Raw genomic sequence first — 144,179 nt, 5'->3', positions numbered from 1 at the left:
AGGAGAGACCAGCACCCACCTCACCACAACCCCCTTTCAGGCAATTGTAGAGAGCGATGAGGTCTCCCCTCAGCCTCCTCTTCTCCAGACTGAACAACCCCAGCTCTCTCAAGCGCTCATCAGACTTGTGCTCCAGACCCTTCACTCTTCATAGCTCAGTCCATCACAAAAAGTTCATGTAGTTTTGCATGACTGTTATCTCTTATCTTCTCCTTGATGATGATACTGACTGAATTTAATGTGTGTAGGACAACAGTTGAAGTAAAAAGCTGTTTTCGTGTCCATCCTTTCCTCTCGTGCAATGTGAGAACCGTGTGCTGGTTTGTGCCCTCAAAGTTTATTAAATCCTGCCTATATTTATGTTTCTCTTCATCTCTCTTCTGTATTCACAAATGCTTTTGTTAAAACTGAAATCAAAACAGTAAGATGGCACATGTCTGCACTGCAAGATGACACATATATCTGAACCTCTTCTATTCATTCACATTCTCCTTTGAGCGACTTGGTAGAAAATATCTTCAGCTCTAAGAAACAGGAGTCTCTTCTGCTAGCCTAACTGATTGACAAAGTTGTGCCTTTAATCCCTTAATCAATGTCAATGCCAAATACACAGATTCGTTAGTGGAGTAAAAGCTTTGGTAGTGTGGAATACATTAGAATGCTGCCCTGAGGCAGCAAAGACAATGCCTAGCAGGTGACAGTATTACAGGGCAGGCAAACTCCCGCCCAGTTCAAGTGGGGGACAATGGGGACGAGCCATGTACAACGCCAGGCTAGTATTATATGCAAGCAGTGGAAACAGTGACACATGAGGTGCAAGAATGTCCTTTGAATGGTGTTTATCAACACCATTTCAGATCTTCATTTGGTTGTGTATATACTGAACTGCCCAAGTAACACTGAAAAGAAATTATCAAACAATTACAGCGACCTAATTTGCCCTTTCAAAATTTGGTTGCATGTTTTATGTCATCTTATCCTGTCACTCAGTGAAATCATAATTAGGTTTCACTGCAGCATACATGTTAGTGAAATGTGCTGTCCAAGTCAATCAGTGTTGTAAAGAAGTTAATCAAATGCAGTTCGACCTCCTAATGAACTTCTTCACTAGCTGCTAACTCTTATCTCTAGTCTGTACGGGTCAGGTGGAGAGTAGCTTCAGCAACTGTTTTGTTACCTCTTTCTCTGGTGGCTTTGTCGATGCATCCCCATGTGAAGAAGGCAGGAAGCATACCTTTTTATGGAGCGCTGTGTCCCGTGGCCATAGATCAGAACATGGGCTTTTAAATGTGGTAGATCTGCTTGTGCGTTTTGATGCAGTTAGAACACAAGTACCACAAAATGAGATGGGACCTGAGCCTAGCACCATCGATGACGGTAGTGCAGGGTTTGCCACTGACAATCCTATCCCATATTTGACATTACGTTGACAAAATGTTTAACTACATAGCAATTAAAGAGCAGCAAAAAGTTTACAGTATAATCTTTTGTGTGTAGAAGCCACCAAATAATTTTGGTGAAAAATTTGTTTTCTGTACTGGTTCCTTTTAAGATTGCCATGATCTGCTGCCCCAGTCATCTGAGTATCAGTGACTCGGGAGTGTCGGAGATGCAAACGCAACAGTTGCCAGGATGCAAATGCTGCAAATTTGTGAATCCCTGCCCTTTGTGATTAAGTTAGACAAAGTCCATATTACATTATGTTGGGTTTTTATGTAAAGCTGTAGGATAAGTTATGATTTGTATATGTGTTGATCAAATTATTATTTGATAAAATATGATTTAAGATACAAGATAAGAAAAAGTAAAGCACTCAGATGTAGCTCCGTTTTTCTGATCGTTCCCTAGCTTTTCATTCTTCCTATTGTAGTTCCTTTAACACTGTAGTAGCTCTGGTTCTGGTATTAATTGTTCAGCTGTTCCTCCAGCAAAGCAGTCAAGTGCAAAGACATTCTTTTGCTTAGAAGATGCTTATTTAGGTGATGACTCTGTACATTGCAGTTAAGCATGCAGTAAATAATACTGTAGCGTCCTTACCGCAGCTTCCTATAGGAGTCAGCAAGCACATAGACAGGAGGGGTTTAGTCATTATTGCTTTTTTTCCTTAGCATATGAATAGTATCACGTTTCTTTTCAAGTGCTTTGTTTATGGATGTTTCTTGTTAGAGCTTTGGTTTCCAAGATACCATTCTTCCTCACTGAAAGACAACATAATTTTTCTGACTAAATCTTGCCTTTTCATCAATTATGCCATGAATTTCCCCTGATGATATGGGGGGAAAAGATACTTCATTTCTGTTTTGATGACAAAATTCCCTTATATGCGATGGTGAATGGTTGAGATCCTGACCTGACCTAAAGTCTGCTGAAGTCAATGAGCATATTCTGTTGGCTTTTGTTGTCTTTGGATCAGGCCATGAGAGCATGATCCTGTCCACTGAAGTCAGTGGGTATTGTGTCTTTGATTTCAGTGAACACTGATGAAGACGTTTAACGAACAGTGCATTTAATAGTAGTTGGCTGTTTCTCTGTTAAAATGAGCTACCTGCAGAATCTTTGTTTCCTGGGTACATAATGCTATAGGTGGAGAATTGAAAAGTCAGATAGTCTTCTGGAAATTCAGTGGGCTTCTCTTTCTACTCTAGTGTTTCTTTATGACCAACATGACAGCAATCATTATTCCAGATACTGTTATGATAAAGCCTCATGTGTCATTCAGCAAACCGAAAACATGAAGTTCTGTCCAAATGTACTGTAATAAAAAATGCAGGAATAGAGCTTGGTGGTGCATTTCATCATGATGTTTCGTTTAAACATCCTCCCAGCAGCCCTCGCATCTTAAGTGATGCATCACACCCCTGTATAGGCCCGTTTGTTTATTCATTTTAAATCAGTTCCTGTCATCTGCAATCACTAATATTTCAAATAGATTGCAGCACAGCTGTGAAATGACTTTCTGTTACTACCCCCTGGGCCGGAGTCTGACCATGTTACTCTGCAAGCTACACATCCCATTGTTTACTCCCCTGGGACATTCAGTCCCCACTGAAGAGTCATTTCAAAATATTTTGTTGGCAGTTTGGGTCTAGCGATTAATGTTAATTTGGTGACAAAAACAGTTTTTTCCTTTTCCTTTCCCCTTCTGAAAGAACCATCTCCTTGCCTTTTTTTATGTGTTTATAGCCATACAGCTATGGCACCTTTTCTGCCACAAGGTCGCATTATACCTCCACGTTACCACTCCTCTTGCTCTTGTCAAATCTCCACAGCCAGCATAACTGATAAAGAGAGATGTCTGTGATTGATTTATTGCCCTTCTGGAGTACAATGCCCCATGAAGCTACGAAGATCTGAAGTGCAGCCTCTGTCTGTCTGCTCCGCTTTCTCATTGCTCTGCACTTCTACAAGAAACAAAATGCTACATCTGCTTTTCAGCTTTGTTTGTGCAATCTCATGATCATTAGTCCCCTGGGAGAGAGCACAGACCAAGAGCTCATGTGATCCTTACTAGCATAGACAGTACATGACAAACTTCTGCCTATCTCATGTTTCTGAGTTTCTCTCAGAAAAACAGAGCCACACAATCTGAATTTTCTATTGCTTGGACCATATTCAGTATGTTGAAGACAGACTATATGTTTTCAAACTGAGCACAGCACATATGCTTTTCTGTAGCTAGTCACATATTGAAAAGCTATTTTTTTACATCCTGTTTAATTTTCAGTTATCAAAGAAATAGTACTAGACACTGCATGCAGATTGATGTCATAAGCCATTCTGTTGTTAACAGTATTTTATGGCAAATGACTTCAGGGTACATAGTTCTGTTCTACCCTTTTCCATTAAGGACGAATGACCCTTTTCATATAGGCATGCATGCCTGTAGCCTCGTAATGGAGGATTCAAAAGTTCTGGAGCTCAAACAGTGCGCTGGACAGGCAAGCAAAAGAGCATTGTACGAGTGAGAGTGTCGAGGTTGCTTTACAAGCAGTGTGTGATAGCTGCCCGTCCTTTCGGAGGCAGAGCAGTGCAGAAGGCCTTGTGGGATTCAGTCCTGATGGGCTGGATCTGCACAGCCCGAATCACCAGGGAAAGTCTGTGGAATTCAAAAGTCTCCTCCATCAGGCTCCAGCTGCACTAACGCTTGCTCAGTTAGTAATTCCATGATGCTCCTGTAAACTAAGATTAACTTAAACTTATAAAGGAACTGTCTAGTATAGAATGAAATTTCAATCTTTGCCAAGTATCCATCCTCCTCAAAGTAACGTCGTCAAAGCTGACGGACCTAATCAGGGTGGCAGTGTCCAGTGTGTCCTCCACAGGGGCCAAATGTTGTGGAAACCTGCAGAGTCCTCCTGGGCACAACCTGTGTGCTGGGCCACTGTGCAGCAGCGCTTTTGCCTAGAGGCCTTCCAGGAAGCAGAGAGGCTGAGATTTGCATTTTGGATGAATGTGAGGCAGTGGGAAATGAGGCGCAGTCAGGGGAGAGGTGGCAGCAAGTCCTCCTTGGTCAGCACTTTTCTCTGGGAGGTGGGACGAGAGACACGCACCCACTGCAGCGATTGATGGGGAGGCTGAGGGGGCACCACAAAAGGCAAGAACGTCCTGTCGGCTGTGTACTGGAGCACCCAGTACAGGTGATGGGCAAGCGCTTGGTCAAAGCAAGCAGGCTGTCATCAGGAGGGGCTGTACTCACGTGCTGAACCTGTGCCACGGCAGCAACACGGTGGCTCTTGGACACCTCCCCTTGTCAGCTGTGCCTTTGCCATTTTTTTCATGTCAAATGTAGCAGTGTCCTGCGTTGCTGGCTCTTGCCATTATTGCCAGCAATACCAGCCTCGACGGCCCGCTGATCTCTCAGAAACTTAGTTTACCCCTCTCTTTTCACCTCTCTCTGGCTGGAGTATAGCCCCAACCCAACCCTTTCTCCTTATCGTTAGTGCTTGGCAGTGGGGTGAAGCACCGCGAACATCACCCTAGTTACTCTCCTCACTTTCTCAAGCCCCCGAGCCATTCAGGGATACATCTGCATTTCTCTTAATGGTGTTGTTTGTTCTGCTGTGCCATTACAAGGAGGGGAATTCCCCAGCCTTCCTCTGGATGTCCGGTACTGTCTTCACAGGGACAGCCAGGAAGATGTGTCATCCTGCTTCCTTTATGGGGACACCAGATTCTTTGGAGCACATCACTTATTACTATGGAGTCATCAGTCAGGCTTATGAAACAATAGCTTTGATGGGGCATTTAAAAATATGTGGCTGTTTATAATGAGATCTGATGCCCTGGAGTTATAAAAGGAACTGTAGCGGTACATGGGTCATACTGAAATACTGCTTTGGCCTCAGGGGATTTATTTTGTAATTTAATCTTAAAGTAAGCAAATGGTGTTATACGTTCCTGAATTATTTAATGAAGAGCATGACAAACTGGTAATTGTACAAGCAGCTCCTTCCCCAGGAGTACATTCCTTTTCAGCCAGCTAATCCCAGCTATCCTGCTAGATACAAAATTGTTTCTGTGCTGCAGCTTTTTCTATTTCTGTCTATCTAGGGACTTTCATTACAGTCCGCTTGGACTTTGTTTTTTGAATTATACTTGAGGAGATTCAGTTTGGAAGTAATAACATTTTTCAGGTTTCCTATTTTTAGTTCTTTTCCATGGTTTTCTGTTGGGATGCCTCACCATTAGTTACAGTAGCTCTTTGGTTTGGGACATTACTGCATTACTGAAAACTCTAGCACTAATTGATAAAAAGGACTTTACATTTTGGTGTGTGTTAGTTATAGTCCTCATAATTATTTCGGCTGATTGCATCCTAGAGGTTTTATCTTTGTAGGCCAAAACCAATTTATTAATATTTATTATTTAGACAAATGATTCAGAAGAACACTGATGTTTCATTTTTATGTAAGGAATAAATCTTGATTCCGCCTCTTAGTAGCTGGAAAGGTTAATTTCATACCTAGAATAACTTTCAAACTTCCATCAGGAAAACACTGAAAGAGGAGATACGTACCAGCAGTGGCATGTACAATCAGTATATATCATGTGGTGCAGCAGTCTTTTTGTAGATGGAAGCAAACAGGTATTAGTTTGTCCTGAGAGGAAGTGGCTGTTTTCACTGATGTGTGTTACGCAAACGTCCATAGGCCCCACATGTTACTATGTCCCAATGACTGAGGCACTGCATCAATGGATATTGCACGTTTCTGTGTTGAAGAGCTTCTTGTCTAAACAGGCTCATAGAAGAGAGGACGACAGTGAAACAAAGGCAGAGGTTTCCTATAAATTGTCCCACCTACACAAGACTCCCATGCTTCTGACATGGTGCCTTGTCTCTTGACTGTGTCACCTTTTCTGATTTGCTTGGACTACCATGGATGCTACTGGGCAAATGCAAGAACTGCATATGTAAGAACACAGAGTCTTCTCTCAGTTTCCTCAAAGCAATCACAGAGCTTAGGACAAAATATTTTGGCAAGGGTTCCTTGGTTTATACTTCAAGTGTGTTAGATGAAGGCTGTAGCAAACATGCATGTGTTAGAGGTGGAAGACATTCATCTGCACTAGTTCGTGTTTGTTTTAATGAATTATGTGCCATTTTGGGGTTGATCATGGACATCTGCTTCAGAGTTTGGATCACCTCCCCAGTCGTACTGCTGAAAAATACCTGTATTTGTCTACCTCTCATGATGTAATGTGTTTATGAAAAAAAAATGCAACTGGTGATTGTTTACAACACAGTTTGTAGACTCTGTGACTGAAGTTTAAGTTTCGGATTTAAGTCAGACCATTTAGTTGATGACCTTTGGCTAATAGATCATGGGCTGGTCTTCCATCTGCTGGGATTATCATTCCCTGCTGGATTCTTTTTTCAACTGATCAAGTATAGTCTCGCAGCAGCCTGGTTTTGTATCTGCAATATCCCCTCTTGATTTTGCCGTGCTAGCCTGGGTTCACGCTCCCTCCTGGATGACATGGCAGGTTCACTTCTTGCATCCATTTCAAACTTGGAAAAGTTCTGCTGACACAGCTGAAGCTGGATGTCAGACTAGTGCAGAAAGAAGAAAAACCACATGGACCAACTCTCGTCAGTCTGACTCATTGGCTGTAGTGCTGACAGCACAGAAAGTCTCTAGTGAAAACATAAAGTCCTTTCAATGCAAACAGATCGAGGCAGCCTCAGCCCAGCCCTGGCTGTGCCCCGAGTCAGAGGAGCAGAGGCCGACCCTGGTCCCATGGCCAGCCGTGCTGACAAGCCTCGCCTGCGCGGCTCTGAGGCCTGAGCTGGCCGGCACAGCGGGTACAGTGGCCAACAGCTGTCTTGTAGCTCATGGTACAGATGTGTCCCGGCATAGACCACACATAAAATAATGCCAAGCTACCTTTGGTCACATAGCATTAGTTTTCAAGGCACTTCTCATTTTCTTATAGGAACATATTTATCTAACCCCATAGTTAATAAACTGTAGCTTTCTTTCCCCTTGACAGCTGAAAAAATTTTCATCTTTTCATATTTTACAACAGCGTAAAGGTAAAAACTGCTGAACAAAACAAAAAATGAGTAATATACCTCTTTTTCATTGACTAGAAAAAACGGTGATTAAATCCGCTTTATTCCTACCCTCTATTTTTTATCCCAGAGAGGGATTGTCTCAGGAGCCTTTGTGGTTTCTGAATATTTCATTTTAAATGCTTATGAAAACTTTACAGCTTTTTAAAATAATGCCGATGAATAATAGAACTAGTTGGTTTTGTTTTCTTTGTTTTCTTAGGTTAATATTTATGTACTTCAGTTGCCAGTGCCTTTGGTCCCTATGGACTTACCAGTCTACCATCCACTACGTGTGCGCTGAAGTCCCCGTTGCTGGTGGTAGGGCTGCGTGTGTTTGGTGAATGGGGTGTGATATGGGACCTCTTTCCTGACGTGGGGCCTCTGAGCTGCCACACAGGTGTCTGGTCCTGACTTTGTTGCTGAAGAAGAGTTTTGTGAGCCTGAGGAATACAGACCAGGTTCTCGAAGCACCGGCTGTTCCTCTGTGCACAGGGTAACCAACATGTCCACGCCACAGCTGCACGTAAAGGGCTTGTCAGCTACTGAAAATGTGAAAACGAATGTAAAGGACTGAATGGCCTGGGGTCCATTCTGTTTCCTCTTCAATGTGTGGGGAGCCTCTGGCAATTGTAGGATATTAATTTTGTGTGTATGTATTAACTGTATATTGCATTGTTGCCATATGGTCTGTATCTGGCACTTAGCTTTCCAGCCAGCCTATTTCTTATTATTATTGTAAGCAGCAGGATGTAGATAGCATGACCTAAACCAGCTGGTCTCTAAGGTGTTAACGCCGTCTGTACTTAACTTGTGAGGCTTTCTTTATGGAAGTGTGTAATTAGTTTAAGGCAGTGGGTTCAAACCTTGTGCCTTATTTCTGTATTTAAAGTTAGTATGTTTAAGTAAGTTGTGATTGCAGTCATACAGACATATGATTTTAAGAATGTTCCCTTGTTTAGGTTCATTGCAGGGTAAGTATAATGACTTCATGTTATCTGGAGCAACATTTGGATGAGAGATCTGTCATCAGCTGAAATTAACCTGCACATGTCTCAGAGGAAGATGAAGAGCATTTAAATATGCCAGCTGGAAAGCATTTGCTGTTTCCTTTCATTCCCCCTCTAACACTGAAAATCCCATAATGTGCATCTGTGTAGGTCTCTCAGTGTTCCAAGTAGCGGGAGGTTTGTGTGGCTTTAGGGCGTACTAAGCCATTCAGACAACCTTGATGTGTCAATAATCCCTCCCGTGAATTAAAGCTGAGCAGCATCTCCTGCTCAGCCTCGCAGGCGCTCTTGCCTACTCAGTTCAATTTGCTTAGGGTTAGCAATGGCTCTATTAGGCAGTGAAATGCTTTTGTGAATATAACCTCCTGACCAAAGCTGGTGGAAGGCTACTAAGAAATAATCCCACCCTCCAGTCTCAGACAGCATCTCTGGATACTGCTTGGAACAGAAATCACTCACCATTAGAAGCACACACAAAGACATAACTAATGAATCCAGTTTATCTCACATGTTGGGCCAGAGCTGCTTTTCTACTTTTGCATGCCCAAAGCCTTCCTTTGTGCAGGGTGGGAACTTAGCTGAGGAAGAATTTAATCAAGTATCGCTGGAATTTCAATATTGCCTGAAGATTAAATGAAGCCAGTCTGTTTTGCACCACCCTATACCAAACCAGTTTAAATCAGAAAGCTAAAATAAGGTAGGTGGATATGCGCTCTGAAGGCCCTAATCATTGAATAATAGCTGTCCTGGCTTTCTGATTCTGCAGGAATGCAGACATATATTTCAATATAATTTTGCTGACAGAAGAAAGCTGGCCCCTCACAGCTCAGCTCCAGATGTCAGCCCCATTCTTGGCATGCCTGCTACACAAGACAATCTTCACTTACCACTTCATCTCTGAAGACCCCCTTCATGTGGAAGACATCTGCTTAATCAGCAGCAAAGTTTTGGCCATGTTTTGACATGAGAAAACTCTTTGTTTTCTTTAGAAGGTTCATGCAATTCCCAACTGTCTTCAACTGCTGATGACAAAAATATGACAAAAAAATCTTTCCCACTTCTCTAGGGATGTAAGTCATAACCTGTCTCTCCAAATGAGGGAGAAGGCAAAGACACAGCAGGCCCTGAGCAGCTGCAACTTAAGGAGTGGATCTGCACTTTCCTTAACCACCTGAACAGTAAATGAGTTCAAACATCCAGAGCACTATTCATTTTTGTTTTCAAAGCTTTGGAAATCCATCTTGCTTTGTAATGATACGGGGAGAATAACTAAAGCAAAAGGATGCTTATTTACAGAAATGTACAATAAGTTGTAGCTAAAAATACAGCTAAAAAATCAGAATAGCATATCCCAGGGTCTGCTTAATCATTGAGAATGGAAGGATAAAGCATTCTTGATACATCAAAAGAAAAGCCTTGTACCGTAGGTCCTTCATTTTGGTCCATTTTGGGAAATGTGTTCAGCAGTGACAATGAAGGGGCACACACTGCTCCGACTGATGAAAAGCAGGCCTAGATGGTTCAGATTAACATTCTAGTGCAACCAAAGAGGCTCAGCATGTCTCAGTAATTTACTGCAAATTGGCAGATGGCTGTAGTAAAAGGATTACCATGAATCAAGTTAGATGGCAAGTGTTACAAAGCAATAGCAAGTAAAAATAATATTGCTTTTCTCATTCCTATTAAAAACTAAGTGAACGCCAATAGCTTCAAAGCATATTGAATGACAGCAGCTTTTGATGCCAGCTAAGAGCTCACCCAAAGCTCCCCTTCACTTTCTCATATCCCATCCTGACCTCCCGGCGGCTCTGCCCTGCTGCCTGCGCTTGCGCTGTTGCCTGGAAGTTTCTTCATGCTGAGTTGGTCTGACAGCATCTTGGCTGCTGCTGGGTACCGCTGCAGGCAGAGTTGCCCTTTAGAGAATCCCCCAACATCCTTTGTTCTTTACATCATCACCAAAAAGCCCCCATCAGTGGAATATGTTAAGCTTTCAGCCATTCCAGCGTCCAAACCTCTGAGTATGTAGCACTTGGGCTTAGGGACTATTCATTAATTTATGTGTTGGCTCTGGCACCTCTTCTTCTGTCCTTTCAATGGTTGGTCCCATTTCACTTCTGTTACCAATCAATGGAAGAGCCCACTCCAGATGGATCTGAGACAGCCTGTATTAAGTTTTAATGAGATGATCCCCTGGGTTGGCAAGAGAAGGTGGAAGAGAAATCATCTCTTCCTGTGCTTGCCCTGCAGGATACCCAGCCTTGGGGGAGGTCAGTGTGAGAACTAGCTGATGGTGGAGAAGGCATATAGGTGCTGTTTCCATCTCCCCTTCCCCAGCAGCAGGGAGATCACGTTCAGTTCCCGAAGCTCTTAGCTTTTTACCCCGCTTCCAATTGCAAGAATTTCAGAGGACATACCTTGTTTGGGAGGATAAGGTTAGTAGTTATAAATGAAATGAGAATGGATGTCGATGACTACTTTTCTTGGGCTGCTGATTCTGAATAATTAATTCTGCATGGCGTCCCATTTGACAGTGGAGGTGCAGCTGACAGCCTGTGATGAATGAGCTGTACGGCTGCTTTCACACTCGCTGGAGTTTGGTACCCAGACACCCTCCAGAGTGTCACACCACTGCACGTTCCCCTGCCATACCGTGTTACTAACACGTCCTGTATCCCGGGGGGACTGCAGTATTAATGGTGTCTGATCTTCCTAATTAGCTTGACAGATTGAGAGGTCAGAGCCCTAGTAGAAATCTTGTGCCAGGTTAGTTGCACTGTGTTATTTTACTGTTGTATTCATCGCATGCTAGGAATTCCTAAGTGCAGTGTCAGATGTGTTCTGACTCAAGGAAAACCTGGAAAGTAAATCTGGGATTCATTTTGAAAGACCTTGTTTGTTAAAGGTAACAAAAATTACTTCTTTTCAGTCAGATTTTCCACTATTTTCATTGTGCATCTACAAATTAAAGAAAAATTGAAACACTTTTTCCAGCAGAGTAACATTTAATGTGGGATAATGTGATTATAAAGATATCACTTTCATAGTAAAGATAACAAAAACAATGTAGTATATAGATGGTGGCTTGTGAGGAATCTGCTATCATGTTGTACTGCTGCAGCTTTACACTTTGTGGGAACTGCGGCTTGTTGCCAAAAAGTGGGAAAAATCAAGTCTTATGTGTATTAAAATGCATTTAGAATTTTAGCTGGTGATAGTCATGTAACTGCAATACAAAAATCTGCTGTGGGAAGGCAGCTAGTTTCATCTAAAAGGAAAAGTTGGCATCACGCCATTTAGGTTTACAGCAATTTTCATTGATTTAATATTTCAGAAGTGAGTATGTGCGTTCTGAATACGGAGAGCACCTCAGTGAGTGAGTAATCTCTCTCCACTTTTCAAACAAAAAGAAAGCCAGTGTAGAGAAGGTTGCAGGTTTGTGAATAGCAGAGGGTTTGCTTAGCTCCACAGACTGTGAATTTCACATGAAAAACCAGAATTGGCAGAAAGCCTGCCAAAGGACAGGTCTAACGGGCACATTGATTACTTGATTTTTCTGTGGTAATTACTATTTAGTTCAAATAATTACCCAAGCAACGCCACAATTACATGACACACATGTCCATATCGCATCCAAATTCACAGAAGTCTAAAAATAACATCTGGCATCTGAAACCCAAAAAACCAAATTAGCTCAGAGTTAAGGTTTCTCTTGTAGCCCATAGGCAGGTTGTTGCAATACAGAGCTTTTCTCTAAGCAGAGTTTGTCAAAATTTACTGCGTTTCATTTTTAATTGGAAAAAATCTCCTAGGACTCCTGACGAGGAGGCCCGTTTCTCCATGCCGTTGGGGTCTACCCCGCACAGCCGTCAAGGGGCAGATGCCCACCTCAGCTGCACGTGCAGAATTCCTCCCCACTGCTTAGAAGCCATTAAGAGCCAGTAAGATGGTGCCCAGGATTTGACTCGTGGAGTTCATCGCCTGCCCAACAAGAGATTTCTAGCAGTCTTTCTGTTCCTGAAGTCAAGACTGCAGATTCCTGTCCTGGTAATGCCTACAGCTAGCCCGTGAGTGAGGGGTGACTTTTGGTGAAGGCTTCATCTTGAGGAAGACAAGTTTTCCTACCGAGCGTTTTGCGGTACAGGGTCTATTTGTCACATTTGTTGTATGTACAGTGCAATGCGTTGCTTACTTTTGAAGTCACGTGTATGTCACAGATGTGTATGAAATAATTAAATAGTAAGGTTGAATAAGCAGTTGTACTTTGCTCTTGCTTGATAAACCTCAGAAATAACAGTTTGTTTCCCTCTCTTGCTTTACTGGTTATTTGGCCTTTCGGTTTCAGTCTTAGATTTCATTCATAACGAGATCGTTCTGTTTATGTTTCTATATTCTAACTATAGCATGGGAGGATGAGCCCACACAGTGCATCTTCTGTGTTAAACACTTTGGTCATTTCAAAGTGCTGCACCCCAGATGAATTAAAAGATGAGCTCATATTTTTCAGAGCATTAGAAGAGTGCGATGTGGCATGAAAGATACCGCTTTTTGTTGATGAACTCTGTTGGTTCCTTCATTCTCTCTAACTCCGACTAATTTTAGAGCATTTTCAGTAATAAGAGTCTAGTGTGTGTTCAGATATGTTCTTATATATTGCTCAATCAGAAATTTTTGTAATATTTCTGAACTATCTGCAGTGCAGTTGCTTTAGCTCAGAGGACAGTAAACAGGTATACTAGTTAGACACAGCACTTTTCCTTAGTTAATAACTGTATTTTAATCTGTAATGTTTATTACTGTCATTATTTTTATCAGACAGGATCCAGGAAGACTCATTAATGGACAAGGTAACTAGCTTGTGAGGTCCTGTACAGAAGCTGAATGGAGAAATGACCACCAGCCCAAAAATGTCACTGTCTTTCTGCCTGCTGTCTTCTCAGAACTTGTCGAAGGACCTTTTTTCCCCGCTCAGTCGAACATGTATTCTTTTTCTCCTGTAAGTATCAGATATACTCTTCTGAATAATCAGTAATGTGATTCACAAACCAGAATAGTCTGATCAAAACACCAGTCGCCTAAACGAGATCTCTTGGCTCCTGTTTCACTTTGGGAAGGCGCTGTATTACCTTTTATTGACAGTGTTAGAAATTGCATTGGCATATTTTTTCCAGCAGAGATTTTGTATAAATACCTGCCCCTTCAGATTTTACTGGCCATTATTGTTTTCACATCAATTCTATATTAACAACAGAGTTTTAGATGATCTTCATAATGTCTACAGCCCTTATATTAATCTTTTCTCGTATCTGCCTTATTTTTCAAATTTTTAGATTTTCTGATTTATCTGAAAATGGTTTCTATTTAAATACATACATTTAATGCATTTATTTTAATAGTGGGCTTTTTGTCCTTTTTAGAGAGAAGCTTTCATTTTCACAGAATTATTGTATATCAATTTGTCATAACACTATCCTCATAATATATCTCTAACCATGGATCTTAATCGAATGCAATTAGAAAATGACTGGTTGAGGATAAATTGCCACTAGCTATAGTGTAACATATTAAAGCAGTGAGCTTTAGGAAGAGGGAGTGTGAGCTGGTAGTTAGTTGCCTGAGCATCAAAAGCAATTTGATTTTATTTCAGGCTCTGTGTTGTCCTGAGTAGCAAGGGCCAGCTTTTGCTCTCTTTACTCAAACATAGCAAAAATGGATTCTTTACTACAATAAGATGATAAATACCATACAACTGATTAAGGTCTCTTACCTATTTACAAATCAGTAATGAACCGGCTTTGAACAGCGTCTGTGGCCCTCTTCTGTACAGCACTTTCTTACCTCCTCAAAGGCATACCGTATGCACGTTGCTGTGTTGTTACTCGATGAATAGTCCCTCTCTGCCAGACAAAGAAAAGCTGACACCCAGTTGGGCAGTTATAGATTTCACACATCCAACACATTACAAATCTCTGAACTCTGCTAATTGTTTCAAGATTCATTAAAGGAAAACTTTCCCAAAGGGAAGTGTATAGAAATGAGGCTATCAGGTGAAGTCCTTGCTGTGCCTTCCTGGGCAGCGTTTGCTTTTGCTTTTGCTTTTGGTTTGGTTTTCCCCAGTAAAGCTGCTGGGTGACTTTCCTCCTCCTGCTCCATCAGCTGGCAGGGCTGCCCAGCTCTCAGTGCAGCACTGTGCATGGGGTTTCTGCCCAACACAGCACGCTGCAGCTGAACGGCTGCTTTGGGGTCCACATGCAAAATCACCCTCCAGTGGACAGCCTCCAAGGGGGCTGCCAAATACTTACAATGACTTTCAGAGAATAATCAGATGTAAACAAACAACAATACTGTTTAGGAAGCATTTCAAGCCCCGCAGCTCTCCCATGGGCCATCTCACACAATTGAAAAACCCGGCATATTTCTGGGTTCTTCTTTACATAAACTCTTCCTTTTATTATGAACTTTTCCAGAGAGTATCTGGCTTCTCCTCTCTGCCCCTTTTCTCCATTCCCTTTCTAGTTCCTGTAGTTCTCACCCCGATGCTTTCCCTCCCTGCAGCTGGGGGCTATTTTCTAGTGACTGCAGTGAGATTAGGACTGGGATCATGACTTCTGCATTGCTGGGGTCCCCTTAGCCAAGCCCTGACTGCATCACGCTGCAAGGCGAGGCTGGCTCCAGCTGACAGACAGGGCAGGCAGTTGCTGAGAGCAGCAGCATTTCAGTGGCAACAAATCATCCCGAACCAGTTCTTGGATGAGAGGGAGAAGATAAGTGCAGGCTGGTAGGGGAGGATATTTGCCAGCTGGCCTGGGGGAGCAGGACTGCTAGACCCAGCTGCATCTCCAGCTATCAGTAGTAAGGAAGGCAACAGAGGAGTGGGTGGGCCAAAAAGATAATCCTTGCTATGGCAATATAGCATGTCTGGATGCAGGTCAGGGGAGCTGGCCTGTACGGGGATAGCTGGAAGAGGGTAAATTCCCAATGGACATACTGGCAAGTTCAAAACTGCCAATAAATCTGGGATTGCTAGCAAGCTCTTCTAGGAAGACTGCTTGATCATAGGCTTGAAACTGGAGATGAATAAGGACAAAGGTATGACGGGTTTGACTATTTCAGAAATCGCTTTTTTTTTCCCCTCACTTTTGGGGTGATTCCAGCTGACGGCCTTTGGCAGTTGGAGTTGCACAGTCTCTGACAGCCCTACCAGCAAAGGGTTTGTTCTGGTAGAAGGGAGCCTAATGTGGCACAGCCCCTGGTACCAGTGTTTCGTAACTAAATCCCCTGCTCCTTGGGTTTTACATAGAGGGTCCAGCATGAGGGTAGAAGGAAAAGTTTTAGACTGCCAGTAGACATGAAGCATGTCAGTAGTGCAGTTAAAATAGAAGTAGCTTTAAATTTTTATCTTGGGCACCCATAGAACAGAGCCCTTCTTGAGCTCTGCATTTCCACAGCTCTGCTGTTATCAGTGCTAGCTTGGGTATGTCTGTGTGGCCACACATTGTAGCCCTGCACACGCATGGCGCAGCAGTCCAGCGGAGCACAGTGCCATGGTGCCTGAGACAGCAGGCCTCCATCACCACAGCACTGCTGCAGTGCCTCCAGCGTGATCCCTTTTTGCCTCTCAGCGTTGCTGTACAGCTTTCAGGCCTAAGCCACTGTATCTACGTGTTGGCAGGTGTACGGTGTAGGTGTAAGCTTAGGCACCTTCCGCCTCCTTTCCTTAGAAAGCAAAGAGAGGGTCTTTTTGGTTTTCCCTTTTTTGTGGTAAGCTCCTGGCCATCAGTCCTTGGCCAGCGCATGGCAGTAACGCTGCTTCTTCACAGTGCAGAGCAGGACGGTGTTCCTTACTGCCAGCAAGCAAATGTCCAACCTGATGACACCTTCAGGTCCGACAGAGCTAAGCCATTAAGTAAGTGTGTGTGTTTATGTAGGTGTATATATATGTGCATGTGCACAGAGAGTGGGAGGGAGAGTTAAAAAACAGATGATACTTTACCTGTCCTTGACATTGTTTTGTAAGTGGGTCAAACTTCCGATGGTTAGACTGAAGGAAAAAGTGTGTGTTGCTCTGTCCTTAGTGTACAGTGCAAATGCTAAGTACTACCCATTAGAGAACAGCAAGCCTAATTATGTAAAGCTTTATCTGATGCTAACATCAATGGAGATCTTTGCAAGAGTTTCAATGGGCCAAAACCATTAAGTCTTCAGAGGACGAACGTGCACTAGATTTTGAGGGACTCTTGCTGTTCTTCCTTTTTGTCCCAGAACTGTGTTTCCCCTGCTCAGTAACTAGTGACTTTGATACTTTCTATTTCTGCTAAAGTAAATGTATCATTTTACTTTTCATTAGTTCAGATGAGCCAAATACTGGAAGATGGACTAAGCAGAAAGTACTGCAAGAAAATGTTTTCGCCATGTAAATCCGTCAGGAAAGTCCCATCTAAATGGTTCATGCACGTTTGACAAAGTGAACCCTCTGCAGGGGTTGTTATGGTATGAGCAGAGGGTAATTAGTGGTGACTCAGTGCAGGAGGGGTGAAAAAGTAAAGCTGTCTGTCACAAGTTCATCATCCTCTGACCGAAATGGATGGCAATTGCTGTAGTGCCACTTTGTGGTGAAACCGAGAAACAGATACACATAAAACTTTACACATAAACAGTTACCGAAGTGACGAGCTGAGATTCTGACCTGTGGTTTAACTCAGCTCAGCTTGGGCGTGCTGGTGCCCCCGATCTCTGAGCCCGGTGTCAGCTCTGCATCGGGAAGGGTCACGGTCTTTGACCTGAAGGTGAATGATCTCCAGGCGCTTTGGCCAGAGAGGGTGGATGTTCTCAAAGCTCTGCTGGCTTCACCAGAGTACCACCTTTCAACCTCTCAAGAGAGAGCACATTTCCGGCCTTTTGAGCTCAAGCATTTCCTTGGCTTCATCCTAATCTACACTGAACTTTGATCCAAAGATCTTTTATGCTGTACCAAGTATTTTTTAGGCTGTACTGTGTTCTAAATTGCAAATTGGCTGCAACTAGTAAAATCTCAAACCAGGCACTTGCATCTTGACTAGGGCACTGGGACCCAAGTGGAACGGAGCCATCACAGAAGCTCCTCTGGATACGTCTGTGTCAGTGGGGCCTTGCTCGGGACCTTGTGCTCTGGGGACGGGTACTGCGGAAGATGTGACAATGCTCGGTTACATCTTTTTGGTGTCACAGCTATCAGGAGTGATAACGGCACACAGGAAAAGCGTGGCATTTGCTCTTTGGGCCCCAAAGTAGGTTATTTATTTTCATTTTGGTTTTCAAGTTATTGTATTCATGAAAACTACTTTAAACCAAAAAGATGGGCCAGGCTTTATTCTCTCTTTTCTGGCATAGGCAAAAATACACTCTAAAAAAATCACGATATACCTAGAAGACAAGATCAACTCAAAACTCCATGAACTTCTATTTTTTAAAGTCAGAGGTGTCACTTTCTTCAAACTGAAAGCATATTCTCGAATCTATTTCTCAGACTTGAGCTTCACGTTCCAGTATCAGGGAGCATTATCATATCAACTGGAATGACATCAAAATTAAATCAATTCACATTCCATACATGCTGCACATACACAATGCTGTTCCTACCCTGTCCAACAATACTGATGTAATTTCCCTGATTGCAGTGGAGCATTAATTCTGAAGTATGCATGGGGACAGAAGAAGGAACAGTATACTGCTTTTATTAGCACAGATACATGAGACTTCTAAGTGCAGGCCAGTATCTGCACAGCTTTGCTGCTATGACACTGTCAGCCAATATTTCCATCATTTCTGCCCAAGAAATGTGTTTGCTGAAGAAACATTTGCATACTAAAAAACTAAGGCTGGTTTTACAAGAACTCCTTTTCAGTTCATGGACTACTAAATGTTTCCAAGAATCACACGCAAAGGACTGCAACAGAGACAGGTTAAAGGATCTTCTATTCAAAGCCAAAAAGTCATGAGGTAACATTATTCATGTTTGCTGGGTTTTTATTGTTTGGGTGTTTTTGAGAAAGAAGGGAGCCACACAGGAGTGGATGCCTCTGTGAAGAGCAAAAGAAATAATATCAACATTCAACTTGAGCCCAGGAACTAAAGTCGTAGATTGCAGGTTGGAAGAAATGGCTGCCATCGAGGCAGCGGCATCCTCCTTGCTGTGTTACGTTTGTGTCATCATTTCTCATGACACCCACGGGGTATGTGCTGCCCTACTAGAGCACGCACAGCATTGTGGTCCGGTCCGTCATCAGCCATATCTTCATCACACCCTGATTCTTCACTACTTTATAATGCTGAGAGAGCAAAAAAAGCTGAACCTTTCCCTTCGGAGGCTACAAATCCCTGGCTGTGTCATTCCAGCTGTAGCATGCAGTCCCACAAGCCAACCTCAGTGAAATGAAAGCTGCATCCTGCATAAAACAGGATATTCACAAAGAATCCTTGTCCCACAGCCCCAAGTTTTAAGACTGCGGCTATTTGCTGCAGCTGCGGATCTCCAGTGGGCTTGGTGCTGAGCCACCCCGCTGGCGAGGAGTGTCACGGATGTCCAGGTATCCATGCGGCCGGCCTGCCTTCTCCTCTGCTGCTCTACTTGTAGATCTTCTTTCCTACCTTCTATCAGGTTTTTCCTTTTGTACCCCCTGTAGACAACTCCTGACCTTCTCTTCTGGTCCCTTTTCCAGGGAACAGCAGGAGCTTTGCTGTGTTCAAGGCCTCCCGTTGCTATGAAGTGATAGCAGAAGTATGCCGTGGAGGACTGTGCTGAGATAGGTGCCAGCAGATTGCCCATTATACTGCCTTCTCCCTTCCAGGTTTTAAACTAGATCTCCTACAAGGATCAAATCCCCTCATTTCCTCTAAGTATAAATGTTACGCTACTGACGAGCCATGCTCTCATGTGTGCAGTAGAGTGGGATCTAGCTGGGCCGCCCCGCCACCGAGCCGTTTCAGGCAGCTTCTAAAACAATGAAAGGAGGAATTGCTTGTTCTCATGGCATTACTCTGCCGTCAATGGTTTGTCTTCCATTCAAGTGAAATCTCTCATTCAGACTAGACACCGTATGCATTGTTTTATTTTCTCTTCTTCAAAAGCATTCAGATGTTGTTTTGGGTAGATTCCAGGCATCAGTAAGAAAAGTTCAGTGCATTGCCGTGTTTTCATGCTTAAACCTTGTGAGAAAATGGGATCTTTGAGCCTTTTTATCCTCTCTCCTGCTAAATGATAGATGATAGGAAACCAACAAGTAGATACTTTACAGCCTGATGGCCAAAGAGAAGTGGCCTAAATCATGCCTTAATTGCTGGCAAATCAAAGTGCCCAAGATTAATTGTCAAAGGACAACAATTCCCAGTCATAGCTGCTGAGGCTGTTCAAAGTGAACATTGCATTTTATTGCTTGCCAGAGGCTATGGAAAAATCTAGAGAGGCTGCTTTCCCATACTGGCCTTTTATGAGTATCAAATATTCATCTAGTCTCAATGAGTCTAAGGTCTAGTCATCAACTAGATGTCACAGTAGATAGGCAGGTACAAAAATGTCTGGGGAGGGGGAAGAACACGGGGCAATAGCACATACTAGAGGAAAAGCAGGAGATTGTTACTTGGATGCAATTGTAATTGAATTTTGTATTGTCACAAATGAACATTTTATCTTTGAGAATTATCCAACTGTTTTACAGTGTAGAAGTGACTGGTTGGACCTTGGTCCTATCATTTAGCAGACAGAAGAGCACAGAATTTAAGGACAGCCCATGTACCCCGTACAGAAGTCTGCTTAATCCCTAACTCTGGCAAATGTGCACAAACACATAAGGGGCTGGAAAATTCTCATTCTTCAGGTTTTTCTGAATCCTGTATCACAAGGGCTGTTCGTGCAATTAACTGACAGACTTCCATCACAGATTTTGTTTTTTGTTTACCACTCTTTTGTGCTACATCATACTCTCAGCAAACTCTAACCCAGTAAGAAATGCAGAGGTTCATTGAATATGATAGTACAATAGATATTTATATTACAAATGAGATCTTGTTGCTGTGACTGCATTTCCTCAAATACCCATATAATCTGAATGCAAAAAAACCATAACCCAATAGAAGGTGAATGTATAACTTCTAAACCACTTGCAAGGTTTTTTGCAGTCCGATTGTCACCATAATGCTTAGAATTGAGAGTTAGGTATTTTTAATAAATTCATTTTGCTGGTGATTTAATCTTCTCTTGTGCTTTTATAGTGCGTCCTTGCGACTGAAATCCAAGGATCAGGAGTTCGTGTCCTCACAGAAGTCCCACAGCAGAACTGTACTTCAGGAAAGCAAGTTCTGGCCCTATGAGGTAATGTTAAATTCTTGATATAGTTCCATTGAGCTGTCTCAGAGGATGAAGAGCTAGAACAAAGTGAAACGTTTCTTCCCTAGTTAGCATATGAAGGAATGTTTGTTTATACCCTGTGCTTTGATCAGGTTTTGAAAAACGGATTAGTAGCTTAATTTCAAATAAAAAAAGAGAAACGTTCCAGGTAAAGTTAATTCGTACTCCTGAGTTGTTGTTTTAAGTGATGATGATAAACAACCTTCTGTTTCAACATTTTTGGCAATGTCACAGGGCCAAAATATCCAACATCTGTATTTTCCTTGAAGTTTATGAACATCTGATGTCTTGGGTACATATGGAGAAAATAAACTCATTTTGTCCATATTGCAATATCTAACTTGCACTCCAAGGTCATTTTTCTAAGTGTGTTTTTCAAAAGATGATATGTGCAAATGGCTTTGGCACCAGAATTAGCAGTTTTAAAATTTGTTTTCACAAACCTCCATGAAAATATGCCAACAGAGATAACAACTCTAGGAAGAAGGCAGAATGAATGGAAACAATCCCTCTGATTGAATAAGGCTGAACTTTACTTCAGTCTGTTCAGCCTCTGACAGTTACGTTCCCATCTCCACGAGTGGTATTTATCCAAACAGGCGATTGAGATATACAGTTATTCATTTACAGAGGGAAAGTTCAAAGCCAGGCAGGAAACAACTGAGTGGAGGCCCAGGATTCCGTATGGATAAATGGCAAATTCCGTAGTTAAACTGCAGGAAGCCTAATAATCCCTGGGCAGAGCAGTGAGAAAAGACCTTAACAGTGTCAGATAGATCTTGGTGGGGTTTTTTGTGTGTTTTTGGTTTTTTTTTTTTAAAAAAGGGATTTGTAGGAGAGAAAATGTGCAGCAGGGCCTCTATCCTCTATACCTCTTCTAGTTGTTGTTTCTAGATGTTAGGTCAGAATAGTCCACACTCAGGAAAGGTCTCCCATTAATCTGAAAGGACTCATCTGGCCTTGGCCTCTAATTTCATTACAAGCAATGGACCTCTTTAAAAATGTAGTTGTTTGAAGGCTTTTTAAAAGAAAATCACATTTTGAATTGCAAAAGGAGCAAAATCATTTGGATCACTTGTATTCAAAGAAGATCCCAAGGTCTGTATACCATGATGGCTGTGCCAGCTTTGGCAATATGAGAATGAGAACCAAAGCCAGCTGAAATGAAAACAGCTTCTGAATCACATTAGAGTTTAACATTAATAAACTCCAAGTCAACACCACAAAGTTTTGCTGGAATTTGGGGGAAAGGAAGTAAGGGAACAGAAGAGAGAGCTAATTTCTAGTCTTCAAATTCTTGCTAGGGAGTAAAAGCTATCAATTAAGAAACAAGTTCATATTGCTCTATGAAGCCTTTTCTAAGGTTTTTGAAGTTGTGCTAGTAACGCTGAACTAATTTGCTTTTGTACCTCATCCTGTCTCTTTCAGTCTGTCCACCCAGAATGCCCCAGGCTCCTGTATTTGGCCATGTCGACAGTTTTGCCTTCTGACCCTAAGGGCTGTGTACCCGTGTCTGTACCTTTCTCGCAGGGTTTCTCTTACACACCTGCTGACGCTTCTTTCTGCCTTACACATCTTCAAAATCTGACTAATCCTTTGCCAGTGTCCAAAGATTGACAGAGGAACTGACAAAGGGATCATCATTTCCTTTTCTTTACTCTCTACCTGGATATGATGGGTCCCTTACTGCCTTCAGCAAAAAATTCTGCAAGAGGTGAGGAGGTAATAGGTGCAAGAAATGCCACTGAGTTCAGAAGCTTTACAGAAATAATTAGTGCTGGAAATTGCAAATACTAAATTAGCCTTGTTTAATGTGCTAATAGCTAGGCTGTGCCCCTGTACTTTGCCCAGGGCAGAAGGTGGAGTTCAGCTCTTCTGTCCCAAGTGGGCAGAGAGCAGGAACCTGCCATCTGCCTCCTAACCTGCTCCTCCCTGCCGGCAGTGAACACTGCTCCCGCCGTAACCCCTCTCTGCCCTGCGTGCAGCAATACTGGCATAGGGTGTGTATGTCTTGGCCTCGGGTCTCGGTGTTTGAGGGGAGAAATAATGATGACAGAGCAAAACCAAACTGTGTATTCAGTGCCTGTTTTATTGTTCAAGGTGAGTAGGCAACACCAAGTCAGACTGGGTACTTTTCTTTTATCTCATATCTAGTTTTTGCTGAGCATGACTTCAGTATGATAGGAGGATAAATGGGAAGCAGCCCGGGTTTGACTGGCATTTGAAATACAAGTGCAACTGCAAACTTGTAAAAAGTGTCTTTCAAAAAATCCGCACAACTTTATGCTAAAGCTTCACAGAAAAATTTACTTGACGTAACATTCAGTTGTGGCTTAAAAATACAGTAATATTTTGGAGTCCTAAAAATCACAAAGCTATCTGTAATTGCCATGCTTTGTCAAACAAAGTTAGTGTCAAATTGGCAGTGATTAATGCTGACAGGAGCCCTCTAAGTTATACGGACAATGTTAGAGGCAGGGGCTGCCATGGCACGGATAGTGTGGTGCATCTGACATGATTACAGGCAGCCTTCCAAGAAGGGACAGAGTTATACCAGGCAGTGGTGAAGCTCTGCCACCACGGGCTTGTTTTCACACAACAGAACTTGCTGTTCTCCAACTTTGTCTTGCATCACTCTTTTTAAGTCACTAGGCTGCTGGCATTGGCAAGTGATGGTTTGGGGGTGTTTGGGGGAAAAATAAGATGTTAATGGTATATCCATGTGGGCTGCTGTGCAGCTGCCCTGCGCAGCCATGCTGGAGACGCGTGCAGCTCGCTGGGAGGAAACGCTGGTCTGGGACCAAGGAAAGGACTGACAGAAAGTAAGTGTGGAACTAAGATTCAGCTGAGTAAGTGAGAAGAAAGAGCCAAAGGTTTTACAGGTACATTCTTAAGCAACAAATGCATTACATAAGGTCCCAAAGTGCGACATGTAGACAGTTTAAGTCCTGTTGTAGCCTTTACACTTCCTTAGAGAGAGTCCCTGGCCTAGCAGAGGCAGTTACCTGCCTCAGCACTTACTGTGCCTGACACTGAAATGGAACCTAAAAACCCATGCCCGATACCAGCAGGGAAATGAATTAAAACTTCTGATAATGCTTACACCAACCCCATTCTATACGTGGGCTGTACAGGAACGCTGGCCTGCAAGAGCTGGCTGTGGCTTCACAGCTGTTTAAATCATAATCACAAGATGAAATCAATGCTGTAGCTACAGCTGCAGAAATTCCAGAAATTCCTGCTCCAGGTTGCCTGCAATGCAAATCAGGGTGTGAGCTCAGGAGAACTAGTGCTAATGCTGATATCTCTCTCTGCTTCCTCCCAAAATGAGTGCTTGCTTTCCTTTAAAGAAAATGTGGTTTACCCTAAATTTATCAGAAAAGAACAGATAATTGGATGATATAAACTGGCATAGCTCCATGGATGTCAACAAGCGTTTAATTTCTGGGGTAATTTCTGCATTACTTGGCGGGAGGAACTGCTGCTTTGTGATGGGCAGTAGGGCCCGTGGATACTAAAGCATATACAGTAAGATGTATTGTTACCTAGTGATTAAACTACAATATTGTATTCTAACAAGTTTGCATTGCCTCAATCATTGAACCCAGTCTGCTGGCACTCACACGTAATGACTTTCTGAATATATGTTACCTACCTGGAATTAAAACTTTGCTGTTTTTCAAAGATACCGTTGTTTGCGCCTTTCCAAAATTCTGTCAAAATGTATTTGACAGTAAACTCTACAGTCAGGGACTTGTCACAGTGCTTTTAGATCTCCAGATGTTTTGCTTATTTTCAAGTCCAACATATACACTGTAGTTTAATCAAGAAAAAACAGATTTTTTTTTTTCATCTGTCATCTCTTTATCACTAGCTCTTGGTGAATGACTAGAGAATTTATGAGACGCAGATGCAGCCCTCAGCTCCGGTGACGAGATTATATATAGTGTAGTGCAAAAACTACACCCCGGCTGCAAATGCAGTTGTTATAGTCATGTGCCATTTTTCTGAAGGAGTCTATAATACAAACTCCTCTTGGATTTCTAGCACATCACTGGCCTTATAAATATTTCTGCGGTTAAAAATAAGATGAACAGCTCTGTCTAGCGGCAATTTCAATAACTACATCAGAAGGTCATTATTTCTAACAGAATTCAGCCCATATGTGTTGAATCAAGTGAGTTTAAAAATAGCTGGTTGGCTTGCTTTTACACATGGCAAATGCTCCAAGTACTTCTGGAGACACTGGATAAACATGTGAGGCCATATTCTGCCGTGAGTTTTCTGCTAGTTCTTTTAAGAGATTCGCTGCCTTTATTTAATTTTCACCAAAAGCAATAAAAATCCCTGACACTTGGCCATTCCTAAAGCTGTGGTTGTAATCTGTAAGGCCCTGTGCTTTCCCTCCCCACTAAAGTATTCGGTGCTGGATGTTCAAAATCCATCTCACGCTCACAAGCCTGTCGTACTGTGCTGGAAGCCTTGCAGGACCAGATGTCATTTTGGTTTGGGTTTTGTGCAAGTTCTATGACACTTCCCCAGGTAGTTCTTAACAAAACCACATAAATGGGTAAATTATTCTGGACCCTGCCAGAAACTGGGAGTGGGGGATCGCCCCCTTGAATGATTTTAAGCCTGGAAAGGTCCTGTTTCAGACTGCCGCTGGAGAACTCTTCGTTTCCAGCTGTCTGTGCACTCAGCTGATGCGGAAAGCGTAAGTAATTTTTAGTGATCTTAGAATACCATCACTCCGCTCTCTGCGTGCCATAAGGTCAGGAGTTGAGGTGGTTCCGCTGTTGGGATGGAAGATAATGCCCGGCGGGTGGGAGCGCTCCGCTGGACCCACCTGCGGCATCTTCACCTGGTCCCAGCTTCTCCCACCCCAGCTGCAGGCTCAAAGTGACTGGCACTGAGAGGGTGCGGGAGTGTGATGGGCAGAGGGCTGCCTTCAGCTGCCTGTGGATATTGGGGTGAAAAAAACCCCAGTTACAAATAGGACATTAATATGCCCCTCTCTGTGGAGAGTTCCTAGCTACAAGTACGCATGTTCAAAGGCTATAATAGGTTGTGGCCAAAGGGGAAATTATCTCCAGGCTGTTTCTTTTATACAGTGAGTAATACATGTATCTAATGATGTGTATTCTTCGCGATAGCCCTTTGGATAGCTTGCTACAATCGAAAGGAAATTCTAAAACACTGTAAAAAGTCTAAATCACTTCAAATCTTCTCCAAAATGTCACAAAAATGTGACATTCCCTGAAATATCAAAATGATTTATAAAAACGTTCTTCAAAGAACTTCATTTAACCTCATGATTTTGGTACTGTAAAATGTATTGTATGATGTATGAAATAGGAACGAATCCATGCAAATCAGCTGGTGGCTATTTTGTTAACAATTTGGGATTTTCTATCTCAAAGGATGCTTCTGTAAATTCGTAACAGGCTAATAAGACACATCCATAGATATTACAGCTTGTCATCTGTGCTAAACCACGGTTCTGTTTAAGAACATGGGTCTTGTGGGAAAAAAAAAAGGCTAAGTGCAAGCTAGTTCAGGTGAACCTTTGCAGAGACATTTGAAGCTGCCAGAGACCTAAGATCATGCCTGTGGCAACTTCAAATGGGAAGAAGAGCAAAAATTCTTTTTCTATAGTGTGCTCATAGAATATTCTCAGGTTTTCTGTAGCGTGCAAAACCACCTTTTCTATAGTGCTGATTTAGATTGTGCCTGTGTCTCAAGTTTCAATAGATTTAGACCGTGTCTCATTTTTCACATTGGTACGTTGTAATAAAAGACTTTCAGAGCCCTGCAAGCTTTAGATAAAAGATATTTCCAGAATAAATTCTTACATATAAGTTAGGAAAACAATGATCTTGTATTGTAAGATCAGTTTTTGAACAGATCATCTCTGTTCCACCATAATTTGTTAAATGTGATAGGTGATTTTTTTCTTCTTCTTCTAGTGATCCATTCCTTCACATGGATGAAATTATACTGGTATAAATGGGCCTAGACAAACAGAACTTATTCCTCAGTTGAAAGGAATTCTACTGATACAAGCACTTTCACACCATTAGGCTGCAGAAGTTTTCCCTGAGCTTTATACTGCATGAAAGAGTCCAACACAGTCAAAGCAGAGAAACCTCTGAGTGTGGGCAAAGCAAAGTACTGCATCTGAAATGCAGCCTCTCCTACCTTGTGCCTCTGGCTTTCTCTGTCTAGGGTTTTACCTGAGGTGTACAATGTGTGGTCATCTTTTCTGGTGACCTGTTAATAACCAGGCTAATTCCAGCACGGTTAGATAATGCCTAGGTGACAGTCGGCTGCAAGGCAGGGTGATGGTGACAACCTGCTCCTTCAGTTCAGTTTGCACCTCGGCTTTTGTTCAGGTTGGCACAAAGGCAAGTGGCTGATCTTCCACTTGCTAGAAGATGAAAGGGGACAGCAAATGCTTCTTTTATTTGCAGATGACCTGGATATCCCAAGTTTTTGGATGCAAACAGTATTAGCTGCGTATCTTGAGGTTCAGTTAAAGAAATGTGCTGGACCCAACAGTCAGTTAAAATCCACCTGCTCTCTAATAGAGATGACTTGGACTGCAGCATTTAGCACTCAGCGTAAGTATTCTCTCTGGAGTAGTGCGTATTGTGCAGATACTTACTTGGTCCTTAGCGATTCCCAGGTGCTAAGGTGTTATCTCTGGTCTGTAAAGTTTCAGCAGCCTGACACCCACCTACTCTTTTCTTGCTTTTCTTGCTCTGTCATACTGAGTTGTGTGCTCATCAAGATGAGAGGTTTTGGAAACCCAGAGCCAGCCCACCTGCCCTCCTCCACAGCCACCCACTCCTTCGTATCTGCTTTAATTGATTCATAGAGAATGATTCAAAGCATACTTGTACTTAAGATGCTGATGGTAAAAAGATACCTTTCTATCAAAAGAGAAAATGGGTGTGAAGGGAGAAGTTAGTGAACTTGTTGGAATTATAATTGAGTTGTAGGTTTGTGTTGCATATGTGCATATGCATCTGTGCATTGTGCGGCCTAGATCTGAGACTACAACTGCCTGTATTAATTGTGGTAAATCAAAATAAGTAAGCACAAATAATAAAGAGATTGCACAAAGCATTTCAGGGTAAAGATTCAGTATGCTATCCTTGTCTAATGAGTTCAGTTTACAGGAGGATCAAAAGTCAGAGCCTAAAAGATGGAAGATGAGCTCACTAGAAGTTGCGCAAGATTTCAGATGAACTGCATACACAACAGCGGAGCAGATGTCTGGGCTGCAGTAAGAGGTTAGAGCTAAAGAGCAGATGCTGCATGGATTGCAAAACAAGTGGCACAATCCTTTTCTATTTAAAACTCTCTTGAAACAAGGACTCTGCTTTTCCTAGGCAGGCAAGGCTTTATTTCTTAATCATGGCAAACAGGTAGAGGCAGAAATAAAGCTGTGAGTAGCTGGAAGAGTCACGTGCAGCAGAACTGTAATGTGAAGTCTAAACTTGCACCTTTGTCTGAAATCTCTGTTGAAGCCAACAGAATTTTATAAAAGGAATGCATTCTTGTTAAATCTGTCTCCTCCCTTGCAACACCTCCACTCAGCCACATAGCCTGCAGCCTTGACTCGCCTTTTGCATAAGCAAAGGCTGAAGATAAGGAGCGAAAGGATAACAGAAACCTGCCGTTTGCAAACTGCCCTGCCCGGAAGGCATCCCGGACTTTGAGTCAGTTGCTTTCTCTGGACTATTGCTTTATCCCAGTTCTCTGCAAGTACTTCTCACCGTGTGCCCCATCACTTCGGGTTGTTGCCTTTCTCTGTCATACACCAGATTGAATCTGGCGAATTAGGTTTTTCAGTTATTTTTGTCCAACATTTTAAAGCTGCGAGTCCTGGATCATGTCTCCTTTTTCTCATTCTCCCCTTGTGGTGGGTTTTCTCTCTTCTATCTCCTTTTATAAGTTCTGACTCATTTCACTCTCTTTGTGTGCTCTCATTTGGCATCTCCCATGATGTCTGCCTGCCAATTCCTTGCAATCCCCATGTTGTCTTCTGCGCTCAGTATGTTTCCTGGCCACCTGCCAGTTCTCAGACTTCAAACTTCAGCATTTCTAGGATCTGCTCTCTGGAGATTTTTTACCTTTTTTATTTCCTCTCCCTTTTTGATATTTCTAATGATTTCTCCTTTGGCCCTGTGTTGAACTCTCTCTAGGCACGAGGGAAATAAGAATGTTTTTTTGCAACCTGACTCAGAGCATACTGGATTCAGAAGGGTGGTATAGAGATTGGTTTAAATATGCTGCTGGAGGCTTTATTCAAAGTGCAAGAGTCTCTCAGGTGCCTCTTCAAAGAGTAAGGTCTGTAAATAACCCAAAATTCAAAGTTGTAATATGCTCCAAAGATCAATATATGCTAAACACTTCCATTTGTTGACAAACTCCAGGAAGGCAAGAGATGACAGGCAGCATTATTCTGGCAGTTTTATTTTCTTCTTCCTATTTGCTATCAAGGGCATTTCCCTTGAACACTCACGTACAACTGAATGGGAGAAGCTAGCTATTTTACGGGGGAGAAGAAAGTCTGGGATTTTTTTCCAAGCCAACACTTTGATAAGTTTTCAAAATTTGAAACAAGTATGTCAATTAAAATGTTCACATCTGTACCTTTTTACTAACGGCTCTTTTATTCTCTTTACAAACACATTTCCTTCCTTTAAGCTTACTGCTGTTTTGAAATCCTGTTGCTGTTTTTGTGGTTCCAGTTCGTATCAAATGGCTGTTTCGCCTGCTTTTTTATATAACAAAAAATGTGTATGTCGATAACATATAAAACAAACTTGCATATATTAACATTAAATGGTTACAGTCACTCTCTCATACTCTTCTTTTCCTTTGTCTTTATTTTATCTCTGTGGGAAACAGGGGCACAGAAAGAGATTAAGACTGTGGGTCGAGAAATGCATACGTGCTTGCAGAAGAACTTGCCAGTCTATAAGTGAAGTGCTCCAGTCTGCATGAGAAGTCTATAGCAGACTTAGTAGCTGGATGAACATTTGTTGCAGGGCTGGTTTTTAACCTGTAAGATTAAGGCAGTAATTTCTCATGTCATATTTGCCAATTGTAACTAACATAATAATCGCATACTGACGTATACAAATAGAGAGGGAAAGTGTTGTCTCATCCTTAGCCTAGAATATTGTGTTATTCATTAATTGGTTTATACATTTGTATAAATAGGCCATATGGACATTCATTAATGAATGTTCTTTGCAAATTTAACCCCTTCTTTCTCCATGTAATAAGTCAGCCTTGACTTCTGCAAAGTATTTGCACGACTGGAATAAACTTATGTGCTGGACTAAAAAATTGTTTAAGTCAATGAGAAGCTATAAGTCTTTCCACTAAGCTGAACTATTCATGTACAATATAGATATAGTTATAATAAGATCTTTCAGCCTATGGGGTTTTTGCATAATAAGTTTGATCATATCAATCACTCATGTTATGTGACTGATCACGTAAGCCAGACACTACTATTTTTTTTACTTGATTAGATACTTATAACCTCTTTTGTAGTAGTGTTACCCTCATCAAATTGCCTGGGTACGGATGTCTACATACACACACACACACGTGTGTATCTATATATTTAAAACCATAAATTCCATTCTACGTACATGGTTTCTGTGTAGGCAGAAAAATACAATTCACAGCCATTGCTCCCAGAGCTGTTGTTTCTGGAACAGGCAGAAACAGTCTGGTGGTTAGCTGTCCCACACTTAGTTCTCCAACAGCTACTGCATGCTGCATTTTAAACAACCCTTCAGCCATTCTCGCTGGAACAGACGTCCTTTACGCAGCATCAGAGTCCTCTGCTGAGCTGAAACCTGACACATAGTTCAAGTTTGTGCTGGGCAAATGGTGGCCCAGTAAGCTCTGCCCACAGTGCAAGCCCACGTTGCTGGCTGAGCAACGGCTTCCCCTGGCAGCTACACTGACCTGTCCGATACACTCGGTGCACGTGTGTGATGTGCCACAATTCATCCAGACTGATCGACACTAACCAGCTAATACCAGCCAGGAGGTTTAGTTATCTTGGCCTTAGGGTTCATATGAACCAGAACTGCAGTGAGCAGCTGTGCAGATTTCTCTGTTACAGACTCTTGAATACTCTCTTCATGATTGAGTGGTTTATATAAATAACTGTTTTCTGTTTACTTTCATTGTTCCAACTGACAGCAGTGGGACTCTTGTTAAAGTATGTTCTGTTTCTTATTAATGCCAGATGTGGTCATCAATACTGCAGTGAATACCAAAGGAATGATGCCTTAAGTGGAGTCTGAAATGTAAATCTCAGGGTACTGTTCTCCAGTGATTCATGTAAACTATCTTTCATTTGTTTGCTGCTTAAATTCTTGTATTGAAGATGATACCCTAACCTGTAAGTATAACTGTCACTTAACAATGCTTATATTTAAAGCACTCTGCTAAGGATCACTGCTCTTTGCAGCAGCCATAGTAAATGTAGCAAGCAGAAATGTCCTAGAACCAAACACTGAATTTTGCTGAAGGAGAAATCTGAAGGCGCAACAGATTTTGTATGAGGGTTTGACTGTGTACATTTTTCAAGAAGAGTCAGTAACAGGGCACCAGAACAAGTAGTGAATGGTTGATAACTGCTGCAGTATGCAAAGGGAAGATCAGAAAAAAGAGCGTTCCTTCATGTCTGCTCAGTGGTGGGCATTAACCCAGAGAATATCGGGCAGGAATGCAAGATGGAAGGCTGTAGTAGATAAGGACAGTGTGCAGTGGAGGCATCTCAGGAGTCAAAGGCAATGTGACAAAAAACAGCGTCTGGAGCTCAGGGTCAGTTGATATGGTTGCAAATAATACACGTGTTGCTCGTTGGATCTGTCTAAACTAGTTTATCTCTTACAAACCATTTTTTGCAAGTGATTTAATTGCTAGTTGGATGAATGCTTGTAACTGCATATCAATCACTGTTTAAAGCGTTGCTTGCATTTTTCTCCCTCAAATATCTAGCATTAATTCTGGAGTAATATGACTAGCAAGCTAACACGTATACATTATTCTGATCTGCAAATGAAAATAACTATTAATGTCCAACAGCGATTGTCACACTAGATGTCTTCGCTGCAGTTCTATTTTATGTGGGCAGAATTTAAATGGGATTGGGTCAGCAGTAATTTAGCCTGATTAAGAATGTGGGTTTTGGACTCTTTGATGGAGTCTTACTGCTGAGCTGTATGCAGATTTGAAAAAAACACAGGGAACTTGTGTGGATATAAACGAGAACAAAACTTAATCCGTAACTGGTTTCTTTAGGCGTCTGTTTCTTCTTTTATGTGTGCAAGAGAAAGGGACAGGTAAGAAAACATAAAAGCATGATTGCGTGATCTGTGAATTAATTGCATTGGTAAATTTGTAACCTCACCCTATGGAGAGAAATGCGTACTGGATAAGTTGCTATGTGCACAAATTTCATAATACTATGCGTTAATTTTTTTAGGAGAGGATTTTTTCAAAAACTGAGATCACTGGCTTAGCTCGCTTCTCAAGCAAGGATACAAATCTTGCCACTCACCTAATCAGAAGAAGGTTAGGTTAATGATGACAATTTTAGAAAGTTCTGGACCTAATACATATTTTGCATAACAGAAAAGAATAGAAGTTTTCTTCATTTCGTAAATGCAATTGCGTAGGTCATTCTGCATACAGTAGACTGCACCATATCCTGGCACTTCGCCTGTGTTGCCAAATGGCAGCAGATGCAGATTTGCCTGGTGCTATCTTGAGGTCTTTTCCTTATTTCCTGCAAAACATGGGCCTTCCCAGCATTCTGCCAAACCAGCCTGGAGAGGTGGCACGGACCCATCGGCCCTTGTCTGGAACCCCCTCTCTGGGAAAGCCTCTCAAGAGGGTGACCTACCTCCCCTCAGGCTCAATCTCTTCTGGGTTGACATCAGACTGTAATACTTGGCAGCTGTGACTAAGATGGGGATTATGCTTCTCTAATAAACTGGCAAAGAAAAGCAGATGATTTCTCTCAAGTTTTCCTGTACCTTTAATCTTTCACTTTATCATCTGTCTCCAGGTGAGATCAATCAGTCATGGAAAATCCTCCGTGAATTCAACTTAGGCAGTTTTTGGAGGTAGATGAAAAATGCTATTAGGAATAAGTCTAAAGTTTCAAGGGAGGCTTGGGGAGAAAGGTTCATCCATTTATAATCCAATAGTTTAACCGGGGTAACTTTTTTTGCTGAATTTTATCTCCTCAAGGAGAGGGAAATCTAGCTTTCTCGTCTTCATTTGCTTTTCACATTTCTACTGCTGCTAGGCTCGTTTTTGGACTAAAATAAGGTAAACAAAGAGTGAATCTAGTTCTTCTGTTGCTACTAGGTGAAGCAATGGCTAAGGTCAAACACTTTCACACTTTTTCCACCTTCAAAGTTTTAGTCATACTACATTTTCAGCTGGAGGCTTGCAAAGGTTAGCTGGAAACAAGTTTCTCAGTCTAGGAATGTAAGTCATGAACTTCTTTAGCTCTTTACCTAACATAAGAATTTGAATGCAGAAGAAACAAAGGATTAACAGGCCTTGGATTTTTATGTCACAGAGGCTATAAAGTCTATTAGTGTAGCGTACAGCATGACAGATCCTTGAGCAGCCAGCTAACTATAAGCCTGTAATTTCTTTGTACATAAAAACTAAACTGGAGTTGTGTATGGTTAGGCACTGACGAGTTGGGTGCTGGCTAGGGACGGGTGCTGCTGGCTGGACACTGCGCGGGTGACAGTGGCCTGGAGCAAAGGAGAGAATCTTTTCCCGTTCTCCTTTCTAGCAAGGAAAGGGCAATGGTGAAACTGTTCTCTGAAGCTACTCCAGTGTGATTTCTGATGGAGCTTCATAAGCCTTTCCGCACCTGCTAGTTTTTCCATGTGGTGAAGGAGATACTAGGTACATTAGCCTGTGCTCAGCTCTTCTGCTGTCCATCCACATGCTTGCAGAGCAAACCAGCTCTCTGCGGAGCAGACATGGTGTATGGCTTGCCCCCAGTGAAAAGTACTGTTGGCTGTGTTCAGTTACGTCTTTGCCTGCAGGCTGGTGAGCCACCGTCCACCAGCAGAAAGCAGGTAAGAGGACATTCGTATCTTAATGGTTCCTGGAAAAAAGTCTGGTATTCTAGCTGAGGTCATGGATGGGATACTAAACTCGCTCTAAACGCAACTTAGATTTGATTGATGCATGAACACCACCTCTTGTAGACTGGGGACAACGCTCTGTGGCCCTGGGACCACCGCGAGGCCACCTTACACACAACTGAGGGAGCCACGTGGCAGCTGTGTTGGGGAGGTGATGGACCGTGATGATTAGGTGTTCAAGGACTGTGTGGACGTGGCAGTGCGGGATATGGTTTAGTGGGCATGGTGGGGTTGGGGTGGTGGTTGGACTTGATGGTCTTACAGGTCTTTTCCAACCTTAGTGATTCTGTGATTCTGTGATTCCTTGTAACTGCTGATGGACCTTGTAATGCTGCCCTGCCGAAGTCCTGTGTGCAGCTAGGCATGGCAGGAGGCAAATGAAGAAGCCTGACAGAAACTTTCTCTCGAACCATGGAAATTAAAACAGAGGCCTTATTTATTAAAATGATTAAGTCATGTACTCATTTTCACTGACTGGGGTTTTGGCCTGTGAATACAGAATTTGGAACTGCCTGTTCTTCACTTGTTTTTCCACATCTCAGACATTCTCACTCCAGTCATGTTTTGTTCCATCTACATCCTTTTCCCTGTAAAAGCACAGTGTCTGCTGAGCAGTGGCTGTATAAAAGAAATTAATCTCTAAGGCAGGACACTTGTGCTTTTTGTCTTACCTTTAATAGCTGTTGAAATGTATGAAGTAACTCCTAAGTTTTTTAAGATTCATAGCAACTATCCCTACTTTACATGTTATTATTTTTTTCAAAGGACTCCTTTACTAATTTTGCTCTTTATTAAGTGAACACTTTTTAATAGTGTTTATCACAAATGTGCATTTAAATCTATTCTGTTCCATTCTGGTTTTTCAGAACAGCCTTTTCACTTCTGCTTCTCCAAAGAAAACAAGAATGGACAAAATGTGAAGCATGTGTAAGTGAAATGATGGTGTAGAGCCTGGTGGAGAAAGTGAATCTTTTTTTTTAAATAAAGTCTTGAAATCTCTCTCTTAATGGATTCAGAAGTTGCCTGCTTCCTTGCTTGTTAATGTGGCTCCATTATAACTGCTAGTTCAGCTGCCTCTGTTTAGCTTTGTGAAAAGCTTTTCATACTGTATTTTTTAAATACAAACTAAAACCATGCTGAGCTTTTCTTTTGCCCTGACAACAGCTTTTATGTGTGTGCAGTGGCTGCCTTCCATTTGCTATCTTGTTCTTTAGTGCTGGGGAAAGCTCAGTATGTTGTAGAAGTGGACAGCCCTACCATCCTGGCATCACCTCTGGTTACTGGGAGCTTCTGGAAGGAGCAGCCCATTTTTAGATTTGTCATTTGCCTGTCTTCCCTTTGCGTAAATGAGAGAAATGTCCGTTCCCTTTGGGAGGGATAGGGACAATGGAAAATAGTACCCTTCTTGATAAAGGGACCTCAGACTCTCTGTCAGTGACAAGTCAGCTGTGAGTATTTATATTTCCCCAAACAAACATGTACTGTACATATATGCTGATAGTCTATTAAACATCCTTAACCTCAGCTGCTCTGCCCAGCAGGTTTGGAAGTATGCAAGGCATGCAGAGTACTCTTCTGGCAGGTACTAGCCATGATGGGTTGAGAAAAATAATCTATGACAGAGTGATTTCTAAGCTAACTATTTGTTTAAGAAAGCTATATGTGAGTATATGAATACATACAGGTACAAGACTAATGAAAAGAAACATGCTAAAAAAGAAAAGAACCTGCTTTAACTTCAACGTGCTAAGCAGCATGGTTGGCATTGTTTTGTACCTCTCTTAACCATCTGAGTAAAGAAATCAAGAGCTGAACGGGCAGAAGGCCAGAGCTCCCCTTTCAGCTCTGCTTCCCTTTCGGACTGCTGTGTCATTCCACAGGGGACTTTTCACATGCTTTTATAGCCCTGCCAAGGGCCTCTCGAATCCTTTCTGTACAACTCGCTTACAGCTTCCCCAGCAGTCCATCCTTGGTAAAGGGGATGCGGCCATTTGGTCTGCCCTTTCAGCTTTGGGTGCATTTCTGTACGTGTCAGGAGTGGTGTAGTGACACTTGTCCTTGTCCCTGCTCCTGTCTGCATCCCTTTCTCTGAGCCTGGGTCTCTGTTACTTCTGAGCAGAAAGACCTTCATGTGAAAGCAAGCCTGGGAAAGCCAGGCAGCTGTGGATGCATTTGCTGATTGTGGACAGAAGGAAAAGGGATCACTAGGGATAAGAATATGTGCATTTATACATATAAACATATATATTGAATAATGTGTCTAAAATGACCAAATAATTCATTAACGGAAGTATGTAGAATAAAGGCAGTGTTTAAATGTTCATCACAAAATAATGCATCCCTCTTCCCTGCTTCTGTGATGAATGCCAGTGTACAGTGCCCTCGGCACGAACTGCAGCCACGTTTCCGTTACACGCTGAGAGAATAAGGGTAGGGAATTTACCGTGTCGCTTGGCTCCTGCTGGCCTCTCTTAAGCATGCTGAGGGCGGCCAACAAGATCTTGGAGGCATGTGTTATCACATGAGTGAGATTCCCATTACAAGGATGGAGCCAAAGGCTCACAATTTAAAAATCTGATTTAATGTTTTTAATGAATTAAGGCCATACTTCTATTGCGCTTTCCTCCAAGGAAAAAAAGAAGTAGAATTGTACTCTATGAAAAAAAAGGTCAATGATAAGATTTGAGATCATTCAGACTGATTTTTTTAAACAGACATCATCTAGTGTAAGGAGCAGGGTAGCTGCAATCTGTTGCTCTGATTTTTTGAAGACTGTGCAGTTAATTGAAGCATGGTGGAAAAAAATTATTTGTATGGGGTTTATAAAGGCAAGGCCTTGCAGGATTAAGACACATGAAACTAGAGAGAGAGATTCTTATCATTACCTTCCCCCTTTCCGTATCAATTTCCTATTTGTATAGAACGTCACATTATAAATGCAGATTTTTAAACTCAAGATTTGATTTCCCTGCCATGTTTGAACTGTGTATATGGTGACAGAAAATAGAGGAGAACTGAGAAGCCCTTTTTTTTTTAATTATTTTTTTGTCCCCACAAAATGTTTTTGTTCAAAATACAAAGCGTGTATATAATGCCAAATATATTTGTACTTAAAACCCCTCCAGGTGCAATAATGCAAGGAGTTTATTAAAACAGATATGGACTGTTGTTAAAATACAGTTTTCTTTTTGAAATCATAACCATGAATTAAATCAGTTGGTTAATTAAGAATCAGAATTTGACAGTGCAAAGGGCAAAGAAAGGTTTCTAATTATATTGTAATTTAAATCAATCTTTCACTCAAAGTAGGACTCTGTGAGAAAGGCTATTTTTAGACTTAAATTTTAGAGCAGACCTCTTTTGTTGTAATACAATGTACTTCTAATAAATCTCTTCTCCTGTGTTTCAAACATCAGCTTTCAAAACTTCTGTGTTATAGAAGCCTGCTCTTTATACGTTTTTTCCTCTATTGGAAGCGTCTCAATTTTTGTAGCTTTAGTTTTGGATGGCTAGTTACAGTTAAGTAGTTTAGTCCAAGAATATTAGTGTGGTTTTTATCATTGTGATTGGACTGTTCTGTTAATGGTTTACTTAAAACAAAGATATATATTTGCTGTGGAGTTTGCTGGCCAGTCATAACTATCTGGAGTATTTCAAGTATTTCTAGGTTTTCACTCACAAGGATAAGAACATCTGCAGCTGGCTCTCCTTTCTGATGTCTTGTACTTCTGGCTTAAATATTTCTCATGGAATTCTCAGGAGATTTGGGAATGGCTTTTTAAACTTTGAATTACCAATTAGTTGTAGCTTGACACCTAGCAGGCTGTTCTGACTGATACTGTGCAAAAAGACTCCATTGCAGAGCCTATCAAAACGAGTGAAGAGGCTTCCAATGCCTTGACTAAACTGTCAGCTAAGTGATCCACCCAGCTCACGGATGGCAGAAAACAATTTATTTCAAACTCCCTGCAAAAGATTTTGCTTATCATTACCTACGTGGCCAATCTAGAAAGAGCCATCTGGACTTTTTCCCTGTAATTGTCACAGACTATCGATGCAGCGCTCGCGAATACGGCTGACGTTTGCCAAAGGTCTCGTCCAGAGCGCGGCTGGGTTCTGCCCTCGGTGGGAGCCAGGTGCCTGCTGCTGGTGACTGGAGCATTCACGGTACGGGGCAGTGGTTAACAACCTGCGCAGCAGTGATTAGTACTGTGTAGCTGGTCAAATGCTTCTGCCTCGACTTCAGACAGGATCTGAGTATTTCCAGTTCTTGTGACTTTTTGGTGCTGAGGGCTTATGGTAATGCAAAAGATGGCTGTTATTTCAGAATCGGTTGCCTCGTGCTCTGAGGTACTGCAGTGAATGTTGTCATTACGGAAATAAAGTTAAACATCAACAGCAAAGAATAGAGAATCAGGGTACAAGAGGAAGGACCATGTCTGTTTCGTTAAAGCATATGTGTGTCTTTATGTTCTGCAGAAAACTTTCATACATTTATTTAGTGTTTTAATTTGTTCTTCAGATCGTTAGTTCCTCTAAGAACTTATTTATTTTTATTAATATAATATTTATATAATATTATTTATATTTATATTTATATTTATATTATATACAAAAAAATGAAGTTAAAAAAAAAGCTGTCATACTGTTTATAGTGGATGATAGTTGATTTGCACTTTGCTGTTTCTCTGGATGGCCTAAATTCAGTGTGCAAGCTACTGCAGGACTCCCCTCCACATCCCAGTTGTATGTGTAATTTTTATTATAACTATAATTTTTATTGTATCCCCATTGGATGCACTTAAATCTGTTTAAACCTGGCATTTATAAATTGAGCTTAAAAATTAATTCTAAATCAGTAAAGTCATTTAGGAGTATTTACAAAGGAGTTTGGACAGGCTTAACTGAACTTAATAATAAAGAATTATTAGTTACACAGCTTGAGAGGTGTGGATTGTGCCATGGCTCAGTCTGTAATGTAAGACCAAATTCCTTTCCTGTGAGCTTTACGTACAGCTGTTGCCAAGTCAGAAGAGTACATAAAGGCACATGCAAACTAGCGTACAGTAAAATCCAGAGAAAGTATCTGGACAGAAAGACATCTTGCTTGACAAAAATGAACATTCTCTCCCATTCAGCATGTGAGAGTTCACCTCTTGCAAGCATTTGTGTCTGATATGTAACATCCCCGAGGTAGGTCTTAAAAAGAATCACTCTAGCCTAGATAACTCAAAGTGTGATGATTAAGATAATTTATTTTTATTTTTAGTATTTTATTATTTATACATTATTTTATTATTTATATATTTTTATTTATTTATTATTTTATTAATTATTTTATTTTATTAAATTTTTTTTTTTTTTGCTACTTGAAGACTTGATTAATTATGATACAGAGCAAGTAGGTATCAAGCTAAGTAAACTGGCTTGTAACACATGTTCTTCTCTTCTGTCTTAGAGAGAAAAACGTGTTCACTGTTTCCTTCTAACTTCTGGCTTTTATCACTGAAAAAACCAAGAACATAAACCGCATCATAACATTGCCTAGGAATGTCATCCATTGCTTCAGTAACCTCCCGTTCAGCCAGTGAACACACTGACACTGCAGTGGGGTAGTTCTAAATGTTGGCCTGACAAGTACTAGCTTAATTCAGTACTGTAGGACAGAGCATGCCAGCAATTTAGTATCTCTTTTCTTATTTGTCTAATTTTTTAAGAGAGAAAGAACGTGCAGAAACAAGAACAGGAAGCACTTTACAGTATCATAGACAAATTGCTGCTTGCAGTTCTTTTTTTTATGTTTTCCAAGTAATGAAAAAAATTTTTTTTCTTGCTTTCAGGCTGCATTTTAAAATATTTTCAGCCACTTCATTTGTCTTTCATCGCCTGAGAAACTTTGAATAAAACTGTAAATGAAACATAAGCACTTTGACACCACACATGATCATCTTGAGTGCCATCATGCGGCACGTGCAGGACAACCAAGGGATCAGGCCCAGCCGGCATGGGTTCATGAAAGGCAGGTCCTGCTTGACCAACCTGATCTCCTTCTATGACCAGGTGACCCACTTAGTGGACGAGGGAAAGGCTGTGGATGTTGTCTACCTGGACTTCAGTAAAGCCTTTGACACCATTTCCCACAGCATTCTCCTGGAGAAGCTGGTGGCTCATGGCTTGGATGGGTGCACTCTTCGCTGGGTAAAAACCTGGCTGGATGGCGGGGCCCAAAGGGTTGTGGTGAACAGAGTTAAATCCAGTTGGTGACCAGTCACAAGTGGTGTCCCCAGGGCTCGGTACTGGGGCTGGTCTCGTTTAAAATCTTATTCAGTGATCTGGACGAGGGGACCAAGTGCACCCTCAGTAAGTTTGCAGATGACACCAAGTTGGGTGGGAGTGTTGATCTGCTCAAGGGCAGGAAGGCTCTGCAGAGGGATCTGGACCGGCTGGATCGATGGGCTGAGGCCAATTGTATGAGGTTCACTAAGGCCAAGTGCGGGGTCCTGCACTTGGGTCACAACAACCCCATGCAACGCTACAGGCTTGGGGACGAGTGGCTGGAAAGCTGCCCTGGAGAAAAGGACCTGGGGGTGTTGGTCGACAGCCGGCTGAATATGAGCCAGCAGTGTGCCCAGGTGGCCAAGAAGGCCAACGGCATCCTGGCCTGTGTCAGAAATGGTGTGGGCAGCAGGAGTAGGGAGGTGATCGTGCCTCTGTACTCGGCGCTGGTGAGGCCGCACCTCGAATGCTGTGTTCAGTTTTGGGCCCCTCACTCCAAGAAGGACATTGAGGTGCTGGAGCGTGTCCAGAGAAGGGTGACGGAGCTGGTGAGGGGTCTGGAGCACAAGTCTGCTGAGGAGCGGCTGAGGGAGCTGGGGGTGTTCAGTCTGGAGAGGAGGAGGCTGAGGGGAGACCTCATCGCTCTCTACAACTACCTGAAAGGGGGTTGTGGGGAGGTGGGTGTTGGTCTCTTCTCCCAAGTGACAAGCGACAGGACAAGAGGAAATGGCCTCAAGTTGCGCCAGGGGAGGTTCAGGCTGGATATTGGGAAAAATGTCTTTCCTGAGAGAGTGGTGAAGCACTGGCAGAGGCTGCCCAGGGAGGTGGTGGAGTCACCATCCCTGGAGGTATTTAAAAGACATGTGGATGAGGCCCTTAGGGACATGGCTTAGTGGTGGACTTGGCCGTGTTAGGTTTACAGTTGGACTTGATGATCTTAAAGGTCTTTTCCAACCTAAACGATTCTATGATTCTATGAATCCATATGTGTATTTAACAGCACAGAGCTCGCTAGGAAGAAGGCAGGCAAAATTTTCTGAGAGCTGCGAAGAAACATTCTTGCTGTATGTGTGCGTACCTTAATCCAGTCTTACCTTTTTTTCTTCTATACCCCAGAGGAGCATAATTCTATATTAAAAAAATCTCCGTACAAAATACATAATACCAGCCTGTAAAAATAAAAACCCAAAGCACAGTGAGTAAGATCATGTGCAAACATGAGCAGTGTTGTAACAGGAACTACCATGTACAGAGCCCCTTCTAATCTTTCAGAAGACCACAGAGCATTCTCACCTGTGCTGTAAAACGATTGAGAAGTCTCAGTCCGTGTACTAGCTCAAATGACTTTTTTCAGCTCCCCAAAGCTGGCTGAAAACCAGCACTGCTCGTAGCTGCTGCTCAGCTTAATGGGTCATGAAAACGTTCGAGATGGTGTCCCAGCGCATTCAGGGCAGCTTGTGTTTTGTTTCCATGGCCATCAAGGGAGTGCCACATTCGCTTCCAGTTTCAGGTACTTGTAAGGCCTTTACAAAGTCAGTGGAACTCAGCTGAGTAAGCCCTCGCCTATTAAAGCTCTTCCCAACTAGGTAAAGTATGTGGACTTGAAACTGCCCAGGCAGTCTGCTCTCTGTTAGGCCCACGCTTATGCACGCTGGCCAGCTGACCTGCTGGAATAAATACATTTGCATGACGCTCATGATAAGTTTTTTCAAAGTAACTTGAAAAGTATTTAAACTTTATTAACATTCATAAAACAGCTTATTCTCCACGGCAGCTATGCTGGGCAAGGTTTCTGCTTATTTTGGGTCCAGTATTGCCTCTCTGGAAGAATGCCTTTTTCAAGGTCTTGATCTCCCTCAGTTTGATTTAAGGGATAGAATTAGTCTGTGACTGATTTTGAAACCAACTAAAAAGCAATGAAAATGTTTTGTCTGACGGGACTTGTTTCACAGATAAAATTAATAATCTCAGCCAAATGTACTGCTTAGGCAGCGTGCACTAGCTGGTCTCCTTCAGACAGAGGCCTTTGGCAAAACAGCACTTTGTCCATCCACTTCTTTTTTTTTTCCTTCCTTTTGAATCCAGAGTTCTCTTTTGGGATTCTGTTCTGTTCTTGGCTCAGGAAGTGTCTCTACCCCCATCTTCTCTCTCTTTTTAGTTTTGTTAGAAGTGTTGTATGAATTCTCAGACTTCTCACTCCGCTTCTAACTTGTTGTTTCAGCTTTCTTTTTCTTTCTGCGATATTCTATGTACCCCCTCTCCTTTCTGTCTTTCTCATGACTGCATCTATCAGTTCTAGAATTTCAGTTGCCAGAACTACCATTTACAAACCATGCAATAAACGTGCTTCGTAAACTGTGCTTCTGTACCACTTTGCGGTACTGAGACCTGTGCAAGCATGGTGTTGTCTCAGTCTGTGGCTTTGCTCACCCGGGCTTTGCTACTGCAGGAGGAATTTCTTCCTGCTGTCCGTTACAATGGGAGATGTTGTGCTAGCGAAGTTGTGTTTGAAAATAAACCTGGATTCTCTGCTATTGCTTTTACTAATCTGCACTGCGCACAGGCCGTTGGAAAGGAGATCTGAAAGGACAGATGGAGATCTCCTTTGTGTAGGACAGATACTGAGCTATAGAACGCCCCGGTGTTGCCAGTTTTGTATTTCTTATTGCAGCAGTGATGTAGCAGACATGGAGCTGAAGTGATGACTCCCCGACCAATCCTTCTTTATATAATGACTCCTGGCTGGTCATGGGCATGTCATTGATGTCTTCATGACTTGACAATAAGCTGGGGAGAACAGTCCTTACCAGCAGAGCAAAGTGCAATGACAGCACTCAAGCTGACCAGGTACTAGGACCGGTACGTTTAAGAGATGCTCGAGTTGCTTAGTTAATGCTTGTGCTTTCAACATAAACGTGCTACATGTAAGTGCTGAGATGTGCTTTGGGGTTTTGTGTACTTGTTTTATATACACATAGATAGAGATACATATGCACACATAAAAAACCGTATAATTTAAGTATGAGAATTATTTTGGTAGAGCTACACAGGTTCTTGTGCATTGCGTATCTAATTGTGTTCACTATTAATAGCCTCCTGTCTTAATTAACATAAAGTTACTTGAGAGAAGTGAATGATGAAAATTATTTCAGAAGGGCTTATTGTCTGAAGAAGAAAGAGAATCACTTCTGAAACTGGTCGTGTAGGGGATGAGAAAATGGAAGGTTCAGTCTGGGATGCATCTTTTCATTCTTAAGGATCTTTTGAGAAGCAGAGATATAAATGAACTTTGAAGTTCTCTTTGGTAGGTTAGGAAATAAGCCACAGTGAAGGTGAAGGATGAAAAAAGGACTGAGATAATATGATAGAAAGTATTTCCAAATGAGAAGAAGACTTAAGTGACTGCTAGGAAGTAAGAGCATGAATCTGACTGGAAAGGAGACAACTTTAGAAAACTTGAGCTTAGAGAAACCATATAGCTGAATTTTGGCACACACAACAACAGACTAAATCCCACTAATTAAAATGTATTAGAGCTAATTAGTGGGTTCAGAGTTGAATTAGGAACACTTCTAATAGCTTGAAGAGGAAAGATAATAAAAGTGCCAATTTTTCAAAATGTTTAGGAAAGGAACAATCTTACATATACTGCTGTTGACGCATTATTTGGACAAGATATTGTCCATAGTACACTGCCATGTAGAAAGACTGCTGAAATGTGGGAATGGCCTCTCACTAAGTAGATTGGGGAATTCTATGAAACTCACGGTTATTCAGGTCCAATTAGTTCTACTGCAGCCAAAGTCATGGTCTTGTTGAAGTCAATAATAAAACTCCCACAGCCTTTCGTGGAACCAGGATCTCACCCGTTATGCATGTGTTGATGCATAGTTTCCACTGAAGGAACTTCAGCCAAGAAGCTAAGTGAAGCGTGGAATCTGAATGTAGAGAGTACAAATGGGAAACTTGAATTTAAGGAGGAAAGGCACACTTCAGATTTTCAGGTCATGAGAGAAAAACAGATACAAGCTTCCATGCCTCACACTCCAGTTTTCCTCATTTTCTTTCTGTTGCTATGGCACTCATAAAATTACAGCATTTTAATGCAGCAAAGGGGAAATCTGGTGCATAACTGGGTTAATCAGTTGCCCAGTTGTTTGAAACTAAACCAGGTTCAGCATTTCTGAAAATCAGCCCAATTTAGTTATGGCATTAAATAGGGCTTACGTACCTAACCTGCGAGATTCAGGTTTGAAAATCTCAGCCTGCATTTACAACAGCTACCCCATCCGTAGAGGCTGTCGCACGAAGTTCAGAGTGGTCCTGTGGAGTGACCTGGTACGTAGGTCCAGCAATCAGCAGTGGGCAAGTGGAACCACCTCTCGCTTGAAAATGCAGGGTGGACTGGCCAAGTCCAGCGACGCAGAGAGGCTGGATAGTCACAGCCTGAAAGGGGGTACAGAATAGGTGACTCTCCTGCGCTGACTGCAAAGAATGACAGTGGTGAATCAAACCCATAAATTATTATCTGTCATTAAGGAAGTAGATCAAAAACATAGTGGTTCTCCAGATTTTTTTTAAATTTCTGCATGAGCAGAATGTTCATTCTTTAAAAAAAAAAAAAGGAAAAAAAACCCAACCCCCCTAAACTTACAGAATAAGCAGCAGCTCTTTGGAGACGTACCCAGAGTAATGATCCTCTCTTCCTCCTGTCACTTGTTCAGGCATTTTCTGTGCAACATGCAGACAAAGAAAGACTGAAGAAAGAGCAGACATAGAAAATAGCATCCTTTAGCTGCAAAGACGTGTTTTTGCAGGCCCCCAAGCTTTCTTTAGTTTCTAATAGCAACCACAAAATGTCTCCAGCTATGGCAAGCAATGCTTCAATCCTTTTGTTAGGAAATCTTTGAAGTACCTTATCTTCCTGCTAAACTGTTTAAATAGCAACATCTTATGAACTGTAGCAATCAGTTAAAGAGTTTCTATCTACATTTTTCAGAGACTTTTTCTTAACTGTTCTCCTAATGAAACGATGTTCTTAGAATTATTGAGATGAAATTCACTTTCAGGATTTCAAGTATGTAAATGGAATCCTAAAACTGGAGAAACAATGTATATAAATAAACCGGAGATGAAGGGACCCAGTTTCCCGTTTCACAATTCTCCTTTAAAATTCAGATTCATTACACATTCACTGAACAGAAATTAGAAATAGATGTTACTTTTGGAAAGTTTTATAACCTTTTACATAAATTATCTACTTTAACAATAGACAGGCCTAACCCTCCTGGACCTCATTATCTACATTGAAGTCCATGGGAGTTTTACTAGTGAAAGTATTGTAGATATAAACTTTGTTGGAAAATAAAAAGTAACAGCAAAGAAGGACATCCAATTCAAGCAAGGCAGGAAATGGTTTTCACATCAAAAGTTGAAATCCCACATACACACACACACAATTTGGTTAAGATACTGAAAACCCAAATACTTCCTGTTGGAAAATGCCCAAGCACCTGTACAAATGATGGAGTTGCCAGGCAGCTTCCCTCTCTCACAGCAGGAGATGATCTCTGGACCCACTTCTGATGCGGTAAATGGAGAGACATTATCAAGAGAGACTGCTATTAAAGTATCTGGGTAACAAGTAATATCAGCTTAAGTGTTAGTAAACATAGGGTTATTTTTATGGTCATGTAGACAAAAAATTCGTAACTTCCATTACAAGAATCAAAGAGGTAGCAGTACCTCAATCATCAGTCATGTTTCTCAGTCATTCTTTCTTGCTCTTTTTCTGCTGTCCTGTTCCAAGCTACATCCCAGTTTAACGGTAAAAAATAGCATCTTGTTTCAACTTTGATATTCCATGAGCATTAAGAGGTTCTTTATTAGTACAGTACAACGTGATTTGGTTTTCCCCTAAAAGCTTTTAGTTAATGCTGCAGAGCTTTCTACCATTGCTGATTATTTTAACAACCGCAAAAACAATTAAGAGGAAAATAATCAAAGAACCTATCTTCTGCTGTCTTTGACTGATTTATAGTTAAAATTTAGTTGAGCATTATTCAGAGTAAAATCTCTCACAGTCTACGGTTGCATAGAAAAAAATACGGGGGAGAAGTTAGGAAGACTCTACCCTTTCTACGTGGCACGGCTGTAAGCGCATTGAGATTGCCTGTGTTGCTGGAGCAACAAGTGTCCTCTTCAGTAAAATTCTGCTACTCTCATTGGCAAGAATCTCCATTCCCTTGCAGTTCATGTCCCTGCCAGAGCGAGGAAAACAGTACCAGAAGTATTTCACCAGTGGCCTGGCTCCATCACACTGACATCTCGGCTTTTCTGCAGTTTGTGATGACCTCTGTCACTCCTGTTGTTGTGGTAGAGATTTTGGGAGACAGTGAGAGTCTTATTCCTTCATGCATGCTAATTATGATAGAGACTTGCACTAATCTTGGGAGAACAGTTGGCTCTTTTTCAGCTGACTGTAAATAGACTGCCCCAAGTCATGAAAAGAGGAGTTTAAAAAGAATGTTACTTATATTAATATTTTGTAGCTGCCAGTTAATACAGATGGGACATGCAGTCGGTTTCATTGCAGGTTAATCAGCAGCTGGGTACTTCCCTTAGAGCCGTTTCATCCCCTTCACCTCTGCTTGTAGGCACAGAAGGGGACAGATGTTGCTGAAAACGCCGACTGCAGCAGGCTGGCTGCAGCGAGAGAGCTGCAGACCCCAAACAGCGGCGAAGCTCATCTGCACAGTTCTGAAGATTTAGGGGCACGGCTAGTTTGGGACCTGGTTTTGGGAAGGGACAGTTCCAAAGTAGTGCAACGCACAGCACATGCACGGGAATTATTTCTGCTGCAGTTCCCACTGGCACGGGCTTTTGCTTCACACCTCCTTACACCCTAAAACTGACTGGGAGATAGAGAGGACTGATAAAAGTATGGCTTAAGAAGCACTGATACAGCAAACAGAACAAGTCAGTTTATTTAAAAACACTGAATTACAGGTGTTTTTTGAACATCTCTAGGTATTTTCAAGGTTGAAGAGCTATAGCCCAGCACACACCAGAGAGACAGCCCTGAGCTCGACAGTAGATTTTCAATGTTTTTGAAATTGAACATAGAAAATGTCCAAGTATTTTTCTTCCTCTTCTGTTGTTTGCCAGAAAGCACAGTCCCAACTCTGAGTTTTTACACATCTCCTGTAAGTTACTGCATGAACATTTTAATTTGATTTTTACATTAAGATCTTACAAAAATGTCTATATTGAGACCGGTAACCTTTCCAAAGCTGTGTTTAATCTTACTATTACTTTTTGGCTTGTTATCTTGAGAGAATCTCTCATTTGTACCTGAGTGACAAGGTACAATTCTGCTGTACTGAGTTGGAGAGAAGAAAATGGGGTATTTAATATACCTAAAATATGTGGAATATGATAGTGAGTACACTGCCAGCTATTAAAAATTATCCTACAGGACGCATACAATGAGCACTGCATTTGGGACTGGGAAGCACAGGTGTGTAATTCACAAATAGAGCCAGAGTCTCACTAATGCTTTCCCTCTTTGAGTTCACAGGGAGGAAAAGTAGGCTCTTGATTTGGATGTGGGGAAAAGATGAATAATCCCCCATTTTCCTTGGTAGATTTTCAGGGAATAACCACACTCACCACTGAAAATACCTGCGCATGTCTTCTAATCTCTATCTGTCTTATACTGGATGTGATAAACATAGTCTTCTGGATATCAAGGAATGTTTAGTGGCAAGCAGGTATAGAAATGCTTTCTGGTTTGGTGCAAATTCATAACACTAGCTTTTAGGTCTTTTGTACTAGCTAGGAAATGGTGGATTGACCTAAAATTTTCACTAGTAAATGTTCAAGGTCATTAAGTGGATGAACCCGATTGCTGTGAGGACACGTCTGGAGGCTTTACTGGCAGCTTTCTTCCCTCTACATCACGGGGTGTACAGCGTTTCAGGTTTTGCACTTGGCAAGCGACTGTGCTTCGTCTGTAAGGGGCCCTGTAGAAGGACACGCTCCCCCTGCCCGTACTTAGTTCATTTCAGGTTTTTTCACTTCCAGACAAGTACCTCAGAGATTTTATACTGAGACCTTGCTTTGTATGAGGTGCTAATAATTACGTTTCAGTTTCTTTCTTCTCTTAAATTATAGAGTTGATTTTACTTTTCTTATGATGGTAATTTTATTGTAAGGGTTTTATTTCTTTTTTACTGTGTGTGAAATCGAATGCTGAGGTGGCTGTTCAGAAACAAAAATTATTCTTGTAATTGCATCATTGTTAATAACTATCTGTAGGAGAATAATCTTGTAAAAGCTGATTACCTCAGTTATTAATAATTAGGATTTACGAGTTAAGTAACATGCTGCAACTATATCCAATTCCTTGGCAATTCGTGTGGAAAGTTGAGAGATAATTTAAAAAATAATCCTGTGTGTGAATTTTCTTTATAATTAACGCATAAGGCTGTGAAATCCTAAGTGACAACTGAACTAGCATTTTAGGTTATGCCTGTGGCTTCTCCTTGTGTTGTTTGAAGTTGGTGTGGTGATTTGAAGTTTGGTCTCATTTGCGAGACAGTCAAATTTGTCAATTTTAATTTCATTGTGCTTTGCTTAATTTTATTCTTAGTAAGATTTTTGTTTTTCCTGGATTCTTCTGGCAGAAGAATTAATACATCTATGTGTGCATACACGTGGTTGGCTGCTCCTTATGTTTGCTTCTGTATTTTTTTCTGATTGTTTACTACCTACTAAACAGGCTTAGTAGAAATCATATTTTTTAATATCTTTAAAAAGACAATAGAGCACTTTTAATGTACTCTAATTTTTTCTGATTCAGTGCTATATGAACTCTTGCAAGTCTGGAGAGAACAATTAAAAACCTAACAATTTTTTTTCTGGCCCTTCTGCCTCCAAGTTTAGCCAGGAGCTTAAGCAGGCACCCATCTTCAAATAAGCAAGTTATTTTCTTGAACCTGAGTTGGAAAATTTGCACGCTCAAAGTTAGGCATGTGTTTTTGCACCAGAGTGAGTTATAGCCCGTGGGAGGCTACCCTGGCCCTTTCTCCTCCGATTCCGTACTCGCGCATATGTTCGGGGGGGATCGGTGAGACAGCCTTTGCGATGCCGTTTGCCATCAAGTCTGATGATAGCCCTTCTCTTTGTTACAGTTCTCTCCTCTTTTCTAATTAAATTCCTTTCTTGTGACAAACACGATCATCACCTCAGCTTTCAAACTTCTGAAGTATCGGTTCAAGATTTGGCATCTGCCAAGTAGGAACCCGGTGGGGTTTTTTGGTTAAACATACCCCCAGGGAAATGAGCCACCCCCCTTGCTCCTGCCAACCATAGTGACTTGAGCAGTTCTCTAAATCCTGAACAGTTCTCTAAATCCGTCTGCCTTTTCTACCCTGAGGACAGAGCTCTCCTGCTCACTCAGGAACCGCCGGCCTCACAGATGCATAGCGCAGGGCCAGCTCCAGCTCCGCACCCCCCAAAACTCTCTCCTACAACCCCTGCGTTGGGCTCCAGCCCTGAGGAAAGCCCTCAGAGCGGCTGCCGGGCGGCAGGGCTCCACCAGCGAGGCATCTGCCATGTTGCGTTGCTGGTGGGTGTTGCAGGCCCACTCTCTACATAAAAGCTTTTTGCGTTACTCTTTTTCAGTTAAAATCTGTGGAGAAGCCAAGTCTGCATCTTGCAGGTGATGAAAGCAAAGTGCCCTCTCAGCCAGGTGGGGGGAAACACCTTCAGCCTAACAAAGCTTTGCTGCTCCCAGCTGCTTAGCCATTTCCTGAGGGTCACTTGGATGTAAATGACCTGAATGTTTCCCCACTGACTTGGGTGGCAGAAAACTTGAGAGTGAAGGCCAAGATTAACAGGAACAGGTATGCGCCTCATGTCCTTCAGTGCCTTACTGTCCCATCTCCGAACCTCTGGATGGTAGAGTGTCCGAGCTGTGAAGGCAGGGCCCGACTCCAGCATCTTCAAGTATTCGAGGTACTTCTGTTCTGCTGATCTGGGTCAGATTCATGACACAGGAATGGAAATCACACCTAGATTTGATCTTTCATGCTTTTGAGGGAAGCCTGACAAATAATTGAGTTTTGCTATTCAATACTGGGAAAGCATTCTAAAGGGTATTTTACATTCATACCTGATGTGGCATTTAATAGTGGAGCTAAATAATTACTCATGCCAAATGCTCCACATACTGTGGCAAGATGGCTTTTAAAACATGGGGATCATTATTTTTTCCCAACAGAAGTAGAGACAAATTTTAACTGCAGAGAAGCAGATAATGAAGTAAGGGCATGTTGTGACCGTTACTAAACGTGATCGTTAGAGCAGAGAAAGTGCCCGTGTTACTCCAGGGACTCCGCTGCTGAGGCTCTCCCCTCCTGGCAGTGTGGGGACCTGTGGGGTGGGCAGTGGTGGCCGTGGCCGGGGTGCAGGACGCGGGCAGAGCTCTCACCCCGCTGCGGGCGCAGGCACAAAACCGTCAGGCATGCGTTCTTTTTTGCTTTTTAAAACCTACTCTGTTCTCCTTTTATCTCAGTTGTATGACGTACCAAAGTCACAGTTTAGTTTCAACATTTTTACGGACACGGGTTTTTCAGGGTGACGTAATTTGTCAGAATTGCCAGCAGATTCACGGCGTATGTCCTGTTTTCTTACCGAAAAGCTGCTCCTTTTCCCAGCTTCCCCCCAGCACCTCTGTAGCAGACAGCACGGCAGCCATAGCTGGCCGAGCCCGATGCCTTCCCTACCCTGGAGCGTGTCCAGAGAAGGGCGACGGAGCTGGTGAGGGGTCTGGAGCACAAGTCTGATGAGGAGCGGCTGAGGGAGCTGGGGGTGTTCAGTCTGGAGAGGAGGAGGCTGAGGGGAGACCTCATCGCTCTCTACAACTGCCTGAAAGGGGGTTGTGGGGAGGGGGGTGTTGGTCTCTTCTCCCAAGTGACGAGTGACAGGACAAGAGGGAATGGCCTCAAGTTGCGCCAGGAGAGGTTCGGGCTGGATGTTAGGAAAAATTTCTTTACTGAGAGAGTAGTGAAACATTGGAATATGCTGCCCAGGGAGGTGGTGGAGTCACCATCCCTGGAGGTATTCAAGGACCGTGTGGATGTGGCATTGTGGGATGTAGCTTGATGGGCATGGAGCTGTGTGGTGTTGGGTGGGTTGGTTTTTGGTGGGTTGTTTTTTTTTTTTTGATTGGACTTGATGATCTGACAGGTCTTTTCCAACCTTAGTGATTCTGTGATACCCAAGGCGCAGGGGTGCGGGCGGAGGGGCCCTCGGCTGTGCACGGCCGAGGCGGCACACGGGGACGGCACCGCTGCACACGGCCGCTGCCACGGGCGCGCCTCGGGCGTAAAATCTCGCCTTTTCCCGGGGTGGAGGGTACTCCTGCGTTCCTCCAGCGACCAGCCCGGGGCTGCCGTTACTCGGAACCGCACGGATTGGAAGGCGGCCCCGAGCGGCTGGAGGCTGGTCTGCTTCTCCGCCCGCAAAACTGGTCTAAACTGCCGCCGTTCCTGCCCGCGGCAGCCCACACTACACGCGAGTTTACGTTAACACGGAGGTAAATTAAGTCAGCTTTTCCCGAGGTGCGACTCCCGTTACTCCTGCCGAGTCCCGGGCTCCTCGCAGACCGCGCTGCACCGCCGGCCGCAGCCGAGGCGCTTTGCCCGAGTTACGCTTCTGTGAGGCCGGGCGGCAGCCGGGCCGCCCCTGCGAGCCCAGCGCCCGCCTCCGGCCCGGCCGGGCTCCGCCGGCAGCGCGGCCCCCTCCGCCGCCCGCTACCTGCGCGGCCCGGCGCTGGCCCGCGCTCTGCCGGCGGCGGGGCGGGGGCGGAGGGCAGGGCAGGGGAGGGGCGGGGCCGGGCGGCGGGGCCGGGCCGCGGCGGGGCAGCCCGGCGCAGCAGCGCGGTGGCCGCGGGGGCTGGTGCAGCGCTGCGGTAGCGCTCCGCGCCGCCCTCCGCCTCAGCCGAGCCGCAGGTGGGGCGGAGAGGCGGCCGTCCCCCCCCCGCGCCGGGGGGCGCTGCGATGAGGTGAGGCTGCGGGCGGGCGGGCGGACCGCGACCGGGAAGGGGCCCTGCCCTCCCCGCCCCTGCCCGCCCCGCCGCCGGGCGGCCCGGCGCGGGCTCCGCGCAGGTGGGAGCAGCGCCCAGCGGCAGCCGCCGCCCGCCGGCGGGAAGCGCGGGCCGGGGGGCGCTGCGAGCCGGGGGTGTTTCTGCGCCTCCTCTCCCCTGCCCCGCGGCCCGGCCCGCGCTGGCCTGGCGCCCGCCGCGCCGGTGGGGCTGCCGCGGCCTGACGAGCCGTGCCGTTTGCTTCTCCTGTGTGTGCCGAACGGCGGGGAGCGGGCAGCGGCCGGGGGCGGCGCCGGGCAGGAGGTGCCGCCGCCCGGAGGTCGCGGCGGCCCCGAGGAGCGGGCGATGGATGGGGGGGGCGAGGCGGATCTCTGCCCCGACAAGGCGGCGCCGCGGTGGAAGAGGAGGTCGACCCCCCGGCCGCAGCCCCGCGCCTGGAGCAAGGCCCGGCCGCAGTCGTACCAGAGCCCCAGCGGGGTGCTTGTCACCGACTTCCCCGTGGAGGACAGGTGCGCCTTCACCGTGACTCAGCCTGCCGGCACCGTCAGCACCTGCCCGGGCGGCGGAGCGCTCCGGAGGGGCCCCTCGTTTCTCAGTTCCGGCATGGGCTCGGTGTCCAACGGGAAGGTGCGGCCTCCCGCCCGTAAAGCGCTCTCCCCCGAGCCGTCTCCTGAGCCGTCCTCCCAGGTGCTGGCTCTGGTTTCGGACAGTTCCGTCGGTTTTACAGCCAACGGCACCATTACCTCAGCAGGAAGCCAGCTGGGTCATCCCCTGAGGATTTCCACTCAGTCAGCACTTACCCCGCAGCAAGAGCGGATTGTTTTTACCGCCAGCCCTCGGCCCGCGCCTACTGCGAGCGCACCTTCCCCCAGTACGAGCAACGCGGCAGCGCTGCCCTTGCAATTTCCAAAACACCAAGTTTCCAAAATGCCAGAAAAAGTGCCGCAGGCGATGTCCCCAGAGCAAGGCGCGACGCCTCCGAGGCCGGCGTCCCCTCAGGACCAGCCCGTGGTCCTGAGCACCAACAGCCCCGCCGCTCTCAAAGTGGGCACGCAGCAGATCATTCCCAAGAGCTTGGCTTCCGAAATAAAGGTGACGAGCAAAGCCAACAGCCAGAACGCGGAGACGAGCAAGAGGGTGCTGAAGGTCCGCAGCATGGTGGAGAGCCTCGGCGTGCCTTTGGTAGCCGATGCCGAGGAAGAGGCCGAGGGCGACCTGGAGAGCCCAGGGACGCTGAGGCGAGGCCTGAGGTCGACCTCCTACCGCAGAGCGGTGGTGAGCGGCGTGGACTTCGACAGCTCTTCTAATTTTAAGAAGAAAAACAGAATGTCCCAGCCCATACTTAAAGCAGTTGTTGAAGATAAAGAGAAATTTTCGAGCCTGGGGAGGATAAAGGTGAGTTGTGCTGATGGGTGACACGTTGATTTGCATGCTGTAGGCGACACAGGGGTGTGATTTGCAATCTCTGTGTTTTCCATAAATGCTGGGTTTTTTTCCGTTTGCTTTTTGCCACCACAAAACTTCTCATAGTTGTTGCTGAGTCTCACAGATCACTTCCAAGTGTTGTTTTCAAAGTAAAGTGGTGGCAGCTTCAGGGAGAGGATTCTTTTGAAATCCGGGCGGCTCAAAAATGTGTCGATGGCAGCCGTGTGCTTGCATTTCCTGCTGGATTCCCCAGCACATCGAGGGTTTCTTTCACAATCGAGTTGATGTTTTAAAACCTGTTTCCCAGAAAGCAGTAAACAGGAAAAACAGAGACACTGACTTTATAAAGTCTGCCTGCTAAAGTAGACAGGCTGATGGAAAATGAACTTCCTCCCTTACTCCTCTATCTGAGACATTACTTTAAAAATTAGAGTGTGATTTTTTTTTTTTTTTTAAATTGATAGAGACCCCTTCATAGAGTCCACTTTTGTAGCTCAATTTTAATGCCCACAAGTAGAAGCAGAAAGCCTGGTTTTAATTCTTGTTTGTAATCCCTTAGGAGTAGTAGATCTCTATTGAATGTTAATGTATTAAAATTAGATTATCAAGACTTACTGAAAATATTCTTTTACTTGAACATATCATATTGTAATCTTGAATTTCCTTCTTTTAAAATATAATTTGTTAACTTTTTAAAAAATATGTTTGTAGATTTCTGCAGAGTGTTTGGAATTGTGTAATGAAGTACACCAGGCTAAGGGCTAATGCTGTAGCTATTAAAATAATTATCAGCTTTATGACAATTTTCAGCCAAATTAAAAATTATGGTTATGGAAGCTTTTGTGAAAATGCTACAAGTGGCGAAATAGTAATCAATCAAATTGTGAACTACTACTGAGTAGGGAGGTGGTTTAGTTTGGTTTTGGTGGTAGACTTTAACAGTAAGTTATGATTAAAATAGGAGGACATGACATTGTGCTGTCTCTACACACAAACCTCTTTTTTGCTAGCAGCACTTTTTCAAACAGACTTCTTGGACAATACGACTTGCAGCACCAAAACAGCTGTTTTATTTCAAAGGTTTGTTTTGGTCTCAAAACGTTAGTTTACAGAATACTTAATGTGGCTGTTCTTTGCAGAGTGTGTGGAAAGAGACAGCCGCTCAGTCGTGTACCTTACATCTTCATAGAAAAGCCCAGTGACAGTGGAACGAAGTTGCAAGTTCACTGAACTCTTGTAAAGCTAGTACACTATGCTTTTGAAGCACAGGGCATTTGGGACAAATACATATAAACAGTGCATGAGAGAAGGAAAACTGGAGTAGCTTTTCACTTTCTGTGATGAAACAATTGTTTTCGTGAATACTTGTCCAATATCAAAAGTTTATAGATGAGGGCTTGTTAATTTGAGGCCTAAGTATCAAATGAAAGAGAAGTTCTTGTTACTGTTGGTTATTTTGCATTCTTCTTTTGATGTGTATATATCTCTTTCCTGTTGAAATTACCAGAAGAAGATGCTGAAAGGACAAGGGACGTTTGATGGGGAAGGTAAGCCCTTTTCTTTACAGACTTGATCGTATGCTCAATCACAAGAGAAATGAACTTCAGGATCATTTTGCACACTTCTTCCATACGTAGTCAAAGACTAAGTACCTTGTTTTGCGTAAACTGACTAAAATATGGAACCATAATTTTGGCATTAGACATACTTCAGGGGATATTTTAAAGAATATAGAATGGCAGGCTAAAAATGGGTTTTTGTTTGAAGGGCTTCTTTTCAACTTGAAGTCCTAAAAGATGAACTGATCGATGTGTATCTCAGCCCTAACACTTCTGTAAAATTACGTAGATGAGGCTTGTTCCTCCGGCTGGGACTGCCTTCCTGCCTGTTCCCTATGACTCCTCCCAGGTGCAAGGCATAGCTTTTGAGGATCAGCTTACGGGTTTGGGGTCATCACTTGCAGCAGATGCCTGAATTGTTATTCTCTGAGTTCATGGTTCATGCAGCTATGTCTCTCTTTGTCATAAGGCAAGGGTGCTGGGGTGAATTCTTTGACTTTGTAATCCTTTTCTTTTCTTGCTACCTAGGCTTCAAGTTTAAGTGTCAGAAAAACACTGTCCATGCATCTGCTTTTTTATGTTACTCATTAATTCTGGGCTTTGCCAAGTTTGCTGCTTTTCCCAATATTTCAACAAGAAAAAAATTCTTTCCTGGCTATGAGTCCATGGAAATTTCATTATAATAACTGCTACTCTCTTGGCTTTTCTCTGCTTAATGCCTCCTTAAGGTCATCTCAGCTGCCGTGTTACCTTCCTTTTTCTCTTGTTTCTATTTACAAACCTTTCCACTTTGTTCTGTTTGCATCACCCCCTGCCTTACTCTTATTTTCGTCTTTTCTCGCGCTGTCTCCTGATGACGTTTTCTAGATTCTCTTCCACTGGTTCCCGTCTATCTAGGACTAATCCCGACTAATAACTTTCTCTGTAATGCCTCTCAGAACTCAGTTGCTGTACACAATTTCCTGTCTTAAAAGTGTATAAACTAGATAGATGCATTCCAAAGATCAAATACAAAAGGCTGGACCTCGTATAATACTGAGCCAGGGCTGTACGGTCCGAGCAGGTGGAACGGATCCAGCCAGCCCGACGTAAGGCTTCAGGAGTTGCAACTGTGCGTGGAGCAGCCAGACCTTTCGCTTCTTTCCCCTTTCTCTTTTAGGGGAAGATTGGATATTGTCCAAAGCCTGGGCCGTCTCTAAAGTACCTTTTAGAGCTTGCTTTCTTAACAGCTTAATCCATCTGTAGGTTATTCTGGTCTTGAATTTCTCTGTCCTTTTCTGTCTGCTTTTGAAAAGGGTGTGTGGTCAAGGAGGTTGGGAAATGGAAAGGCTATGCTCCACACCTGTGTTGCTTTGCCATTGGTACTACTGAATTAATACTGGCAGTACTGAAATACGTAATGAGTGTATTTTGTCTTAAGGTTCATAGGCCTCATGCTTATTCAAGCAAGCTTTGAAGTTTCTATTTGGAATAGTTCTGACCTCAAACTTTTGAAATTTGGATCATTTCCTTCTCTCAGTGAAGTGCGAAGACGGTATTTAAAGCTGACAGAATAAAAGTTGGCATGTGTAGTGGACTTCTAATGGTCTTGTAGATTAAAATAGCTAGACCTCCAGATCACTGACTCTGCTCTACTGACATGCTTGTTCCATTTTTAAATTGCTGGCTAATTATGAAACATTGTACAGCAAACCAAGGAAGAAAACATTGTTGTCTGTTTTTTCTTGACAAAGGACACATCTGTTCTTTAATGCAGTCAGTGTGGATCTTTTTGGTGGTGGTACAGTGATCCATTGTTACTGTACTGCACCATTGTCCATCCCAAATAAGATACTATCTTTGTCTCGTGGAGTTTGTGAACGGCACATTGATATTTTGGTTTCTTTCATTGTTTAAATGTTACTTACAATTTTTATGAAAGCAACTAAGCTAACTTTCTAGCAATTAATGACATACTGTTGTTGCTTTATAGAAAATGCTGTATTATATCAGAACTATAAAGAAAAAGCTCTGGACATAGATTCTGATGAAGACTCTGAGCCCCGAGAGCAGAAATTGGATGAAAAGGTTGTTTTTGACTATAAGCCCCTGAGATCAACGTGGAGTCAGCTGTCCATTGTGAGTATTTGGTCATTGTATAGCCAGACAAAGGCAGAGTTTCTGAGAATGTGTTGGAGCAAGTCTTTTTACTTGCTACTGGAGTTTTTTGGTGGAGTTTGTCATCTTCTTTTCCCTTCCAAAATATGAGGTGTCTCTGAATATTTTTTTTTTAATCGCCAAGTTTGCAACTATTCAAATGTTACTAATAAAAATCCGGAGGTCTCAATTTAGCTTTTGTTTAGGTTTTGTGTAAGGTAACTCCAACAGCTTAAAGAAAGCACAGATCATGTTTTATCAGTCAATTTTAGTAGGTATAGACTGCTGATGCTCCTGCCAGAATCGATTTCCCTGGTTACCTGACACCTCCCTTTTTCCAGCGCAAGTGTTTATAGGCTCATGTGGCCACACAACAGACTGGTTAGAGTATGTGATTTGAAATTACCGAGAAAAAAAAAATCAGTGTTGTTTAAGATGAAATTAAATACAATGTGGAAATGAAAAGGAATTAATATTTCATAATTTTACGCTTTAAGATGCATTTCTATTTTTTTTTCTTTTTAAACTATGCTGGACAAAAAAAATGCAGCGTGCCTCTTGTTTGCACACTGAATTTAAGATCCAGACTTTGTACTTCTCACAGTCACTAGAGATGGCTGCGTAGGCCACCCTGCACAGGGTGTGGGCAGCCGTGCTGATGCAGGTCCTTAGAAGCATTTTGGTTTGCACTCACATATGTTACTGGATCTGGCTGTTCTGAATGTGGTACTGTCAGAAAGCCTGAAAAGACAGGTTTAAATCCTAACAGCATGTGAACTCAGAGTGAAATCTGTCCTTTGTAGTTCCTTTCAATAAATTGGAGCGGTGTGGACCAAGCCTTGAATAGGATTTTCATTTCATAAGAGCAGCATGGAAGTCCTGATCAATTACTGGTCTTTGTTTTTCATAAAAAGCAATGCAATTGAGAAAGTTCATTTTAGGGTCCTGTATTTGGCAAAGACACAACTTCACTGATTCGTTAAAAAAAAAAAAAGTGTTTGTGTGAATTCACTAAAAGGGTGAATTATACTGAAGCTTCAGTTAATTACAAACAAGTTTCAGCGATTTAGAACAATTCAGCAGAAAGCCAACTCTAAGTTGATTTGACTGCATATGTGTAACGGAAACTATTTTAAAAAAGCCAAGTATTCAGATGGTGGTATTCTGCTATCCTTAGCACAGTCTGTGAAGCATCTGCAGTGGCTTTTTCTTAGAAGCATCGTTAAACAAAGTACAGTTCAGCTGTTTTAACGAGTACTGTAATCTTGCTAGCATCCCTGCTAATAAGCTGGCAAATTAATGATACTAGTTGCTATTTCTACAGGCTTTCCTAGTATTCATGATTTTGAAACTAAAGGAACTGTAAAAATTCTGTGTTTCTGTGGTTAATTTTGTCCTTTGATCACTTCTGTGGCTTCTGGAGGGATATCCCTAAAATGAAGGGTTTGGGGTTTTTTTGGTTTTGGTTTATGTAACTTTTAGAACGTTGTAGAACCTCATCTCTATATGTGGCATAGGAAAGGATTATTATTACATGACATGAGCACCTAGAATATTTGACAGTTGGGGCCATTGGCTGCGTATATCCTATATGAATTAGTTATTAAGCCTCAGCAAGATCTTCTAAGGCTATTTAGATTGTCCGTTTAGAAGGCTGTCTTACAGATGTTGATGACCTTTTGCAGTTTAAGGTATTGAAGTATGAATCCCTCTTTGATTCAGTAATTATAAAGAAGGCAAGACAATGTGGTTTTGAGAAGATTTGCATTAAATTTTCTTTCAACAAATCAAGTACTTTAAGTGTAGTTAATTTGCCTAATGTTGCAAAAAAGTTTGTTTATAATGAATTCACATTGGGGTTTTTTTTCCTGCCTTCTAGGCAAACTAGCAGTTAAATGTTCAACAGCTGAAGTATTTTGGAAGGAATGCTATTCAGTGATAATAATAATTTCAAAAACACTAGTTTGTCGTGAGACCAAAACAGTGTAAAGATCATCTCAGTAAGAGAACCATTCCTGTGCCTTGCTTACAGCTATATAGACCAACTTGTTCTTTGAGATTTCTAGCACGGCAAACTTGTTCAGTGTCTTTACTTGATTTACAAGGTTGGAAATGGGGAGTATATGGGAAAAGGTAGTGCACTATGATGCAAACTGTGGGAATCTGAATCTCGTAGTGTCTGTGTTTATAACACTCTGGAAAAATTACATGCTGTCAATGTGTATTAAAAAGTGAGTGTGGAATTGTAACAAGAAGTCAGCTGGAAAATGTCAAAGTACTGGGTTTCAACATACGTTAGGAAGCAAGGAGAATAATATGTTTATGGTATTTGTTAGCAGTGACTGTGCTAGGAAATTGAGGGGAAAGGCAGCAGAATGAATCCAGTCTTTCTGCAGGATATTTCTTTGGCCATACAGGCTTGACAGCTGATGCGGTTCTGACCAGACTTTCTATTTGAGGGGGGTAGTGAAACCTTCATGTATGGACTTGTCAAATCCTTTTATGATAATAATAAAAAAAGGGGTGTTCCTCTCTTCCTGCAGTGTACGCACACGTGTGAAACTAATATGGAGCTTTTTAGAGAACATTTAAAGACTCTGAAATGGGGCACTATTTAAATCCAGTTCCTTTCAAATTCTTCTCTTGAACCCTCTTCCTCTTTAGATTCCTGTTACAGATTAGACAGTTAGCAGTAGCTAAGCAGATGACGGGGTAAAGAGCTAGTTTATCTATTATCTCTGTTCCTTCCAACCTTCATCTGTTAATTTAAAAGTTTAATTCACAGAATCACTAAGGTTGGAAAAGACCTGTAAGATCATCGAGTCCAACCATAATTTAGGGGTAATAACCAATATGTCCAAAATATATTCCAGAAGTGTCTTCAGATATTTTTTAAGACTTTCCAGCAGATCATAGGCACTGATACTAACTTGTGCGCTATATTAAATGTATTTACTTTCCAACAAATTCAGCATTCAGTTGGTATGGACAATGTGTATTATTATGCATGCAAAGAATCACAGCATTGGTTAGGTTGGAAGGGACCTCTTGAAATCATCTTGTCTGACCCCCCCCTGCTGACGGAGGGTCGGTAAGAGCAAGTTGTTCAGGACAGTGTCCAGTCAGGTTTTTAGTATCTCCCTGGGTGGACACCTCACCACCTCCCTGGGCAACCTGTTGCAGAGTTTGAGCACTGCATCTGACTGGGAGACTTTGAACTTAGATATTTGTTTTTCCAGGTCCTTACTGTCCAGCCTGGAGAATATGATGCATGTTCACTTTTCATTACTACTGTCAGTGCTGCTGTGATTCTTACAAATGTTCTTGAGATCTAGCACTGGAAATGGATGTCCTATAGTATGGCTAATGCTCATAATTTTTGAAGTATTTATTATTAAATGGGTGTTCTAGCATCAAGTCCTCCATTTCATGCCCAGTAGGTTCAGTGTATTTACGTAGCACACTGCACGTTCTCTCAGCTGCTGTCTCTCTAACCTGAAACTCTTTGCAAGCTTTGGTCATCTTGTGTTTCATTTTTCTGATCATCTCTTTCTCTGGTTTGGGACAAGTGCAGTTACGATTTTTCTCATTCATATAATAAGCTGCTGCAAGTCACTTTAGTGAGCCACTAATACTGTCACCTTTCAATGGCTGCCTCTTCTCTGTGGTATCAGACAAAGACTACCTGGTTTTACTGTCAAGGATCATCAGGGCTAATCTCTGCATTAGCTGGCATTTCTCTCCCAGTATCAAAAGGCTTATGTTCAATTTGGTTTATGGTGCAGCCATTTATTATATTTCTCAAAGAAATATTTCTGGTGCGTTCCCCCCCTGCAGCACTTCCTTATTTTGGAGGAGCTTCTTGTACATAACCACAGAGTTAACCTGTCATTCTTTCATCCTTTCCTCCTCATCTCCATGGTTGACTCAGTCATAACTGAGTTGCTGTCCAGTGTGACAATAGGACAACATCAGTAGCTGTTGTGTTGGGCCTTTTCCATTCTTTCTGGTTATGTTCTTAGCTTATGTTAAGTTTTTGTTTGCGTAGTATCACAAATGTGATTTCTAGGCTATTTCAGCTATAACATTTTGGACACCTCAAAAATCGGAATTGAATTTTCTTTCACAGAGTATGCCAAAACTAGTCTCTGTATTTGGGCCTCTTTCTCTTTGGAAGTGTTGGCTTTGATTAAGAATGTAAGGTCGAACCATTTGCTTGTATGATGAGTTTATATGTGTACTTTGTATGTACACACCCATATATGACAAAGTAACTATCACGAAACACAGCTACAGTTCTTTGAACATGAAGACAGTGGTTGCCACTTTGACCTCACTGGAAATTTGCAGTTGCTGTGTTAACAGGAAGCATTGAAATCTCTTGGATATGTTCATAGGTATTTCCTGTGTCAGCATATTTTTAGAAAAGTCTTCCACTGCATCCAGAAAAAAGTGACGTTGTACTTCCTAGTGAGTGCTTTAAAGCTTTCGGGTTATTGATTGAAAAGTACTTTCATAGTTTAATAGAAAGGCATCTAAGTAGTTCTTGCTTGGTATTCAGAAGTGTAAGCTTGTGGTGACATAGGAATCTGTAACTTGTGTTCAAAAGAACAATTGCTCGAACACTGGAATATTTATGTTATAAGTATATCATATTGCATGCAAACCAAAGTGTGACACTTCTTAATGTTGTGTCATCTTTACTCTTGAGCCTGCTGTCCAGGTTTGTGGTGCCTGGTATGCAGGAATAAAATGAGGAATAATATATCCTTTAAAATTCCAGGGAACAAGTGGAGTAAGAAGAGAAAGCTGTTGATGATAGTACGGTAGGAGCTTTTGGAAAAAACCAAAAGAGAAATGGGAGAATGGAAGTGCATGTGTTAGGTCTCACGGCCCGTGACATACGGCTGCTCCACGAAGAGAAAGTATCTTTCACGTGTGTGGTGCTGTGCAGTGGCCTCTTTCCCCTTCCCTGGTCCAGCATGCCATACACAGGTGACCCTCCTGATTTGAGGTCCTGTGTTAACACTCCTCTAGGAAATGCATAAAGTCAGTCCATCCTTGGTGCTTGGCTTCCTGTTGTGGTTTTTGGTGTTTTTTTAATGTTCTCCTGTTAAATGACATAATGCATGCAATTTGCACCAGGAAAAGATAAACTTCAGGGGTCTCTGGTGTGGAATTTAGTAGTTGAGCGTGTGGCTTCAGGCTGTGCAAAATGTGGCGTTCATGATGGTTCTGTATGGAGAGCTGGGGCAAACTTGTCTTGCCTGATTTGGCTGTAGGGTGCAGAGTGGGGAGAGACATCATCGTAGGGTTGAGGATAGAAATACAAGGGTGTTTACTCAGACTTTGCCAATTCTGTTTAGGGTGAAGCTGGAGCTCCTCCAGATTAGTGTTTTGGCCCACAAACTGCCTGTCTAAGTAGTTTGTCTAGGCTTTTAGGCATGTTTAACATATGAAGGCACTAAGAGTTTTCAGACTGACTCGGAAAAGGAACCTTGTGATATACATGTGTCAGTCAAGAAATCTAACTTAAATGGAGAAAGTAGTTTTCATGCTTCTCTGTGTATGTAAAATCCAGGGAGGTTGTGCAGATTGACCATGATTCAACTGTGCATGCTTCTGCTGCAGTAGTTCTGTGTGTGAGTCCTGGGATAGTTTTTAATGAAATTATTTAGTTCTTCTGGTAAGTCAAATGACAGATATTATTGACTTTTTTTTTTTATTTCTGCTGGTTCATTGCTGTTTTTCTGAAGTGGACAGATTCTTTAGCTGAATTCTTAGTCCAATGTTTGGATAATTCTGTGTTGTTTTTTTTTTTTTTAAATTGTATTTTTCTGCAAAAGATGTTAAAAAATTAATTTTTTTTTTTCTTAGGTAAAGAAGAATGGATTATCGGAAGCCATCAGCCAGGAAGAAAGAAAAAGACAGGAGGTACTCTTTAAAGTAACACATTCTCTTTTGTTGATTGTTTAGGGATGCATGGCATGCCTGATTTAATACTCTCTGTTTGTTGATAAGGAGACAAGTTCATCACACTGCTTCCTGTCCTAGAGTGAAGTGTCTTCTCTCCCCAGGGAGAATAAATAAACAAAACCTGTCTATTGCTGATGTGCATATATCCCTGCCACGGGTCTCCTGCCAACATCCTGCGGGTCTTGCTGGAGGAGTGGTTCCTAGGTATGCTCACTCCAGCAGATGTAGCCTGGTTGATGGCTACTCAGTAGCCGCAGACAGTCACTGCTGCCTGCTGTACCAGGGAAGGTGTAAAATCAACCTTGCGTTCACAGAGGGTAGGAGGTGGCGCATGAATTTTTAAAGGCAGTGAGGAACAAAGATCAGCTTTTTACGATGCCCCTTAGTTGTAACTAATCCTGTGAACAACATGTGAGCACTGTGTGTGTGGTGTAACTAACCTTTTCCCTTCCACACTGAAATGGAGTAGGCACATCCATGCTGTCAACAGTGCAGACAACAGCAGCAATTACTGATGTAGTTATCTTTTCTCTCTCTGTCTCTTTCCCCTTTGCTCCTTTTGTCTTCTTTATCCGCTTTCCTCTTTGTTCCTTTTGTCCACTTTATCAGCTTTACCCTCCTTCCTTACTTACAGGGGCTATATCAAAATGACTGAGAGGTGTTGAAAAGAATAGCCTGACCTAGCCAGCTGTATACCTGCAGTTCTTGAGGTATGTCCTTCAACAGGAAAAAACCCCAAATTTTTTTGAGTAGAAACACTGTAGCATTACCTGCCATGGTAATTTGTTCCAATAGCTTCATTTCGCTTCAGGACATACCTCAGTGAATGTAGCCGAGTGAGACCTGACTGGGGTTTTCTGTGAAGTTCACAGATGTGTATAGCAAGCCTCAAATACTAATTTAGCTCTGTGACCTACAGCTGTTGTGTTCATACATGAAATACAGAAATATCTTGTATTGCGTTCATGAGATTTAGACAATAGTTTGTTGGGGTTTTTTTATAATGCTACATTTCTTTGGCTATGTCCTTTAGCTTTTTTGGGGAAGAGGCTGTGCAGCAGTTCAGGACATGTGTTCTGCTTTTCTGTCTCCTCCTGCTGGGAAGCTTTGAGACACAAGGCATTTATTTCAATCATATCCTTTAGGACCCTTTAGTCTATGTTTCCTGGAGTCATACTTACATGCCTTCAAAGAGAACAAGTTCTTTAGATGCCTTTTAAATGTAAAGTCTTCAATGTTACCAAAATGTTTTCAAGCCTGAGGGGTTTTTTATTTGAATATTAGAGGCCCATTCTTTCAGAGGGAGCCTAAATAAATATTCTTAAGATGTAGTTGTACTACCAAGTCGTGTTTTGCTGTATTTCTTTTTAAATTGCCTTTTATCAGTTATTCTTTATCTATTCTTTAAATTGCTTTTTAGACCCTATTAGATTATTTTTGAGATGTTAATATATTGTCACTGCAGAAAAATATATTTGTTTGCTTTATACCTTGATTAAATGTCAATGTCATGCATTCATACACATCCCATCTTTCAGAACACAATAGTGAGATGATCTCTGTGCATCTTTTGTCTAAAGAAAATGTGTCAAGTAGACAGACTGATTTGAACTAAAATAGTTTTCGATAGATCTTCTTTTCTGGCAAGCTGGAAACTCAACTGTGTATGTGTGTACAAACTGCAGTATGCATCTGGCCTCTTAAGAGTGTTTACTGCCCATTGGGATTCAAACATCTGCTTACCTTGATATCATGCAAATGAACCACAATTTGGTTTCAGATGTCATTCAGCAAGCACTGTTAGCAAACGCGTAGTAAATGCCACCCCAGCCTCTGAATGTGGTGTAGTTACTGTATGTCAAAGTCAAGATTGTTTCTTAATCCCTTTTTATTTTTTATTCTCCGAAATGTATTTGGGTCATGGTGAGGTGATACTCTTTCCCTTCCTTACACAATAGAAGCAAAGTATCTTTTTTTGTCCCATTTATTCCGACTATGCTAATGACTTTCTCTTACCAAGCTGGAAGAAGTCCATGAGGGTTCTCAGTAAAAGCATAAACAAACCCCCTCCAAAACAGTGATAATAAGAGAGCTTGTATATTTTCCTGTGTTGAAAAATGTCTGGGTAGAAACTAATTAGCCACAGAACTCTACAGCAGGTAAATCCTTTCTTTGTGAGCACAGCTGGGAGAAGTACAATGAGACTGAAGACTGGAAATGTAATTGCTGGTCAAAGGCCAAAGTGCCCTTTTTCGGCACCTTTCTGCACATTGTTAGCCAAGCAGTAGGTAGATTTGCCGCCAGAGTTTGGCTGACGTGTATATGCTCTCTAGATTCTTGAGGCTGACAGAGTTGGTAGGCAGGCAATTTAACATTATTTTAAGCATCACCTTTGCACATCTTCTTGCACAGCAATTGCGAATATCATGTAGTATGTTGTAGCTGTTACCTAGCTGCTGCTGTATCTCTCGCCAGATCCCTTCAGCTTTTTAGGTAGGTAATAAGATGGAGAGTCTACTGATAGGTAATTAGACTTCCTTTCCTTGTAAGTATAATGGCCCTGTAGGTTTTCTGTGGAGTTGATAAATCTTCTTTGCACTGCATAAACCTTTAAAGCTTCAGCTAAAGCAGATTTTTTTGTTTTTTGTTTTTTTCTAAGAAATCCAAAACTTGTTGTTTCATTTTTAAAATCTCAGTTCTTTGAAGCAGGCTTTTTGGAAGGGCAAGAATAATTTTGAAAGCACAGTCTGGGACCACTGAGACTCAGGATACCCAAGAGAAATTGTATTTGATCAAAATCTTATCTTAGTAATACCAGCAGAATTCACTAGACTTACACTCTTTTAAGAAATCTTACGATCAAGTGTCCCCAGCAGAATGTTTTGTGTTTTTTCCCAGTATGGTTTGTCGCAGTTGGGAATATTCAGGAAGACTGCCTTCAACCTGCCTGTAGTCTCCCTTGCCTTTATACCTGGTGATGGAAGAGCAGGGTTTCTCCAGCGCACATACATCAGACCACCTAAGTGAACTCCTCCTGTAAACTGTAGCTGCAGGCCCCTCTCTCCGTCTCTCCGTGTTTGCAGAGCCGTGGGCATTAGCCTTTCTGAATACCCAGGTCTGCCCTGTTGCATTTAAAGTATATACTTCTCCTTTGGTTTGAGAATGCTGAGAGAAGTTAGTTGCAAACAACTAATGAAATTATACATGCAAGTATTAACATTAGTTATATTGAGAACAAAGTTGTATTACCTCTGCTGATGGGATTATTCTGTGTTAGTAGTGCCTGGAAGGTGGCACTGATGACAAATGTGACTTGGTGGAGCTCGTGACAAAAGAGTTCATGAAAATTATTTTATTTTTTCTATGTATATACATACAAGAACTCTATTAGATTAACAGCAAGTAAAGCCTGGAGAGGTAAAAGACGTCTAAAAGCTGAATAGGTTTTTACATGAGAGATGAAAATTTCCAATGGAACAAGTATGTGGATTTCAAAGTCCAGGAGTCCATTAAAAGTTTGCTTTGTGTGTCAGCCAGCTGATGGAAGTTACACAGTGGCTACTCTTTAAGTGGTGGGGTGAGAAAACAGAGAAGAGGTTGTTTGTGGGAGGCGAGGGAATGCACTGGAGGTCTGCCTGCCTGGGGTCTGGTCACTAATCGCTGAAGGGGGTGGTGGCTGCCACCCCCTCCTCTGCTCTGCCTCCAGGCTTCCCTCCCGGCTGCAGGCAGCTCTGCTTCCCTCTGCCTGCTCCAAACTTGATGTTTTAAAAGTAACCAAGGTATCACTGCTGAGATACGACTAAAACCTGAATTTTGCAAAGGGTTTTGCTCTTCTGCAGATGCTTGGGTAAGCAGAGCTCTCTACCCAAGAACACTTTCAAGTAAATAACAGCAGCTTCTGTTTAAAAAATTCAAAAGCAAGTACTGGCTGGTCAACAGTAGTATGACTGATACGAAGCTTCCAACTGGACCACAGAAACAGACTTGTTTGGTTTTTTTTAATTTTAAAAAACCCAACAAACAAAACCCACCTCTCAGGAGTATGAATGGGGAGTGATCACAGTGGGTGTTAAGTTTTTGTCTTCACACTCTGTTTGCAGTTGCATTGAAAAGTCTGAATATAGACTGTATAGTCTTTTTTAAAGTCTTTTTTTCTAGTATTGAATCACTTATTTCTAAGTAAATGATGCAACTATCATGGAAATTAATATTTATGTTATAATCTCTAGCTAACAACGAACAACTTTTCTTTGCACCCCTCCTCCACATTTTCCTTTTTTTTTTTTCCTTTTTTTAAAAAAAAAGCCTAGTCAATAGTAAATCTTTCCTTTTCCCCCTCCACTTTGCAGGCGATATTTGAAGTTATATCTTCTGAGCATTCTTATTTGCTGAGCTTGGAGATTCTGATCCGGATGTTTAAAAATTCCAGGGAACTGAGCCTCACAATGACCAAAACGGAGAGCCATCACCTTTTCTCTAATATCACGGATGTTTACGAAGCAAGCAAAAAGTAAGTGTAGCAATGCATTTCTACATCTTAAAAAAATTATACCATTTTAAAAATTATAAATGTAAATTTAAAAGTTATAAATTTTAATTATTTACAATACATTTTTAATTATACCTGAGAGTGATTACTAGTAGTCAAAATAGCTTTCAAGCAAGTAATGAAATGTAGTATACGAAATAGTGTCTTTACTGTTAACGTAAAATGAAGGAACAGTTGCTAGGTGGCGAACTCAGCAAAAATTTAGGCCTGACAATTTAAGGATGAGAAGTCAAATGTTGCGCTTGTTAATATGCAGAGTCTTAGTTTTTTATAAGCTGTAAGTAATTTAGAATGGAATTTGATTCTCTGTTCTTTCAGAGCACCAAAATATATGTGCTCTGCAGTGCTAAAGAATGATTTCATATCATACAAACAACTAAGGTTTTATTTTGCTAACCATAGAATCTGTTTTTGTGATATAAGTAAGTCCCTGTTTATTTGGATTATGTTTTTGTTATATACCTCACAGGCAGCTCCTTGAACAGCAGAGCTTTGGTTAGAACTATCTATGATGTGTGGTAGTATTTGCAGACTCGGGCTATGCCTTGCCTGCACTCTTGTTTTCTGAGGCATCGTGCTCTTACTTGGAAAAATCTTAGCTCTTCTTGCCAGAATGCTCTCTATTTTTAAAGTTGAACAGTTTACTTTTCTGGCTGTACTGATTTAGTAAGGAGAGCTTACAGGTAGGCTGAACTGAAGATGTCAGGTTATTATTTTAATACCTGTTTGAACATAAAAGCAGGTTTCTTATTGGAATCTCAAGTAACCATTTTAGAGTGGTAACCTTTTCTTCCAAAACTGTCATGGTAGTTTGAAGATGGAAGATAAAACTAACAGCAGACACGCACATGAGTTTGACAGACTCACCTTGCCACTGTGTTTGAGCTCACATTTAATGGGGTAGGCATGGTGTTAGTTTCTCTGAAAATTGGTAGGGAAGGAAAGAGCGTAGTGTATTTTAGTAGAAATAAGCATCCCTCAAATCTGAACAGTTCCTGAGCTAAATGTTGATACATTAAGCGTTCATACCTAGTCTTTACAGTCTATCTAATTGAGCTTAGTCTGCCCTTATTAAGCTGTTAAAAATTGAGCGAGAGTTTCATACTTGCCCTTAAGAACGGACTCTTGCCAGTGTTTTCCTTAATAAGTTGAATCACTGTTTACTTTCTCCTGAGTACTGGCTGTGCAGCGTACTGTGTGACTGTGGTATCTTTGACGTAAACAGCATAGGCATTTTACTGTTTACGAACAGTACTGTGCATGCCATAGCACCTGACACCAGAGACTTTTATTTCTGTTAAAAAGAAGATCTGCTGTGCTGTGCTTTTTTTTTTTTTTGGTATGTTTCTTTAGTACAAAGTCAGTAACAAGAAAAACGGACACACTGCAAATAGCACCTAATGAAAAGGAAATGCTGGCAGATCTTACATGATACAAATGCTGAAAAATCTGGTTTATGATTGCTGATAATTACTGCCAGCTTTATTTAATACGGGACATGCATATGTATGTGCATTTACAGTGCACTTCAGGGTTATGAATACTTCAAACTATTTCAAAAAGTTGTTTAGTGAGGCTTTGCTTTGTTATAATTTGTTCATTATCCTAGCCTAGTTAATAGCTATATCAGCAGGTGGAGTCACCATCACTGAAGGTGTTCAAGGAACATATGGACGTGGCATTGTGGGACATGGTTTAGTGGGCATGGTGGGGTTGGGTTGGTGGTTGGACCTGATGATCTGACAGGTCTTTTCCAACCGTAGTGATTCTGTGAATTACTGTGGTCTACCTAACTAAAAAATAAAAACGTCTATGCTTCTTTTCTTATGCCTTATTTCCAGTTTAAAATCAAGCACAACGGCTAAAGGATGCACATGGCCTAGTTAAGATACTGATTGATCTTAACCATAGCACTGTACAACTTTAAATGTATCTCTCTTTACCTGTGGAACAGAAAAATATTAGCCTTGTTTCATAAATGGGGCTAATGGGTGGGTAAGGGATCTGTCAGGCTAGGAATATTGTGGAGTCAGTCCTTCCCACTTTTCAGCTTTTTTTCTTCCCTTTTCTTTTATCCCCTTTGTTTCCTTCTTGTCAAAATTGTGATGTTCTGAATTCTTTAGCATTAAACCCGCATTATCTTTGTGGAACTTCTCAAGTTTCATGTTCCCAGTTATGGTAATGTCCTTTCTTGGCTTCTGTTTCTCTGAAGCCCCACAAAGTCTGTGGGTTTTACATCTTTTGTGCAGCAGTTTGACTTCATGTCTTCTGAACTTTATGCCATAGTAAGATGTTGTTCCATGGACCATAGATGTGAAAGAGTCTAATGGATTGTGTCAAGTGCAAACCTAATTTAAGAGCTATATAATAGGTGTACATTTGGATTTACTTGGTATACCTTCAGTTCTCCATCCCCCTGTTCCCTGTTGTTTCTCTCTCTTATAATGGAGATCATCTCCAGAAGCTGGGTATTTTCTGAATCCACAGCCACCACAGGAATGAGAGTTGTATGACAGCAGTGTTGTCAGGGAGCGCAGGTTATCAAAGTCCTTATTTTCAAGGAATAGTACTTAAAGGCTTCTCCTTACATGAAATGTGAATTGTAAAAGTAAAGAATCATGAGCGCCTTTTTTGCTAGTCAAATGTTGGTGTCACAGGACCACCATCATGTATTAGGGGGTAATTGCCATCTTTTTTAGATAGCTTAATAGAAATCAAAGGTTTAATTAGCCTGCAGACTTTGCCCCTCCTTTGGATTGTTTCTGTAAGACACAGCTGACCGTACTAGTATAGCTGTGTGAATAGGTGTGTGTTTGGTTTTTTCCCTGTGTGGAATAAGCCTTCCAAATCATTAAACCCCACTCTTAAATTTATCACTTAAAATATTTAAAGCAGAGATGGGGATGGGGAGAGCAATATTTTTAGGGGAATTCTTACAAGCCTTTTGATTAATAGTCTTCAAAGGAAGTGGGAGGGGAGGAAAAAAAAAAGAAAGAATGGAAAAATACCACACTAGCCTAAAATTACAATCTTATTCTTTCTTGTCTGGAAAGTCTAATGGTTTAAGAACTTGGTTTTTTATAACTTGGAGTAAACCCAGAATTTGTAACTCCTTTTTAAACTTAAATGAAAACATACTTTGTTTCTTGAGTTATGCAATACTGTTAAACTGTAACAAAACTTTGTGCTGGCTTTCTACAACCACATTTGTGTAAATAATGGAAGTGATTTTAAAACAGAAGTCTCTTTCTCGGTATCTCCAAACTATCACTTCCCATTTTCAAGATCATTCAAGGTAGCAAAATCCATCCTTTTGTACGAAATTGTAATAAAATTGAGCATCTGTCCTATTATGCTGTATTTTAAGCAGCCTTTCCTTTACTTAAAAATATAAAATCTGAGTATGTGTGTATAAGTGTAGTTATCAGTGGTTTTGGTTGCTCAGACAAGTTTGGTGAGCTAAAGAACGTGAACTGATAAAAATACTATCTTTAGTCAAAATTGCTTAAAGCTTATATCTAGGAACTTTGACTTAGAACATGTTTAATGGAAACTCTCCAGAAACACCAAGATAGGCTTCTGGTGCATAACAAGGCCATTTCTGATGGAACAAAGCTGCCTTTGTTAGAAGCAGAATACAGACAGCAAAGACCGTCTCTGCCTTTGGGAGCTCATTGGAATGTCTCTAATAAAGCAGAGTTGATCTGAATAATTTGTGCAGCATACAATGCGTTTTGTTTATGAAAACATCTTGTAAGGTGGCTTCAGAAAGCTTAAGTCTCTTACTGTGTGTTTGCCTCTATGTGTAATACGGGAGTTCATGACTGATAGAACACAAAATCACACAAATTGCATCCCGAGTCAGTGGGAGCTGGCACACTGACATGTAAGCTGATGGGGATGCCATAGGCTGGCTTATTCAGAAAGAAAACCTTGTGCAGTCTGAGAATACTGCACAATCAATCTCACTAGTCAGAAGAACTCTCTCCAGTCTGGGTATGTGGTGCAAAAGAGGTCAGTTTCCCAAGAGCCTGTCTTGGGAAAGAGGACTTACAGGGAAATCAGTAAAACATCTTGAAGAACAATTGGTCTGACAGGTCAAATCGCCAAATTTATAGGAGAAAGGAAAGCTCTAGCATTTTGTTTCTCTCTGCCATTAGGGCAGCAAAAGGCAAAAAGCTTGTGGAGTATCAGAAGATTAGCATTAGCAGACAAAGACACGAACAAAACATATTTTGACAGGTTCTGCCTGTTTTCAACTCTGTGTCTTGATTTTGGTAGAGAAGCCCGTGTGGGTTTGTGAGGTAGGTTAACATCTTGTCTGAGCATCTTGATTTAATTTTGTATGTGTAAATATATGTTAGGAACCAGATAACGTTCTCATAGCACTTTTTTGTAAATTAGGTTCATGTTTGACCTCTTTCCAAAATCTTTTATACTATGCACCTTCATCTTTTTCCGTAGGAAAATACAGTCCTAGTGTTCATTTAAGAAGTGTGTGTATTGAATCAGTTAACTAGGCATTAAAAACATTACTTTTAGAGAATGCAGGGTTCTGTTGCTCAGTTTCTTTGGAAGATTACAAAAAAAATCCCACCAAAACCCACATATAATAAAAAAAGTAAAAATAAAAATTCAGGTACTGTGAGTAAACCCTGGGTGATTCAGGTGAACTATAATGAAAGAGAATTATTCAGAAGTTATAGATCACCAATTTGATTTCCAGGTAAGATAGTGATACACGTCATTAACATCCTTTTTTCCTGTTTGGTCTAGACTGATGGTCCTAGTCTGTGTTCTGTATTTTATCACAGTTCTTGCTGTTAGCAATTTTTTGAAGAAAGCTGAGTAATGTCTTGAGGGCATCCAGCTGAGCGTAGTTACCCTGTTGGTTAAGTGACACTGAGGTGTGACCTGGGGGAGAACTTCTGTGCTCTTTCAAAGAAGGTTGTTCACACTGGACATGATGTAGCAGATAGGTCGCTTCTTATCGGTAAGGCTGAGTGATTATGTTGGATACGGTGGACAGAGAAATGGGAACAAGAGGAAGAAAAACCCTCCCAAATGATCTGGAAGCAGGATGTGAGGCACCTGTGGCTCTGTGCAGAAGCTGGTGTGTTGCCCTGACCCACTGCAGGTGCTGGTGAGCACTCAGACCATATGTGATGCTTGGGTTTTCGAGGTGTTGCAAAGCACTGCTAAATTTACCATTTGTGGTTTTTGCCTTTCTCCCAGCCTTGCTGCATAGTCTGCTTTTACTGCTGATGGGACCTTTTTGATTGTCAGGTGATTCCAGGCGTTCTGGAGGATGTATTGTAGAGCTCTGAGTCCAAAATACTGGGTTTTTTTCTTTAAATTTTAGGTGCCCACAGAACACATTTATGGATTTGTGTCATATTGATGACTTGGGACAGTGCATTTAGCCTTGTGCTTCCTCAGATTGCTTCCTTCATGGTTTGTTCTGACATCAGTGCTCATTGCTGAACTCTTTGGCTGTAACATCTAGGAATTGTTTAGAGGGTTCTTCTGGCAGCTGAAAAAACTCTCTGGGGTGACCTGCACTGTTTCTTTGCAAATGACTAGCAGCGTTGGTAGGCAGTAACTTTAAAATAATGCGCAGTTGGTACTTGCATTCCTGACCCAGTGATTATTCTTTTATAATTTAGCTTCCTTACTGGAGACAAGATTAGATGTATGACTTCAATACTCAGGAACAACAAATCTGAACAGAATCATACTTCCATTTGCTCATTTTCTTGGGTGAACAGAACTTAAGAGAAAGAATGTGGTTTTTTTTTAAAACCAGTTTAGAAATTATTATATGCATTGTATAATACTTAATTTAGTAAATAACTGGCAATTACCTATACAAAAAGTGCCCTTGAAGAAAATACCTAGTTTTCCAGAAAATACAATAAGCCTTGAGTTTCAAATTATTCACTTAAACATGTTGAAAAGAATACCCCAAACCCAGATTTCCATTGTTTGCCTTCATGGTGTATTTTCATGCTATGTAAATAGACTAAACTGTGGCCAGCTGTTGCTAGGTGTAGGAGAAGGACACAATAGGAAGATCTCGGGCAGTGCCACGGTGACTGGAGAATGATGACACTGTGTGCTCAACTGTGCGTGAGCCTGTTCTTCCCACTGCTGCTGCACAGCCTCCTTGGTAACCCTGACTTCGATCCCAGAGCTGTCCTCTCCCGTAGCTCTGACGTGTCACCCACAGTCACAGTGGTGACCAAAGCAGGGAAGCGCTTTTTTTGATCGGTACCTATGGAAGTTTCTCAGCCCAAGACATTTACTGTTGATAGTGAGCTGCATGGGGGGTTGCCAGTGGGGATGCGTTTAACTCTTAAAAAAACTTTCTGAGAGCAGTCAGTGTTTTAATATAATGTTGGTTTAGAGTAGTAAAGAAAAGTTAAATATTTTTCATAACGTTCCCTTCTGTCCTGTTCAAGCTGTCCATTGCGTTCTCAGTTTCAGATGCCCCTCTGAAGGAATGCCAACTGATCATAAAAAAACCTGAATCTGTTCACAATTTGCTTGTCTCTGACTTGTGCGATCCTCAGTGAAATTAAATACAGCTCATGTTAGATTTCAAGGTCTCTGCTCAGGCGTCTTTATCTTTGCCTTCACGCCTGCTCAGAGGTGTTGTAAAAGATCACTTTTGGAGAGGCCATATGAGAATCTTCAATATCGCTGCGTGTGGCACAGAAAGTGTTGGTGGAAGGCATTTGCAGTTGTGTATCTGTTACCAATGAATTTAGCCTGAGCCTAAAGTCAGTTATTAAAACCAGATGGGGCTTGAAGCCGGAATAAACTTGCCTTGCTTTGTCACTCTAACGGATTGTATGGTATCTTCAAGAAACACCAACATAAACCTTAAACTGTCTTTATGGTTCTTTTTTTCCAGTGCTGGATATATGAAATTTAAATATTAGTTGCATAAAACTTGTATTTCTTCAGAAAATTTTCTGTATCCCAGGGGTCATTTGCAGTGTCATTTAAATGCTGACCGTGTAATCATGTTTTTATTTCTCTCTAGCATCCTGCCTCCCTGGTGTTTTACCCAGCAGAACTTGAAATGCTCGTCAAGCTTTGCATAAACACAGTTTAAACCCTTTAAAATAGTATTAGCTGGTGCGATCTTTTAAGGAGAGTTTCGGATCATGTTAATGATTGTGTTTACTTATTTTGCTAATTAAAATAGACACTATGTAGCTGGACTTCGGGTTGTTTTGTTTTGTTTTAAAAAAGTCAACGCAACTGATTTGCCAATGTTTTCCAGATCCCTGGAGCTGCTATCTCATGCTTTGCTTAGAGTAGACCCTTCAGGGGATTATTTCTGAACGATTACGTGATGAAGTAGTACATTTAATATCTTGTTTGGGTTTTAGGGTTTTTTATTTGGCAGTGTAGATGTACCCTATATATATCAGCTCTTTTTACCGCGTAATCGAAACCTAAATGACCACCATTGGCCAAGATCAAGAGTAAGAGATGAACGTCCTCTCATTACAAACTGCAATACTGCCTGAAGGATAGTGGGAACCCATTCTTTTGATGAGTTTTACTCAAGAGCTATTCTAGAGTAAATCAGGGTGGTTTTTGACGCATTTTTTTTCCCCCTAACTTCCCTGAAATAATATGATTGCATTATTCTCAAGCATTTGCATGCCAGGGGAGGAGAGAATTGAAGAACAGTCCTGCTCAACCCTCCTCTGCGGTAGGGTTGATGTAAACCTCTGTGGTAGGGTTGAGTTCACCTGAAAAGACCCAGGATACAGGCTGTACCTTTAACTACTTGGCTGTTGTCTGTGTTACTCTCTGGTTTTCTCTTAAGGCCTTCGCAATCTCTCCCATGTAATGCTGTCTCTGGTTCTTCTTTTTTCTTCCCCACAAAACATGATTCTACTTCCTTATCTCACTTGAACTGGACTGACAGCAAACGTCAGGGAATAGTGAGTGGTAACGTGTATATTTCTCGGGAAAAGGTTCAGTAAAAGGAATGGCAAAGCCCCCAAGGCTGCGAGAAGCCAGTTACAATTGCTCCGTCATCTCAACTGCATGATTGTAGGTGTGCATTTTTCTTGATTTTTTTTTTTTTAATTGTGGTTGCTGAAGCTTGATGGTATTAGCAGTGTTTGTCAGATGAAAGGTAATTAAATTTCTATTTTAAATTTACAAAAACGGTATTCTTGAATAGTGGCCATTAGAATCTTCCTTTTTTTTTACCTCTCTCTACAGAATTCTAGTAATTTTTTCTTGTCTATCTATACCTGTATTCAAAACTTCATCTGCACGCTGTCCTCTCAGTATTCTTTGTGTTGTATTACTGCCAAAATTATTTTGACAAATACATTGTCTTTGTGTCCCTTTCTGAAAAATTAATTACTCTGAAGCTGCGTACTCTCAATTTATCTTCCCATGGAAATGCAGCGCATATAGTGTGTAACTCAGTGTCCCAGATTCTTATGCAGAGAGACTCACTGTCAGGTCTCCTTGGAACTTTTCCTCTTGTAATTAGATTACTTTTGAAAACTCTTTTGCTTGTCCTTGGTCTAGGACTTCGTGTTTAGTTTTTCCTTTACTTCTATCATTAAGTACTTTTGGAGATACCTTTTTCTTCTTTTTCTAGCTGAGGTCCTTAGCCTAAGAACTGATATTTCTCTACCTAATTATCTTCTAATGACTGTTTTTAATGTTAACAGTATAGCTTCTTTTCTTAAAAGGAAAAAAACACCACCCCAAACCCAAATCTTCCCTCACCGGTGACTTAAGGTGGTTTGTGTTATCCAGCAACAGAGAGTTTTGGCATCAAATAAAAAATAATTCATTTTGAGAGGAAATTTTGTTTGAAACAAGGATTGAAACCGTATTCTGGATGAACGGCCTTAAAATTCTGAGTTTAACCAAAAGAGTCATAACAGCCCTCTCTCTTGTAGAGGGCTGTTGTAGGACCAGCATAGTTTGTTTCTTTATTTGTGTCCTTTATTTTTTGCACACTGATGTAAAAGGTCGAGTTTTGGTGCTAGTTGTACCTGGAGGTTTTCCCCCTTCCCCATCACTCCCTCAGTTCAGCCTGCTGGCAGCCAGATGAGATGTAGCTGAAAAATAACCCACAAAACAAACCTGGTCAGAGTTTTCTTTCTCTCACCTCCCTCCCATCCCTGTCAGAGCAGAACAGATCTCACCGAGTGTCAGCCCACAAGCAGTTGTGGTGAAAACCTGAAAGAGCATGGTAGGAAAAGGAATGAATAAGTTGGATGAGCTGTGGAAGCTGGCATTGCCAGAACTCCGGCATGAAGCTGCTGTCTGCTATAATACTTATTTATACTGAAACCCATCCCCGTATTATGTAAACATAGTCTCTGTTTTTTTTTTAAAAAAATAAAAAAAAAATAAATCCCACAGCAGCATTCGTAGCTGACTTCTTGGAGCCTCTGGCTCTTCTTCTGTGGCCTAACTTCTGCATAGAGTCATTTGTGTGAAGATTTGTGTTTAAGGACAGTAGAACAAAAGTACTTTAAAAATTCTAAAGCCTTCAGCTGTAACCCAAAAACTATTTATCTAGTAGGTGTTTATGTGTCCTTTCCTGCAGAGCATCACTGTCACGATCATCTGAAAATTACTGCCCACGCAGATCCTCTCAAGCAGTCCTGCTTTGTTGTTGGGTCTTGCAGGGTTTGTTCTAGTAGCAGCTTACGAATCTTTCACCAATTCTCAGATTTACTGTTGCCGCAGGAAGCACAGAAGAGGAAAACTGTATTTATCTGCGTATTTCTTTGGTAGTAAAGTGGATGGTTGTTCAACAGTTATTCGAACTTGCGTCTCTGCTTTCCTTGTACAGAGACTGATAAGGAATGAAGAAGCAGCCTTTCTTAGTTGAGACTGAGTGATAAGTCTTCAAGAGGTCAGTCTGGTTTTGGAGAACTGCCGTTGCCCTTCTTGCATAAAAAGAATGTGTAGTTTTGAAAAGGCACCAAGTTGTTAGTAAGTCTAGAAATATCTGTGTTTAGCAAGGCTGTCATACTGGCAGGATATATGCATGTTCCCTTGGCTCCTCTCATGTATCATTGGGTCAATGTGCTTTGTTTAAATGAGATTTTAAACCTCAAATTCATGAGATGAAAACTTTCATTGCAGATAGACGAGTTACATTGCATTGCTCCACGTTACTCTGGACAACAGCAAGGTTGGTCCTTGCAGTGTTTATACCTAGGAAATCTTGCCTGCCAAAGTGTGGTATTTGCTCTCCTACATGTCGTACTGTAACTTCTACTATGGATGTGGCTGTATCAATATGAACATTATGTATACAGATGTTTGTTTATACATTTTATAGGAAAAGCAGCTATATGTGCAGCTATATCAAAACCTGCAACTTTGTCGCTACCTTTAAACATGTGTGACAGTTTGCTGCCCCACATAACTTGTACAGATGTGTAGGAAAGAGGCTGAAGTGGCTGCGATGGCACAAAGAGAAGTCCAACGGCACTTGAAGCTGTGCCCTGTCCTCTCTCACAGCACTGTGTCCTCCTGCCCCTTGGCCTTTCCCGTGACAGGCATTGCTGCTCTGCCTTCTGAACAGCACCTGCGCAGGGCTGTAAAACAGCGTAACGTGGTGATTAGTACACTTGCACTTCGGACTTGCTTTCCTTTGGTTATGAAAGTTAGGCGGTTGCCAGCTTGGCACAGGTGCCCTTGTGAGAAAGATTAACCTGGGTGTGCTGGCAGTCTGCCTCTGGCGCAGGGCTGCCGGGAGGTGTGTGGCGGCGGTGGTACCCACGGCGGTACCCCTGGGCTCTGAGAGGGAGGGAGCAGGAGCCTGCTGGGGGAATTTGTCGTTTGAAATGAAATGACAAATTCCAGGCTTTCTCTGGAGAGTTTCCTGGGCACTCTCTAAATCACTGTTATTTCTAGACTGTGGTGGAGAGTTCCCTGGCTGATACACTTTCCTCAAGGCTAAGCAGCGCTTCATTTATGGTTTTGTGTGGTTCATATTTTTATATTAACAAAAATTTCTTCCCAGACATCAAGATTGCTTAGTTCTCTTGCATATACTAACACTTGGTTATTGTGAAGCTAGGAATTGCAGGTGACAACCCTGCAGGTTTGTAGAGCCTGGGACAAGGTACGCATCTGGTCTTTCTCCTCCGTTCTCCAAGGACTTCGCTTGCTGTGTTTGTTAGTTTGTCCGTTCTAGCAAGTGTGTTTATATGGGAATAGCCTCATCACTGTTGTTAGAAAGCTTCATTGTTTGTGTCATGCAAGAGACCATTTTGTTCTGTGACAAATGAGTATGTAGGTAGCTCTTCAGGCTCGGGGAGACAGGCAGAAGCACCCTCTTCCTCCTCAGTAGTATAAAAAGCATTGCTTTGTTCAGCATGGGAAAGGTTTTTAAAACGAAGACTCCTGTTGTGATGTCGTCATAATTTATCAAAAAGATTTACATTTCTAGTGCCACAGTGCGTTCTTTGTGGCTTCATTTGTCAGCGGGTATTAATTGGTTGACTCAAGATTTGTTTTTCTGAAATGCATACCATTGAGCTAGATGCTATGAGCACTTACCCGCTATCTCAAGAATCTCGCTGTAACAGAATATATTGGCAGGGTTGCCATGGCCTTTTTCTTGTCCTGGATTTCTGCCAGAGTGCTCTAAATAGTTGAAAAGGCAAGTGGCTTACCATTAGGACAGTTACTTGTGGGTAGGCTTGCTGAAGGTTGTTCCAGTTCATTGCAGAATGAACCAATAGGCTGTCAGGGTCTCTTTTTTTCTCTTGTTTGGCTTTGTAGTCGCTCAGCGGATATTGCCTAGTAAAAGGTATTTTTATGGGCTGTTAGCTTTGCAGCGTTTGGCGTTATAAATATATATGTATGTATGTATTGTTTTCCGTTATTTAGGTGGTGGTAACTCCTGTAACAAACTGATGCATTTCAAACACCTGTGGATGCAGTCCCTCCCTTGAACCACCCTCTTTTCAGCCATTCTTTTGCTGAAAGCTCGGATTCTGATCACCATAAAAGTTCTATGGAAATAGGGCTGTAATTTTTCCCATTTTTACTATTTTTAAATCTCCCCCACCCACCCCACCCCCCAGTAAAATAAACAAACCCCCAAAAACCCAAACCCACATTTGTGATGCAGTTGTTAATTTTCTCATCAGGAACAGAAGCTTCAGATTTGGAGAGGCTAATCAGAATTTCTTACTACTTTTATCTGAAGTTATCTGAAATTGGTAATTGGTTTTCCAGTTCCCTTCTCTCTAAGAGGAGGAAGCTAAATTGTACTTGCTTCCACTCCAGTGGCTTTTTTCTGTTACTGGAAAGTGGTGATGTGTCAGCAGCAACATCACTGTGAAGCTAAATCTGCATTACAATCTTCTTTACGACAGACATATAGGTCATTATAACTTCAAATACATTAAGCAAGAATAATAATAATGAACTTGAAATAAGTGATCTACAAGCCAGACTGCAGTTTGCTTCCACGTACAGAATGGCTTTGATGGTGACAGACTGATATTTTCAGTGACTGTGGCATCTGACAGAGAGAGGCAATGGCACTGTCCAGAATGGTTAGCAATGAGTTACATGAACCCACAAGGAGATAAAAAATTAATACTGTAAGCAGTAGGAAAAAAAAAGTCGGATAAATGTTTGAGCACCTTAATTCTATGACTGCCACGTAACCTGTATACAAAACCGTAATGATACTATACCATCTGTCCCTCTCACCAACCTGGTAATGCTATTACGTGTATTCTGTCATTTTGCAAACAGAATAAAATGATCTCACAGTAACTTTATTAGAAATTTTTTTTCTCCTCTTACCTCTCTTGGGTGCTGATCACCTGGGTCTGGGGACTTCTGGTGTTCCACATTTACTTCAGTTTCAGGCAGATCTTCCATTAAGTCTGCTCTTCCCACTCTCACTTGCCAGAAAGGCTTTGGTATCAGTTTTGTTCTATAGTGCCCTTTGGTGTAAATAATCTATTTAGATTTTTGCAGTACCTCCGATCTTTCCGTATATTCCTTTTATGTGCTGTCGTTTGATTCTACATGCTTTTTGCTCCCAGATAATAACTGATTCTGTAAGATAATTGTTTTTCTAACCCTAATTTGGCCTGCCTAGTTAAAATCTCTTTTACTGCCTAATCAGATTTTTTTTTTTAATTCAGTGCAATCTAATTTTGGAATATCTAGATAGCAAGATACAGTATTCGTAAGAATGAAAGTCCTGGTCAGTTAATATCTTTATCTAGGGGTGAACGGAAAATAAATGTTGAGAAGTATTGACCATAATGACTGATATTAGGGCATTTATTTTGTGTATTTTTTCATGGCATCTGTTTATGTCAAACTTCTGTTGATGTTGATGGGAGTTTTGCAGTCATAAACAAGACCTAGTTTAGGCCTTATAAAGGTGAATTGTATGGAATAGTTTGTAACACTGTACATGTACCACTGCGCATTTGTGTTCATACCACTGAATTAACTGGAGGTTTTGAGAAGGTTGTGGGTATCAGTCATTGCTTGAAGCGGCACGGATGAGTAGGGAAAAAACAGCTTAAGAAGATTGCCTGAGCGAGTATTAGGACGTTGTTCTTGATGGTTATGGCCAGCTTCGTAATGATCTGCCTAAGGATGTGGGAAGACCCTTAATCAGAGCCACCAAAACTTTGAGGAGGAAACTCTTGTCATAAAGACAGGGCAAACTCCAGTGTTGGTGTGGTCTCTAGTATTTCTAGGTCTTGCACTGTAAAAAGGATCAAACAGGAAATGAATTAAACCTGTATTTCTAAATTTGGCACATGGCCTTTAGGGGAGGGGGAGTTTTAGAGTATTACAATTGGATATTTGTTTTAAACAACATAAGAGCAAGATGAGGGAAATCAAATGCTGTCTTATCATGCTGTTAGATCCAATTAAGTGAAAGTCAAACTTTAGCCAGAAAAGTTCTGGATTTAACAGAAACAAATGCTTTAAATAAAAACCTCTGGTATTAAGGAAAAAAAGCCAGTCACGCAGCATAACTAATTCATGGTTAAATTGAATATAATGACTCAATCACTCAGTATTGGTCTTTATCAGTAGGATCACTTTAGGGAGGTGATTGTGCCCCTGTGATCGGCACTGGTGAGGCCGCCCCTTGAATGCTGTGTTCAGTTTTGGGCCCCTCACTACAAGAAGGACATTGAGGTGCTGGAGCGTGTCCAGAGAAGGGCGACGGAGCTGGTGAGGGGTCTGGAGCACAAGTCTGCTGAGGAGCGGCTGAGGGAGCTGGGGGTGTTCAGTCTGGAGAGGAGGAGGCTGAGGGGAGACCTCATCGCTCTCTACAACTGCCTGAAAGGGGGTTGTGGGGAGGTGGGTGTTGGTCTCTTCTCCCAAGTGACAAGCGACAGGACAAGAGGAAATGGCCTCAAGTTGTGCCAGGGGAGGTTCAGGCTGGATATTAGGAAAAATGTCTTTCCTGAGAGAGTGGTGAAGCACTGGCAGAGGCTGCCCAGGGAGGTGGTGGAGTCACCATCGCTGGAGGTGTTCCAGGACCGTGTGGACGTGGCACTGCGGGACACGGTTTAGTGGGCATGGGGGGGTTGGGGTGGTGGTTGGACTTGATGATCTGACAGGTCTTTTCCAACCTTAGTGATTCTGTGATTCTGTTACGACAGAGTCCGTCCTAAAACTTTAAGTTGAATGTTTTTATGATGTGTCTGGTTCACTGATAGTAATTAGTAATTAGCAGATTGGATGCAAAAAAAGACAGCCTTTGATTCAAACTTTAATGCATGATTTCCGGAGGTAATATTTCTTATAGTACGTGTTGTGGGGGATGGGACTTGGGTATGCTGCTTCTCTCTGCTCCTCTCTTTTTTTCTTTTTTTTTTTAATATTCTACTGTCCAAGATTTTTACTGTTGCTTACAGTGACTGTGACTGATGTCATTGATGAAACACCAGATAATTTCTAAAAGTGAAAGTTCTAGCCCAGCATGGTCAAACACCTTGTCAGCATGCCGTAACATACAGCAGGAAGAAATGTTGTGTTTCCTAATTTCCTGAGCAAGGTAAATTGGCAGCGGGCTGAGAAGTTCTTCCAACTAATAAACATGTCTGAGCAGAGTAGGAGCGAATTCCAGTCATCTGCAGTTCATGGCGGTCAGCAGTTGAAATCTGTTGTCATTTATGAGAAAATGTAGACTGTGTGACTTGGAGACTCTTTTTTTTTTTCTTTTTTTTCTTCTTGGACTCCAATGAAATTTCAGGCAACTGTTAACTTTTAAGTATTTGTCCATGAGATCTCATAGCAACTTAGCATGCTTTGCTAGTTAGTACTGTTCTTGATACTAAAAATCCAAATACGTAGCATAAGACAAGTCAGTGATAACTTGAAATATTTTGTGCATTGAAATAAGGTGGGTGGAGAATAGAAGGATGCTGGAGGACTCTGCCTTCCAAAAGCGGCAAGGCTTTTAAAAAATACTGCTGCACCACTTAAAGGGGAAGAGTGAGGAGAAAACTGTGCACTGCAGTAGACAGCATTATATCTATTTGTAGGCAGTGTACTGTTTTTCATTAAATGACAATACCGATAAACATCGGTCAGCTCAATCTGCAGTTAATGTGTCAGAACTTTAAAAAAACAAAAACAAGAAATAACCCCAGCCTTGATTCTTCTGACTTTGTGATTGACCGAGTGAGAATCTGAAACCGCTCAATTCAGGCAGCTTCTTCTAAGCACACCTGAAAAAATGTCTTTATTTTAGTTAACCGTGTTGTTAAAAGCTGTACGATAAGGTTCTGTTCATCCTGTTCTGTTCATCCTGTTCTCCTCCTCTTACATGTTTGAGGTTTGTTTGTAAAACAAACTACGGAGAACGTGGGCGGCGCACTGAAAAAAATGAAATGCTGCAAGGTGACAGATATTGAAGAGCCAGTGTTAGTAATGAGAAAATGTAATAAAGGGCACAAATAAAATAAAACGTGTTTCAAAATACTTCAGCTTGATGTGAGATCATGTGTTCCAATTATTTCCTTAATTTTTCTGTGCTGTATGAGAATTTTTTCTTAGCTGGTTTACTCTAGGGGGTTCAGGATTGTTCTAGTGAATCATCTTGTGTAAAGGCTGCAGGCAAGACTAGTATCGGAGAGATTTTCAGCAGCTTCTAGATTTTTAAGGATTGCAGTGATGTCAGAGTGTCAGTGTAGGCAATTCTAATGACCTGCAATAGATCTGTTGCTGATCTGTGTGAGCTCTTACACCCCAAACAGTAAGATATTTCTAATGAGCATTGTGGAAATAAAGGCTTTTGTTTTCTGGTAAAATTAGAAGTGCAAGGAGTGGAAAGCTTGCAGAGCCCAAAGGGACTCAGATATGGAACAGAAGATGAACAATAGGGAAGTTCTTAGAACAAGCGTGTCTAGGGGAAAAAGTCAGCTCAGGATTTTTGTTTCTGTTCCCATTTTCCCTGGTTCCAATCTGTGTTTGGTTTTAGTGGTATATTGAAGTATATGGTATATGAGCACCTTGTCCAGCTCAGCCTGCTGTATATGTTTTTGTTCTTAGTTCAGCAGTGCACACATAACTTTATTTCATTGAACATTTCTGGTATTGTACTTCCTTTATTATAAGAGCAAATGTGTTAATGTTGTGCTTGAAGTTGTTTCATTTCTTTTTCAACCCTGTTTCTGGAAATTCTAGTCTAACCAGATCAGTAATGCTGTTTCGGTTTTGGCAGCTAGAGAATGGGAAGTAACTTTGCCAGCGTTGCTTATGCTGAGCTCTGCCAGGTGACGCCGCCACCCTTTGACTTGTGTCATGTAAAGCTTTCCCTTACTGTTCTGCCAACGGAGAGATGATCCAACCCTTTCACAAACCATTCAAGTTGTCATTAGGTTATAAAAGTCATGGCTTGTGTCAGGTGAAGTGTAAAATGTTGCAAGAGGAAGTCTGCTATTTTTTTGTAAAAATGAGTAATTTCTTTTCTTTTTTTCACAGGTTCTTTAAAGAACTTGAAGCAAGACATCAGAACAACATCTTTATTGACGATATTAGTGATATAGTTGAAAAGCATAGTTCTTCAACATTTGATCCCTATGTAAAGTACTGCACCAATGAAGTCTATCAGCAGCGAACACTGCAGAAATTACTGTAAGAACCAATTTTAAGATATGATTGCAAAATCACCCCCTTTGTAGTAGGAGTGAGTAGTAGACTGTGGTATTTGGTGCAAAACCTATGGCTTTCAACTGAGCGTGTACTTACATGCTTAGCTTTCCTTAACCTACAAGTTCCTTCGAGGTAATTGAGAGTGAAAACATGCCTGGCTTCATAGTCCAGTCCTATTTGTGGTCATGTGTTACATTCCCTTTCCACTGATAAGTACAGATTAATCAATGTCAAAGATGTCCTTTCACTGTACGTTACATATGCGTCTGTTTGCACTCACGGTCATGTATGGGAGAACCTGAGGTTTCTAAATGTCAATATCGGTCTTGCATATCTAAGTAAATAAAGCCGAAGGCTTAGTTGATATGACTCCTTCAAACCACACTTTCCTAATAATAAAACCATGATTTATTTAAAATCTAGCGACTTTCACAATTCTTTGGCAAAACATACTGTTTAATTCTCTCCCCCTTTTTCCCACCAGAGCCACAAATCCAGCATTTAAAGAGGTGTTGTCACGGATCGAGTCCCATGAAGATTGCCGGAATTTGCCAATGATTTCTTTCCTCATTCTTCCCATGCAGAGAGTTACTCGTCTTCCCTTACTGATGGATGTGAGAACAGAGTTATTTTTCTATTTTTCCTTGATCCACGTCCTTTTAATGTTAGCATTCTTTCATATTCAATTCCTAGGTCATTCCGGTCTCTTCGTATCTTCTTACTTGCACCAGGTACAGGGTTGTAGATACTGGTCTGTTAATTATGAAGTACTGTAGCATTTGTTTGTTTGCTGTGACCGGTAACCCCTGCTCCTGACCCCCAGTTCAAAATTAAATATTTAGACATTCTAATAGAAAAACTGTAAAGGGTCAAAATGATTCTGAAACCATGAAGGAACCTAGCACAGAAATTGTATATAGTGTTATATAGCTACAGTTTAAAAACCAAAACTTCCTATCGTATAGATTAGATATGGGTCCTTTTGCAGTAAATACTTCCCGGAACAGAGTCGTTAACGCCCTCAGTTAAGAGGGTCACAGTGTAACCCTGAAGAATGAACCCCGTTCTCAACGGCACGAGAGCTCTTCATGAGTGGAGCAGTATCGATAGACGTGGTTTCCCACCAGCGTGTTTATCCCGGTCCACAGCTGTGACTTCACCTCTTTGATTTCAGTTAATATGTATGTAACCTTCTGTGTTTGTTATAATCTGTGCTGCTTAGTCTTCTGAAGTAACTGGCATTTTATTTCAGACTATTTGTCAGAAAACTCCTAAGGATTCACCAAAATACGAGAACTGCAAGCAAGCTCTGAAGGAAGTGAGCAAGGTATTTTCCTCAAAGTTTAATATGGATGCAGAATTTTTTCTGCGTTAACTGTTTTTCCTTCCTAAATTGCACTGCATGCTTTTTTAATTTCAAAAATCCACTGTGAGAAGTGGCTGCTTTTGTTTTTTGTTAGTCACTTGAGAACTAATTTTCGTGTTCGTTACTCATTTTGTTCACCTGTTTCATTGTGTACTTGGACAAATTTATTCTGTTTGCTGCCAGTCATTTCAACAGAAAGCCATATGGTGGACCATAGCTATAAAAAAAGCCCAAACACTGTCCTGACAGTAGGGACAAGAAAGTCTGAATCTTCTAAGCAAACTTAAGCATTCTTTCTGCTTTTACTGTGAGTTAACAAGATCAGTTACTTGTTCAAAGCTGTTCTCTTCTCCTGTGGTCATGCTTTTTTTGCCAAGAATCAACGATGGAAGAAGAGCACAAATCCATTTCCATGCATAGATTGTAAACTCCAACAGCACTTACGTGTATAATAAATCCCGCTTCCTTCCACTTGAACCTGAGCAACCATATAACCAATTTTTTAAAAATTGGTGGGAAATTCCAATTTATCTGTTTAATGTAATTATATTTATATTCTGGAAATACAGACAAGTCTTTAAACCAGAACATTATGGTATGAAAAGAAAAATCTAAGGATCTAAGGACTGGCTATTTTTTACCTCCAAGATCTCAGAATTTCAGAAACTGTAGTGCATCATAGACTGTTGTGAACTGTGAGGTAGCGGGCATTCTTTATTAAAAAAAGATCTCTTTCTCTGCATGCTGGGACTAGATGTTACCTTGGGCCTTGAACATTCTTGTCTACTTTAAGGGAAAAATTGGTATTTTCCATGGATAAGTAATGCAAACAGGAAGAGTACTGAAGGATAAAAACTCTAAATTCTTTTATTTAAGAAAGGCCACTAGGGATTGCTTTTATGCCTAAATTACTATTACTTAGGAAAATATCCTAAACTCGGCAACACTGCACTGCTGCCACCACAGTTGGGTTTTTCTGTAGCAACAGTCTATGGTGTGTAAAGTGTTTGATTATAAAAGGAGAACAGGCCCGTCGACAGTTGGGAAGTCCATGCATGGTGTTGCAGGTTGAGGGGAATGCATTTTCACGCCTTTCGGTCTTTGCCCCCCTGTTTCTATGTGCTCCCCACCCCCATGTGAAGGCTTCAGTAAAACTGTAGCATGCTTTAAAATGGCATTCCGAAAGTCAGCTGAGATGAAACTTTTTCTAGGATACTGTTTGCCTTAGTTTAACAAGACGGTCCTGTAATGCTTGTGTTGGGGCTTGGTTGTGTTGTAGTAGACGTGGTAGCATGTCGCGCTGACCTGTCAGTCTGGAAGGCTGTTTATTTGGAGCTGATCGTTAACTTGGATCAGGGAGCTATAACCCTTCTCACTCAGAACTTCTGGCTGAACCTTTGTACCATCTGGACTCCCCTGAAGAAAAATAATTATCATAGTATGATAGGATAGTCCAGGTTGGGGGGGATCTCAGGAGGCCATCCAGTCCAGCCTCTAGGCAGACAGAATCGGCTATCACATCAGACTGCGTCACTCAGGGCTGCATTCAGTCTGGTCTTGAAAACATTGTGCCTGTGACCCAGCATGAAAATGTCAGTTCCTTTGTAAATTTTAAGCTTCCTCAGAAATGCATTTTATAAAGTTAACAAGAGCGTATTACAAGTCTTGAGTACATTAAACCTGTTAAATAAATGTCTCACTTCTAGCTGGTGCGTTTATGCAACGAAGGCGCTCGGAAAATGGAAAGGACAGAAATGATGTACACAATTAACTCCCAACTGGAATTCAAAATCAAGGTACGATGATATTTCTGACGATAAATCGTTTAGCATGTGGATAGCTTTGAGTACACGTTAAGTTTTAATAGGTTCATTGCCAGCGTAAAGAAAGTAAATTATTGTAGGCCGTAACATTGGCACGACTTGTCAGTCAAGGGGTAGCTGAAGCCCTGGAAACTCAGAGTAACTGAGGACTGTTGCACCTAACCAAGCTGATTAAGCTTCAGGTTGAGGCTTCTCAGGGAAAGAGAGCATCAGGATATATATATCTAAAAATAGTAAATTAGCATTAATTACTGAAGAATGAGGTATGCCTGGACTCTGGGTTTGCCTTTGTGGATGAAACCCTGCCCCTGTTGGAGCAACAGTACCTAATAATATCAGTCATGGTATAATTTTATGCTGTTTTACGTAATTGGTAACAACGTGCGTGATGGTCTTGTCGCAGTTCACACAGAATGACACATTGCTCTGCCTCTGTGTCCATCCTTCTCGTCATTCGTTTCCTCAAGGCTTGTCAGAGTTTGAATTGCCTTTTTGTCCCCCTCTTTCCTCCTCTCGTAAAACAAAAGCAGAAGAATGCACAGATCCTTTCTAATTTGTATGAGAATCATCGCAGTTCTCCACTGCGGATGGAGGCCGTGTCATTGTGCAGTACGCCTGGTACCTTAATTGATGAATCTGTTGAAGTCTCTTCTAGAATGGGAACTTGTTGGATGGATTAAAGAAATGTTTTTGGGGGAGGTATTGCATTGCAAAGCAGCTTTGTTTCTCACATCAGCACATTGTCCGGCAGTATGTAAACAAGTTCTGATAATTTCATCACAGGTGAATTGAGCTGTAGGTAGTTCTGAAGTTTTGCTTAGAAATCTAAGCAAAACTGTGTGTTTCTTTAAAGGGTGAAGTAGTATTTGTATTTGTTTGATAGAGTAAACGGTGGAACTTCAATAGCATCTTCATATCACACACTAATTCTTGCAAAAAAAGATCTATTATGGCAGGATAAAAATTAAAACTTTTGTCAAGTATTTTCATTTTAGGTAGAAGGGTTATGTTACAGCAACATTTTTTTATATATATATTTTTTTTTTTTAATTAAGTCGTCTTTGCTGTAAAGACAAATTAAGTTGCTGTGAAGATTTTGCCATCAGGAGAGAGGCCGACTACTGCTGCTCTGTGATGAGATGTTCTCGGGTACATGACAGGAAAAGTATGCCTGAGGAAATGCTTTTAGGCCAGGGAAGGTTCCTAACAGCATTTGACTATTCTGATTTACAGCAGCACAAAATAAAAAAAACAGGTCTGTTTCCAGTCACCTTAGGATGTGTTTCTTGGAATTAACGGTCTATTTCTGTAAGATTCTCTTCGTCTGCTGTAAAAACTGTCAGTTTGAGGAGCTCTCCTTTTTGTGGGAGATGATGGAGAGCAGGATAAGGCTAGAGAGGGCTGCATGGCGCAGAATCCGAGGAGGCAGGGGAGTGAGAGACATCAGCCCCGCTGGGTGCGTCAGCTCGGGGCTCACACCTGCAGCAGGAGTTACCCAGCTGTGCCTACGACAGCACGTTTGGCAGCGTTGGATGCGCAACTGAAATCCTGTGATACCTGCCCGGAATAGCAAGCTGTGCAACAGCAGGCTTCAGTGTAGGTGAAATTACTTAAGCTAAGCTACGCCTTTATTAATACAGTTCACTTTACTAATCCCAAGTTTTTGTTTTGCTAGTACAGGTGCTGTTAACCCTCAAATAATTTTAAAGAGTCTTAGGGTACAGAGATATTCCTCTTTTTTTTTCTTTCTAGTGCTGAAAATACAATTTAGGCTGTTACTAAAAAAAATCCTCTACAGTCAGTCTTTTCGGTAGGAAAAAATAGCAGTCACAGTTAGTCGGGGTTTTATTGTACTTTCAAGATATTTCTTCAAGTATATTTACTTCTATTCTAGTCAATGTTTGTTAAAATACCATTTCTATAAATAATGTCTCATACTGTTACATAATGAGTATTTTTCTGTGAGAAGATTTTTTTATTATTATTTTACAGGTAGTAAGTAGAGGTTCATGTTTCTAAAAACACAGTTCTTTACAGGATCTTGGTCAGTCTTTGAGGAAATGTTGTCTCCAAAAAGATGCTTCTCAACTTGTCCGAAGTATTTTTATTTTCAAACTTTGACTAAAAACTGAGAATAATAGTAATACTTATAACAACAATAAATAAAACATCTCTAAACAAGTGACATCACTACATTTGCTAAGAACAGTGGATAATAGTCCCAAGTCTTTGGATAGTCTAAAAGAGTTTTGGAGAGTCTGAAGTCCTTGGGCGATCTGCTTTGCGGTTTTATTCATAGTTTTCAAATCTACAGAAGTACCTAATGGTTTTTAAGTGCTTTAATGGTTTGCAGTCCCTTACCTTCCCCATGGGAAGAGGATCGCAACTTTGCAGATGCGCGAGGCCCTGTGTAATTCTTCCCCGTACATGCTGCAACAAGCAGCTCTCACTAGTTTCATGGGGTAATAGCAGCTTTCTGTATTTTGTTTTTCTGTAATGTTTATGCAAGGTTTTTTTTCCTTTGTGCATCTTAAATATAACCACTTAGTGGTTTAGACCTTATCTGTGATTTGCGAGCATGCCAGCTGGCGTATAAAAGACCGCTTTGGCCAGGTTTCAATGCATTTTAAGTTCTGACAGCTTGGTTTATATAGAAAGGAGATGGTATACATGATGTACTCTTCTGGCAATTAAGGAAAAATTAATATTAAAGTAAAAAACTGCCTCTGGAATATAGCCAATTAGGAAAATGTGATGAACTCACTCGGAGCACAGATGAGAGGAATTTTTAGTTCGTCCTCAAATAGAAATTTTTGAAGTACGCTTTGTCTGTAAAACAATCATCATGGTGCTATAACTCTGGTTTATAACCATTGTAAATTAGGTGAACAGAAATTTCTGTTCTTGCCCAACCTCGTACAGTGTTTTGGGATTTTTGTTTATTACTTTGTTAGATATAACTGTAGAGCATTTCATGGGAGTACAAGAGAAGCTACTCAAATACTATGTCACTTTTCTATGCGGCTAATCCGTAGAATTTAATTTTTAATTAAGATTCAGAAGTCTTTATTCTTAAATTTTTCATCTTTAGCACCAGAAGGGTTGTGGGTGGTGTGTGTTTTTGGGTTGGGTTGGTTGTTTGGGGTTTTTCGGTTTTGTTTTTTGTTCGGTTTTTTGCAAATGCGCTTTTGTGTTCATGAAACAAACTTCAACTGTGGTGAAGGCCCATCTAGTCCAAAGTCTTTCAATTTTGTAAAGTCACAAAAAGCGCCATGGTGTAACTGTTCGGGCATGGGCCGATGTTTCACATTCCTGTACTGTCTCGTGGAGCCATTACTGCATTTCAGGAAATGTAAAAGCCATTTGTTTAAAAAATTGATTTTCATGTCACTGAAAGGTGCTGAACCAGTGGAGTTTTGAGTGATGAAAGTAAGCCAAATTTTTTAAAGCCCAATGTCGATATCAAACTTCCTTTGATTTCAGTGATGGAGCTTGGGAGCTCCTTGCGGAGTGTCATCTCTGAGTACTGAGTTAAATTGGCCTGCCATAACCTCTGAGGTTTAATGATGTGTCTTTAATAAAATGAACATCTGTAAGAAAAATGATATGATACAGTCCTAGGAGAAAGTCATAAAGTTGGGTTGATAGAAGTCTAAGTTAGCCATTGAGCTGAGTGACGATATCAATTAATGAACTTGAAATTAGAGTGATTTACAACCAGATTGATTTACTCTGATTTCACTAACGGACTTGGATAAAAATCTATTTGTGGAATACAGATGTGAAACAAAATTCTGGACTTCCAAATTGGAGACTACAGCAGAAAATGCATTTAATAAACTAATGGCTAGTACAGAACTGGAAACCTGCAAAAAAGTCATATAAATCAAAACAGAATATGTGAGCTTAGATTAATTGGGAGGAAATGTCCGGAGGGAATTTCTTCAAGATTCAGTGCACTAATATTATCTTGGTAGCGTGAACGCGAAAATACTAGGAGTCATGGCAGAGAAATGAAGTTTGTATTTATCAGTAGTTGCGTTGAAAGTATACAGGTGTTGAAAGGTCCCTAATGTAGGTCTACATATAGCAAAGGTTTTGTGCATTATTGCCTGTTCTGGGTACACTGGGACATAAACCAGTCTGGGGCAAGGTAAAAAGTTTAAGGCTGCTTTAATTTGTAACGATTTGCAATAGTTCCGGAGGGCTGCTACACTTTGCAGTTTCGAGCAGCCTTCACCTGCCATTTGTACACTGCCTCCTAAGGGAAAGCACGAGGAAGAGAATTCCGTGGTACTGCACCGTGGCAGAAAAAGCATCTTTGGAAAACGGTTTTGTTGTGTGCGACTTCAGAGTCACCACTGTTAAATCATACCTCAAAATTCAAAAACAAGGAGGTGGCTGCATGTAAAATTAGGAGTTAATGTTCTCCCAGCAGCAAGATCACAGTCAAAGCACTGTATTTTTTGGTTTTGGCATAATACTATGGGGCAAGTATTGACAAGTTGAAGTTAGCTCAGTAAAGAGCCGCTGAAGTCATTAAAAGATATAAAAAGACAACCCATGCAGAATGAAGATGACAGCTGACAAGCTCAATGAAGAAATACTTTTTTACAAGCATGTGAAAGGTGCTTTAAATGAGGGGAAAAAGCAGTTGTCTTCATTAGTCTAATCATGCAAGCCCGATAATTAATTTGAACAACAGCAAAGCAAGTAGGGAAGTTTGACAAGCAGAAAGCCAGTTACATTGGAAGTAGAAACAAAAATTTGATTATTTCACTTGGAATGGAGAAAAATATATATGCTGCATAAAATTGTGTAGTAAGCACCCATTTACTGCGGCAGGTCTTAGGTACAAGTATTAGTAAGCATGGGCAAACTGGATGCCTCTTGTTTTCCAGTGGTGTCGTGTACCTGCTGCTGGAGAACTGCTACGGTACGGGTTGTGCAGGTCAGGCTTCGCTTGCAGAAGTTACCCACTGCGCCTAGTCCTTCTCGGCACCGCTGGGGGAAGGTACCAGACACCTTCAGGTGCTCTGTCCAGCATGTGGGCAATACCCAGAGGTGCACAGAGACAGACGTAGCAGCATCTTCAGTATTCAAGTTAGGACCCAAACGGGTCATTCCACTGATGAGGGGTGAAACCTGTGGAGGAGGTCAGTGTCTTTGCTGAGAATATTGCCTAGTGACAGCACAGTCTAGCAGAAAGAACCTGCCCGCTGTGTGCCATTGCAGATGCATTCCCACGTAGCAGCTCTGCTCGGTTTGGTGCCAGCAACAGTCAGTGAGATCATTGACTGAGGAATCCTGGTCAGTGGGGCAGCTGCCAGCACTGCAAGGGACCTTTGTCTTTCCGGCATCGTATGTCACGGTACAGCTTCAGAGATGATCTGTTCTCTGGATGGCCAGGACATGCAGTCTCACATCTCCCTTCATGTTTGTGGCCCAGAGAAACAAAAGGTCCTTCTATGGTGTCTGTTTCTCCTCCAGTTGGGAATAATTTGGATTAATAAAGCCTCGCCTTCATGTTAGGCAGCTCTGATCCTCTTTGGCTTGCTTCAGCTGTTGCAGGTGTTCGTCCTCACCCTAGAGAGAAATGGAGATCCTGCTCCACAGAACGTTTAGAGTTCAACTACATCAACTAGATAAAGAGCGAGAGGAGCTATAGTATCCTTAATTCTCCATCTTAGCTAAAGATATGACAGTGAACAGATAACTGTATGATATTTCAAGAGCTCCTAATAGCAAGTACGTGGAAAACTTCCCTTCCTGCTATCAAGGGAGAAAACGTAAGTGGTTTGGTGTGGTAATGACCTGGGAAGAATGATTCTGCCTACACCTCATAAATGGAGGGATGAAGGTTTATGCAAACCTGACTGACCTCCTGGAACCAGTGACAGACGCTCAGTGGGTTGTCACCTCTGGTCTGAGAGGGTGCTCTGACGAGCTCAAGCCCAGGCCTCGTGATAGCAGCATGCCTGCAGCAGTCTGACTTGCCCGGCCCCTTCACCTGCAGAAGCAAATTACAAAGCAATTGTGGCCAAACATAGCAGTCACCTTTTCTGACAAAATGGCAGACAGGGGAAAAAAAAAAGCTGAAGTTCATCCTGAGGAAGGCCAGTAATTCATTCATATGGCCTGTCACAAGGGGGTACCTAAAGAGGTGTCCTCTAAAAACTTTCAGGCGTGTCTTCAAACCACTGGTGAATTTATGATGTCATGAGCAAACGACATTGTTTTGGCATTAAAATGGACAACTAATTCAAACCCTGCATATCACATACTGCTTTACACATTCTTTCACAGAGCTGTGTTGGAACTTCAGTTTACTTACAGAGTAGGAAATGGATTTTACCCCATTTTATTGGTAAGCCTTCTGCCATTCCTCATGTACTTTGCTTTTTCATGGAAAAAAAGGTCTGCATACTCTGAACATCTCAATAATGATGTCAGTACTGCATTAGGACCAATCTAATCTTGTATGCTCTCTCCATCATCCGTTTATATCTGGTTTCATATACTCACTGAATATTTCAAAGTGGATTGTACAGTGTATTTCTCTGTTAAAGGGGTTTACATTTTTTTAATCCTGTGTGTGGCACAGAACACGCCATCAGAAAGAAGGCACAGCATCGTTTTAACTGGCCTTAGGGATGTGATGAAAGGCAGTGTGCAGGAGCCCTCATGTTTGAGATGAGATGCTGAAGCTGTTCTTTCCGGCTGGTAGAGAGGTAGAAAAGCTGTGAGGTGCCTAGAGGAAAATGCAGTGTTCGTATGTGCTGAAAGAATGATTGCTTACTCTACACAAACGTACATATTCCTGGAAGACAGTCTTTGTATTTTTAATCTCCTTAGGAGATCTCACATGGTCTGTTCCATCCCAAGTATGACCAATCAAGTCTGTTCATTTTTATCTTAGATGAGCAATTGGGTCATGTGCATGAGTGATTTTTCAAGTATTTGCAGGCTATTACTTGTGTATTATAGGAATGATGAAGTACCTTAAACCTTGATAACCTCTGTTTTGTGCTTGTACTCACAATCTCTGAGCTTTCAGTTTATTAGAGCATTTTTTTCTCCAAATATATAATACTCTGTTATCTGGGGTTTGTGTGTGTTGTTTTGGTTTTTTTTTGAAATCTCTACTTTTGAAGGATTAAAATGTTATTTTCTTGCTTTGTAGCCATTTCCATTGGTTTCCTCTTCACGGTGGTTAGTGAAAAGGGGCGAATTAACAGCATATGTAGAAGACACTGGACTTTTTTCTAAAAGAACTTCTAAACAGCAGGTGTACTTCTTCCTCTTTAATGATGTCCTCATTATCACCAAGAAGAAGAGGTAAGAGCTTCACCAATACAAAATTGCCTTTGTGTTCAACTCTTTGAATCACAGAGAGAACAGCTGAGTAACCCTTGTCTTTTAAAAGTATCGTGGCTGCTGTGTGCGCCTCACCCGAGGGGAAATGAAAACCGAAGCCTTCTGGCTTTGGAATGGCAAAAATTTTGGCAAATGCAATTGAAATTCCGAATCATCAAACAAATTAAAAAGTTCATCCTTGATGCCTTAGCAAAGGGAGAAGTTTTGGAAAGATAAAAAAATGTTAATTTTCATTCCCCTCCACGCTTTCCGCAGTTGGGCTGTTTTTGAGAACGGTGTATGGGAGACCACTTCTGGCAGTCTCCATTTACATCTTTATCACTAGATTTGAGGAGAGGTTTAGAATAATTGAATTGACTGGAATGGAATTTACATCCTCTGCTGTTGCGATCAGATAATACTTGATAGATAAACCTTATTCCTGAGAATAAAGACTGTTTTGAAGAACAATTCTTTTGTATCTGGGTTGGCCGGTTCAGCCAAATACCAGCTATTTTTAAAAGAAACCCTTTTGTGAAACTTCAAATTCATAATTTAAATAAGAAATTTTGAGGAATGAGGTATGTTACAAAATCTGGGAAGAAAACGCTAATATTTAAGCAAAGAGAAAGTTAAATGAAAATGGACGGGGGGAAATATTTAAGTGAAGGGGTTTTTTTAAATAAAGCTGGGAAGAAAAGTGAATAGATTTCCCCCCAGCTATCTTACTGATGTGAACACATTTCTGAGATTCAGTGTTTATCAAAGCTTATGCTGAAACTTTTCTGTGAACGTCCCTTGTTAAATCACTGGCAGCACGTCAGAGTTGTATCCCAATTTTAAATAGTGCATTTCTTTTCTCATGGGACTACCATTAACATATTATTGTGCTGGTAGCTAAGTAAACGTTTGAGTTGGGAAAACAGTGAAAAATCTGTCATCTGTGTTGTTACATTGTTTATTGGTTTCCTATGTGATGGCTTGTTGTCCAGATTATAAAACAGATTTTTATAACAACATATCTTATCCAAACTTCGGGGCTTTTGATTTTATAACAGCTTCCAGCTGTTGGAATTGAAGTGTCCTAAATGGGCCCAGAAGCCAAAATTAAAGACCACTTCATGTTCACGATCGGATTTGCATAGTCACTCTCCCAAGACCCCCTAAAGAAATGGATGTAATTGAAAAAGACTGATCCTGTGAGCCTCCCAGATATTCTGAGCATGAAGCATGTACTTTGCCCAAGTGAATAAGCTTATTAATAATATCTGAGCTTTTGGTGATCTGTTTTCCCACCCACAGTGTTCCCATGGACACCACAGCAGTGGGCAGAAATATTTGTTGCTAGTTGAGTTTAAATGTTTGTATTCTTACTTGAGTAGTTGTATTTCAGACGATTCGTGACATTACACAAAACAATCACTCCTCACTACTGTGCTAAAAATACTAATTACTTAGTACTCCAATCATGCTGTTTGATCTTTACCCAAAAGTTAATCTTCAGCTATCCATCCCATCTGAGCAGTTTGCCATATACGCAGAACCTCGCGCCGCAGCCGGGAATGGCTCAGTCCTGACTTCTTAAAGGCCGGGCTTGGTGGTACCTGTCAGAGAAGTCATGTTGGTAACTGTTAACTAATTCTAGTCCAGCCAGATGCCGCGTGCATCACTGCTCACATCCGCGTTTCAGGGACGCTTCCCAAATGTCAGTCATCGTTGGAAGAACTGCATTTTTAATGCTGAGTGAACAAGAGTTCCAGAAACCTTTTCATAATGAGAACTGTTATGTTTTAGCTATAAAAAAGATAAAGGGAGGTCTTCTGTTGGTGTATACTCAGGCATGCTCTGGAGTTCCTATGTTTCAATTTTAATGATACTTTATTCAGCATAATCTTCCTCAGCTACAGTTTCACCTCCTGACTAAAATTGCAAGTTTTAACTGTCTTCTCTCGCCCATTAAGTAGATTAAATGGAATTTAGCTACCAAAATCTCTTCCTTTTTAATGGATGCTGTGTGGCTATATCTCATGCCACTATGAAATATTTCAGAGGCTTATGCCTTCCATGTCAGCTACTGGGCGGTCCATTTTTGTGTGTGTTATGGATGCCTTGGTAATCATTTAGGCTCTGATTTGTGTGCCCTAAAGCAGGTGGGTAGTCAGTTGCTTCATCACACTTACCCTTCAAAGAAGTAAGGCAAACGGCTGCTGACTAATACTCAAGACTGGCCATTGGGATTAGGCCAAAAGGGGACACAGGAACTTGTGATGTATGTCATTCTACACAAGATTTTGGAGAAAAATCAAAATCTGCACTTCCCCACTGCTCAGCTTTTAGTTTATTGGGAACTTTCTTCCTGTTCAGTAGTGCTTTCTTGTAGTCCCTTCTGCTGTGTAGACACAATCTGATTTTTTTTTTTTTAATGTCATGTAAAAACCCCAATAGACTTTCTTAATACTTGTAAAGCTTTAATGCATTACCTTGGAAAGAATAGTCAGTGCTAGCATGTGTCAGGATGTCCAGATCTTGGTGGAAAGGCCAACTTTTATATGGTTGGTGCACAGGAAGACATCCATTAATTCTTGTTCATGTGCACACGGATGTCGGTTGGATTACGGCACACAGCGAAGAGCTGGGTGATGTTTGGACTGCTCAGCGTACTCTTCCAGGGTACCTGTGCAGTCAGTGCAGGAGGCAGGTCCCTTTGGAGAGCAGTTCTAAGTAGCAGCCTAATTCAGCTCTAGAAGAGCACCTTTCTTTCTCTGACTGTTTTGGTAGCTCTGGGAAGTTAATTTAGAAATCTGTAAAGTTAAAGATTGTGAATACTCTGCAAAGATCTAAGTGTAGACTGTTTAACCTAAATATTTCCTGTATTGTTCTTTCAGCTTTGTGGTAGTGTTTTACCCTTTTGTTTCATTCTCTAACTACATTCTCTTTTTGCTTCTTTTCTGGCTTCTGTTCTTTCTTTCTTTATCTCTTGCTGTACTGTGAATTGCCACCATTCTGGCTGTGACGTCCCCTCCAGGGACCAGTAAACCCATAGCTTATGCTGGCATTGGATTTTGAAGGTAGTATTCTGACATAAAGAGTAACATGCAACGTAATTCATCTCTTAGAGTTGTTCTTTCAAGCTGCCTCAGGATTCACGTGCACCACAGTACAATTGTTACTTGTGTCATGCTTGGGAGATTTGCTTTCTCTTGGTCTAGTGAAGAAGTTATTCCAGGTTCCACAAAGTATGATGAAGTTAGTGCTTTATTAAAATATAGAATACTTAGTTTAAATACACATACTACTTTTATGTTTGTATGTATTTCCTTCATAATGAGTTTTCAGTTTTCTCCCTCTTCTAAACCACAGGTATGGGTGTAATTATAATCTGTACCTCTCCTGCAGAGCTGGTGAGCGTAACTGCTGGGTTTAGGTAGATGCTTGTCTGTTGCCAGGCATGGTGGAGTTTCTATAGCGGACACTGTACAACTGCCTGAGGAGGGGAGAGGACCAGGCTACAGCAGAGGTGATTTCTCCGACACCTTTTGCAGGCTTGGAAGCGTACACTGCAACAATATTCTGCTTAAAGTAGGACACAGCTAGCTTTGAACTCTACCAAAAGTCAGATGCCTCCTTTTATTCCACGTGCCCTCCTGGGACCGTGAAGATCTGGTTACGTATTTTAGTTATTAATGCTCAAAGCTGCCTGTGAGCTAGCTCTGCGTTCTGCAAAGTTCAGGGGAACTCCAGAATTAATAAAGTTTTGTTATATACAACTAAATTGCTGCCTTATCCAGCTATTCAGAAAATCCACCAGTTACATCCTGAGCGCTTTTAGAAGATTTCAGGTGAACTCCAGAGAGGCTTACATTTTTGAATGAGTGTGCATGTATTGCATATTCTGTTTTCCGTAATCCCCTAAGGATACCACTAGAATCCTGTCTGTCTTAATGGCTCCGTGGCTTGTCAGCTCCTGAGAGACCTTGACAGTGGAATGCAGCCGGACTTCATACACTGGAAATCATCCAAAGGTTCGCTGCTACTTGGGAATGTTACCTGTTCACAGCTGCCTGCAAAACCTAAAGGTGCCAGGGGTGATTTTGTAACTGAAGGCAAGCACAAAAGCAAAGGAACTTCTGTGGAACACCAAAGATTCCAGGGTAGCGCAGCTTCTTTAGCTGTGATGAAACACAGCTGAAGAAGATTCAGGATTTGTATCACTTTAAATATGTGATGGAAAGAGTAAAGGAAATAGGGAGACTAGCCATGTGCTTTCTGTTAAGGTATAGGTGGCCTAGACCAGATGATACTACACCAATAGATACTTGGTTTTCATAAAACTGCCTCTCAAATTTACATGTGTTCCCTGCGAAGGGAGATAAATAGTCCCATTATTTCATGTTCTGAATGTAAATAAAAGTTTAGCAAGAAAGTTCAGTCTTAAACTGAAAATGAACGTTGGCACGTTCGTATTACCTGATTACTGTAGTTTTAAAGAAAGTGTTAAATGTCCTTCCTCTTACTCCGCCGCCTGGCTGAGCGGATTGCTTCTGTTTATGTACATCTGCTCGCTCCAGCACTGTCAGCTTTATCAGCGTATTTCATTATCCCTTTGGAAGGAGGAGAGTTTGTGGGCCCCGCAACAGAGGGCACAGAGGTAAAAAGATGAGGACTGCCTAGTAGTTCCAAATCAGACTGTTTTGTTGAATGGAGATAAGAAATAGGAAGGCTTTGTAGAGGTTTATCTCTGTTGATTAATTAGTAAGGAATACATTTATTATTTGTTACGCAAATGTATAGACTAGATGATTGATTACTAAGGAATGCGTTTATTATTTGTTACCCAAATGTCAAACATGCTTTCCTACAGTAGGACAATCACAGTAAATTTAAATCTGCTTTGTTTCAGGGAAGAGCTGTGTGCACACCTTTCCCAACAGCTAAGGATATACAGAATACATTTGAATTAAGATTCCTTTTAGCATCCCTGGGTTATATGTGCGGAAATTAAAATTTAGCCCTCCACATGCTGAAACGCTGAAGATTCTCCCAGCTTCTCAGCGTGTTCATGTTAAATTCCTTTAATTAGACAAAAATGTATTCGTAATCTGTATTCTTTCTACTTTGGGACCCATGAAGTCATGTGTAATAGCATAATTAAGCTGGCTACATTTTTAGAGCTCTAGAAAAGTTTGCAGCTTCCACCTCATTTCCTATGTGATCTATTTTTTGATTTTTTTTTAACAGTCTGATCAAAAGCTAGGTTAATCAAAACTGTGTAGAGAGGTTTTGAAGGCAAGTTAAGTTCTTGCAACAGTGCTCTTGGGAAGTTTTGGTATGTTTGTGCCTTTGTCAATGGTGCCTGAATGGGGAGTTGTGATTCCAGCCCCCAGAGTGGAAAACACCAGTGGACTGTGGGGAATTGTTGGTACCATTTTGAGACTTAGAGAAAAAAAAGATGGGGAAGGAAAGTGTTCATCTTCTTATAAGCTACAGTGATTTCAGTCCTCCTGTATGATAAATCTTACCAAGCTTGTCTGTCAGTGCTTCTTCCTCTGTAAAGCCCCCCAACTCCTCAACAAAAGATGAGAAGAAAAAATACATGTGAGAAGGATTAGTTCCATTAGTATCATGTTTCATGTCGATCGTTTGAGGATGTACAAAGCTGTACTGCAAAAAAACCATTTCAAGTATTTAATTCACAGAACAAAAGTAAAAACATACCCCACATAGTGTAAATAAGAACTTCGCTTTTACACTAGATGTGCTGACAGAAACTATTAATCCACAAAAATCCACAAATACAATATGATCTGTAAACCCGTTATCACTTGAAGAATAGAAATTCTTCTAATGCTGCATGAGTCACAGAAATCAGCAATAACTTACGTTTTGAGTCATGTTGCTCAGTTGTGTTTTAGCAATTTGTTTTTTGAAGGATTAAAAATAAGAATTGTAAAGACCATTATATTAACTACTGAAGTATTCGCAGGTATTTTTCTGACAGTTCACAAAATGGATAGAATATATCCCAACAGACATTAAGTCATCACCTCTCCATTTTCCTATAATATTTGAGCAACCATAAAGGAAGACTACGCTTCGTTTGCACCTGCCAGAAAGGGGAATGTCACAGCATTTCAGATGGCTTCGGTTCCAGGTGTTTGGGATTTGATTTGTATCAGTTCAGTGCTTAGGTTTCTGTCTATCTCTGGCAGCAAAATTAATCTTCTCAAGTATTTTTTCAATTTAAATTAATGAACCATAGTAATATGAGGCTTTAGCATAGCTTTTCATCACTCGAGACTGAGGTCTAAATAGATTTTACTTTAAGGTTGAGTATGCATCGTTGCACCTTAAAATTTGATGTATTTGATTCACTGCAAAATCATACGAACGCAGCAATGTGTGGGCTAGGAGGGAGAACTGGCTTTATGCCTGTGTAAGCGGGTTCTTTCTGTCTTTTCTTCTTGCACCAGCGTAGGACAATAAGTCTGAAAAAGTTCACAAGCTTACATGAAATGATGAGGTAATTAGTTTATCAGTGTCCTGGGTTCATGATACATCCTTGTGAACTTGCAAGTGCATGTAAGACAATTCTGGGAAATACGCTCACAAGCTTCAGTGGAAGCAAAAAGGCCTTTTGAGCTGGCTTCTCTTTCCTCGTGCGCAATTGCTGTTACTTGAGTAAGGGATGTAGATTCTTTTAACTGTTTCTTTAACTATGTTTCGCGACTTTAAAAATTTGGAAACGCACAGGTTTTTTCCACTTTAAAAAAATGTTTCCAGATACGCTAACTGGTTGAACTCAGGTAAGAGTGCTGAAGAGTGCTGCTTAAGGCGTTTGGATATTGTGAAGTTGAAGCGCGTGTCGTAAACACGTTGTAATGGACTGCAGAATAGGGGGGTTGAAGTAACTGTTCCCTGCTACCTTCTGTCACTGTCGTAGGTGACAGTGTGCCTTGTCTGCCCATGCTTCTTCCTGGCCCATTTTTAAAATTCACAATTGCCTAAGGTTATGTCTCAGAATATTGTAAAATAGTTTTTAGACGAGACCTTCTACATGCAGATGGGCAAGGAGAACAGATGATTATCCTGTATTTAAAATGAAGATCAATAGTGTTTATCTGGAAGCAGTATACATACCCATAGTTGTACAGGCACAGGAAAAGGGAAATTGTGGGGTTTTTCCTGTAAGATTCTCCAATGAAGGTCTGTTGTTCATTTGAAGCTACAGAAGAGAAAGAAGCACAATTCTATACAATTGCTGTGCCTGTTTGCAAATTTAGTGGAGTTAAGTTGAGCTTACACCATCTCAGGAACACCAGAGTCATTTAACTGTGCCACTAAATGAACTTCCACAGGTTTTAAAAACTGATCTACTTTATATCTTGGAAAATCGGTAGTTTCAAAAGACAAATAAACAGAAGATTAAGAGCTGAGGTGTCAGAAGAATCGTGCCATGCTATTGTAGTTAAAAGTGGATTCTATGACTGAGTTTGCTTCCAGACGTACGTAATGGAAGATTAAACATTAAACTCGTTGGGTTTTTTCTTCTCTCCTTTGTTTTGCAGTGAAGAGAGTTACAATGTCACGGATTATTCTTTAAGGGACCAGCTGGTGGTACAACAATGTGACAGTGAGGACCTGACTTCTTCTCCTGTAAAGAATGCTTCAACTATGCTCTACTCGCGGCAGAGTTCTGCAGCTCACCTCTTCCGACTAGCGGTCCTCAGTAACCACGCAGGAGAGAAGGTGGAGATGCTCCTGGGAACAGAGACTCAGTAAGTAAAGAGTTACCGTTTCTGCAGTTTTTCACCTGATCATCTCAAGAGGCTGCCTCCCCCCCAACCCCGTCACGGTAGTATGAAATGCCCAGCTCCTGTCTGGCAAGTTTAAATGGGAATGAAATGAAACAAGTTCCCAAGCGGGCTGTCTTTGTGAGGTCTGATCAGCGGTGACCAAAGGAGCGCTACTGCAGAAATGATCCTCTGTTTGTCCGTGCTGGTGCCCTGCTCAGTAACACTGGAGCGCTCCTTGTGACACCCGTGAACTGCTGTGATTTGCACTGTTCCTATTGTAAGTGGGCGCTTTCAAGGCGAGGCAAGGTAACCTTGACGAGCCTTTCTGATTTTTAATGAGTGGCAGAGCAGGAGAACGTGCAGCTTATGTAATATCCCCCCCCCAGATACTGGAGTAAATATTATTGGGATAAAATAAAGCCTCTGCAGCCCTACTTCAGTTTTTATAATGTAATCCTGTCATGAGAGGAATCGGTGGTGGTAAGTGCATGTCATGTTAGTGTCATTCTCTTTCCTTGAGGTCACAGTGGAAATAATAATGGAAATTCAGAATAATGGAAAATTGAATGCATATGCTGAAATTCTGCAAACTGAAGGATCCATTCTACGTGCTACTGTTTTGGGCCTTCAGGCCAAGAATTAACTATGCCGTGGAGATTGCCAGCTCCCTAGTCAGGGATTACGGAATCCCTTCTAGTTGTTATTGGTGAGGCAAGCAAGGGCTGCAGGACAGGGATTTAAGCAGTTTGGATTTCTTGGGGTTTTGGGGGGTTGTGGAAGGAATTTCCGTTAATTTTAAGTTATTTTCAACTTAAGTAATACCACGGTAAAAAAATCACAGTTCTGCCACATAACACAACTGTTAAGTAAAGTACACAATCTAATGATTATATATTGCAATATGGAAGTTTCTTACTGTTTAATTTGAACTACAAATGTGACTTAAGTGTCTGAGTCACCACTGGGTTTTGTTGTAGCATGAGTACGATGTGTTTAAATAATTCTCTAACACACCTTCTGGTGTCAAGACACAGGTTTTCTGCCTAGCTTACCTGTTAACATAGCGCTTTTATCTAATAATCATTATGTCCAGAGCGTGAGTGCCTAAAGTAAACCAGAAGAGCAAACAGTATGCTGTAGTTGAAAGTGCTGTATACCTATGCATTCTACAGCCTGCTTAAATATATAGCTGTCCTGCAAACAGTTCAGACCATTACAGACCTCAAGGAAAAGAACTCACATTCTTAAATTTCTAATGAAAGGCCCGTTACAAGCAGTTGAGGTGGTGAGAGTCAGAGTTTCAGGCTCTCTGTAACAGCGTTCCCATCTCATCCCGTGGCACATGGTGCTGCTATGCACGCTGAGTAACTGAGCGTCCAAATCTAAGTGTGATGCAGGTTACTATGAGGAAAATGTTGCTTTTACTGTTGGAGTTAAGGGAGGCTTTCTTGATACTTACCTTGAGAAGATGACCTTGAATAATCTTACTGCAGGGATTCATTTAAGCTTGCTCTGTCTCTGATACTTTTCTGCACTCCTTTGTTCCTTATTGTTTTAAAGTATCTTATTTTATTGTCAGTTCTTCTAGCAACGTGGCATTTATACTGTGTTGTCTGTATGTAGAGCACAAGAGAAAATAGGCGCAGGTGCATCCTAAGGAGGAATGGTGGTAGCAGGCAAATGTCGTTAGGGTATGAATGCAGAATGCTCTTGTCCTGGAGCAGTGATGGTTTGTTAAAGCGGTTGGGTGGTGCAGAAGTGGAAACAGTACTGGATTAAATGGGAGGAGGAGTTTGGCACTGCCTTGGGGAAGCTGTGGAGCTGTGCTGGGATAGAGGTGGTCCTTGTTCTCCTGACGCAGTTTTGAAGCGTGTTCCGCTTTAGAAACGTGCAACAAAAAGTGTCTTGTTCTTTCGGGTGCAAATATCCGAGAGGCCGTCATTTCTCTGTGGTGCCATTAGCTTCCACACAACCCTTCACAACAGTGAAAGATTTTATCTGTTTTAGTGGAAGCTGGAGGCGGGATAGAAGACATGAAACAGAGTGCTCCAGACGTATCCCAGCCTGGAAAAATTTACAGTTTTAGGTTTGCTTTCAAAGTTTAGAATAACCCTGAAAGAAACTATAGATCATTAATGATTTCTAGTAAAGATCTCATTATAAAGTAAGCAGATGATTCAGACTTGTTTGGAAATGCGTTTTTATTGGGAAAAAATGCAGTACATTTTTAGTTGTCTGGCCTTTTTAAGAAAAGACATTTTGTTCTGCAGATTTATTATTGATTTGCTATATACTGTTTGTAATACAAATAGCAGTCTAGCAGATTGTCATTCAGAGGAAAAAAATTCTGAAAACAATTACTTTATTTGGAAATTACCTATTTTTGTAGAGTATTATCATGTATACAAAGGGTACAGAAAAACTTAACTACTTTTAACTGTGAGAAGGACAGGAAGGGAATCTACAGTAGGAAGGCCAAGCTGGATGGTTTAGAGTGCTTATTGAATAGAATTTTGCACACGTAAAAGTTAAATGTTTTTGCTGACGCAAAGGTTTCTAGCACAGTTTGATCACGTTTTGTCACTTCATGTGCCGTGTGGTTCCCAAGTACAAAAGTACCAGCGTTAGGTCAGGAACCTTCTATTGCCCTGTGAATAAGGCACGATATACGGTGTACACAGATGATGAAGAAATGTGTACTTAAACTGGGAGACAGGCTGGCTTTATCCCATTTTTCTCTGAGTTGTCTGAAAGGAAATCTAGTTTTCCTGTTAAGAATGGCTACAGGGAGAGGAAAATATGAGTCTAAATAACACCTGTTTCTAAAAAAAGAAAAGCCACAAATTTAAGCTCATGCAAAATTATATATACAGATGTTCTTATTTAGGTTGAAACACAACAAATGTAGTATCACCTACTTGTAACGTCTGAAATGTCTAAGATAGAATGCGTTGTAGTTTTGGCCATCTGTATGAGATCAACAGGTATCAAATGTTAGTAGGACGTGAAGTAGTTTCATCTTTGAGGAAGAATGTGTGTTGGGATTTAAAAAAAATGATCACAATTTCTTATTAAATGCCAAAAAAAACAGTACAAATATTTATATTCAAAATAATCAGTGGGACCTTTTTTTCATTCTGAAAGAAGCAGGCTCAGAGAGGCTTCCATTCTGAATCCCTGCATCCAAAGGAAGTGTTGATAGTCTGTGAACAGAAGAGAGATTCCTAGAGCTAGCCGGAAGAAAGGCCATGGGAAGGTGTCGGTGTTCTCGGAAGGGACGAATGAACTGTATCGTGGAATGATGCCTAGTGGGATGTTCAGAGGGAGGGCGGGAATTACTTGCTCTTCAGGCTGGACTTCTCAGACTTACTACAATCCCGTGCTGAATCGTCCCCTCCGTAGCTGAGCGATGGTGCATCTGGGAAGATGTACTCTAGAGAAGCCTCTCATAACTTGTGTAAATGTCCCATTTTCTGATGCTCCTGAAGACACCACAGTGCTGTTTCCAAACAGAATTTTATTCTGTTTTCAGCTGTTTCAGATTTTTGACAAAATCAGGTCTCAGCAGAAGGCAGATGCTTTTCATTATTTTTAGTTAAAAATTGAAGTTATCCAAAGATAGCAACAAACTTTTTTTTTTTTTTTAGGGGAGGGGGAATAGGAAAATTCAACCTTGCAACTCCCCTGTGTTATTCTAATCTGTACGGATAGCAAAGCCCTTCCACAAACATGAGAGGAAAATCTAATGTCACTGAAATGTTTGTTTTGGGAATCAAGTTCAAATTTTGATTTTCCAAAATTCAAATTATAATTATAGCTCAGCCGCTAACAGGGGCTATTTTATCTTTCTTTTTCCTTTACTGTCTGACATAACTTTAGCTGGTTCCGCTCCCTTCCAAAATCAATTGTCAGTAATTTGCACTTCTGTGATCTATGAATCTAGATAATTCTTTCTGCTCTCCTCAGAAATACTGACACATGTAATCTGAGATGGAGTGTGTTTTTCCTAGGTGAGATTCAGAGGACTAGTTCAGGCCTCCATTGGGTCCCTAATTATTTGTGCTGGCTCCGAGTCCCCAAACCAACACATCTGGAAACATAAATGTGTCCTTCTGAGAGCACAGAGAAACTTGGGTTTCTCTTATTTTTTTGTTTTTCATCCTTGCTTTTCATTCTAAGTACATGTTGCAGATAGTCCTTAGAGGAAACCTGTTGGTATTGTATCTTAAAATTGCTGTATTGCATTTATCAGATGCTTTCTACATTAGATGGATTTTTTTTTTTTTAAATAGGATTACTAATAAGTATTAGTCACAGACACTAGCAGAGAGGTTTACCTGCATTACTTAAAAATAATTAAAATAAAGCTATATAAGACAGCGTGCCAGTAGGTTCCACGTATATAGGCTTTTTTTTTCCTAAACCAACATGCTTAAAATAGTTAACTATGGTGGAATAATATATTACTAGAAGTATTATCACCCCTTCTGGCCGTATTTTGAGAGGAGGAGAAAGGAGGCTTTGGGTTTTTTTGCCCAAAAGAGGAAAAAATTAAATAGAGGGTCTTGAAAAGGGCAGTGGTCTTGGCCATTATCAAGAGCACGAGTTGGGAAACTGAGTTTTGTCTTTGCTGTTTGCAGGAGTGACAGAGCTCGCTGGATTACAGCGCTTGGGCAGGACAGAGACGGGCAGAAGACGGACAGGACAAGTAAGTCACAATGAACAGGACTTCTGAGAGCTTTGACAGGAGAATGGAAACCCACTGCCCCTTAGTGGGGACGTCAGCAAGCGTAAACTATAAATACCCTTAGAAATGTCCATTTCTTTTCCTGGGCTCTGTTGCTTTAGTACACGTGAAGTTGCCATCTCTTCCTGTGCACGGGGGCTGCTTTGAGGAGTTCTGTTTTGCACAGCAATTGCCATTTGCATTCATTAACGCTGGTTTGGTCAGTTGTTTCAATTTGGTCAGTTGTTTTGCATTTATCAAAAGTGCAAAGCCCCTTCCCTTGTATGGTTATCCCAAGTTTGTTTGGGTGTAATTGCTCAGGTAGGAAGCCAGCTGCATAATTTGCTGCCTTCTTTGGGTTTTTTGGGGGGACTATACTCTAAAAGATGGAAATTTTTAAAATAAATTGTAGGACTATTTTAATAAAAGATATACTGTTATGAGTGAGTTAATTTAGACTGGCTTATTTCTTCCACAGCTTTGACTCAGGTAGAGATCATCAGAACTTACACAGCAAAGCAGTCAGATGAACTGTCTCTTCAAGTTGCTGATGTTGTTTTGGTTTATCAAAAAGTAAATGATGGTGAGTGAGAATTCTGCTGTCAGTAACCACCTGTCACCACTGCAGATGAATCCAGCTAGAAAAATTTGTTTCTGAATAGCATTGGCCGTACAATGAATAAAGGTTCAGCTGCCAAGAAAAGCATGAGCATTTCAGTTCAGGTTTCTAAAGGATGGCCTCTGTTTAGGCAACAGATGTTCAAAGTAACTCATTGCTTATCAATTTATATAGGTAAATAGCTGCAGAAGGTATGTGCTGGTTGGTTTTGACATGTGAAATGTCCAGAAACAAGAAACTGAATTCTACCTAAAAACATGGAGCTCAGACATTTTAGTGATGGGCACCAGGTTTGTCTGAGCAAGAGAAACATACACATTATTAGTCATGTCACATCATATACTGTGCTTCACCGCCTGTTAAGTATAGGGGTCTAGCACAGTGCTTTTGCTGACGTTTTCCATAGCATCAAGTACCCTGAGATCAAAATTGATTCTTGCCTGGGCGTGCAAGTAAGTGATTCTACTAATATCTCACGGCATGCTGACTCAGTGATGCTGGAAGCTGTCAGCGCTTGCTTGAAGTACTAAATCCTAACTGATAATGGTTTTATTCAATATTACATATGAAATCAAAGATCCTATCAATTGTGCTGCATTGCTTTCTTTAGATTGCAATTACATTCTTTATATTATCTCAAACAATATATTTGAATTACAATATGAAAATGTATTACACTTGTTTCATATATTTTTACATACTGTTTTGTTCCTAGTCTGCCTGTAAAACAAAAAAATCTGCCGACCCTATCTTAGTCTGGTACTTTATTCAGTGCAAAGGTAAATGTAGAATGTACATGATGACTCTGTCAGCTGTGTCTACTCACAGCACACAGAGTTGTGATAAAGTATCTTTACCATTACTTGAAAAGGTTTGTTACTTCTTGTCTGTTCACCCTTGCAGGTTGGTATGAAGGGGAACGATTGCGGGATGGCGAAAGAGGTTGGTTTCCCATGGAGTGTGCTAAAGAAATCACGTGTCGTGCCACGATTGACAAGAACATGGAACGGATGGGACGCTTACTTGGACTTGAAACCAATGTGTAGGCCGTTTTTGATTCTTCATACTGTATTACAGGATTTGCACTAACTGCTGTCAGCCGGGGCATCGTGCATGCCCTACGGCTCGCGCATGGACGGTGTGGGTCACCAATGCGAAAAATCTAGTAACGGAGCACTGATGTTTCGGATAGTCATCCTGTTTTGTTTTGTGTTTTGAGAGCTCTGAGCTGAAACGCAGCTCAACCAGTAGCAAATTTCAACTAGAAGTAGTTTCGTAGGCACTGAAGATCAGCTATGCATCTCCTTCACTCAAATTTCAGTTTCAATTTCAGTTCCTCCATCCCTGCCTTTTTATGTATTCTTTCTCCATCTGTTTTTGAGCATCTTGACTTTCTTTCAGAAGCAGAACTCTGTGTAGCAGTCTGCGTAGGAGACCAAACACCAGAAACTCACCCAATCCATTGAGCAGGAGGTGAACAGCAATATTGGGGGTTTCCTGCTCTTAAGAAATTTCAGTGTTACATTCCCCGTATCAGAGAGTGTGTTAATGGGATACTTCCCTGTTGTTGTGTCAAAATCCGTGTGTAACCTGAACTAGAATAACCAACCCTGTAATTCATAAAGGACTACTTCTCCAGCACAGATCCAGGGACGTCCCACGCTTTGCAAGAAGTAATTACATCTCTAACTGATGTTGGCAAAGCTCCAGGGAAGAATCCAGAGAAGTGCCTCTTGTGGTGGTCTCTAATATGGTGTGTTACTCATCTAGGCAGCTCAGCCTTTTGCCACTGCAGTGCTAGAAGGAGAAAAAGGATTTCTGAAAGCAAGAGAGCAGTACCAAACTCTGCAAAATAGATAATGCTGATTATCTCCTCCTCAGAGCCATTTTAGCACAGGTATTTTTAAAGGCATGTAACTGCTAGAAATGTGTCCATTTTGTTTCCACTTTCCCCATGTGTTTAACTAGGTCTTCATATTAAGTTGCTGCTTCAGAGCAAGGGTTGTGATGGGGTCTGCAGAACACAAGAAATACATCATTCTGGGTTTGGGGGGTTTGTTTTGGGTTTTTTGTTTTTTAGTCTTTTTGCTCTTCTGTACTAGAGGAGATTTGATTATTTACTTCTGTGGAGGCAAAAAGTTCAAGGGAACTTCAGTTTACCTACATCTTTTAGCATTTGTTAGCATCATGTTGCATCCACGGGTGAAAAAAGAGGGAGAAAATAGATGTGTAGAGTTTTGTTAAGGTGCCAGGCCTTTTCATCTCCATTGTATCTATAAATGGAAAGACTTGTAAGTAGACAGGTCAGCACCTTGATTAACTGGCATGTCATCTTTGCCTTCCCCTACTGCAGTGTGACTTGACATTATTGGAGGCTTCAGACAAGAGATAAGGAGGGAGGGAGAGAGCAAGGGTGATGGATAAAATAGTACTCGGACCTTGCTTTCAGAGGAGCTCGCATTGGTGCTGCTTCACACATGCTCTTCTCAGCTTTAGAGAAGACTTCTCACAATTGCACTACCCACAACACCTGCTAAATTTTTGCATATGCAGTTTAGCTTTGGAATTTCACAGAAAAAACCCAACCACTTAATGTTGTGTGAACAAAATGCACTCAGAAATGAAGGACATTTCAGTGCATCTTTTCTGTATATAGGTGTGACAGTTTGTATTATAAAAATTTTCACCTTTTTAAGGACCAGCTGATAACTCAACAGGGTAGAATACACATTCAACAAAAACAAGGGAAAAACTTGTAGTACAAAGGCTTTCTGCTTGTTGCATTCCCTGTCTTTTTTAAAGGGGCTGTATGTTGTTTTATATACTGTAATATGTTGATTCAATTTGTGAATTAATTGGATGTTTATAAAGATGTACCTCTGTACCAATTTAAAATATATTAGGAAGGCAATTTTGTACAAAAATTCTTACCTTGACAGTCTGACAGTGGTTATACAGCTGTGTAAATTAATTTATAAGTGGACTGATAAAATAGTAATGAGAGAAACTGTAAATTGAACAGAGACTTATTTAACATAGTAAAAATACTGCTAATATTTTGACAAATTTTATTGTACACAGGCAGATGTTTAACACATAACTGAATGTATAAATCCAGACATTAATTTTATTCAGATTTTTTAATACATTGTATATATTTTTCATACCTAGTTTTTCCAAAAATGCTGTAATGTTTTTTAAAGACTTTTTCATTTTTCTTATTGTCAGACACAGTTCTTCAGGAATTAAAGACTTTGATGATTTTATAGGACAACAATCAATAAAATACTTTTAAATCCTTACTAAAAAAGCTTCAATTTTTCTTTAACAAATACTGTTAAGCTGCAAGCTGTTAATGTCATTCTTGTCAAAGAAATTAAATCTGCATTTCAAATTTTCTGTTCTGTAAAGATAAATAGCACCATCATGTGTCCTACTTCATCTGCCATAGATGCAATTTACCTGTACGCCCATGAAGTTGGAGCAATGGCATAAAATGCAGGCCTAGGAGAGCATCTCATCTTTGTGGGGAGGAGATAGGAAAACAGCCAAAAACATAAGGCTCTTCAACTATCCTTGCTTTTTATAGTGGAGTTGGCAGGGACCTACAACAATCATCCAGTCCAACTACTTCAGGGCTGACTCAGTGTTAAAGCATATTATTAAGGGCACTGTCCAAACGCCTCAAACACTGACAGGCTCAGGGCATCGACCACCTCTCCTGGAAAGCCTGTTCCAGTGTGACCAGCCCCAGGTAAAGAAATGCTTCCTAATGCCCAGTCTAAACCTCCCCTGGCGCATGGCTTTGAGCCATTCCCAGGCATCCTGTCCCTGGATCCCAGGGAGAAGAGCTCAGCACCTCCCTCTCCACATCCCCTCCTCAGGAAGCTGCAGAGAGCAAGAAGCTCCCCCCTCAGCCTCCTTCTCTCCAAATGAGACAAACCTGGAGCCCTCAGCTGCTCCTCACAGGACATGCCTTCCAGCCCTTCACCAGCTTTGTGGCCCTCTATGAGCCTCTGAGAGCCCAGCCATGCGATCCAATACATTTTGCACATCTGACTTTTAGCTGTAACTGTGCAGAAAATAATTCAAAATTAATCAAGAGAGGATGAAACAAGGCCCTACTGTAGAGCACTGGGGAAGAGGAAATGTTGGATCCAGTTCTTGTGCTGAAGATGGCTGCATTAGTTATTATTAAATAGTTACAATAAATGCTGGAAGACCATACTGCAATTATTTATAAGGCCTAACTTATTGGGGGTTAGTATACAAAGGAAGAAAGATGATTACTTACGCTAGTGCTGACAGCTGGGCTGGGGAGCCTCGGGACCATCCCCTCCTGCCTGGTGCCTGCTCCCTGCTGGAACCACCTCAGAGTGGTGACAACCTCACTGGTGCAGGTATGGCAGCTACAAATTCATTCCTTTATGTTTGTCCCACCTATTTGTTTGCATCATTTGTTTGCCCCCACCTGCACAACACCTGAACAAAGCATCAAAATAACCAAAAAACCAGCTTTTTTGTGAGCTGCTGAAGCAGCACTTCCTGAAGAGCAGTGAGTTTTCTAGGAAAGCAGCCGATTCCATCAGTGTTTTGTAAGCTCCATTCTGCACTACGTAATTCCCCCAAGCACAGAAATAAAAGACTCTGCACCACATTCTGTTTAGCATAGCATCAGATTGTGCCTGGAAAAGGCATTAGCAGGCACAACTCTGATAACTGGTACAACCTCTTAAAATGCTTGACTTTCACTCTAGTCTAAATTCCCTCAAAGTTCAAAGGCCTCTTGGAGCTATAAGACAGCATGACAAGCAATTTATCAAAAAGTTTGTATAAACAAGTTTTCAAAAGCTAAGGGTTTTTTTTTTTTGTTTTTTTTCCTTTCTAGCAACTCCACAGATTGGCATTACCAAAAAAAAAAAAAAAGGTAATTTTTAACTCTGACTTGCTCTAAGATGAGCAGTTCTACTTCAGAGGGAATGATCTAGAAAAACCCATTCACTGCTTTCACTAACCAGTGGGCACACATGCATATGCACACATACACAGGTGCATGCCCTCTCTTTCTCTCCTGCCTGAGGCTGAGGACATGACACTAGGACCTCCTTTTAATTAAACAGCCCAGCAGTGACAGAATACAGCTGGGAGTATGTTACTGTAAAACTAACTTTCATTTCATTTTTGCAGGGCCTGGAATTTGCACCCCTTCCTTACATGCTTAAAACCCGATTAGAGAAGTCAAGTTGATGAAAAATAAAAGGCTCTTAGTTCCCTGAATCAAAGTTTCATTTTACATGATGCAATTAAAGATACGTTATGTAAGGTGGGCAGAAACCATGTGAAGTCCAGTGTGTATGACTGGCCCAGCAATTAGGTACCTGCATGGATGAGAACGGAATCTCAGGTTTACAGTGACCCCTCGCTGAAGCCAAGACGGAACTGACCATCGGCACTGCCAGGGGAAGGAACCCGCTCGGCCCTGGTGAGCCCAGTTGCCGACATTGGGTCTCTGTGCTCCTGGAGGCCATCAAGCACCCTTCAGGAAACCAGCACCCACCTGACACCAACCTGTCTCACCATTTCCAAATACTCATGTGGCACAACTGAAGAACAGTTACTAATACTATCTTTTCTGCTTCTTTATATCATCCCTGCAACATAACAAACAGAACATTTTTATCTGCTGAACTTTTTTGAAAGTAATGCTATAATGCAGTCTTGTCCTTAACTTCCATGTCAAAGAATAAATTTGTTCTCCATTATGCAAAGCTAATTTGCTGAAAATAAAAAGGCAGAAGTCAACTTCAGTCAACCTACACAACCTCACGAAACCCAAGTCTTTGTGCAGCATCACACTTACAGGCACATACCTTAAACTCTGTACCTATAGAATATATTCACACAAACTTCTTTTTTTCCTGTGTATCCTGTTTCTAAAGTAACCCACTTAGTCAAAACAAGTGCACAGAACACAAATGTTAGAAACAAACCTAGAGTAAACTTTGATGCCAAGACTGTGGAAAATTGAGGAGGTCTTGTTGCCTGGGAATTACACAGAGAGAGTTCTTCAGCAGTGCTCTTAGCTCTGCTGTAGTCTGCAAATGATTTTCAACAGCTGCATCGTAACAACTACATCATTTAGGCAAAGTGGAGATAACACGAAGGTCGTGAAGAATTAATCACCACCACTGATTTCTGTTTCATTCCATAACCTAGTGCCAGAAGGTGCTAGAAACTCTAACACACAGGCAGAAACAGCCTTCATTAAGTGTACTGTAAACTGGGAAGAGGAACATTCATGGTCTCTGGCTAGCCATGTGAAAAAGAAAGTTAAAGACCTTACATCACTGTTACCTCATAGATTGTTTAATACCCTGATGTTGTAGTTTAACCCTGGTATGCAGCTAAACACCACAGCTGCTCCCTCACTCCCCCCCAGTGGGAGGGGGAAGAGAATCAGAAGGGTAGAAGTGAGAAAACTTGTGGGCTGACATAAAGACAGTTTAACAGGTAAAGCAAAAGCTGTGGGCATGAGCAAAGCAACAATCAGGCATTCATTCACTACTCCCCATCGGCAGGCAGGTGTTCAGCCATCCCCAGGAAAGCAGGGCTCCATCATGCCTAAGGGTGACTTGGGAAGACAAATGCCACAACTCTGAATGTCTCCCCTTCCTCCTTTGTCCCCCAGCTTTTATTGCTGAGCAATATGGGCCTATGATTGGTGTGGGATATCCCTTTGCTCAGCCAGGGTCAGCTGTGCCCCCTCACAGCTTCTTGGGCACCCCAGCCCACTTGCCAGCGGGGCAGGACGAGAAACAAGAAAGGCTTGAGGCTGTGCGGGCACTGCTCAGCAATACCCCAAATATCCCTGTGCACCACACACGCTACTGTGAGGAAAATTAACTCTATCCCAGCCAAAACCAGTACACCTGACATTGGGAAAAGGCCAATTTTCAAATTCTGAAAACCACAGAGGTTTCTGATACTTTTCTGCTTAGAAAAAGCATGTTAAGCTACACGCTTTAAGCAGAGTTGGGGAAGTATAGCTAATACCATGATTTACACGTTAGTCACGTTACTTTACAAGTGAAGCTCTGACCACACCAACCCACGACCGCATCAGTGTGCTGCTCTTCTGGCGGTGGCCCCAATACCACAGTCTGATCCGGATCCTCCACAACTTGGGGGTAGAGGGGGGTTGAGAGAACTGCCGTCTGTCTCCTATTTGTTCGACCAATGCGGCTATCCTCACCCAGGTTCTGCTATCGCTACCATTTCTTTTTGCCCTTTGTGTTCTTAGCTGGAAATTTAGCCAACGTTTAAGTACCGCAAAAACCAAGAACAAGGAGCGTAAAACTGTTATCACCTGCCGGCCTTCGTTTTCTTCATGACTTTTAATCCAACCCTGTAACAGGGCTACTGCCTCTTCCTCAAGGACCGGCAAATCTGTAAGGCGGAGCAGCCCGCCCTCCTCGCTGTGGTAACCAGCCCTGCCCCAACACCGAGCAGCCGGGTACAACCGGCCGCAGGAACACAGCTCCTCCCTCAGGCCTGGGCGCCATCTTCCTTCCTCCGGGATCGGGTGCAGCTGCCCCGGCGCGACGCCCAAGACCGGCAGCCTGAGGTACAGCACTACAGTCAAGTTGTTTAATTTCCATTTCCACACACGCTATCACTAATTTAATTTCCATTCCGCCCCCCCTTTGATTCCAGGGCTTACCTTCAGCGGGGCCGTGGCACGCCGCGCTCCCGCCTCCTCAGACCTGCGGTCACCCTCAGTTGCGTGGCGCAGCCCGCGGCGAGGCCCTCTCAGCGCTCACCGCCGCCCTGAGGCGGATGGACCGGCCGCCTCCCGCGCTTACCGGCGGCCCGAGAGTCTGGTGGGTCCCGGCGGCCTCCGGTGGGTCCTCGCAGCCCTCACGGCCCCGCTCTTCCACAGGCAACCGCAGGCGGCTCCGGGGCGGGGGGAGCCGGGCCCTGGCGCCGGCCGGGAGCGGACGCCAGGGCCCGGCTCCCCCCGCCCCGGAGCCGCCGGTGCTTTTGTTTTCCCCCTTCCTTAAACTGCCTCCTGCATCCCACCACCCCCAGGCCAGGGCAGGATGTTCCTCCTCCCTCCCTGTTTGAAACACCAGCCTTAGCACCTGGGGGGAAAATAAACTGATTGGGGGGAAGGGAAGTTGAACTATATGTTTTTTTGCAGCTGTGTTGTAGAAATAACGAGCTTGGCATCCTCCGCTCCTTGTTAACCCAACGGAAAGCACGGGCTAGTCACCAAGTTAGACTTACTTCTCTATGAAGAAATTAGTTGCACCTGACCAGTTCTATGCTCATCAGGATAAGGCTCATAAATCCCCCCGAGCCTGGTGGTCAAGGTTTAAAGGAAAGAGCAGGTCTGCCACACTTCCCCAAGTTTGATCAGAACAGTATTTCTCAAACAAGTAGCCCTACTCCAAATCCTCACCAAGCCTTGTTATTCTCACCCTACTCCAAATCCTCACCAAGCCTTCTTATTCAAATGTTCTTACATAGTTGGAAGCATTCAAAGCAGAATGAAGTTCAAAACATTAAGAACTAATGAAGTAACACTTTAAAGAGAAGACTTTTAATGTAATACTATAACCCATACATGGACTGTTTAAAAAAAAAAAGAAAAATTAGAATGCAATGAAACCTTCAAGTGTATTCCACCATGATTTTTATCTAACCATGTCTCCTGTAGTCTGAAGTTTTAGTCAGTAATGATGATGGATGGGCACAGAAAGTGAAGAAAGATTAATTGAATGGGATGAAAGAAGAGAATATTTCTGAAGATTGTTTCCTCCCACAGTACAAATTTAACAAGTGTTTTCAAGTTTAGTTTAATTAAGCTATAATTACCTCCTGTGGAAGTGTTGGTGAGAAGACTGCTGCACAGCTGGAATAACACAGTAAGTATAATTACTCACCACCCCCAATAAAAAGAAAAAAGTCTTTTGAGATGTTACTGCCAGTAGCAAGAACAGTTTAAGTATTAAGCAGTATTTTAGCAGGGTTTTTTGAATATCTGTTACCTGATGGGTAAAAAAAAAAAAGCTACAGCAGGACAAGAACCATACATCAACTAACATTGCTAGCGTTGCATTTCTCTTATTTAAAAAGCTACACTGAACACAGATACCATGCATATACAGATATTACCAACTATTTTGAAATAACTGCTCTTCAGTATGAGGGAATTACCAGCTTACCCTAAAAAAGTTTTTCCTCTAGCTAGATAAATGCTATTAAAAAAAAAAACAAAACAAGAAAGGTGAGTATGTTGGCTTTATCGGTACAGATGAAAGTGTGTCAACTATAGCGTTCACTCTGGAATCGTGGAGCATAGTTTCTGGCACTTTCATTCTCCTGTGTTGTGATTAAGTCTATAATAGCTGTCAGTACTGCTGTATCCCTGGATTTAATATCATTCCAGTCCACGGGATGTGGGTTTTCTATTTTTTCTTGTAGAAGATCATCAAGCTCTTGTCTTAAATTCTGGAAAGAGTTTGTTGGAATGAAAAAAAAAGAAAGACAGGCAATTAGAGCTACACACAACATTACTACAGTAAGTTCAAATCCCTTGGGCCCTCTGTTCTCCTAATCTTTACACCTGCTGTTCTCCTATCTATTCATTTTAAACATTGCTATTTTCAGGATCAAAACCTGCTTCTCAAAAACTAGCAGTTTTACCTTTTGTGACAGATGACCATCTCTGGATGTGATGGCCTTTTAACAGCCTATACATCCACTAGCTGACTATTCCAGGATTAAAAGTATTTTGGTTTAAAAAAAAGAATCAGATATGATTTCTAGGATCTAATATTAAACAGAGCTCTGTTCAGCTCCTCCTTCCACTGGAACTTATTATTGCTAGCTGAAGAGCTCCATCCTCATGTTTCCATATCCATGTGGACGTTTCATGAACTGATCAAGTCATCCTACAGCTTTTGCTATGGAAAGCTACAGAGATTAAGTTCTTTAAGTATCTCACTGCAAGACATGTTTATAAATCCTTTAAATCCACACTGACTCTTCTCTGAAGCTTCTACAGTTTTTCAGTATCCCGTGAATTTTTCAGCGGAGGCTGCACCAGCTGAACAAGAACATCCCCACCATATTCCCAATGCCTCCATAGGCACATAGCCTCATTCCCGTTAGTCAAGCTATTACATTGGAAACAAACAAGTCTGAGTGCCTGCTCCTGAGGCCAAACATACAGCAGTATGATACTGTTTACTTTTGCCCAGTTTACCACGTGATACAGACTGTTCAGGATGTTATTTTTACTACTGCGTTTTAACTTGCGTTCATCTACACACCTTCAGTAGATCTCTCTTGTGTACTTGAACTGCTTACTGGGAATACATTTAAAATACTATCATCTCCCCATATTGATAAATCAGTAGGTACAGAGTAATAATCAAATATAGAAATCTCTAAGAAAAATCAGTGTTACACTAAGTCTTCCATGTACATTATTATTAAACATGGTCACCTTAACTAAGTGCGCTATTCTTGCTGGAGACTGGAAAACAATCCATTCATCCACAGCGATGGTATCCTGATCTTTATCCTTCTGAATGGATATATCTCCTCCAAAGAACAAGAGACAGTATGGAGAAACCTCTGTACAATCATACAAGTAAATCTGCAAGAAGACAAAATTGTCCAGTCACCCTTCAAAACATCTTAAGTAACATCAGTAAGCCTTAATGAAACTCAGAATTCCAGACATTAGAGTCATTCGTAAATTTGCAAAACATAACATATCTGAAGCAACACAGTTGGAAGAGGTACGTGAAATCAGATTAAACAGGAGCAAAAATGGTCCCAAATACAGTCCTTCGCACAAAGTGGTGAAACCAAACCATCCATTCCACAACAATCAGAGGGAAAAAAAAATCTTTTTCAGCATATTCAGAAGTGCTGCACTGGATCAAAAATAATAATAAAAAAATTATACCTGTCATTTCCAGAACCTTTAAATAAATAAAAAAACCCAAACCCTCCACACAACAACCAAAAAAACAGAAGTTGGTGTATTAGTTATTTGTGGAACAATACCACCACTGTCACAAAGAACATAATCTGATGGCATGTAAAACAAATGACCCAAGACAGGAAGGCTTCAAACAAAAGCACTGTTCACGTCCCCTTTGAACCTTGATCCAAACTTACTATAGAGCTACAAAAATAAATTACACAAATATAAACCTTCACATACACTGCTAGTTCTCATCTTCAAATGGTACACAAGCCAGTTATAATGGAACTCTGTTTCTTCCACATTAACCGATTTAGGATGAATATTAACTGTTCCATCTGTCTTGGTGCAAACTTTCACCCTTAAAAGAAAAAAAGTTTTTACATTAGGATAGAAATAAGATCTTGAAACTTTAGCACAATCATATCCCAAGTTAAAAAAAAACCAATTATCCACTAGTGTTCTAAACTCTGAAAGTACAAGGACATTTGAAGAAACTTTAACTCCCTTCCCAAAAGATTAGAACTGAATCTACAGTATGAATTTTTAGACATCTCTTTCTGCATTTAAGAAGTTTGAATTCTTTGCCAAATTTACCCCCTTAATAAACCCTGTCATTCTCTCAAGTAGAAGAAACAAGTGGCATTCTTTTTCCAAATGAAGGACTCTGTGAGATACTGAATTTGGTTACATAAACCAAGTTTCAAACAATTTCTTGGAAAAACCACAGAAGGAACTTACATATCTGAATTCTTTGGCTCAGTGTTAAACAGTGTCAGTGTGGAACAAGGGACTAGCTTTACCACTGTCAACCAGTCTGGAGTGGTGTACCTCTATTTCTACATGTGCCTTTGAACAAATCTGACTCAAGGGATAACATTCAACTGCTTTGGTTATACTTACTACCCAAAATCACATTTCCCTTCTAATGTAATCATGCTGTCAGACAATAAAAAGCAGAAACCAAGCACAATATGTATGGAGCACAACTGTTCTCCTCCTTCCCGCGTTTCACAGATATAATTCTTTGGGCGTGGATCACTGAGCTCTCTATTCTCTGTGTGCAGAAGTTATTTTGCAGAACATGAACAGCGAGTGGGAGAGCCTCTCCAGCAGAGTGGCTAGTGTAACAAATCTCTTGCTTAGTGGATCATAAAATTGAACCTTCCTGGGCAGCAGAGGCTTACGCCTCGCTCCACCATGCGGCAAAGACACAGCAACACCGTAACTTGCATCAGGTTTGCAAACTTACTGTGTTTAGGTGATTCCAGCACACTGGACTCAGTTTAAAAGGGGTATCAACTGACTAGCAGTGTCAGCTATAGATGGGTCGAAATTACACAATCTAAGGTAGAATTTTGACTACCTATTCTTACTCCTTTCATAAAAATAATCTCTTAGGGGTGTTTTTGCTTGCTTTTTTAATTATAGGCATAATGATTGCTCTTAGCTTGCTGTTTTGACATTACACACCCAGAAAAATCGATCCAGATGTCTTAAACAGGTCCATAAAGAAGGATGTCTATATTCTGACAAGTATACTGTTACTGTGAGTAACAGTTAATAAGAATAAATCATCTGATAATGTAGTGATAAATCAACAGACCGGAATTTCTGGGCTCTGTGTTGCCAAATAATAAGAAAGGATAGTGTTTCAACTGCTGCTGTAGATCAAAGTTGATGGTAAGACTTGTTTAGCAGCAGTGTTATTGATATATTGTAACATTATCCATGGCACAGTAAGGTCACACAAATTATTTCACAGACTAGCAGGTATCCAAATGTTAAAGTAAAGATCAACAATCCCATGCTCTCATCTACCCTTCTCAAATGAAGCAACCCACACCCATGATTGAGCTATACAGAGATTCATTCATGCACCCAAGCCATTGCTTCACCTTGCCAAACTACCTAACATGGAAAACACCTCGAATACAAACCAACATTAAACCAATCCCTTACATTTTTCTCTTTTTGCTGAAGCTTGGCCTGATCTTTGCAACTTTTGGATATAAACCAGCACAGATGACGGCTTTGAGCAACTTCTCATTATCTGTAGAAGACAGCAAAGTAAATAACGCAGTTCTGCAAACTGAGATTTCAGCTATCAGAAATTTTCCATTTCCTTCCACTGCTTGCCTGAGTTGGTATTAGATTTAGGATCCTTGGGGTCTCTACTATTCACAAATCCAGCTGCAAGGAGATGCTCCGCAAACTGTCCTTTCATGTTATGCAGCATCTAGGAAACAAAAGTTGTTCCAGAATGATGCTGTGCCACAAAGGCTCCCCCCCTCTTCCCCACAGACATGATCCTCTTTTTTGAACTGTCAGGTTGTTACCTGGAGTGTATTTGAAGACAGGAAATATTCCCAGCAATAGTCTTTCTCAGTTCTGAAACCACGACGCCGAGTCTCTTCCCAGCCCTAAAAATTAAAACCGTAATTCAAAGGCGTTTGGTTAAGTGAACACGTACTAAAAAAAAAAGACAGCAAAAACGGGAGGTCAATAAACAATACAGTCACATTTTTCTCTATGAGAGAGAAAGTAAATCCTTTGATCTCTTTGTTTATATATATGCAACACAGAGTAGAAAAACACAACTTTAGAACATTTTGAATCAAAAACTACATTGTTCTATGGTGAGGAGTGAAATCTAGCTAAGCTTGCCAGAACTTCATTTGTTGCTATTAACAGTCCTGGGTAGAATCTGCATTCCAGGCTGTTTACTTCCTCTTCTCGCCCCAACACCACACAGCTAAATCTCCACCACTTTTGAAGTCAGCTTCAGCCTCTTGTAGAGGCTGGAAGGACAAGAATTAATGACTTCAGCAAGGTAACTATAACATTATGTTTTCTTTGTCTCTTTCATAGACTTATCCACAAGAAATTAGGTTATTGAACCTGAAGACAAGATTCCTCAAAATTAAAAGGGTGAAAATTAATTTGGTTTTATGTTTCTGTAGAAGCCAAGGAAGAAATACTTCAGAGCATAAACTCATCAGTTTTTTTCCTTACGATAATCCATATTACTCAAATTTGAAAGCTCTAGAAGAAAAAAACCCCAACATTAAAACATGCCTACCGTGAAAGCATTCACCACAGTTAGATGATCACTTTTAGTGTTCTTTGACAGTTCCTTTCTTCTTGCATCTGCTACTTTCTCTTTGCCCTAAGAATAATTAGAACCTATAAAATATTCATGACTGACACGTCCAGTTCTTTTCCTCATTAAGGTACATATATAGAGCAATACTTCGTATGCAACATACATGAAAATTAAAGCTACTTCCAATATTCTGTAGGGAAAGACAATACTTCATAGTATGTGAAGGCAATCTTTTACTAATAAAAATGTAATTAACATGAAAATAAGATTAAAGTGCTTTTAAACTATAACATCTCAGTAAGTCCCAACATCCTTCTGAGATTCTTAAAATCTTAGGTGTAATTCTCCTCTTAGAAACTTTACCAGAGGAATGACAAAAGGGTCTTTGAAGCTGAGGCTAGCTGCAATTGTAAGTACTGGATCCAAGCAGCAGAATAAAGCTCCAAAGAGGATCATTTTTCCAATATGTGGTTCAACTGGTAATCGTGCTAAATGGACACCTAGTGGAGTCAGTTCTTCTTGTCTGTCCAAAGCATTCTGTCAGAAGAAGAAAAAAAAAAAAAGAAAAAAAGGAAGAATAAACACAGTATTCAAAACGGGGAGGATTTCCTTGAAATAGCCACTAGTATACCCAGAGAACACAGGAAAGCCTCATAGCTGGAGAACACAGCTAGCTGTAATAAGGTATGGTAGGAAAGTGATCAAGCAAGTTATGGAGAAATAGCAATGTTCAATTAGAAGAAAATGCAAACATCTTTAATTGTGCTTCAAGTGGTTTACTAGAGCTCAGCGTCTTTCTGGACAAAAGTATGAAGAATTATTACCACTTGAGTGTCTTCCTATTCTCCTGATCAAGCTTATTTTTAGACTTATATCTTACCCTCAATATCACTTCTGGTTTTATTTACTCTACCCTTTGCTTCTATACAGCACTGTCACAGAACACCAAATGTACAGATGAATTTTATCTAAACATTTATAGAATTATGCCATCAGTCTAAATACCGCCCTTCACCTGAATCAGATGTTTCAACTTACTGCTACAGCTGATTTGTACAAATCTAGGGCAAGAAGTCAGTAGTACAAACGTGTACTAGTAGTACAAATCTCTCCTTCCCCAGCATCCAAAGGGGCAATGACGTACAAGATCTGTCTCCTATATGCCTTATTTGCCCACAGAAAAAGTATCTCGAACTCTTCACTAATCTGACTGGGATAGGACGGCTTGGTGGATGCAGCCATGAGCAGGCTGTTACCGAAGCAGTGAGTTAAATAAGTATCTGTAGGGAACTTAAATGCCAGGTGCATGTATGTTTTGAGTTATTTAGAAAGTTCCTGAGGAACTACTCTATGCAGCCCATAAACATCAAGTATTATGTGAAATTATTTCCTCTGTTCAGTGAAGATATAAAAAGGGTCTACACAATACGATAAGGGGTTGCAAATGTCTAGACCTGTACAATCAGAACTGTCTGGTAACAAACAATGCAGTAATGTGGTTCTAAACAGATTTTTCCTTGCCACGTACATTAAGCAATACCTTACCAGCTCCATTAGATGATTTATGGCCAACATTACAGCATCACGAGAGGGTGGATCCATTAATTTGCTCAGAAAATAAGCAATTCCACCAAGCTTTAGAATCTGAAAGAAAAAAACAACAAAAAGAAAAACCTGCAGCAATTGGAGAAATATGGCTACCTAAAATTAGTAAGCAGTAACCACACTAATTAAAAAAAGTGTGAGTAATTCACAGCTTGAGTTAGAATTTCACTAATTAAGAACTAAGGACAAAAATAAAAATGTATTAAAGATGAAATTTGAAACAAAGATTATTCTTCCTTCAGTATGCATACACATGGTATTCCTTATGCATGCATAAGGTATTCAATACAAACTGCCAAAAAGGAAACTCATGTCAGTTCTAAATGTACTCTTCAGTAAAATTCTTTTAAGACATCATATCCCTTGACTCACTGCCATTCTCACTGAAGCTCCTCTGACTGAATGATATTTTGGGGAGAGGGGGGGAAGCACAGTCCAGACTTCAGCTTTTATTTATACTAGACAATCCTATTTTTCCTGGGTTTGATGCATCTAGATACAAGTATGCACTTTGCAAAAGTTGCTGCAATTATTAGCTAAATATATTGTACTTCTGGTGTAACAGAATTTTGACTTGAAGACAACCCTACGCTCACAGTTGCATCAACTTATTCTCTCAACCTCTTATTCCAATGGAAAAGTAAATAATAAATGTTTGAAGATTCGTATGTTTACCTTGATTTGTAAACAGAGTTCTTCCAAAGGTGTCCTCAAGATCTCTGGTAACTGATAATCATCTAGAAGGCTAGCACGTAGTCCATTGTATAGATGATAACAGTGGCCTGGCTGAACTCTGGAATTATTTAAATGAACAATGGTATATTTTTTTTTCCTATGACACTGTGACATTATGATTGTGTTTGTTTATAAACAGCTTTCCAAAACACCTCAAGGAATTAGAACTGAAGCATATTCAACTGTAAAAGCCATTTCCGCTTTCTGAAACACAGACCCATCAACAGGAAAAAAGGCATGCAGAACACAGAAACCTCCTATCCACTGCTCAAAAGGAGTAGTGAAGAGACCAGAAAAGAACTGTAAGTCTGAACAAGAGAGAAAACTTTCCACAAGATACTGTGAGATGGAGAGAAATTTCGAAAAATTGCTATATAGCTAAGTGATATTAATTTGCAGGCAATTTTCACTTCAATGTATCACAGCCTCATAAATGAGGTGTGAAGGCAAACACTACCAACAAAAATTTTAAAAAATGCAGGACTTATTCTTCTTTAAGAAGGAGGGAAACTCATGAGTTAGATGCAGCACAAAGTAAGTCAGTTTCCTAGAAAGACAAAGAAACCGTTCCTTCCATAAGAACAAGAGACAGCTGTGTTAGCATTTGCTTCTGAACACAGGAACAACAAAGCAGTATCTTCAGCAGGCAGTGCTCCAAGACTGAGGGAAACTTAACATGACAAAACTTTTCTAACTATCCCCATTATTCTTACCTTCCTGCTCGACCTTTCCTCTGCTTGGCATTAGCTTTACTAACCCACTCTGCTGCCATTGTGCTAATGTTGTTCTGCGTGTCAAAGTGAGTTTCCTTTATTTTTCCACCATCTATAACGAACACGACGTCATCTATTGTAATGCTGTTTAAAAAAAGAGAGAAAAAAAATGCAACTCTTCATCTCTGCAAGCTTGGCCTAAGAATTGAAAGGGGTTTATAGCCTGTCTTTATCCCCTCCCAAACTGAGCCAGCAATAAAAAAAAAAAAAAAATCTGTGTTTGGAATTTCATTAAGAATTACGTTACTAAGCAGTTCAAGAAAGAGCTTGATTTATTCTCCTAGGTCTGGAAATAGTCACCACATGGGGTTATGAAGTCTGCAGAGAGGATGGGCAGCTCAGATTTATCATGTATAACAAAGACGAGTCACTATAGTAACATCCACGTTTTAATTGTTTAAAACAATTAAAGGAAAACTGCTGTTTAGTCTATAAATATTTCTAAAGATAAAGTGTTACAAATCAATGGTACAAACATGAAAACATTTTTTGAAACATTACACAGGTTTATACTTTAAATTATCACTTTTGTTTATTTTGTTAAATGCATAGCATTTTTGGTCTGTATAGCTAGCTATTTACCTAGTCTCTGCAATGTTGGTAGCAATCACGATTTTCCTTACTCCTGGCGGGGTCTTCTTAAAAACCTGTAATTATCCATGGCCCATTTATATGTTTGCCAAAACCAAACACATGCTTAATTAATTTTTTTGTAGTTGTGAAATATTACAATAAAAGAAAAGCATACCTGAGTCTGGTTAACAGTAGGCATCAATGAATGTAAAGGTATGATAATAAACCTATCTGAAAATTAAAAATCAGTAAAAGATACGGTGTAAGCACAGAAACTTTAATTTTACAGGAAAATCAGCTACGCAAAATAGAGAAAATATGCTGCGAGTCAGTCTACTGTTTCTTATTCTGAATTCACTGGTATATGTATCATAACACCAAATTCTAAAGTAAAAAGGTATAAAGGAATTTTTTTATTTCATTATGCTATGATGACTTGACAAGTTTAAGAAAATATATGAAGTTATGTACAGTAATTTATACTTAATTTTTAAATTCTCAAATTATTTAATAATTGCTCAAGTTTAATAAATAAACTGACACTCTCCTCAATCTTTCAATAAATTGAAATTCTTTATCTATGGAACGTACACAACAAGAACTGTAAGACAACTATCTGAATAGCCAAGAGCATAGTTAGACAAAAATGAGTTATGCAAACAGGACAAATTAAAGTGTATCAGACAGGTATAGAGTATTTTAGTGTCCTGCTAAAAAAGCTTTGAGGAATAAACAGGATTTAAAGGAACTATCAGCAAAGCAGTAGACAGAAGCTGCTGAAGAATCAAGAAAAGAGGAAATGAACATAGAATGAAGAAAGAGAGTTTAGTTCTGGATGGCAGTTACCACAGCTACAAGAAAGGACAAAAGGAAAAAGATGCAGGTCTGAGTTTTCTTCTCAGATTGTTCGCTCCTACACTGAGTTATCATCATTAGCAGATGAAAAATACCATAGAAATGCAAAAAAATGCTTAACACAGTGCAATCATTTTGAGAGGAGAGATGAGAAAAAAAAAAAATCCAGTGCAATTCCAGCAATCACATACAAAAATTAAGAGTTTGCCACTAACACTACTGCTAGAATTCCCATGTAAAATTTCATTTTTACCTGACTTAAACATGACTTGTGACATCAAGAGATCATGCAAAGTGCTAATGTTGTCCCAGCCTGGAAGAAACACTAGAATTGCACCATCCTATGTATAAAAGGGAGTGAAGGGAAAAGAGGTTAGAATAAATTACAAGCTATGCAAAGAACCAGCTACTTGCACACTAATACATGTATGTTGGATACGCGATATTTGAAACCTCATTGACTCAAATTTGGACCAACGTTTGTAAGATTGTTTTTTATATTTATCTGAACATAATAAATAAACATTTGACATCAAACATTTTTCCCCTGCAGCATTTTAAACACAGCCATGTCAACACTAGAAGAATTTGAGCTGCAAATAAAACAGAGAGAAACTAGTGTATAACATAGGAAGAACAAAATACGAAACAGCAACTCATCCTCATTATCCACAGCTTAAATGATCTATTAACTGAAATATTAAATTATTTGATATTTTTAATAATCAAAATTCTCTTTAAGGAATCAGCCAAGGTGTCAGCTCTTCCGCAGATGTTTTTGAACACAGAAACAAATACATAACTTCAGGTTTGACAACCTACATTCATTATACCTATGGTAACAGAAGTTATTCTTACTTCATGTTTGTCACTGCTTCAGGCACAGGATCCTTCTGATATTAATATTCTGATAACATTATTACTAAATAACAAGGTAAGGCGCATTTGGGGATCACTATTAAAGCAGCTGTATTAACTACTAGTCTTGACAAGCTGGAAGTTAGAAGAGTCTCCCAGCAGTGTGTTTGGTAAATGTGACTAGACTTTTGCCAGGCTGTATCAAAATTCAGTCTTCATTCACAGCATCTAAGTTGTATTTAGACTACTCAGGAGGAAAAACCACTCGAGCCAACTGTACAGGGTAGACATGAGGCACTGAATGTCAGCTCTAAGTATTGCTCTTGCCCTCTCCCTCTCATTGCTGAGGAATTAAGTACACTAAAGAGGATTTTCAGGCAGTTCTCTGCAGCTATTTCACAAACGTAACTTTTACTACAGACTACAAAGAATACTACCTTTGACAAACATGTACACAGTCACAGAAAGAACTGAAAGTTTAAATTTAATTTGTAATTGTATTACTTTCCATCAAATAACTAAGGTGTATAATTAATTTGAAGGCTTATTCGAAAGCTTATCTGGAAGAAAAAAGCAAAAAGCAGCAATCTGAATCAAAATGGCACCGAAACCTTCAGGTGTCTATCCCATTTTACTTACAAGACAATCCCTACTGCCAGTGAAAGAATTCAAGCTCTTTTCTTCCCCTTGCTCAGAAGAGACCATAAATCAGCATATCAAATGTATTTGTAAGTTTTCCAAGTTTCTTACGTACATTAATACCCACAACCCCTATTCAAGAAAATGCTTAGATGTGCGTTCCCCTTTAAACATGGATTCCAACCCATCATTTCAATAAACACTGTAACTAACCACATTCTAAACTCAGGGCTTAAATAGTAATTAGATACTTAAAGCTGTTAGATTACTTCTCAGAAGAGCAAAACAGAAAATTATTATCCTTTATATCTGTATGATAAGCCAAACTAACTATCAGTTCTGACACTGCCCACAATTCGATCACATCATTAAAACGTGATGACAGGAGACAGAAGTGTACCTCTTCTTCCAAAACGATGTGTCTGATAAGTGCTGCTATAAGGTCAAGGTCAACCTTGTCATCATCCATCATTTCCAAGGCATCAATAGTACTTGCTGAATACCTACAGGCGTTGAAAGCATACGTATTGGTAACTTACTAACACACCAAGTCAGGCACTCATCTTTCTGTTACAAGGCTCGGGAATCACTTCTATGTAACCCACTACTGATCCGTTTCTTTGTCTGTTTAATTACTGTGCCTCCAATGTACTCCTGAGGTCTAGTTTAGCACGATTATTGTCAGTGTAGAATAGCAAGTTTAAGAATTACCGTGTTATGACTGAACTGCACTTGAAGCATTTACATCATCTCCCTCCTCCTCATGAATTATCTAGGACCCAAACAATCTGGGTTTACCCTTCACTTTATCCCTCACTCACAGTGAGTACAGGAGGCACCTCACCTGTTCAGCCCTTTGATTTCATGAAAGCTAACAGTATGGAAAGAATTTCCAATTGATTCAAAAGACATGGTGGGAAAGGGAAGGAGGAGTACAAACGGGATAAGCAGAGCACAGGATAGGCCAGACAGAGATACAGCATTGAGGACTTTCCCCTTAGAAAAGAGAGATAAAACTGAGCTGCCTATATTCATTATTGTTACCCAGCTGGATATATAGACAGTCCCAAAATGCAGAGGACAGATAACAGAAAAAACAGGAAGATGCTGTTCCTGAAATAAATCAGCCAGGCTACCCAATTAATCAGCTTATCCAGATTACCAAAGTAGTCAAATGCTGGCAATCACAAGAATGTTTCAAGAGCACCTAGTAGAGATTGTCCACAAGAGGCAAAATTATTTAGCTTGGTTTTAAATCACTCTAGAGGAATATTAAGATATTCTGAGGCTGTGGTGGGTTTTTTGTTTCATTGGGTTTGTGGTTTGTTTTTTTTTTTTTTTTTTTTTTACCCAGCACATTCTGTATTATGTTAATTATAAGACTAAAATTTCTTTGAGAGTGATCTCACAGTAAAGGCTGCAGAAGGGGAGAATTCATCAGAAGAGAACTAATGACCAAAGCTCAAGAAGCCTAACATTATGCTGAAGGTTGTAATGGACACTATCAACATCAACTGTAAGCGACTCAACAGCTCTAAGTTCTCTTCCCTTTGCACATGCAAAGGAAGCAACTCTCTGTGGTAACTCCAAAGCACTTCAATGGTTGCCAGCCAACTGTACTGGCAATTCCATCGTTAGTGTTTTCCACAGCAGTAACTATTACATCATTAATAAAAGCACAGCAATATAATACAGCACTAATTTATATCTCTCAGTTAAGAAGTGTATAAAAACTTAACGCAAAAGAGTAACTTGAGAACAACCTGCCCCGCAGCTGCCTTAAGTAGTCTGGCCATCGTTCCCTGTAGATTTCCTCTTTTTCTTCTTTTTCTGGTCTGCTCACGTGGCCTTGCATGAAGCCTTTCTTCCACCGCGGCCGTCGATCTGTGTTTTCTGGAGTATACCTTTAAATTTAAATAATAAATGTAATTAAATTTTGAAACTGAAGTCATTTAAAGCCAGCTGCATAGCAGTTTTCTAAACTATGTACAATATGCTGCGCTTTAGCTATACATGTAAATAAGATTCTTAAATTTCTTTTCTGAAATAAATCTTACTTATAAAAACAGGTACCATCTCTAGTAAGCATGAGACCATCTAGAAAAAAAAAGTCTGAACAGAAAGACTAGCTTGATTTAGTAGCCTGAAAATTCACCACACTGAAAGACAGACAAGTTTTTTTCTCCTCCTTAAGCCAACATTTCCAGGTAGCTATGTGACATTTTTAATTACTGTAAAAGCTACTAAACTTCCCTTGAAAGGTTTTCTGTTGAAAAACACGGCTAATTCTTCCACAGGTTATTTACACCAAGATAATCTTTGAAAAGACATACTAAGCAGAAAACCCCAAAATACCATCTATAATGGTGTTCAGAAAATACTCTTACCTCAGCTTCTCAATTACATCTTCGAGCAGATATTCCACCACAGGGAAAGTGAACCCAGGTATGTGAATCATTGGACAATTATCTGTCAAGGAAGGCATAACTCAGTTTTTAAACAGCAAATAAAATACCACACTGAAATAATAGAGGCAATAAACATTCTTCACTATTTTTGCAATATAGTTGCCAAGTCTATAGAGTTTTTCTGTTTGTCTTGAAATTCTCACAGAAGACGCCAAATTCCATTCCAAATAAAGTTGCTGAATAAAAAAAAGCATAGGTAGCAAGTAGCATATTGTTCTCCAGCACGTTCGTCTGGTTCCATCTACAGGATAAAGCTGGAACACTGAACAACTAAAAGCTTTAATCTGGTTGCCCACACACCAAGACTTCTAAAATATAGTAAATATTAGTAAATATTTAATATGAAAACACTCTGGAGATGTGGAAACAGTATGTCTGAAAAGCAAATACAGGAGCCGCATATGCTCACGATGAGATAAAACTAAGGCAATAATCATCTCCAGCAGCTGGCAACTATTTGTAAAATTGAAGTCATTACCTCTTTTGATAAAAATCAATCCTAAAATTTGAGAGCTGCATTGTATCGTACAAGCCTAAATTACTTAAGAGGAACATTTATAGGAAGCATTTCACCTACCAAAATACTCCGAAAACTTCTCTGCATTTAAAGTAGCACTCATTAGTATTACTTTCAGATCCAAACGAATATTCAAAAGATCTTTAATAATGCTCATTAAAACATCTGACTGAAGATTTCTTTCATGAATTTCATCAAGGACTACATGACTAACACTGGACAAGTGCCTAAAAGAGAAGAGCAGAAAGTTAAACATTTGTTTTCAGCAAAATTAAAAAAAACAGAGCTGAGACTGTTAGAAACAGCTCAGTAGTCAAGTTATTTCGTAATTGTATTCAGTTTCTTATTAAATAGGGAAACTTACTTATCTGACTGGAGCCACTGTAGGACAATTCCTGTGGTACAGTATAAAATTGAACCTTGTTTCCTTGGTAACCGACTAAAAGAGATACAGAAGAGAACTGAGGAATTCTTAATGTATTTTTCAAAGTACTTTAAAAACTTGAAAACAAAACACAGATAGTCATTATTGACATTATGAAGTATGCCTCATGCTCTAACTCGCTCACTTGCAGTTCCACTGGAGGAACAAGAAATTAGGACATAGTTGTAGCATTTTTGTTGATGGAGAATGAACTACTTGTAATCTGACAGAAGCCCTGACTTCCCAGACATCATTTTTCATCATTTGCACATTGATCTGCTGACCCCAAATTCTTGCAGCTATCTAAGCTCAGCACAGATGACAGCTAAATATACAGCAGTATAACATTCTTGTAAATAGTAGAGAAAAATACAGATGAGATTGTATAAACTCAAAATGCTGAAAGGACTGTCATCTCTCACCGGCAGTTTTTCTTCAATGATATCTGAGATTCCATTATTTGCTAGCACCATTTCAGATTTTTTTTTTTTTTTTAAATTACAGATGACTCCAGATGTAATAGCTTTTGCTCTATGGCACTAGGTCTACGAACTCTTGTCAATGCACCTAATTTTATTATCTGATACCAGTGGGATTAATCAACAGCTAAGTGTAGCAAATAGTTTTTCCACAGAGATATGGCTTATAGCATTCTCTCCTTTAGCATTTCCAATTTTCCTTGAAATTCATGGATTAGGGACATCAGGTCTATCTCTATCTATAGCAGAACCTTTTAGAAGAACTGAAAAAAGGACTTACTAGAAAAAGTACAACTTGGTGCTAAAAGTGTGATTGGTTACACTGCATAAAATAAAATAATCGCACTCAAACTTTTTGCTAGATTTCAAAAACCTTATTCCCTACACCAGCTAATTACAGGATTTCCTTTTGGAGAAAACATCAGAACAAAAGCAGTCATCCATGTTAAGAACTACTTTTCAAGTTTTCTTGCTTGAATAACAATAGATACTACTTTACCTGAATGCACAGAAACTGCCAAGGGAGCCTCTCTTACCTCTGTAGACGAATTTGGTATCCTGTACTCTTGCCATTACCACATGCTTCTGCCCTTTCAGCAGCAACTCTCTCAGCCACCTTAGAAAAATAAATAAATCAACACAGTGCATTAAAGAAAATAAATAAAAAAAAAAACCTCACAAGGCTTATCTATGATTTAGCTACACGTCAACCGGAAATACCAAGAACCAAGATGTTATGTAAACACCAAAGAAACACCCCAAAAAATCACTTTTTCTCCTCCACCGAGAACAGTGTTTCCTGAACAGGTTTGTGACCCAGGACATATTTTAAAGGAACGCAACCATTTAGGCATTAGCAATGCACTCGCTCTTTCAGCAGGGCGAGCTGTTCCTCGTAAGAAGTAAGGTTCTATAATCATTTGACACTTAACTGTCAAAAAGAGTAATTACTGCGCACTTAAAAGCCAAATTCTTTCTTGCTCACTAATATACCTCTAAAGGCCCTGACACAATATTAGTGTTTACCTTAATTCACATTTGCCCTGCTGCCCAAATCCATGAAAATCACAGATATAAGCCATGATTAAATTCAGGGAAGAATAAGGCTTGCAGTACCAGTACTCCAATAAATGACAAAAACTTACAAAATATCAAGTTAGTGTATATTAACAAAATTGTTATTTGCAATAGAATCTAAGATGACTGAAAATGAACACACAAAAAGCCATCTTCACTGTCTGCTACAGGCTGAATGCTTATCTTGACCTTTAAATTTAGTGTGAGTACATGTGACTGCAGAGCAGTTTCTTTGAGAGGGGCATAGTACCTATCTGGTCATTTGGAATTTTTTCCGGTCTTAATTTCAAATACTCTAGCAGATTGTACACTCAGTTCATAAGCTTGTCCACAGATCCTAGGTCCAGCAAGAAACACATTTGCATGCAATGGTTCTGAGCAAGGCAGTAATTTTGCCACAGATTTCTTGGAGAAAAAGAAAATAAACTACAAGAAATAAGTTACTCTGTTTGTCAAAAATGGCACTTACCGAGATAGCGCTGATCCTCCTAGGCTGCGTACAAACAATCCTGCATGTAGACCCTTTCCCTCGCTCTATGTAATCATCCAAGATGAACTGCGTAACTTGGGTTGTCTTTCCACAACCAGTTTCACCACTTATCACAGTTACTCGATTATTGTTTATAAGGTTTACAAGTTCCTGTTTCCAAAGATAAAACATTTATTGTATTATTGTTCAAAACAGATTTTAGAAGGATTTTGACAATTCTCTGCTACTGTGCAGTGAACTTGGAAGAAAGTGTCATAGCAACTAAAGAAACAAATATTCATCCGTTTCTCATAATACTGAAAAAAAACAAGTTTAGTTTAAACCACACAGAAGTAATTTCTCCACATTTGCACTTCACATGTGCAAGGTTTAAAGCATACCAGATCTGAATACTAGTTTTAAATACTTAAGATTCTTTATGAAAACAATGTAAAATAACCAAGATGAAAGCCTGAAATACGTTTTTAAACTTTTCTCCCTCCTCCTTGCCTTCTGTGTACCTTTGGTGACGGAAAACAAGCGTCTTCCCCGCTGGACCCCAAGACTGTACTAACCGAACATTTTCAGTGCAATATTTTAACATTCCTCATACCGACAGGAACAGATTTCTTACACTCCCAGCCTCCACCTCCCAATCCAAAGGATTGCGAAGGGGAGTATAACTGTTTTAAGAAACAAACACTAACAGGAAGGACCACATTATGACAAACACATTAACTTTAGAAAGCAAGCTCACTAATCATTGAACCTGCAGAAGAAAACATAACAGAATACTCAATTTCTATTTCATAGAGGCGACATCAAATGAAGAATTAACATCAGTTAGTAATAACCCATACGATCACTGTCGTTATACTTTGACTGGGAAACTAATGGCAGTAAGAGCTGGCAGTACAGCTATTAAGTCTGCGATTAAAAAAAAAAGGTTTAATCGCCATTATAGTCAATTCTAAATTGGGCAAATGTTTAACAAATGGCCACAATTTTATATATATATAAGAAAAAGAAAGCATGACAATTTACATACTGGTCAATTACTCAATAGAAAATCCAAGTAACTAGGAATGTTCTAGAAGTTTAACTGGCAGAGGAAGAAGAAAAATACCTATACTTTTTTAATATACTTTTTTATATACATACAGTGTATCTAGCATTCAATACCATCTCCATGAATGCTGCTGCCCCTACTGCTAAAACTGCTTATAGCCGCAGAGTAACTTCATACACGTTGTGAAGCAGCGAACCTGAGCGACTTTCTGGAAAGAAGTCAAACCCAGTGTCAGAACCTGGGAGGCTTCAGCACCTTCATAAAAGGCAACAAAGGTTTCCTGTTAGTCCCAGTTACACAACTGTTTCCTCCTATTTTACAAGAGAGCAACAGAAACACATACTTTTTCAAATTACATACATGTTTACCTGTCTCATCCCATATGAAGGGAGTTTCTCTCGGAATCTCTGGGGAAAAAAAAACAAAACCAGTACATATCTTTAAACACCTTTTTAACACTGAAGTAATACAAGAGATTTCATCTATGATCTAGGCTAAACGGCAAAATGACATGACAAACTATTTGGCTAATACTTATATAAACACAGGCCCACTAGAAACAAGTTTAATTCTATTCATGTTTTCAGCTTCGTTAAATTTATTAAAATGATTTAAAACCAACAGCTCAGCACATGAAGAGCATATATACAGTTGCAAAACTAGGGCTTTGTATCAAAGGGAGAACCGCCTGTTCATGGCAACACTGTTTTATTTGACGACTTTATATACGGCTATTAGAACAACCTCAACTACGTTTTGAAGAGGCAATTCCTTCAGAGCCCATTTTTCTGCTTTCAGTTTTAGACATAAATGCAGGGATACAATCCCTTAAGAAACAAATGGAAAACTCCACCCATCTGAACAACATGTAAGCTTAAAACTTTAGGTTTTATGCAATCAGAAATTGTCACTGAAAGCCTGTTTTTCAATCGCTGTCCTATTGATAGGTATGCATTTTGCAAATTCGGAAGGTAATTTTTAGCGAAAGTAACATCATGACAACTTCCTAGTAAATAAATCGCAAGAAGTTCTGTTTTCTGGTTAGTTTAAATTAAAAAAAAAAATAAAATCCAATCAAAACCTTGCCACTTAACACATGGAAAAGTACCTGCATTTCAATATATCTAGGATCAGATTTCTTCTTTCTTAAGTCTTCTTTAAGCTGCTCATCTAAATCAGTATCCTGCTCATTTTTTTCAAAGAGATATTCCATGTCCCTATCGAGAAACGTTTTTTCCAAGACTGGTCTCTGTCTTACAGGAGCTTTTTCAGCATCTGGTTTCACTTTTGCAGGCTGTTCTGGAGTAGGTCTGAAATAAGTGCAGAGAACAGAAACTTCAAAGATTATCCAAGATGTGCTTGGCCACTGTGAAGAGGACACTGAACCATTCAAGGCAAACCTTACATCTGGTTTTGAGATGTTACATCCACAAGTTACTTGACCATCAGCCGATGAGAATATGGTGTATACCATTAAAACAATTAAAGTCTGAAAGTTACCAGCCATCAAAAATGTTACATCAGTACCTAGAAACTAACATGTTTTGTATCAAAACAAAGCTAACAAGGCAACAAAACACCTCCAGAGAATGACTGCTTAATGCGCTGTCAGAATCACTGTCCTGGGTCTGGATCATCCAGCCAGAGACCCAAACGCCTCATTTCAGTGGACTCAGAGCAACACACCTGGGTGCCCGTTTCACTGCTATTATGTGAAGTCCTCTAAGTGTTAAAAACGGACCCTGTTTCACAGAGGCTGAGAAAACATTCCAAGACTGTACAATAACTGAAAAATGAAGTCAAACGCCACTCTGGAAGAGTAATTCCAGAGGCCAGGGGAGCTGAAAAATGCCATATATCTAGTCTAGGAGGCCTGGAGATCAATTGCAGGATCTTGTGTTTTCAAGTAAAAATTTAAAACCCCAAACTCAACAATAATCTGGAAAAGCGTTTTGCAGCAAGGGTTAGAACCAACTGTTTCAGTATGGCAATACATGTAGAGAAAAGCGTGTATATTTGTTAGCCTAATTCACTCTCTAAATGCAAATACTTTCTGATGTATCCTCCTACCAGTTTGTGGGAAGTTTGTTTAATTTGAAGTAAATAAAAGCGTTAGGAATTGTTTCTCTTTACCCTTCTTCATCCCCAGACCACCAGGACATGGCTTCTTGCTCCTTTTCATTTTTAGTTTGGACGGTATTCAACAGCTGCACAATCTGCTCTTCCCTGCGTTCATCCATACGCACAACAGCTCGCTGGTAAAAAAGAGGGAAAAAGTACAATTTTCATCGACGTGTACTCGGCGTAACTACAAATATTACGTTATTAACACTTAAATATCAAACTAGGGAGACTCTCTGGCGCGATCAGAAACTTCTCTTGAAGAATCACGAGTAATTTCAAGGTGCGGAGACAAGCACGCCTTTTCCATCCTGCCGGGCAAAACACTGAACAGCCGCAGACGCTCCCCCGGCGAAGGCGCTCCGCACCGCGGCCCAGCGCGGGGGAGGCGGGCGGGCCCCGCGCCCCCACCCGCCAGGAGCGCTGCCACGCGCGGCCCCTCCCGGCTCCCTCACGCCCCGGCCGCTGCCGCGCTCCCGAACTGAAGGGGTCAGTCAGGCCGGACACTCTCCCCGCCTGCGCCGGCCACCCCAGCTGCACCCCCCCCGCTCCCCGGGCGGAAGAGGAGCGCAAGCGGTGCCCCAGTCCCCGGCGGGGCAGAGCCCGCGGCCGCCCCTCACCTGCTGCCGGTCCGTCTCCTTGCTCTTCTGGCCCTGCTTCCGCGCGTACCACAGCCCGATCTCGCGGCCCTTGAGGTGGCTGGGGTGGCGCCCCCGGCCGCCGCCGCCGCGGCCCCCGTGTCCCCCCGCGGAGGAGGAGGCGGAGGACGACCCGCCATCGCCGCCGCGGCCCCGGCCCCAGTCCCGGCGGTGCTCGTAGCTCATGGCCGCCCGGCAACCGGCTCCCACCAGCGCCGCCTCCCGCCTCATCCGCCGCCTCACTTCCGCCCGCCGCCCCGCCCCGCGTCGCCACGCTGGACCTGGGTTCGAGTCCCGCCGCCGACCGCCTCCGCCTCCCCGGAGCAGCGCTGGGCGCCCCCGCCAGCCTGCCCTCACCGAGCGTCGGGGCTGCCTGGAGACACAGCGGGGAGAGAAGCCTAATGAGACCGAGCACGGCACCGGCCACTGACCTGCGTCTTGCGGGAGCGCCTCCGCTTGCTTCAAGTCACAGACCTAAGTTTCGGTTTCCCTTTCTGAGGCTGCAGATGAGATTTTAAGGCAACGTCAAGCGTTGGTCTCCATCGCTACACACGGGGTCACTCCCTTTCTGTCTACCGGACGGGTACTCCTATGGTTTCTTTGTAAAACAGAATACACAGATTTAAAAAAGTACCAGTTCTGGGTCTGCCGGCTGATGGCTGCTGTATGTGCTACGCTTTCTCCAAGTTCTCTGAAGTGTTAAACTAAACCTTTTCAATCAGATAAAATTATTCACAGAATTATTACTTTTTCAACAGTTAATTAATGTTCTTTTTGTTTCCTTGAATACCCTTGTGCAGCTATAAATGCTTCTTCAATCTCATTTCTTTACATAGGCTTCCGCCTTTTCTTCTTTGCTGGTACGATTTACGCTCCTTACTAGCATTCAGATCTCCGGAATACAATGTTACACGCTCATTCTCAAACTTTTTTCGGATAAAGGACTGCTCCTTTCAAAGTAAACCATTTTCTCTTTTTTCCTCTGCCTACAGTTTACCTGCAGTTAGTCCAACACCCCCCCGCAGTTGGCTATGTAAAGAAAGCAGCAGCAGCTGCTCAAGTTAAGGATCTGTATCTTCTTTTTTCCTTTCCCCTCACAAAAAGCTTTACGCATTTAAGGAGCCACTGGTCTTGCTGCTAGGCTTGTCTTTTTCCATGCTTAAAGAAATGCTTATTTCCACAGCCTTAAAACACGCCACCCCAAATCACAACGCACTGTCGTAGCACACATCTGTAGCCTTTTACCCAAAGACCCCTCAGGCGACGGAGGTGTGTGACAAGGCGGCCACCGGAGCTCTTACTAGTCATCATGGCAGTACGTGGCAGGCGGCTGACGGGGCCCGTTCCTCCCCGGATGAAACTGCACCGCGCTGGGGCCGAGACCCGCGGTGCACCACAGTGTCCTGTGCAGACCTACCAACTCACCCGGAGCTCATCTGGATGTCTACAGAACAGCACGGCATCATGCCACGGGTCTTGCATGGGTTTGTGCATGAAATGTCATGTGGTCTTTTTCTAGCTATACCCAGTTTCAGGTGCAAGGAAATCTCAGAGCAGCTCAGATTTTAATTTGAATGAAGAGACCAGTAAGGAATAGAGAGCAAGATCTCCGAGTCATCGGCACAGCAAGTAGCTGAACTCCGGGTGTGGTTACCCAGAGAAAAGAGGGAAAAGGAGGGGACCAAGAACAGAGAGTGCAAAGACTGGAGGATACTGAGGAAGATAATCTGAAAGGCAAATTACAGGAAGGAGCACGGGAGAGAAATGAGAAATCTAGGAGGAAATATACTTTTTCCTTACTTGTCCTCTTCTCATCCTGCATCTGGGGCTTAATGCAGACTAGGGAAGCACACTCCATGACTTCCTGCGTTTGTCACCCTACATAAACTAACAGTAATTTTGCAGCGTTCTTCCAACGTCTCACAGTGACAAGCAACCAGGGAGTAAAAAAGAACGAAAGAAAATTAGCGCAAAATAAATCCTCAGAAGCCTAAGAAATGTTTAAAGATCCCCTGTTGAAATACGTCACTGGCATACCTCTACAGGCCAAACAAGGGAGAACGGCACAAGTCCTTCCAAAAGGATGGAGGGGGTAGGATGCTAGACGGGAAAACACATCCTGGTGCTCAGGCATGAACTTTCATGTCAGTGGCACCACATTACCCCCACACAAACAAGCTTGCCTTCCGGGCCTGCTTTTGCCCGTGGTGAACACGAATTGGGGCAATTATCATCTCTAGTTCTGTTATTTAGATACCCCAGGACCAGAGGCGTGGCTGATGCTGATCTGAAACTAGCGAAGCCTGGAATGAGAGGGCCCCTGGTGACCACGTGTAAGAGGTACCACCAGCCAGGCCTTACGGTACATATCCCGTCAGCAACACGTGTGGCCACACTCTCAGATGCCGCTCGACTTAGACACACAGTTGCATCTCGTGTTAGGTTCTGCATGCCTAAGTAAGCTGTCAGAAAGCTGCTTTTGTCTGTTGTATCTCCTTAAAATTATTGAAGAAAAATGTTCTAGGGTTACCTTGAATCACGCGGGTGACTTCAACAGCTTTATTCTGTTTGATCCAGTATCTCTCCATGATAGTGTATTTGGACAACTAAGCAGTGAACGCATTTGAAGTAAGTGGGATTTTAGTGCAAGAGGAAATTTCCATATGCATGCATGTAGCTACTGCATTTCAGCCATGTCTTTTTAACACTGCAAAAAACCACACATTCTAAAGAAAACATTACGAATTGAAGTGTTTTTAGTAGATTTTTAGATTTAGATGTTGGAAAGATACTAAGTGTGCATCTATTCAAGTAAAGATCATTTTCTAATACATACGAAAAGATCTCTTTCTTGAAATTATCTCAGGGGTTTGCGTATTACTGGGCCTTTTCAACTCCTTTTAACCACTGCTCACATTCAGTTTTCATCCACTTCAGTAGCACACTATCATGATGTAAAGTAACGCATCTGTACATAACGGTCTCTACGCAGCAGCCTGCTCTCCAAGAGGACAGAAGACTTTCAGTACTTTGACGTGATATTCCTTGAAGTCAGACTCCTAATGAGGAAACACGAAACCCGGCAGCTAAACACAGAGGAGGGGGAGACATGAAAAAAGAGGATCCCACGTTACAGCTCTCAATCCAGTCGCTAAATCTTGCTACTGCACACTAGCAGTACTGCAGTCAATAGGACTGTCTCTACGAGCAAAGATTGTTTGTGCAAGGACTGAAGGTCTTTAAGATTAGTTTCTTTTATAAAACACAGTGTACAACACACAGGAGTATACAGATGCAGGTATTGTAATTGTTATAGGAGCTGTTGCTGGAGTCTAGAAAAGCAGAATTTATTCTGCTCTGAGACATCTAAATCTGCAAACTTCATTAAGAGAGAAGAACATAACGTTCAAACACTCATCTTGGAAATCATTCTAGTGATACATACCGGGAAGTGAAATCATGTTCCAGAATCTATGCATCAACCCCAAATCTATAAAGGTGAAATAACACCTAAGTAACATTTATTATTTTTTATGAAATTACTGTATTTTGAAAATGTATGATGCTGCAAGATATATTTTCTATCAAGATTAGTATAGAAAATTTACATTTCTGCAGCTGGCTATATTTTCAAGAAGCACAATCCTTTGAGGCATTGGGACTCTTGGGCCTGGCCCTGCCTATTACAGATTTGTTTTTCTTGTAACTCTGTTAATGTAATGTTATTCTCAGTGTACATGAGTGCCACTGAAAGGAAACTCTGACCCACTGGATACACTGCTTACCAAAGATTATCTCAAAAATTATTTCCCAGTTTCTTGTTTTCTGCCCTTTGCATTATTAAACAACCCACGTCCTAAGCACAGGGGAGGCCCGGGCGCTGATTCAAGTTGCATTTTCCAAGGCGTTTTTCTCAGTCGGTTGCTGTGGTGTCTGAACAGAGATGAGGTCTCTTTCAAGTCACCTTCAAACGGTCATTGACAAACACTTTGCCCTCAAATGTCAGGCTGTCACTGAAATACATTAAAAGGTCAGACAGGGGAAAAACAACAGAGGAGGAAGAAAAAAATTTTCCTTAAAAACTCTTACAAAAGAATTGTTTCAAAAATTTAAGTCCAAATGATAAATGAAGACACCTTAGCACTCATGTGAATAAACAAACCAGGAGCAAGTTTTCTCAAACAGCAAGTTTTCTGGTGCGTTGTGCAAGGAGCTGGTATCTACTCAATAATTACAACTTGGGTTTTCAGACACTTCAAATTGTTTAATGGTATGAGTCATTTAGAGCAAAAAATAAAATAATCAGACATTTGTACATTATCAAATTTACAGATTCATTAAATAAAATCTATGTTTTATTACAGCAGCAAGACAACGCTCTACAATTAGGTCAAGCTCTGGGTCACAGCTATGGAGAATTTTAATGCCTCCAAATTTTAACTCTTTGTAAATACATCCATCAGAGATTAACACATCAGCACTTATCTTGTTAACATAGCCCTAATCAATTCCAGGGAAAACAGAACACCTGACCAAACTGAAGTTGTGAGGGACTGCATCCTCCATCACAACTTTGCTACCTTTATCTGGATCGAGTGTGTATGTTGCTATAAAGACACTATCCACGTTCCTTCTACAGCACACAAAGAAAAGCAACATATTCAGAGACAGCAGAATGTGTCTCTCTGCTCCGCGTGTATGGATATAGAATTATTCAATAGACTTACCACCGATTCTTCCTTCTACTGTAGTTTCTTGTTAAATCTGAAATATAACATAGCATCTTAGTGGAACCAAGAGCCTTGAGGCAATCTTACGAGAGCCCTTGTTTTCACCTTGGAAAGGCAGCACACGGAAAGCACAACTTGCAGAGCGATCTGTCTCTATCACAGCAACCTGCAGTCTTTGACCCTGATTTCCTTCAGCGCTACATCACTGTCACAGCAGCACAGCCCCACTGATTGCCATGGCAGGCCTGATTTATGTTGGTGAAGTGAGAAGGCAAGTCGTCTGCTTGTTTTCATGCCTCCACATAGAATGCTGAGTGCAAACAGACACAGTATTTGGCCCTTTTGCTCTGTCTGCTCATAACCCTAAAGGAATCCTGAATAGGGTTGTGCTTATTTTCCCTTGCATGTTCCCACTGTGTGGAAAACAGAGTGACTGCAGACACCTAAATTATTATGTCGTCACGCATACCACTGGAAATTAAATCTATTCCTTAAAGAAGCAGTGTAATTTTTAATTAAACTGCTGAAAGTCCTGCAAGTATATTTACCTCTGTTTAACTGAAATGAATGACAAACCCTCAGAAAAAGAGCTCTCAGTCAAAATGCACTAGTATTTCAAGTATATGCAGCATATTTAATGTAAGACTTGAGGACTCCATTCACTGTTTCCGCCTTGGCTTGTCTGAATTTGACACAAATTAGAGTATTCACTGGTTTTAGGTTGGCTTTAGAGTTCGTTCTACGTTCCTTGTAAGTCAGAAGAGAGACGGGCTCCTCCTGAAGGTGATACAGGTTGGGACCCAATTTAGGCAGCCAGATCACTCTCTTGAGGTTGATTCCTAAGCTGAAGTCTCTAAGTTTGGCCACCTTGAATAGCTCCTTTCCCCTCTCCTATGGAGTCACAAATCAGTTGTAATCCCCAGCTCCTGACTCAGATCTAAAGCATGAGGATCCATCCAAAGAGGAGCGATGACAGGTTTACGGACAGAATATAT

The 144,179-nt window shown here is 41.1% G+C and overlaps 2 protein-coding genes across 2 annotated transcripts; one reads left to right on the top strand and one right to left on the bottom strand.

Moving 5' to 3' along the window:
• The first annotated feature begins 52,891 nt into the window (after window positions 1-52,891).
• ARHGEF26 (Rho guanine nucleotide exchange factor 26) lies at window positions 52,892-112,182 on the top strand. Its single transcript, XM_059822882.1, has 15 exons — window positions 52,892-53,417; window positions 53,481-53,941; window positions 55,482-55,518; window positions 57,503-57,648; window positions 63,544-63,600; window positions 67,992-68,152; window positions 85,193-85,345; window positions 85,848-85,977; window positions 86,616-86,690; window positions 88,436-88,525; window positions 95,736-95,890; window positions 103,474-103,683; window positions 108,342-108,409; window positions 108,906-109,010; window positions 109,950-112,182. The coding sequence occupies exons 1-15, from the start codon at window positions 52,892-52,894 to the stop codon at window positions 110,090-110,092; spliced, it is 2,517 nt and encodes an 838-aa protein (XP_059678865.1). The 3' UTR covers window positions 110,093-112,182.
• Window positions 112,183-117,652: 5,470 nt separating this feature from the next.
• Window positions 117,653-138,640, bottom strand: DHX36 (DEAH-box helicase 36). Its single transcript, XM_059822376.1, has 25 exons — window positions 138,437-138,640; window positions 137,829-137,950; window positions 136,804-137,005; window positions 136,064-136,102; window positions 134,627-134,797; window positions 133,617-133,696; window positions 132,542-132,616; window positions 132,238-132,404; window positions 131,580-131,661; window positions 130,956-131,096; window positions 129,593-129,695; window positions 127,949-128,036; window positions 127,016-127,071; window positions 126,850-126,914; window positions 126,208-126,351; window positions 125,435-125,552; window positions 124,700-124,798; window positions 123,518-123,691; window positions 123,131-123,217; window positions 122,388-122,471; window positions 122,188-122,287; window positions 122,011-122,101; window positions 120,289-120,409; window positions 119,560-119,712; window positions 117,653-118,559 (listed from the first exon to the last, which is right to left on the bottom strand). Exons 1-25 carry the CDS (start codon window positions 138,638-138,640, stop codon window positions 118,374-118,376), a joined length of 2,952 nt encoding a protein of 983 aa, XP_059678359.1. The 3' UTR covers window positions 117,653-118,373.
• Between the last annotated feature and the right edge of the window lie 5,539 nt (window positions 138,641-144,179).

The sequence above is a fragment of the Gavia stellata genome, chromosome 11, assembly GCF_030936135.1.
Source record: "Gavia stellata isolate bGavSte3 chromosome 11, bGavSte3.hap2, whole genome shotgun sequence".
NCBI lineage: Eukaryota > Metazoa > Chordata > Aves > Gaviiformes > Gaviidae > Gavia > Gavia stellata.
This window is presented reverse-complemented; position numbering and strand designations above follow the sequence as displayed.

Excerpts from the sequence above, each read along its gene's own strand:
- ARHGEF26 (XM_059822882.1), top strand. The coding sequence starts at position 52,892 with ATGGATGGGGGGGGCGAGGCGGATCTCTGCCCCGACAAGGCGGCGCCG. Across the intron at positions 63,601-67,991 it reads AAGAAAGAAAAAGACAGGAG|GCGATATTTGAAGTTATATC; the intron begins GTACTCTTTAAA and ends TCCACTTTGCAG. Across the intron at positions 86,691-88,435 it reads CTCTGAAGGAAGTGAGCAAG|CTGGTGCGTTTATGCAACGA; the intron begins GTATTTTCCTCA and ends TCTCACTTCTAG.
- DHX36 (XM_059822376.1), bottom strand. The coding sequence starts at position 138,640 with ATGAGCTACGAGCACCGCCGGGACTGGGGCCGGGGCCGCGGCGGCGAT. Across the intron at positions 129,696-130,955 it reads TTAAGGCAGCTGCGGGGCAG|GTATTCAGCAAGTACTATTG; the intron begins GTTGTTCTCAAG and ends CAACGCCTGTAG. Across the intron at positions 128,037-129,592 it reads ACATCGTTTTGGAAGAAGAG|GATGGTGCAATTCTAGTGTT; the intron begins GTACACTTCTGT and ends TTTTATACATAG.